Raw genomic sequence first — 144,179 nt, 5'->3', positions numbered from 1 at the left:
GGCCCCGAATCTCACTCCCAACACCAATTGTTACTGATCGCGGTTTAGATGGTATGATGGGCCGAGCGGATGGTCCAACCGCGACCGAACAGTTACTCCCCGATTAGAACCCAAACGTTGGCCGGATCGCACCGCAGCTATTCAATAGGGAAAAGACTAAAACGACGAATGCAAAGAGGAAAAGGAATAAAACGAGAATACGTACAGACGAGTAATGGGATTTATTATTTACACAAGCAAAAAGGAGCAATCAAGGTTTATTTACAAGCACATAAGACGCAGGTGACACAGTGAAATCTTTAGCTTACCTACACAAGCTTAATTAACCCAGGACAGAACAAACAGAACAAACTCACGTACACAAGAAGGGTGGAAAGGCAGGAGGTGGATGGCTGGAGGGAGAGGGAGGTCCAAGGGGGTCCTGCAGCTCAACCGGCGCGTTTAGCAGCCGCCGTTCCTTTACGGCCCTGCTCCAAACCGCCGTTCAGGCCCCCAAGCTGCTGTTGTGGCTGCTGTGGACGTCGCGTGCTTTGCCAGGCCTTGTCCGACTCGTCTGGTCCAAACCCTCAACTCGTTCTTGGTCCACTCACTCTTTACCACCGACTCCTCACCGCAACCAACTGACCACCACCACCGACTCCTCACCGCAACCAACGCAACCAACTGACCACCGACTCCACTGACTGACTCCTCCACTGACGACCAACTCACGACTCACTTGCGTGCGCGCCTTTTATAGCGCCTCCGGCGATTAAGCCGCCGGCCTTTTGGACACGCCCATCGGGGTGCTCACCTCGGCCCTGGTTGGTCGCGCGACCCTCTGGCTCCGCCCTTGATGACGACGGGCGGGCACGCCTTTCTTCTCCGATTCGAGCACATGTTCAATGGCGGTTATTGGAGGGGAGGTAATTGGGAATCGAGGCCCGGCAATGACGGAAGGGGATGTAAAAGGAAATGGAGATTTTGGGGATGGGAAGGAAAGGGGATCTATTCTCTTTCACTGGTGCAATGGAGTACTTCAATTAATGGGAGACACAGCCTTACTCTAAAACACAGAATAAGAGATAACTATCAAACAGGGGTATTCTATGATTTGGCTGATGTGTATGCTTGTGGACTAATTATGGGATGCCCTTTCACCTTTACACAGCTCCGGAGGTAGGGGGGCGCAGAATAAACAATAATAATAATAATACAGCACACAATCAAAAAAATACAGTCCTCATCTCCGCAACAATATCATCCACTATGAATTCTTCATTGTGCCAGAGGGTGCTTGAGGATTAATTATGTGAGGCCATCTGTCGGAAAGTTGAAGCTCAACCGAAGGTGGACCTTGCAACATGACAATGACCCTAAACATACCAGTAAATCCACCAAGGAATGGCTGAAAAGAAAGAAATGGAGGGTTCTGGAATGGCCAAGTCAAAGATCTAAATCTAAATCCAAGATCTAAATCCCATCGAGATGTTGTGGGGGGATTTGAAACGAGCTGTGCATGGAAGAACCCCTCAAACATCGCACAAGTGAAATAATTCTGCATGGAGGAGTGGGTAAACATTTCTCCCAGTCGATGTCAGAGACTGGTAGACAGTTATAAGAAACGCCTACTTGAGGTTGTTTCTGCCAAAGGGGGCAATACCACCTATTAGAGCCAAGGGTGTACTTACTTTTTCCACATGCGAAATTTGCATTTATGTTTATTTAAATTATACAATGGACTACAAAATGTAAATGTTTCATGATATTTGTTATATTATATCACCTTTATCTATCAATATTGTTTAAATGAAGATCAAATATCTGTATGTTGAAATATGTTGAAAAAGTCAAAACTTTACATGGGGTGAACTTACTTTTTCACGTGACTGTAGATGTAATTCCCCTAACATTTTAAACTCTAACCCCAATGTGTGCGACTATTTAAACGAAATATGTCCCTCCGAATGCGTTGACAAACTACCTTACAGATTCACACCCACAACCTTATACTGTTCGCGTATTGCCAGAATTTTGAAACTAAACACATATCCAGTGGGCAACATTTTTACATTTACACACGACACACGATATATTGACAAAAACTATGACCCAGAACCTGAACTCAAGGAATAAAGAATGGAGGACTTGTTGCTGGAGTCATCTTGTGGCTTCTTGCCTTGGTCATCTTCCTCACAAAACCCGCTGGACCTGACCGGTATACAGGCCATTTCAAGATCATAAGGCCATCTAACTTTCACCTTTCCACACATGGGTCATTTTATTTTGTGAACAGGGCCACTGACACGTGGTCCAAAGGTGTGGCATCAATGCCACCCAACAGGTGGTCCATCCAGCAAGAAGATGGGGGCAGCTCGGAGCTGCAACAGCAGGAAGGGGTGGCCACAGGGCCAGTGGTCCATAATGTGATTATGGATGGCAGCAAGACGCTGTGACAGCAAGGTGAGACCTCATGATGGTCCTGGGACGGGGAGGAAGACAAAGCGCAACGAGCACAAGGAAAGGGCATGGTGGCACATGCAAAACAAGGCAAACGGAACGGGTGAGAGGAACGCCGGCGGAGTGAACTCGAGCCTGGCCCTAACCTTACGTACCCCCACCGTCTACGACACTACCCCAGCCCTCCTTGTATTTACAATTCGTCTCTACGTCTTGTCTCCCATGTCCCCTCTTTATTTTCAAATTCGTCCCCAACTCCCCCCAGGTTCTCCCAGGAAGGAAAGGCGGAATGAACACAATGTTTTGCACCCACGCTGTGATGCATCTCTCCCATCAAACTTCGAGTCCCGTGCTTCAAAATGTATCCCCTTGTGGATGGTACGAAGGGGTCTTCACAAATCCTACCTACACTAACATCATTTACACATTTAACCTTCCCGGGGTTGTACCCTGCCAATCGGCCTTCTTGTGGTTGTAAGAACCCAAATTCCCATTGCCCACACAGTAGTGCCCCCCCCCCCCTCCCCTCCGAATTTGGGTGTCACCCCACGACTTTTCTATCTGTGCCCTTGCACAATTTCGGGGCTCGGTCGTGTGGCTTAGCCTTGCAGGTCTACCTGCCTACATCCCCTCGTCCACCGGAGCTGCCTCTCAGGCTTGCCTACTCCTCACCCTAACCTATTTGGGGAAGGCCCTCATTGGCACTTACCACCAGATGCCCACCTTTGCATTTGGCACCCGAGTCATCTCCCTGGATTCTCGGGCCCCACTCACACACTAATCTAACTGGCTCCCTGAGCCTACCGACCGCCTTACCTGGCCGACGAGCTCCCAGTGCCCGGGGTGCCTCGGTCAACCATCTCTACCAACCAAACCACACGCCCAGCCATTCTACTGCCTCCTGCATCTCACAACACACTACATTCCACAATCAGCACCACAGGTGTCAATATCCATTACAATTTACCTGCACCCTCTATCTAACTTTAAACTACCCCCCCCAGGCCTCCGGGAATGGGGTGCCCCCCCCCCCCCCATTCAATTCTTCGCACCATGCATTCCACAACAATTATTTTCACACCAACACAATTCAATTCACACACACACACAGCATCATCTATCTCACTGATTTCCCCTATAACTCGTGCTTCCCTCGTCATCCCTTCACACTGTGCACTCCCTTTGTTAACAACCACTGAACTCTCTACGTCCCCTCTATAGTTCATGGTCATGACTTAAATCTCGGTCCCTATGGTCTCTCTAGATCCCTAAACATTATCCTCATCCTCACCCTCCCTCAGCTAGTTTTGGTGCCCCGATGGAAGCAACCATTGCTGGCCCCTCCATGGGCCTAACAAGGCTATCCCCGTAAACTAATGCTCATGGGCCCCCTCTGTGGAAAATGGTCACACCACCACGTGGGGTACAATACTCCCCCAGACCACTACAGTCTACACTATGAGCCCCCATCTGTGGAGGTACTTGGTCGCGCCTCGACTTCTAAGGCCAGAGCGATCCACGAGGGTGCCTGCTCGCCTGTGTCGGGTCTTATCCGGTCGGCATGGACGATCCGAGGGAGAGCTCGTGGTCCCATTTAAATTTTTATTACCACGTCACAAATTTGCGCCAGGACGACACCCTGGAAGGTTTCATTCCCCTGCTCATTTTGGAAGTTTTTATGCCCCGCCTACTTTTGGAAGGTTTCATTCCCCGCCTACTTTTGGAAGGTTTTAAGCCCCGCCTCCTTTTGGATGGTTTTATGCCCTGCCTACTTTTGGAAGGTTTCATTCCCCGCCTACTTTTTGATGGTTTCGTTCGTTTTCGTTACTCCACAATGGGAAGTGAGCGAATCTTCACATTTAATAAAAAATAACTGACTGCTGCAGGCTCCATGTTGTCGTGTAATTAACTGGAGGGGGTTTGTTCGTGGTTGCAAAACCGTAACAGTTTGTTCCTCAAAAACGTCCTCCAATCAGAGCTGATGATCTGGTCATGTGAAGGAGACAGCAGATGCTCGTGCTGATGCGCCATTGTTGGACTATCGGTCTTGTTCAGCTGTGAAACCGTTTCAATATTCAGCTGTATCCTTCCATCCGTCAAAAATGAAGAACCTTTCGAACAACCATGTTTTATTATAAACTGTTCTCGAGGGGTTTTATGAAGGGTTATTCTGAAATAGTAACTTAATTATAAAGGGTAAATCTGAAGAGCGATTCCAAACCCCAAAGCAATGTTTCCCAACTTTTTTCGCGATGTGGTCCAAATGGCTTTTCACCTGAGATGACCTGACATGTCATGATCAGAGCTATTTTTTGAAACCAAAGAAATGTCAATAAGAACCACAACTTAATTCAATTTAGACTTTTAGAGTATTTAATGGAACAATAATTCTCATTTGAACAATTTCTTTGTGAAATGAATTATTAATGCGAGTGAAGTAAAGCAAATTTATTTGTGACGAAGGGTCTTGCGAGAAATTTTTAGAACAGAACATCAAGAAAATCAATTGAAAAAGCAAATGAACACTTCAGACTTCAAGGCTTTTCCATAAAAAACAAATATTTATTTTAAACTAGCAGAAGTTGCCGGCGTTGCAGGGCCGGGGGAGGGGGGAGGCGGGTGGGAAGGGGAGGGGAGGGGAGAGGGGGGAAGGGGAGGGAGAAGGGGGGGAGGGAGGGGAGGAAGGGAGGGGAGGGAGAAGGGGGGGAGGGAGGGGAGGGGCAGGCGGGAAGGGGAGGGGAGGGGAGAGGGGGGGGAGAGGGGAAAGGGAGGGGAGGGGCATGCGAGGAGGGGGGAGGCAAGAGAGGAAGGGGGTTCATATATATGCTGGTGGGTGAATGTGGCGTTCATCACGTTTCTGAGATAAGTGTGATGCCGATCAGGAAGAAGAAGAAGCCGTACTACCTACTTCGTCCACTTCCGGAATTGTTTGATTTATTTGTATTCAAATGTCTGGTGATTGTTTTGTATTTATTTATGCGAATGTGTACTTGTATATAACTATCATTAATTTTAAAAAGCTTCGGCACTATCGAGCAATTATTATTTTCTAAACTCCAAAAAAACGATCTATTTTTTTTTCAAATTTATTTTGCCTAAAACACTCGCAGGCACTCACTGATGAACCTCTGAAAGTTCAACGAAGATCCGTTCAGCCATCTCTGAGAAAAATGGCGACACACAGACAGACACACACACACACACACACACACACACACACACACACACAGACAGACACACACACAGACACACACACACACACAGACAGACACACACACACACACACACACACACACACACACACACACACACACACACACAGACACACACACACACACACACACACACACACACACACACACAGACAGACACACACACAGACACACACAGACAGACACACACACACACACAGACAGGCATCTCTCTTGTTTTGTAGATTAAGAAATGAAACTCCATCAACACATTGCAATAATAACCAGGAAAATATAAAATATTTGAAAACTCATCTCCAGGGTGCTTTGCTTGTGGCTGTAACACGAAACATTGCAGTATCTGCTCATTGAAAAAAAAAACCAGTTTAACCTAAAGCTACTTTAATGAGAGATGTTGTCCTGAATTTGCTGCACCAGGTTCCAAATCCGAGGTTCTGTTGTAGAAAGCGCACATCTAAGATCTGCCTCACATTCAAGGCGGTTCAGAGCCATCCACAACCCCCCCCCCCCCCCCCCCCCAGTCCATTGGTCATTTCATGAACCGAGAAATGTTCTATCCTAGGAGGTTTTTTGATGGATTTCTACTCCCATGGGTTCCTACAGCAAATTCAGCTTGGTTGCCCAAACTTCATCTTTGGGCAACCCTGGTAAATTCCATCAATCCGAGACGGCCTCTGGTGGCCATATTGGAAATTGAACTTTGGACCGGTTTGTCCTAGAATGATGTATAATACCTCTTTTAAGGGGTTTTGGGAGGTGTAGAATCCATTCCCGATGTTATTTTTTCGGTTCAAGGTGAAGATCAAGTCAAAATCAAAAGACAAGTTATGACACCCTGATGATAGAAACCGCTTCGAGAGCGCCGCCGATTCGCCCCGAAAGGACCACATGGCTTACACCCAGGACTTCCCATTGAAGATACCTGTCAGACCCCCATATGCTGCAGACACATATACATCCAACGTTCAACCTTTCATCAGCTACGCGATGCAGCCAATGAACGACTGTATAAATATGCATCCCACCAGGATGGGCGATTCCGTTCTGGAACTGCACGGGCTGGTACCAGCACACCTGTTTCGTCACTACAAACAACTGCATGTCAATGGAAAGATGAACGTATGTCATCCCCATGTCAAGCAGTGACCTTTGCATGTCCGTGAGTGTTGTGAGGATGGTGTCCGGGTGCGAGGGGGGGCGCATCAATCAATGGACCGAAGATACAGGTGCCCGCAGTTTCAGTGTGCCCTGGGTCCTGGCTAGCTGATTGTTGAATCCATTCCACTCCATAGCATCTTGCCCCTGGCTCAGGCTGTTGGGCAGCCACCAGACTGGCCTGTCGACCACTAGCCTCGGTGTAGCTGATCCCAGTGGTGTTGCCAGTGGGTATTGCAGGAGGCTTCACCTTCTTAGGGCCAGTATAGTGCAAAAGTGGTACGGGCCTGTTATTTCCCACAGACTTGCCCTGCTTTGACGTGAAGTGAGGGATTGTGAGAGTACTGATGCCAGTCTGAGCACTGCCGGCCTCCATGATCCCAGCTGGTTGCCTCTGAAACTCTGTTGCCATGGCGTGGGTCTCACGGCGACCATTTGGAGTTGACACCAGCAAGTTGAAGTTGTCATACCAGCCAAATACGATTCCGAATGTCCGACAGAGTTGATTGGAATGCCACATGCCTCGGTTGTGATCTTTCTTACCAAAGCATCCTCTTTCTCCTCATCCATGGTATCCACTTTGACAATCTTACAGATTTTACCTGCAAGCTCTCTGAATCCAACAATGGATGCACAACCCTCTATACGAAGAACCACAGCATCATCACCCAAATGCGAAAGCAGCCTGGTAAACATTTGCTTACACGTGAACTCACCACCATAACGCACACACTTATCATTTAGTTCAATGGATGTCCAAGTACAAAGCTTTCGATTAGCAAACATCTCATCAACAAGCAATTTCATAGCTTCAGTTTGGAGAGGAAGGCGACCTGCCATACTGCATCAAAAGTCAGAGGTTTGTCCAGAGAGACAGTTCTGATCTCGTGTCTGACACCGAGGGCCTCCATCCATTGTTGGGAGAGTGGAAGCAGAAGGTGAGAACTTGACTCTGTGGCCAAATGGACAAGGCTCGACCTTCTCGGCTGTTCCTGATGACAATGTACGTTGGAATCAAAATTCGATTCCACTGGAGTGAACACCTTCACGAGTCAACATCTTGTATTTTATTTTAAAAGTCCACTCTCCTGAATGAGGAAACACTTCTGCCAATAACACACAATACCTACAATAAACGTATTAAGAATACAGTATAATTTACATGTAATGACCACTCGATGGCCAAAACTGCGGCATCACTCTTCAAAATCGTGAAACGCGTGTCGTGGAATTTTGGAAGAATAAAGTGAACTGCACGAAATTAAAACTGACACAAGGAGAGGAATAACAGACAATAATCAAAATTAAGGTGCAAATGGTCACCCTGTAGGAAGGGGTGGAACCAGAGTGGTCGCAAAATGAATGTAACTCTGGTTAGATCCACACCAGTAGGGTGACCATCTCCACGAGAGCGACCCCCCCCCCCCCCCCAGTAGGGTGACCATCTCCACAAGAGCCACCATCCACAACCCCCCCCCCCCCCAAAACCCCACCCCCTCAATAGGATGACCATCTCCACTAGAGCGACCATCCAATCCCACCCGCCGCCCCACCCCCGGTAGGGTGACCATCTCCACTAGAGCGACCATCCCCCCCAGTAGTGTGACCATCTCCACTCGAGCGACCATCCACTTCCCCCCCAACCCTCTCCCCCCAATAGGATGACCATCTCCACTAGAGCGACCATCCCCCCCCCCACCCCAACCCCCAAGTAGGATGACCATCTCCACTAGAGCGACCATCCACTCCCCCCCTCCCCACCCCCCCCCCCCCCCCCCCGCTCCAGTAGGGTCACCATCTCCACTCGAGCGACCATTCCCCCCAGTAGGGTGACCATCTCCACAAGAGCAACCATCCCCCCCAGTAGGGTGACCATCACCACGAGAGCGACCATCCACTCCCCCCTCCCCACCCCCCCACCCCCACCCCAGTAGGGTGACCATCTCCACTAGAGCAAACATCCCCCCCAATAGGGTGACCATCTCCACTGGAGCGAGCATCCACTCCCCCGCCCCCCCAGTAGGGTGACCATCTCCAGGAGAGCAAACATCCCCCCAATAGGGTGACCATCTCCACTAGACCGACCATCCACTCCCCCTTCCCCACAGAAGGGTGACCATCTCCATTGGACAACCATCCCCCCCAGCAGGGTGACCATCTCCAGGAGAGCAAGCATCCCCCCAGTAGGGTGACCATCTCCACTAGAGCGACCATCCACTCCCCCCCACCCCCCCAGAGAAGGATGACCATCTCCACCAGAGCAACCATCCACTCCACCCCCCTCTCCCCCAGTAGGTTGACCATCTCCACGAGAGCGACCATGCCCCCTAGTAGTAGTAGTGTGACCATCTCCACTAGAGCGACCATCCACTACCCCCACCCCCACCCCCAGTAGGATGACCATCTCCACTAAAGCGACCATCCACTCCCCTCCCCCCACCCCCAGTAGGATGACCATCTCCAATAGAGCAACCATCCACCCCAGTCGGGTGACCATCTCCACTAGAGCGACCATCTCATCGACGATTGTCGATTAATTAATCTAAATATTAATTAATTAAGTAGATTAATAACAACTATCCGAAACCCGTGGAACATCCACGGAAGGGAGGATGTGGTGTGTGGATAGAGTGTACCATTATGGATGGCGTAGGGGATTTGCTTGTCCGAGTAAGAGTTAGGAAGAAAGATGAGAATGAAGAGTGCATATATGAACGATCGGCGATCGCCGACACCGGCACAAATGCATGCTCTGGATTGTCCACTCAGTGGACGGTTTGCTGTCGCCTTCGACTGCCCAATCAGATGAGAGTGAGACAGCTGGCTTAACGTCCTCTGATGCGACGTCACACCTGCGAGGTATCAGGAGGCGGGAACCGAATCCAAAACAGAAGCTGAAGTAAAGACCATCGGAGAACTCCTGCGGCAGCGTTTCTAACCGATGTGGTAAAGTACAGTACGTACAGTAAAGGACATTCTCATTGATCCGTTGATTAACTATAACTGACCTGCGCCGCCCTGCTGTAGCTTGACATGTTAGCAGGTACTCTGACCTTTTTCACAACTTCAAATGGCGTTTCATAAAATCCTGCTGTGACTCGACATGCGCCGCACCATAATCATTGGCTCATAAAACCCTACACTGCTACAGAGGATTATACTACCACCGGAAGCCGGCACTTGGTTGTCCACGGAGGGAGGGAAGAAACACACCATGTGGAATGAAAAACAAAATGCTTTAAAATATTCAAGAAAGAAACATTTTTTTTCATTTAATATTCCGTAAGTATTTATTGTACGACTAACGATTGTCAAAATAAGAACCTGCTTTGGGCAATCGCACACTATACCGTCGAGGCCGCTTTTACAGAATAAGAAGGAAATAATTAAATTAATGCTTTCCTATTTACATCGTTGAGTCAATACGTCAAAAAATCATTTTTTAAACCTGTAATCACTGGTTGTAGGGAATGCAGATTTGACGATCAGCTGATTTATGTGTGTGTGTGGGTGTGTATTTTAGACTTGGACAATATAAGAAGGAAAATTGCTTTGCAATACATGCCCATTTGCAAGTTTCAGATCAATATCAGTAAGCAGTAAGCACGGCCCATTATTTAATGACACCACTCGACTGTCCAATCAGCGGACGGCTCGCATCGCCTTCGCCCAGCAGACGCCAATACGATGGCGTCGAAAGATGGCGTCGTATCGGCCGTTAATCGGATGCTTTTGGGCCCCAAAGTCGACTAATTCAGATTTTTCGAGTCTGGCTGTACGTGATAAACAAAGAGCGCGGTTCGTAGACCGTAAATGCATTAGTGCCGTGGGCATCGGGTCACTGGGTGCAGCGTAAAAGGGATAACAAAGTCAAGTCCTTACGGTATTATTATATTGATTTTGTTGATACTGTTGTAGATTAATTAATCGAAATATTAATTAATTAAGTAGATTAATAACAATTTTGTTGATGCTGTTGTAGATTAATTCATCTAAATATTAATTAATTAAGTAGATTAATAACAATTTTGTTGATACTGTTGTAGATTAATTCATCTAAATATTAATTAATTAAGGAGATTAATAACAATTTTGTTGATACTGTTGCTTTCTTGTTGCTTTCTTGATTTTATCCTTTGATTTGCCTCATTATTTGATATTCGAGGGACATCGTTCCACCAGAAATGTGTTGGTTGCTGGAGCGGTGGCAAGTTTGATAACTATCTTCGTGTCCTCAGACCCAACACTCTTAGTCTGGGAGGTTCTTATTGATGTGGTAGAAAAAAGGTGTGCACAAGGTCGAAACATTCTCCGCCTGATTCCTGTGGGAGCGTCGTGCAAGGCCTATGCCACCGATCTAGCTCGACTGGCGGAACGGTGAGAGTGACAAAATAATCGTTCCATTGTCTTGTTGGATTTTTTTGTGGGGGGGGGGGGGGGGGGAGGTGTGGAACTTTATTTTCACCATGGTTGTTGCGACAGGTTCTTTGAGCCATGCTTTGGAGCCCCTCGACAGAGCACCTTTCAAGTGGTGTTCAAGGCCCGCTATAACCAGGTCCTCAAACGAGACGAGGTCATCCAAATCCTGGCTGGTACTCTTTAACATTTGAGGTTTTGGGGCAAAATGAATGAATGATATGAAGTCTGGGGCCTTCACCTGGCTAACATCAGTTCCATATTATTTGTTCCTGTCTATATCTGTCCAGAAAACCCTCTGTATTCACGAGTTCCACATATTCGCAAATTGGTAAATGTATACCGACTCTGTGTCAGATTTCTACAGCAATTTGAATCTCAAGCAGCTCTGTGTCAACATTTACTCAAAATATGAGAAATCTGCTGATGGGCGATGACCCTCACATTTCATCGATGTGATTGGTTGAGTACCCATAGACATTCTTTTATCACCCCCTTGTGGTCACTTGAATAGCGGGTACACAACATGGCGAACACTTGTTATTCTCACTAGCAAGTTGCCCGTGCCTGCACGGGATTCTAAATGGGGTCGGGATTGAGGTGGCAAAAATGCAAATGGTGTCTTCCTTCATTGAGCTGGCAAGCTGGGAGAAACAATTCGCATTCATTGCCACATCTGATGCAATTTAGATGCTCTAATGGTGGTGAGGTGCTCCATTTGTAATGCTTTGTTTAATATATGTCGATTTTTGATTTAGTCAGGTTCATTATGTTCAGATTTATAATTTCGTTCTTTTTTTGTGGAGATTAGCAAACCTATACATTTTTGGAAAGCTTATAGCACCAGGAATCCGAAAAACCATGTTTCCATTTGCGCAAATTTTTCTTTGGCGGCCATATTGGATTTTCAAAATGGCCACCATCGGAAACCTATTTTTCGCGATATCTCAACATCCGAACCACCTAGAGTGCTGATTCCAACACCTATACCCACATTTTTGGGGATGAGGAATCACATGAAGCCATCTAAAATAATCTACACCTACCCTGGGATACCAGGTGGCAGCCTACAGCGGATTTTCAAGATGGCCACTTTCAGGAAACATGTTTTTTTCTGAATATGTATACCACATTGAGTGATGTTTCGCCTCAGTACAGTCATAGTCATAAATGGGATCATTTCAACATGTTCAGTTCATGTACATGGAAAGTCATTATATCAGACCTAATAGTTCATTTAAAATAAACCTCATGAAGCTCACAATTACTTACCTGTTGTCGTTTTATATATTTGCAGGTCTTGAGAGAAGATGAGTGAAGTTACGACTCAGCCCACACAGTGGCAGCACTGCATAATTTGTCAAACCGCTTCAGCAAAATATGGAACGCTTGTCCAGCAGCCCAAACCGGACTTGTTTGAACACTTGCTACAAACCCTTAATGATAGAGCAGCCTACCATGATGGAAAATATGTTAAAATTCACAGTCGCTTAAAGGATGAAACAAGTGAAAGTCTGCAATTCAATAATGCAGTTTGGCATCGTATCTGTTATTCAAATGCAACCAACAAAGAGAAGGTACAACGTGCCAAAGACCGCCATCAATATCACATTTCAGCCGGCTCCTACACAGAGAAAAAACGTGGACAAAAGCGAAAAAGCACAGAACTGGACGAACCATCAACTTCCACCACCAGTCCGTTTACACGTTCTGCAACAGCTCCATTCATTAAGGAACATTGCTTTTTCTGCCAGGACGATAACGAGCAAAAATTGTACACATTGAGAACAGAAAACGGTGGGAAAGCATTACACGATGCTGTGGAGCTGTCTGGAAATCTCACCCTGCAAACTAGGTTAAACACATCCATCTCACCCACTGATGCACATGCAATCGATGTTCAATACCACAAGTCATGTTGGACAACAAATGTATTCCATGTGTTACGTACCAAGGATAACAAGGGAACAACAGAGAGAGGTCATCCGTTTCAAACATCATGTTTGATTGAGTTGATTAGCCTTGTCGACTGTCAAACTCAGAATAAACAATACTTATCCATGGCACATATTGAAACAACATACATCAACTTGCTTGGTGGCACAGATGCATTGGCGCACCACTTCCCTGCATATAGTAGACACTGGCTCAAGGAGAGAATTCTTCTAGAACTACCACACGTAACGTCTGTTAGGCAAAAGGACAGGAGAAAACCTTCTGTTCTTTACTCCCCAGATGCATGCGAATCCGATATGGTTCAGTCTGCCATGATAGAAAGTGAAGTAGACGATCTGAATATTATCTATAAAGCAGCAAAGGCATTGCGCAGAATTATCAAGAACTTCCACCAACAGGAAAACTCATCCGATGCTATACAGGTCACTAGCAGCACAGATGATGTTCCAGCAGCACTCCACGCAATGATCAGATGGGTTATGGTGGGGCCAACAGAAACACTAGAAACTGAAAAACGAACCACTCACGTTAACAGAGAAGTACTCACTGTTAGTCAGATGCTATTGGGTGGATTCAAATCTGACAAGCAAGTGAACTATAGGCCCAAAACTGATTCTGCGACCTTCCGATCAACCAAATCACAAGAAACTCCACAGTCTCTAGGATTAGCCTTGGCAGTTCACCATGACACAAGAAACAAGAAACTCCTGGAAAGTCTCTGCTCTCAAGGTTACTGTGTCTCGTACAGTCGTGTTATGCACCTCGAAACAGCCCTAGCAAATGCCATTGTGGAAAACACCCTGAAGTTCCAAGGACTTTATGTTCCTCCATTTTTGAAGAAGGGAACTTTTGTGTTTTTTGCAGCTGATAACACAGACTTTGCTGAAGACAGCGTGGATGGCAAAGGGACAACCCATGGAACAATCATTGCTGTTTATCAAAAACGTGACACTCAAGGAGAAACATTGGCGCCACAACTGAGCATAGCTGACACTACCAGTTTGTCAGTGACCCCGTACCAGGTTCCTATGCTTCATTGTGACAAGCCGGTGCCGAAAACCATAAAGAGAACAGACACATTCCACATCAGCAAGGATGGTATATCACCAGCGTATCACCTTACACATCTAGGATGGTTGGTTGCTTCTATGATCACCAGAATGCAGAAATCAAACAGCACATATATACCTGGTTGGGCAGGATACCACTCATTGCTGTCGGGTAGTCACAGTTTGACACAAGTCGGAGTCTTACCCCTTCTACCTGAAGTAGCACACGAGTGGTCGACTCTTCTGACCGTCATCTCTCAGACAACTCAGCTAAAGAACTTAGTTGTTGGTACAAGCCACCCTACAGTCATTTCCTGGGATATGGCCCTCTATGAAAAGGTGATAAGGCTGCTGGATGCAAGGCCAGACCTGAAAGGTACCGTTGTACCTCGGCTTGGCGAGCTGCATGTGGTCATGGCTGCTTTGAGAGCCCTGGGTACTTCCATTGAGAACTCAGGTATTGATGACGCGTGGATAGAGGCCGACCTCTACGGACCTTCAACAACAAGGCAGATCCTGAGATGTTCGCATTACAAACGCACTCTCCGTGCTCATATTTATTCATATATAGCACTTTATGAAATGGCGCTGGACCTGTTCTTCAAAGATTATCCACAGTTGAAAGCCGTTTGCTCAGATATGTCAGAAGAAATAGACGAGGCATGTTCAGAAAAGGACAAGTTCACCAAAGCCACAAGTGTGAAAGAAGCCAACACAAAACTGTTGAATGTCATCACTACAGCTGATGTTGTGAACATATTCAAGACTTGAGAAACAGAACAATCCAAAAAAGCCATGTTCAAGTCCTTGATGAATTACCTGCATCGAGTGGAGACAATTCTGTTCTTTGTGGAAGCTTCTCGGGACGCAGATCTCAAACTCCACCTCGAATCTGGTGAGGCACTCAGCAAGCTATTTTTCTCCATGGATCGTATCAAATACAAACGTCTTTGGCCGCGATACATAGCAGATATGTATGACCTGAGGAAGACGCATCCGGCCACATACAGGGAACTCGAGAATGGAAATATCTCAGTAACGAAATCTAGCATCCCCTTTGTATCAATCGGTGCAGACCACGCTTGTGAACAGGAAAACAGAGCAATGAAGGTTCATTCTGGACTTCCAGGCATCTCCAATAATGCCAATGCAAGGCAGAGATTCTTTATGGCCTCTCCAGAATTGTCACGGCTGACCAGAGAATTCAAAGATCAGTTCGACACCAAAACAGACAAAGTGACAGAACACCACGAACTTAGTCCGAGGGCAGTGAATCTGAACAATACAGCGGTTGAAAAGATCAAGGCTGCTATCATGAGTCATGGCAATCCATTTACCACAGAAGGAAATAGCATATACAACTTGATCACACATGCCTATGTCCCAGAGGAGCACACGTCACAAATCCTGAATATCGACAACATTGGTCAACACTTGTACGAAGAGTATGTTGACGAAAGAATCAACGGAACAGTCAGCTTATTTGCAGCCGTGAAAAAAGAAAACAACACGATGTACTTGTCTGGTGTGAAGAAGACCAAGATCATGCTCAGGGACAAGTCAGTCGACTTGAAGGAAACAAAAGACTTGTATGGAAGGCTGATGATATTGACAAAATCAAGCCGTGATGTTGACCAGAAAGACGCAATAGGCAACTACGAATTCACCCTTACACCTCGCGCCTTGTTCGCACCAAACGGTGACCTGCTTCCTTGCCTTGACAAGTCAAAGTTAATCCATCTCCTTGTGAAACATGGAGACTTAGCTCCGGGTGACTTAGCTCCGACCTCAAGTCCTCAAGCTCAAGTCCATAACTCTGCAGCTATGAAAATAGCAGTAGTCGACGCCATGGTTCTTGTACAGAAATTGTCGACAAAACCAGCTGCAACAGTAACCGTTGAAGATCTCAGTGTCAGCTTTAATACCAGATTGATGTCACTGACAAGACATTTTGACGAAGTTATCCTCGTGTTTGATACTTACAAGGCCGATTCGTTGAAGCAAAGCACAAGACAAAAAAGACGAGGGGGGCACAATCCAGTCCAGTACCAAGTGAAGGACAATACCAAGATCCAACGCATCACCATGAAGCGGTTCTTGTCACACGATCAGACAAAGTCAGATTTGGCAGAATATCTGGCTGAGAAAACGTTGGAGTACAACAGAGATGCCTCCAAGCTGATAATTATATGTGCAGCAGGAAAGGCCAAGAGTAACAAAGGCGTGCATTTTGAAGACAATAATCATGAGGAGGCAGACACTCTGATGATTCACCAAGCAGTGCTGGCAACTCGCCGCAATCCCAACGCAGAACAGCTTACCTTCTTCTCTCCTGATACGGATGTCCTGGTCTTGGTCATAGCTAACTATGATGTTCTGCTCAAAAACACTGCTGTCTCCCTTGTGTCGGGCCTTGTGCAAGTACAACCAATCTGGAACAATCTTGGCGTCGAAAAGGCCAAGGCATTGCCTTGTAGAAAATCCGCTGTAGGCTGCCACCTGGTATCCCAGGGTAGGTGTAGATTATTTTAGATGGCTTCATGTGATTCCTCATCCCCAAAAATGTGGGTATAGGTGTTGGAATCAGCACTCTAGGTGGTTCGGATGTTGAGATATCGCGAAAAATAGGTTTCCGATGGTGGCCATTTTGAAAATCCAATATGGCCGCCAAAGAAAAATTTGCGCAAATGGAAACATGGTTTTTCGGATTCCTGGTGCTATCAGCTTTCCAAAAATGTATAGTTTTGCTAATCTCCACAAAAAAAGAACGAAATTACATAACAAACCTGACTAATTCCTCAGGTCCGTAATAAAAATTTGTATTGGTGTCAAAGCCAGTGACCAATTGCAAATGAATAGTAGGATTCATCACCATCCATCCGCATTCCCTTTCTTTAATCCTTTCCCCAATCTATATATTATATATGTCAATGTATCCAAAATACATATTTTGACGTATGAGGCTCCGTGAGGCCCCAGTCCCACTGTAGCGATTTTTTTAGCGTTCCACAAAGATCTGGCATTCGTGGAGAAAATCGCTTTGGACGGTCTGATTCTTTTTAGTTCGTGCTTGTTCTGTTAAACTTTCCTTGCGCATCGTGCAGATCGTCTCGATTCGCGGAGGCGCGACGACAGTTTGGAAATGTTCACAACTGTCGTTGCGCCGCAACGATTTAATCACATTCTTTCTTTGTCGTTCTGTATTCCCGTGTAATCCTTCCTCTTCTTTGCAATTCTTTGTGACTTTCACCACTTCGTTGTTAATATCGCTGCTTTCCGTTGTGGTTCTGGTTCAATTTCTGCCGCGAGGAGAGAAGACACAGAATGGTGGTCGGACGACCTGACTCGATGCGCAATGAAGAGGAACGACGGTCGTTGGTAATCGCAGAAAGCAGAGAAGATTAAGAACGAACAGCGATGCGACAAAGCAACGAGGCACAAGGAGTTACAACGGCTGCATGAGATGGAGAAAGAATACAGAACGACCATGACGATGTAGAACGGTATATAACGATGCAAGTAGGCCCATCACGATTTTGGGTACGAGGGGTATATAAGAAGGGCCCGATTCTCCTCGAAGTCAGTGTCCAGACGAGCTCACATCACTGTGGTTCATCACTATGTGGTTCTTAAAGTCACTGTGCCTCCTGTGGGTTGTCATCCTCACCCCTCTTCAGAGACGACAACGAGCACACGACCTCCTGCAGGTTATTAGTTACATGAAATTATAAAAAATAATATATAATGTAATGAAATTGTATATAAGTTGAACCCAGGTGTTATGCTCTCTCCAACCACTGAGAGGCGTCTATAAGAACTCGGACGGCCATCGCTCCGAATCATTCCTGTGACATTTAATCGTAGACACGTAGACTCGAATGGTGCGTATCTGTCGATGATCTAGGCTTGCTTGCACTGATTGATAATTGCTCAACTTCTCCTTGATTATATAATCCTGATATATTGCTTGATCGTATTTTTACAGGATGTTGCCAGAGATCGAATTGTCATTAAACCTCCTATTAGGACAATGTTGTGGATTTGACTTTCATTACAGAAACATCATGCTAGCCCAGTACTTTTGTATCATTGACAGCTCAGTCTTTCATACAGTATCATTCACTCTACCGACATATTTGTTGCAGGTCCAGTTACAGAATGTTCAGAACAACCATGGTGTCGCCCACCTGGTCCAACGTGGAAGGAAATGTTCTCAAGGACTGGCAAAGCGCAACGGAAATGCGCAATATTTATAGCCTCCGAACAATTCGTACTGCATCGTTCTGACATGTTCCAGTTATTTCTAGTTTGTTCTAGTTATTTGCGCTTCCATTCTCCGTCTACCTGTTCCGTTGCGTTTCGTAACACGTCGTTGTTCGTCTTCGCCTACTACGTGTTACTTTGGCTCACACGTCGCACTGCCGCGTTCTAGTTATTTCTGCATCGAGTTTATTCTGCTACATTCGTTGCTAATCAAGTTGATTCGCAAATACTGTCCTGTTGATTCATTCCTCAACCAGATCTGGCAATCCCGGTGGCATGTTTTGAAATTATTCGTTCCCTAAATCGTTGTAACAATTTCGTACTGTTTCCTTGTGGTTTGCTTAAAAAATCGCCACAGTGGGACTGGGTCTTAAGACAGTATATCTCAGTGCCAGGACCTTTCGTCCTGGGAGAAGGTCCAAAGAGTGTGCAGTTTTCTCCAAATGGACTGGCCTCAACAAATCACAAAGGTGCTACAACCCTACGACAGGATTCAACATGAGCTCTCCACGTTTGATGAAGGTTGTCTCACCCGCAGCACCCGATGATCCCAAAATAACTGCAGCATTGCATGATGCATCTCGCTCACGAAGGACATCCCGGGAAACAGAAAGGTGGGTTTTGACACACGAATCGAACAGTTCGTGAAGAATTGCGAAGCATGCTTCCTCAGCAAGAAAGCCGGAGATCCACGTACTACTCCTCTTCAGGCTACTTTATGTCTGGAGAAACCGTGGCAACATCTGCAGTTGGACATCTTTGTTGGGGTTCGAGTTGCACCTCACAACCAGAAGTACTTAGTCGTAATCCATGATCTTCACAGCAAATGGCCTGAGAGCGCGGCCACAAGAGCTTGACAACAACTTTGTCCATTATCAGCATTCTGGACAAGATGTTTACGGGATGGGGACTTCCTGATTCCATTACGACAGATAAGGGACCTCAATTTACATCTGAGGAATTCGCCCAATACCTCAAGGCCAATGGCATCGAACATGGCCTAACTACACGGTGTAATCTGCAGAACAACGGTGAGGTGAAGTTCAACAGAATCGTCGATGAGAGCATCAAAGCAAGTCTGGCTGATAGACAGACATTCAATCAGGCTATCCATACTCTGTTGCGCTCGTATCACTCTACGGCTCAGTCATTGACCGGAAAGACGCCCACGGAGCTAATGATAGGGCGTAACTAGAAAGGACAGAAAAGTCTATCCCGAAGCGACAGAAAATGAAGGAATACACAGACAAGCGGTCGAGAGCGAACGCACCTCAATTTGCAGTGGACCAGTGGGTCAGAGTGAAACCCACCGACCGCGCACATAAACTAGTGATGTCACTATCACGTACCCAACAGATCACTGCAACTGGGTCTTCATAGATACCTACTCGGAAATGGCACCGAGTGGACTGCACGAAGTCTGGAAAGAACCAACCTCCAAAAGGCAGAAAAGGATGACAACTGCCTCTTATTTCTGCAATGTCTTCGCGATGAGGATCAATGTCAACATCACGACGATTCAGCTGTGCTACAATCTGACGAACGCAGATCTCATTCTGAAACGTCCTCAATACCTGAGAGATTACCAGTGCACATACACTTCATGATCCATTAATATGGTGCAAATTTCCCCCAAAATAACTCTAAAACTTCGACACTTTTCATAGAAAATGTTGGTCTCAGTTTTAGGTAACGTCGGATTATAAAATGTGTAAGGTGGAATGGGGGAAAATATTGTCCTGTCCGTGGCCGATGAAGACCGGCCTCAGACGAATAACCGAAACGATCTCTAACTCCAAGGCATATTTCGAACCTGGCGGAATTATTTCTGGCACGTGCGGGAAGGTTCGAAGTCTTACCTGATCGGACGCCCGATACGGGTTTAATGACTCGACCCACAAACACATAAACAAAACAAGACAAGTTAAGTAAAATTCGACCAATAATTAATGATTTAATGAAAATAAATGCAAAGGCAATAAAAATATTGAGGTAAAAAACTATCTCCAAAGTTGAGACATCTCCATTCAGACTCGCATACAAACAAGGGGAAAGAAAAGCAAAATAAAATAAATAATGGCCTTTTCTATAGTGCCGGCAATTAGCTTTGTGTCCCCAAATGGCTGGAAAGGCTTGCTGGTCATCGTCTCAAACCACTGCGCGGGAAACGCACAAGATCGCGTGGAATCGCGCCTGTAGGCAGCCACCGGCATGAGGCAAGCAGGCACAATCCTTCCGTGATAACTTGGCTCAGATGATCTATCTAGCACACACAGACAAGCACCCATCGTCCTCCTACGCAAAACAACCAAGCGACCGCCTCCAACAGCCGCCAGCACAAAGACAGCCAAAATGGCGAGAGGTGTCTTTTTTTCTCCAGTTCTCGAATATTGCACGTTGACGTCACACTATGTGCAATCATCGAGCGCTACTCAATCACGAAGCCCGGGGTGTGGCCTCCCTGTTACGAGTCGTCGGGGGTGCCGGGGGGGGGGGGGGGCGGTTGAAGGGTCAGAGTCTAGTCGTCCTTCAGGAGTGTTCGGCTGGACGGGGTTCCTTTGCCGATCGGCATGTCCGGTAATGCTGTCAGCTATTATGGTTGTTGTAATGGCGGCCCTTTTTGATGCAATAACAATGAAGGGGAAAATCACAGGGCAATTACACACTGGGGTTTATCCTTATAGACCGAGAGCCCAGGGGGGTCAGCCTAGCTGGAAAGTTAACCAATTTTCATGTATATAACAATGGTCCATGTGCATGTCCAATTGCCCCCAAATGCCCCCACCCCCAAAATTGAGCTCGATCATCTCTGCGAGTTAACCCGGTGAAACCTACAGGAAATAGTTCGGCATCGTCCAAGGTATCATGAATGACCACTGCCAGACATGTTCAGTGGTGGGGTGTGCCAGCCAGGCACCCCCGAATGCCCCCACCCCACCCCACCCCTCCATTGAGCTCCCCCCTCCATTGAGCCCAAAGCCCAATTTATCTCTTGATTCTGTGGCTTTGTAATTTACTCACAATTATCAATATCCGCATGTATTTGACCAAGCCTGAACCTAGACAACAAGGTGCCAGGCGTGTTACTTTAGATGTATTACTTTTTGTGACACTTTTACTCCTGGGGACGTGTCAGCATCTCCTGGGGACGGTTTGTCACCAACCGACTGTGGATGGTCTGTGAATGACAACATCCTGAAGCCAACCTGGTTTGAAGGGCCAGCCATACCAGGCAGTTTGTTTGCGAATGGCAGAAACAACGCAGAGGACATGGAGGTCGTTGATGACAGCGAGTCAGCGTTGGAAGTAGAAAATATTGATGGATTATTGAGAGATTCAGATGGCGAAGCATGGAATGAAGACTCGGCTTCAGAGAAGGAAGACGCGGGTTACTGATAGGAGACCACTCTAGAGAATTTGAAATTTGTTTGAATGAATGGCGGACATCTGCTTGTGCTCATTCATGTGGACAACAGTACCGTGTTATGCTGAAGCTCATCGTTGCGTTTTAGTACCAAAGCTCATCGTTGTGTTTTAGTACCAAAGCTCATCGTTGTGTTTTAGTACCAAAGCTCATCGTTGTGTTTTAGTACCAAAGCTCATCGTTGCGTTTTAGTACCAAAGCTCATCGTTGTGTTTTAGTACCAAAGCTCATCGTTGTGTTTTAGTACCAAAGCTCATCGTTGTGTTTTAGTACCAAAGGTCATCGTTGTGTTTTAGTACCAAAGCTCATCGTTGTGTTTTCTTACCAAAGCTCATCGTTGTGTTTTCTTACCAAAGCTCATCGTTGTGTTTTCTTACCAAAGCTCATCGTTGTGTTTTCTTACCAAAGCTCATCGTTGTGTTTTAGTACCAAAGCTCATCGTTGTGTTTTAGTACCAAAGCTCATCGTTGTGTTTTCGTACCAAAGCTCATCGTTGTGTTTTCGTACCAAAGCTCATCGTTGTTGCCAAAGATGAAATACATCAGGTTCTATCTTTTTTGTTGTTTTTTCTCGACAATCAATGAGTAGATGATTGTATTTTCTTTTCATGTTTAAAACATTGATAGCATCTCCAGTTGACATTTCCATAAACTGTTCCCCTGATTAATCCATACCTGTTTCAGCAGAACGCAATTTATCCAACCATAATATCGGAAACGCTTTCCTTAATTTTACGAACTTAAAGGAAATAATAGTTTCGGCAACTATTACATTTGACAGATAACGTCAGCCTCTTTATAATACCCACGACAAATGACGTGTTATACCTAACAAATCCCTGCTTTTCCCATTACTTGAAATAAAATATCTGATTTTCAAAAGTTATGTTGCTGTTATTCCATAGTATTTTATTCTCAATTTTATTCTCATCAGGTTAACTCACAAGCTGATCGAGCTCAATTTTGGGGTTGGTGGCATTCGGGGGCATCTGGCGGGCACACCCCACCAATGAAAATGTCTGGCAGTGGTCATTCATGATATCTGGGACTACGCCGAACATTTTCCAGTAGGTTTCATCACGTTAACTCACAAAGCTGATCTAGCTGAATTTTAGGGTCCCTTTCTAATGGGCCTTCTGACCACACCAACCAGAATTTGTCCGGCAAACGTCCATTTCCTTACATGGACATGCACATGGAACATTGCTATATACATGAAAATTGGTTAACTTTCCAGCTCGCCCCCCGCCCCCCCCCCCGGGCTCCCGGTCTATTGCCGTCATCTGTCCACTTCCGGATTCGCTGCAGGTTCGTAATTCTCATCAAAATCTAAACAGTATTTGTGGAATATCAATAAAAGCCACATCACTGTTCATATCGGTAAATATTATTCCATCGTGTTTGGAAAAGCTGGAAAATTGGAAAACTTGGAAAAATTTGAAAGCCAATAAAGCCTATTTTCACTCCCAGGGGTCCGAAGATTACCCACCCAAAATATCGTTGCAATCGGTTCAGCCGTTTTTGCGGTACCTTCTAACGACAGACAGATGGACATTTGGTGAATTATGGTAAGATTATTCTTATTGTTGCGGATCTCAACGCCGGCCTTTCCCCTTACCAAGGGGGGGTTAGTCCCCTTGTCTTTGACTAGCCGACGGGATCCGGGGCTATGACGTTCCTTCCGGACGGCGTTAAATAGGGTTGTAGGCCGAATTCCTATTACCTAAGTCCCAACGCTGCCGAGGCCGCAAGGAAATAAGCCCCGCCCGAATCACGGTTATAGGTGGAAACGCTGAGCGGTAGCGAACCGTGAGTCGAGCCGTTATCAAGGACTAGATCCCGATCCGAGCGGTTCCTATCATGCCACGCTTACCCAATGGAGGAAATCACTGATACGATCGAATCAGGAAAGACCGGAAGAACAGATGGTTTATTACACTATGTACAATGATCAGAAGAAGACACAGTGCAGCTTAATTACAGTCTTAACTTATCCCCTGGACAAACGGGCCCGCTCACACTCAGACACTCACACGGGGATTGCAAATGGTCAGGTTGATGGTCCAGGGATGATGGCGTCCGAACAGCTCGTTCTCCGGTCCCCAACGCACGCCGCGAAGAAGATGGAACAGACGGCAGGAGCTCTCCGCGTGTCGTTGGCGCACAGGAATTATATGCGAGGCGAACGGTAAGGCTGGCTGGGCGGTTAATTGCGGCCACGGTCGTGTCCGTAATAACTGGACCGGCGCTATATGCGCTCCCAATACGAATTTGTATGCGCTCCCAATACAAGTTCATATGCAAGGCGCAATTCCTTCCAGTTCTGTACAAAGCGCCTCTCCCACAGAAGTCCTCACAGCCCTCCGCTTCAACCAGTCCTCGCTTCAGTCCTCCTTCAGTCCTCGCTTCAGTCCTCCTCAGGGGCTTTGTGCGTAGGCTTTTATAGGCACGCCCTTACCACGCCATGTCACCCGAGCCCTGATTGGCTGGTGGCCCTTACCGCTGCTGTCTCCACCGCTTCACCCTCGACGCCACCACACCCCGACCCCACGCTCCTCCCTCTCTCAGGCCAGCTCGTGCCATTTGACTAGGGAGCATCCAAATGCGAAGTGCAATAGCCAAAATGGGGCGCGGGATGGATTCTGCCCAACGAGGTAGATTTGGAGGGTGGAGGCAAAATGAAAGGGGCCTATTTTATTTATTTTACACAACGCAGATGTTACTAGGGAAATGGCCTTATACTCACATAGACTATGACATAACTAATATCCTAAATGGGCCTACGTGTTGCTTGTGGACTAACTATGGGGGGCAAACCTTTAACCTTTAATGATGTTATATGTACAATTCTCAAAACTTCAACATTATTCTTTCACCCTATTTTGCACCTTCGCAACGGCTGAACATATAGAGCCCAAACTTGGCATGCATGATCGCATACCCATGACAAACGGAAAAGTCAGCGAGCATGACGTGATGCGTCACATGGTTTCAGAGTTATGACGTTTTTAAGCATAAACCTTTAAAACCTAGCTCCTCCCTCATTTGTGATCCAATCGAGGGGAAACCTCACAGATGTATTCAGCATGTCAGTCTACTAAAATTACCTTTTGGAATTTGCGATAGGTTACGTGGTTTGGCAGATATCGTTAATTAAACAAAAATATTAAAAACATTTATATCTCTTGAACAGCTTCATTGATCGACGTGAAACTTCATACCATAGTAGAAGTCATGAAGAGTAACAATTGTGCAATTTCAAGGTCAATGGATGTACGGTCTGGAAGCTAGAAGTTGTCATTGCATGAAGAAGAAGAAGAGTCTTCGAAAGTGGGCAATTAATTATTTATCACATGTGAAGACATGCAGGCATCGTTTGACACGATCTCACGGGGTAATTTGAACCTCAAATAAAATTCTAATTTAAGATTTGTCAATGGCTGAGGTATATTAACAAACGAATAAAACAGATTTGGCCAAATTCTGACTTTTTTTGAAAAGATCACATTTCACGCAGCAGAGTTTCAGGAAACAGCAGAGTTGACTGCATTATTTGAGTGAAAATGAAGTGAGCATCGATTTCATAAATATCGTGGTTAGAGATATCATGTTATAAGTGCTATGTTGCCAATATTCTTGTTAATATTTTGATAAGAAATAAGTTCACACTTTTGTTGTACATGTGGAATAAAAAGGGCTTCACCTTTAGAGCGTTGTATATTAGAGGAGCATCTGCAGCAATGTTCCTTGTTTATTATTATTTATTTATTTTTTAAATACAGACATTTAATGTAATTTATATTCTAAAAAAGTGTTTGTTATGGTTAGACGTTTCAGAAAATGTTACGTTGGATACGTATAAAGGTTTAAAAACCTGTTTTTCTTTAAATTCGATATGAACAATGACCTCAGTGAATCGCATTTCGCGTTATTATTAATTGATGAACTTACAAACACTTATGTGAATTTTAGATGTAACCAGCATGTGCAGGGGATGCTTCCCAGAAGAATGAGTGGTCACATTAGCTTGTACGACCTAAAATGAGTGTGCTGGATAGTGCAATGCTGGGCTATTTGGACCACTTTTACATGTTGTACACCTAAGGGAAAAAACAAATGTTTTTTGTGTCTGAAAATTTTATTTCAAATCCCACATGCTTAAAAATACACAAACTTGTAATGTAATATACACTTGCCTCAATTTTGACGTCATAATACGAAAAGTATGTGTATGTGGGGATGTGTGTGTGTGGGGATGTGTGAGTGTGTGTGTGGGTGTGGGTGGGGGTAGGGGGGATGTGTGTGTGTGTGTGTGTGTGTGTGTGTGTGTGTGTGTGTGTGTGTGTGTATCGGGGTTTTATCAAAGGGGGTTGTGTCAAAGCATGTCCAATGAAAGTGGGGTTGTATCAAAAGTGGGGTGGTATGAAAGCGGGAAGGCAGAGTAAACCGGTCATCACTGCCAGCAGTTGCAAAGTGGCAGTTCTAGTTTAATCATGTTTGAATATATATATTTTTGTGTTCAAAATCGAGGCTCGTGCAAGAGCTAAAATCTCCGGATCTTTTTAGCTTTTTGGGTCCTTGGGGTCTATCGAGTCTTTGCAGTCTTCTGGGTCCTTGGGGTCTTCTGTGTCCCTGGGGTCTTTATGTTCTCCTGCTCTTTTCGCACCTCTGGAGGGTGGCTGCTCACCATCATCTCAGGTCATCTCAGGTGAGTTACCTAGACAAACACCAGGGACAAAACACCACAATGAGTTCAGGTTAAAAACAGTAAAAATTACATAAAAACACAACCAAGATGAAAAGATACAGTGCCTTCAGAAAGTATTCACCCCTTGACTTTTTCACTTTTTATTGCATTGCAGCCTGAATTTAAAATGGATGAAAAAGGGACTTCCTGGACAGAATACACAACAGAATACACAAATACACAGAACAATCCTGGACAGTATTTCAAAAAAGTGGAATTGGGGTGAAATTAGTGGGGGTAGAAAAGATCAAGGTTTTGGATGGGGGAAGCTAAGAGATGGTGGTGAACAGCTGTTTTAAAGACTTGGAGGGTGGAGTGGGATTGAAGAGAGTGAGGGAGTTTGTTCCAGAGGCGGGAGAAAAGAGGAATGAAGGAGTGAAGGTGAGCAGAGAGTCTTGATTTTGGCAGTTTAACCATAAGAGGGTTGCAGGCAGATCTTGTGCGACCTGTAGGAATATTTGCGGGACAGAGCCCAGAGAGAGCTGGGGGGGCAAGGCCAGAGAGGAGTCGGTAGAAGACGGAAAGACCACCAACCTGCCTGCGGTGAGTGAGTGAGAGGCCCTTGGAGTTAGCTTCATCGCGGGAGATTCCAATGATTCTGAATGCTTTGGTTTCAACAGCGTGAAGGCGAGCTAGGTGTGAGGCAGGAGCACCAGCCCAGAGGGGAGAGCAGTATTCCATTGAGCTGCAGATAAAAAAGCCTTGTATGTGGTGAGGAGCTCAGGTGTGCCAAGGAAGGACTTCGCACGACGGAGGATGCCCAGTCGGCGACTGGCTTTGGAGGCCAGATTTGAAATGTGGTTTTCCCAGGAAAGATCATGGCAGATAGTGAGACCCAAAAGCTTGAGTGACAGAACTTCTTGGAGAGGATTATTCAGAAAACGCAGGTCGTCGAATTGAATTGCCGGTGAACACGAACTTGCCCCGTGCCCTGTTCCCTGCGCCCTGCGCAGTATTAATCACGCATTCGAGAGGACGACCTGCGTCGGGCCACAGACGCGCGATTTTCCTCCTGTCTGCCTTCGCCTGGTTATGTGCCGTGAACATCGGAGCGCCATGCCGGGCGAGCTTCCCCGGGGCGACTGACGCGGAGCGCGCTTGGTGCGCGAGCTTCTCTTCCTCCATCTCCCCGTGTGTGTAAGTGGGGCCAATTTGTCTGGGAATAAGTAAGACTGACTAAGCTCTGCTCTGTGTCCCTTTCCTTCTACAAATCCTTGTACATAGTGTAAATAAATTCTGTTCTTCCTTCTGATTTGACCGTCCTGTCTCTTCCATCATTGGCTTCGCATGGTACGAATAAAACCGCTCGAATCGGGTTCCAATAAAAGTAACAGCACGAGTCACGTGATACGCATTCCGCTCGGGCATACTCAATTAAGCGTGGCTCGTGCGAGGCTCGATCCCCACTTTCGTGGCAGCGTGGGTACCAAAGGTAAGTGCAAATTTGTCCCGAAACCCTTTTTCACGTTTGCCCAGAAGTGGCGACTCGGTCTGGCGGACCCGAAGACCCAGGGGGGGGGGGAAGGGGTTTTATCTCCCCTTTGTAACTGGAACGGGCTTCGGGGAATCGGCAACAATTTGGTGTCAGTGGAGTGGAATTTGAACCCTAAAATTTTTTTGGACAAATTGGCCACAGCAAATTGGTGTTTGGGATTGTGAGATAATTGGACCTAGAGTGCGCTTCACCTGCTCCAAATTACGAGTGAACGAAATTTAGTTTTAAAAGCCAAATTTAAATTCGTACCATGGCTGGCCAAGGCGGTCAAATGCCGGTGGGAATATTAAAAGAGGAATTAATGACCCAGGACCCACAGGGACAGTTGGTAGTGGAGGAAAGTGAAGAGGGTGCGGCAGTTGGTAAAGGAAATGGCGGCGCCTCGCACGTGGCGGCGGAGGCCGGGCCCGCTGCGCAAGTGGGGGTTATGGACATGCAATCATTCATGACGCAATTCTTAGCATCCATGAAAATGATGGGTGATCAAATGAAGGGGTTGGAAAACAGGATGGTTGGTAAAATTAAAAAAATGGGGGAGGACATTGGGCGCAGGTTGAACGGGAAGGTCGCGGTGGTACGCGACGAGGTGACACGGTGTGAGGAACGCATGGAGAGCGAGCTAGGGCAAAGGACAGCCAAATTGCCCGGGGCTATGGAAGTCGCGACACGAGGTGTAGAAAAGTCGACGGTCGTCACATTGGAAAATAAAATTTTGAGGGCGCCGGCAAAGGCTGAGTTGGATGAGAAAATTTTAAAGGCGCCGACGAGCGTCGATCTAGAAAAATAAATAGTTGAAATTGAAGAGACGAGAGAAACAGAAAATAAATTGCGGGAGAAAGAAATGGAATCCACACAAAGTCTGCATTTGCACTGTGATGCCGGGCTTGCTAACCCAATGGAAAGTTTTCAGGTTCTGGCGGAGACGGAGGTCCCCGAGGTGAGTTGCGAAAATGGCACGAATGTGTTTGGCACGAACGGGTTTTCGGCGCACTTGGGAGAAAGGCGAGACCCGGGCGTTCGCGATGGGCCCATTGTGCGGTGTACGAGGGCGACTGGTACGATTTGCGAAAGGCCCATTGCGCGGTGTACGAGGGCGACTGGTATGGAGTGTGAGAGGGAGTCCGTACCCGAATATGTGAGGGAAAAGTGTGCGCCAGAGTGTGCAGGAAAAGAGTGTGTTATGGAGTGTGTAATGGAAGAGTGTGTAATGGAAAAGTGTGCACCGCAGTGTGCAGGAAAAGAGTGTGTTACGGAGTGTGTAACGGAAGAGTGTGTTACGGAGTGTGTAACGGAAAAGTGTGCGCCGGAGTGTGCAGGAAAGTGTGTGTTACGGAATGTGTACGAGAAGAGTGCGTGGAGGAAAAGTGTGCACCAGAAGCAACACCGGACTGTGTGCGAGAAAAGTGTGCACCAGAGTGTGCAATAACAGAGTGCGAGAAAGAATGCACACCAGACTGTGTGCGGAAAGAGTGTGTAACGAAGTGTGTGGGGGGCGTGTGTGCACCTGGTTGCGCGGTAAAGGAGTGTGTGGAGGAAAAGTGCACACCTGAGTGTGTAAAAAAAGTGTGTGCAGTAACGGAGTGTATGGGAGGCGCGGGGACGCCTGGGTGTGCGAGTGCGGAGTGGGTCGCGAGTGGTGAGGATGCGGCTCAAGCATCGACACCGACCGGGGTAGCGCCTAGCGGGACGGGTAGCAGACGCGAGCCCCCGGTGAGTTGTGTGCAGCAGGGACCGGAGGGAATCCGTGCCGCGTCGGTCTCAAAAGGACCGGCGTGCACGATTCGTACCGGCCCCCGCACTGTATGGTTGGTGCCGTGCCGTGGCGGCAAAGGCAATCGGCGAGGTTCAAGGGGAGGTATAGTTTTCGGAACCGCGCACCCTGTCGGGTGCAGGTCTCCGACCGTGGCCAGTTGGGTCACCGTGTGTGGGACCGCGAGGCCCCGCGCAGGGATGGAGCCCTGCACCTCGGCCCATCCATACCCCTCCCCCCCCCTGGATCGAAAATGCCGGACGGACCCAACCTACAGTAGACCAACCACCTGCACGGATCGCTCGGCTTTTCGAAGCCGAGCTGGGACGATGTATTTCCGCACGAAGAGGCTCCAGTTTAGTGGACGAACAGCAATAGTGTTGGGGAATTGTACCCTGCATGAAGGAATGGTAGTTTTACCATTCCTCACCTGGGCTCATGAGCATTAGATTAGGGGGATGGCAGTGACATGCACATGGGGGACCAGCGATGGTTACCTCCATGGGGCACCGAAGCTAGCCGAGGGCAGGCTAGGATAATTGATAAGGAATTAGAAGGCAGACTGGGAGAGGACATGAGATTTAAGTAGTGACATATGTACTATGTAGAGGGGACGTAGAGAGATTAGATGGTTGTTAATGACGAGGGGAGTGCATCGTTTAATGGGATGACGGGGAAGCACGAGTATTAGGGGAAAAGCAGCTAGCTAGATGATGCTGTGTGTGTGAGGATTTGTGTATTGAGAAAAAGTGGAATTGTGTTGAGGTGTATGGAAAGAGGTGTGTGAGCACAAAAGGTGTGTGAATTTGGCGTGTGAGCACAAAAGGTGTGCGAGGAAAGTAGTGTGGGAGATAATTGGTGTGCGATGAGTAGTGTAGAATGCTTGGTGTGGAATAAATGGTGTGGAATGCATGGTGCGAAGGAGTGAATGGGGGGAGATGGACCCATTCACGGAAGCCCGGGGTGGGTAGTTTAAAGTCAGGGAGAGGGCACAGGTAAATTGTTTGGATATTGACACCTGTGGTGCGGGAAGTGGCAAGTAGTGCTTTGGTTGGGTGCATGAATCAGTGACATGGCTGGGCGTGTGGCTTAATTGGTGCGTATGGTTATTGGAGCACTCCGTCACTGGTAGTGTGTCGGCCAGGTGAGGCCGCAGGTAGGCTCTGGGAGCTAGTCAGAGTAGTCGTGAGTTGTTCAGTGGGGCCCAAGGATCCAAGAGAAGGACCCGGGTAGCCCAATGCCAAGGCGGGCATCAGAGGGGTAAAGAGCCAGGAGGGGCCTTCCCCAGTTTCGGTAGTCGCAGGAGCAGGTAAGCTCGGGTGGCGACTTCGGTGGCGGAGGTGCGCAGGTAGGTAGACCTGCTAGTGGAGTCACATGACCCAGCCCCGAAATTGTGCAAGGGCACAGTGTGAAAAATTGGGGAGTGAGACCCAAATTCGTAGGGCACCGCAGAGTGGTCAATGGGGAATTCGGTTTTTAGAACCACATAGTTTAAAGATGGCCGATTGGCAGGGTATGACCCCGGGTAGTGTAAAGGAGTTAATGTCATTAGAGTAGTTAGGATTTGAGGAATTCCCTTCGTGCCATCCACATCCATTCACCAAGGAGAACGAAGCTCCGGACCAGGACCAAGTGCAATGATTTGAGTGTAAGACGCATCACGACCTAATGGGACATTGTGTTTGTTCCATTCCTTCCTTCCTGGGAGGGATTGGGAGACGAATTTGGTTTAGAGGGGGATATGGGAGACAGGACGTAGAGACGAATTTGAAATTGTAAATACCAGGAAGGGCAAGGGTAGTGTAAGCTGACGATGTGGGGCACGGACGGTTAGGGACGAGCATGCTCTGCTCGCTCCTCCGCGCCCCTCATGCTGCATTACCTTGTATTGCTGTGTACCTCTGTGCCCATTCCGCTTTACTGGTGGTGCTGTGTCTTCCCCCCACCACAGTACAATTTTGGAGGTGGAACTGTGCAGCTGCACAAGGGTACACCTGTGCAGCACCCCTGCTGCACTTTGCTACACCTTTGCAGCTGAACTGCGCTGCACTTTGCTGCCGTATCCTTTTCGTATGTTATAACTTTGCTGCACATGTGCAGCACCCTGCTGCCACAAACACTTTGCTGCACATTATCACATTACACTTATGGACCACAGGTTTTGTGGCCTTACACTTTTGCTGTGTAGCATTTTGCTGCAAACTCACCTTGCATCTTCGGACCACTTGTTTTGAGTGGCATCAATGTCACGCAGTCGGACCACATAGGGTTGGCTCTGCTGGCAAATACAATAAACACTTGTTGTGCATTCTTTTTATTTTTGTGTGCTAGGGACTAGAAGACTGTAAGTTTATTAAGCCCCGAAGAGCAGGAATGGCCTGTATGCCGGTCCGGGGGCTTGCCGGTTCGATATGTGCACACCGAAGATAGAAGTTGCCAGACACCAGCAGCAAATGAAATGTGATGACTTTTGAATGTGTATTTGTGCTTTGCTGTGTTTTTCTCTTCCCCTCCAATCTTCTTTCCAAAAAGGACAGGTCCTGGGTCATAGAACTGTAAATAAGGTTAGGTTTTGTGCTTGTATATAAAAATGCTGCCCACCGGCTTTATGTTTAGTTTGAAAACAATTCCGCAATTCGGTTAATTGTGGGCGTGATTCTGTTAGTTAGCTACTCAATGCATTCGGTGGGACATATTTAGTGTTGTAAAACTGTCGCATACACGGGTTAGAGTATATGTTAGGGGGAACCACATCTATATGTCACATGTAATTAAAGGTTAGTCCCAGATCTTTCTCAAAACCGGTCGTTCCCGTTTTTGTTGGTTCGGCTCGGGCACGAGTCTGACGAGGGAGGGGGGCAGTGTTGCAGTTTTGAGTTTGTACAGTGAGTCTAATAAAGGTTAAAATTTTCCCCCCATAGTTAGTCACACAAACAACATGTAGCCTCGCGATAGTATAGTTATGTCTTAGTATTTGTGAGCTTAGTTCCTTTCCATTGTTAGTTCTGCGTTGAGGTAGAGTCAGGAGAATAGGCCCTACTGCCACCGATTATCCAACGTCCGTAGCCTCAATCCCTTGTGCGCTAACGTTGGTTCATTTTGGGCGAGTTAACATGAGGCAGGCTAGGAGGACCGGGGCGGAGCCGAGGATGGAGCGACGGAAGCGCTGACCGTAAGCACGAGCCGCCAATCAGAGCTCAGAGGTGGTGGCGGCGGCGTTGCGTCACAGGGCGTGGTGAGAAGGTTTGAGAAGGTTCCAGAAGGTTTGTGGGCATAGCTATAAAACCCGCTGCGCAAAGCCCTCGAACGGACTTGCACGAGGACTGCTGCCTAAGCGACTCGATGCAAAGGACTAGTGCGGGAAAGCTGATGAACAAAGGACTGAAGCAAAGGACTTGCGCACACTGACCAACCAGCCTGGAAGGGTCGAGGAAGGAGAAGTTGTGAGCGTCCGAGAACTGTACATATACGCGGGCAAAGCCGACGCGCATGAACTGAAAAGACGCGCTTTTATGAGTGGCGCTCAGTTTAGTTTTGGGCCGATCGCTGTACAGTGCAATTGAGATGCGCGAGTGAGGAAAATGGCTGAGTAATCGCCAGCCGCGCTGAAAGTCCCGCCCTTTGCCGTTCCACCTCGTTATCTGCCTTGTTCGGGAGACGCGCCACGAGTTCCTACCATCGCCTGCTACCATCTTCGCGGGACGTGCGGGGACCGTGGAGAGCCGGACGGGGACCGTGTCTGGACGACCACGTCGACGCGTTGGCTGACCACTGACCACCTTTCAAGGCAAAATAAAATAGAGGATTAAAAGCAATGGGGCAATCATGTTGTGCGAGAGGTATGCACACTTGCTCTAAGCCGTTTGTCCTGGATTCGAATCGTGACACAGATATAAACTGTCACCTGGTGTTTCACAGACGTGGTGATTTATCAATGTGCGTGCCGTCCCTCAGATGGACGTTAAACTTGGCATCACATCTGCCAGATTTTAACCCATCCCTCTCTTCTCTCCTCACTCTTCCCTACGCTCCCCCTCCTCTCCCTCCCCTCTCCCCTTCTCTCTCGAACACAACCTCTCCCCTTCTCTCTTTACTGCCCCCTCTCCCCTTCTCTCTCCACCCCCACCTCTCTCCTTCTTTCTCCACCCCCACTTCTCCCCTTCTCTCTCTACCCCCACCTCTCCCCTTCTCTCTCTACCCCCACCTCTCCCCTTCTTTCTCTACCCCCACCTCTCCCCTTCTCTCTCTACCCCCACCTCTCCCCTTCTCTCTCTACCCCCACCTCTCCCCTTCTCTCTCTACCCCCACCTCTCCCCTTCTCTCTCTACCCCCACCTCTCCCCTTCTCTCTCTACCCCCACCTCTCCCCTTCTTTCTCTACCCCAACCTCTCCCCTTCTCTCTCTACCCCCACCTCTCCCCTTCTCTCTCTACCCCCACCTCTCCCCTTCTCTCTCTACCCCCACCTCTCCCCACCTCTCCCCACACTGTCTACCCCCACCTCTCCCCTTCTCTCTCTACCCCCACCTCTCCCCTACTCTCTCTACCCCCACCTCTCCCCTTCTTTCTCTACCACCACCTCTCCCCTTCTCTGTCGACCCCCACCTCTCCCCTTCTCTCTCTACCCCCACCTCTCCCCTTCTGTCTCCTCCCCCACCTCTCCCCTCCTCTCTCTACCCCCACCTCTCCCCTTCTCTCTCTACCCCCACCTCTCCCCTTCTCTCTCTACCCCCACCTCTCCCCTTCTCTCTCTACCCCCACCCTCTCCCCTTCTCTCTCTACCCCCACCTCTCCCCTTCTGTCTCCTCCCCCACCTTTCCCCTCCTCTCTCTACCCCCACCTCTCCCCTTCTCTCTACCCCCACCTCTCCCCTTCTCTCTCTACCCCCACCTCTCCCCTTCTCTCTCTACCCCCACCCTCTCCCCTTCTCTCTCTACCCCCACCTCTCCCCTTCTCTCTCTACCCCCACCTCTCCCCTTCTCTCTCTACCCCCACCTCTCCCCTTCTTTCTCTACCCCAACCTCTCCCCTTCTGTCTCTACCCCCACCTCTCCCCTTCTCTCTCTACCCCCACCTCTCCCCTTCTCTCTCGACCCCCACCTCTCCCCTTCTCTCTCTACCCCCACCTCTCCCCTTCTCTCTCTACCCCCACCTCTCCCCTTCTCTCTCCAACCCCACCTCTCCCCTTCTTTCTCTACCCCCACCTCTCCCTTTCTTTCTCTACCCCCACCTCTCCCCTTCTCTCTCTACCCCCACCTCTCCCCTTCTTTGAATTAATGGCGAGGGATCTGTGTGGATAGGTATTGGGGATGGAAGAACACTTAGGTACGTACATATCAGGCTCCTGGTGCGTCGGAAGAAAGATTCATTGAGAGTTCCGAAAGGAATGTGTAAAGGGAAGGGGATTGATTGGGGATGATTTTAATTTGCCAGAAATAGATTGGGTTCAGGAACAGGGAAAGGGCAGATGAGCAATTTGTCGATCTAGTCCAGGATTGCTTTTTCATTCAGTATGTTTCATTAACCCTGGTGTTGGGCTAGCGGCTAGGGTGCCGGCTTAGGATCCTAGGATCCTGGGTTCGAATCCCGGTCGATCGCTGAATTAACGCCAGGGGGGTTGACTCAGCCTGTCATCCTTCCGAGGTCGGCTAATTGAGTACCAGTTCACTGGTAATTCCCTGTTTGTCGTTAAAGGCGGCAAAAAGGGTTGGCGTCAGGAAGGGCATCCGGCCGTAAAACATCGCTTCAAAAAAGGGGACCAAAAAACAACAACAACCACGGTTCCCGAAAAAGGCCAACCCCCGCTTTGCGGGGAAAAATGGCCTCTAAAGGTGGTTATATATATATATATATGTGGATAATCCCACGAGGAGTGGAGTGTTAGACCTCTCACGAGTGTGGTGGAGAAATCGAATGTGGTGGAGAAGGTTGACGTAGAACAGCATTAATGGACAGGTGACCATAACATCGCGTGTGCAAGGTAATTCGGTTTGAGATTGCAGAATGAGGATAGAAGATGTGCGCCGCCCCCCCCCCCCCTCGTTGTTGGTAATTACACAAAGATATACATTTTGTTATTTCCTCCCTTCTCCACTTCCCACTCTATTCCTTCCTTGCTGCGCTGCCCAAAGAAAATAAATATATCATCGCAGTGTTACACAGAACATATCACGGTCTATGGTGGTGCCATTGGTTACCTTTATATCCCGGTGCACAATGTTCTTCTTGTGCATGTACGTAAAAGCAGAAGCCATCTGGGAGGTGGAGGTAGAATATTAAAACATGGAGACAGATTTTACAATTTCGAGTTCAATGCTTTTTGTCATATTTCAAAACACGTCAACATCACACTGAGGCTGAAAGATGTGTCAGCTCACCTGCTTCATGACCCACCACGCTTTAGGTAAAGAGAATACCTTCTGTAAAACAAGATGGTGATAGAGGGAACCTGCACGCATCGAACACAAACATACAAGGGCAATGAGATCATTGATTTTTAACAAAATACGAGTGGAGGAACAAGGGGAGGAACGATAAACAAAACAATGAATCTGACTGACTTGATAATCACAAGAAACTCATTTTGCAATAAATGTTCGTTTTCCATTAATCGTCCAACATTTTCGAAAATCCAAACTCATCCTTCCCCTCCTAAACTCCCCCCTCACCCATCCCTTTCAAATCTCCCCCCTTGCCCCTCCCCTCCTGAACTACGCCCTCTCTCCTCCCCTCCTAAACTCCCCCCTCACCCTCCCCTCCTAAATTCCCCACTAAACCCTCCATTTCAAAACTCCCCCTTCCCACCTCCCCTTCAAATCTCTGCACCCTCCTTTTTTCTCCAATTCTCCCCTCTCACCCCTCCTCCTCAAAGCATCCTCCCCGCTTCCTCTCTCTTCCAACTCTTACCTCCATCTCCTCCAACCTTCTTCCTCGCTCTGCCCCCCCTCAAACAACACCTCACTGTGCCTCATAAAATCACCATCAAACATTTTGTCCTCATCATCCTTCCGTTTCTCCGAGCTCTTCTGAAATCTCTGACACACTATCAACAGCTCTCCATACCTCCTCCTACTCTTCCTCATCTTACCCTACCCCTCCCCTCCCCTGCTCTGTATCCAATGCTCCCCCTTCCTCTTCCTTAACGGTATGGACCTCAAAGATCCGGGGCCTTTGCTCAAACCTGATTGACCTCTCCATACAGGTTGCTTCTGACAAACCAGACTTGATCTGCTTAACAAAAACTTTCCTCCTTCAAGATGTCTCTGATTCCTCAATGTCAAACAGGAAATTAGAGCTGTCTTCCTAAACAAAGGTGGGCGGTCCGCTTCGAAAGTCCGCTTATCCGCTTATCCGCTGCAGCGGACTAACGTTTTCGAAGCGGATAAGCGAATCGGAACAACCCCCGGAAACCGAAGCGGATAAGCGTAAGCGGACTACCGAAAAATTAAAGCGCATCGCGATTCGCCAAATCAGCTGTTAGCCTGAGCCGTTACTCTAGAATTGTGAATATTTATTTAAGTGAATAATAAGTGAAAACTGAATATTTTATTGGACGCTAGAGCGGCAATAACGTCAAGATGGAGAGATTTCTGACTCTCCAGCCCAGCGGCAGTGCCAGGGACAGGCACACGAGCGACGCAAACCAGCAGTCCCAGCACAGCGACATCCACAACCCGGCGGTCAATTATATTTGATTTGTCAATTATAAAATTATATTTAAATTAACTGTAGAGTAGAGCAGAGTCGAGTGGAAAACTTTATTTCAATAAATTTTGAATAAATTTTATTTAAATAAAAATGTATATTTTTGATCTTAAAAGCTTTGTTTGTCTTTGTAGTAGTTAGAAATGGCTATTTAGGCTTAAAACGCATTAAATTCCCTTTAGAAACGTCAAAAAGCGCTTTAAAAACGTCGAAGAGCTTTTAAAAAATCGAATCGAAGCGGATAAGCGGTAAGCGGACTAAGATTTTCGGCCGCTGAAGCGGATAAGCGAATCGGACTACACGGGCTGGCGGAGCGGATAAGCGGTAAGCGGACTTAAAATTTTCCGAATCGCGCCCACCTTTATTCCTAAATAAATCACGTGCCTTCGATACGGTCTGGTAACCCGCTCTGCTCACAAAACTCTCCTCCGAAGGTATCTATGGAAATCTCCACACATGGCTTGTGGACTTCCTCTCTGGTCGTCGTCAACCTGTGGCCCTGAATGGGTTTCTCTCATCTCCTCTTCCTGTTCAGGCTGGAGTTCCACAAGGCAGTGTTCTGGGCCCTGTGCTTTTTCTGGTCTTCATCAGTGATCTTTCCGACTGTGGAAAATTCTTTCTATCTCTTTGCTGATGACTCCACTCTCTGCCGCTCCATACCTAATCCCTCTGATCAGCAGTCTGCAGCCTCCTCACTCTCTGAAGACCTGGACAAAATCACAGATTTTGTCAAACAAGTGGAACATGTCTTTCAATCCTGACAACTCTCACTGTGTTTCTCTCAAAATGACCGTCTGGACAACCCTCCGTTGACCGTCTGGACAATCTCCCACTCTCACTATGTTTCTCCAATATGACCGTCTGGACAACCCTCCCATCTACCTTCTCAACAATCATGTCCAAGAAGTTCTGTCACTCAAGCTCTTGGGTCTCACAATCTGCCATGATCTTTCCTGGGAAAACAACATTACCAAGCTGGCCTCCAAAGCCAGTTGCCAACTGGGCATCCTCCATCGTGCGAACTCTTTCCATGGCACACCTGAGCTCCTCACCACATGCAAGGCTTTCATCCACAGCTCAATGGAATACTGCTCTCCCTTCTGGGCTGGTGCTCCTGCCTCACACCGACCTCGGCTTCACGCTGTTGAAACCAAAGCTTTCAGAATCATTGGAATCTCCCGCGATGAAGCTGATTCTGAGGGCCTTTCACTCACTCATTGCAACCAGGTTGGTGGTCTTTCTGTCTTCCACTGACTCCTCTCTGGCCTTGACCCGCCCTCCCCCCAGCCCTGTCTGTGCTCTGTGCCTCAAATATTCCTACAGGTCACACAAGATCTGTCAGCAACCGTCTTATGGTTAAACTGCCAAAATAAAGACTCTCTATTCAACTTCGCTCTTTCAGTCCGCTTTTCTCCCGCCTCTGGAACAAACTCCCTCACTCTCTTCAATCCCACTCCTCCCTCCAGGTCTTTGAAACAGCTGTTCACCACCATCTCTTATCTTCCCTCGTCCAAAACCTTGATGTTTTCTACCCCCATTAATTCGCCCCAGATCCACTTTTCTGAAATACCGACTTCTTTCCTGGAAGTCCTTGTTGTGTCCATGTGTTTTTTTTTTACCTCTCCCTCCCCCACCCCCCTTCCCACGCCTTCTCCCCCCAAGCCCTCTCCCTCCCACAGATCTCCCAATGTCCCTGCTCTCAAAAGTTGTACTTGTGTGCTTCCCCCTCTTTCCTCATCTTGTCTCCCGCTCCCTTTATGTGTCTGTTTATTTTTTTGTCATTAATGTTAGCTCTTACATGAGCCTCAATCTTTTATACAAAAAATATATATACAGACTTGGCATTTAATATGGAATTTTTTTTTTCTCTTGAATTGGGTTTACTTTCTGAACTCAGTATATCAATCTGGTGAGTTTCTTTTACCCTTCGGTGATGACTTTGTTGAAAGAACCATGTCACTGATTGTCTTTCGCAGCAAGAAGTCAATATCAGGATTATGTCACAGGTGGCGTGACAAAATGTACGGACAGGTACATTTGACGATTGGCTTCACAATTGGGTATATAAGGGTTGTTGCGTTCTGTATTAGTGGAAAACAACTGCTGCACGTCTACAAAAGTTATTGCTGCTTCCTCTGGAGATGGTCCGTCAACTTGACAATGCTGTTTGTCATGGAGTGGTGGCTTTACGAAATTCTGGCATGAAACAGCGTGCTATTGCTCGGCAGTATGGCATTACTCAAGGTCAGGTGTCAAAGATCCTGAAACAAAATGCTCAGAGGGGTGACCCTACTCCAATACCGAGGCCAGGACGTCCACGCAGAACCACAAGGAGAGATGATCGCCAGCTGCACCAGCTAGTCTGCAATGGCCGTACCAAGTCAGCTAATCGGCTTAGGGCTGAGTGGCAGCAACTGACAAATGTGCCTGTATTCAGAAGGCTAGTCAACCAACGACTGGTTCAAGCAGGCTATCGTGCCAGCGTCCCCTGAGAAAGCCACGCCTGAACAGACAACACAGCCAGCGCCGATTGCAGTGGGCCAGAGAGCACCGTCAATGGCAGCCAGGACACTGGATCCACGTGACCTTCAGTGACGAGTCTAGATTTCTGGTCTATCGTCAAGATGGCCGCGTCCGAGTGCGCAGACAAGTGCATGAAGCCCACAACGAAGATTGTATAGTGCCAAGAGTCCAAGCTGGAGGTGGTGGGGTGACCGTTTGGGCTGCTTTTCATACAGGGGGCAAAACTGACCTGGTTGTTCTGAATGGAAACCTGAACCAGTTCAAGTACAGGGTCATTCTGGAAGAAACATTGCTTACATTTGCTCGTGCAGCCTTTCGAGGAAACTTTGTCTTCCAAGATGACAATGCACGGCCTCATCGTGCTCACATGATCCAACACTTTATTGCTGACTGTGGTGTAGAGCATATGGAGTGGCATGCCATGTCCCCGGATATGAATCCGATAGAGAACTTGTGGGCAGAATTAACGCGTCAAATCGACAACTTGGACCAGCAGCCGACCTCTGTGCGTGAATTGCAGCAGGCTATTGTCACTGCATGGCAAGCGATTCCTGTCCAAACCTTGGCAAATCTCGTGAACAGCATGACTCGACGTGTACATGCTCTCCTGAATGCTCGTGGGGGTTACACTAAGTACTGAACTGTAATTTTACTGTCCGTAATCCCAGTCATAATTTAGCTTTTGTTTTTGTTGAAAAAAATTTGGCTAATGTGCAAAATAAAGAGAGACTTCTGGAAAACGTACAGAAGTTTAACACAGTACTGTCCGTGAATTGAGTTCGATATCAGTTCACATCACTTTCAAGAATCAATTTATTTGCTTTGAAATGTCAAATGTGGTTTTTGTTTCTTTTAAAGGTCACATTAACAAAATCTAGAATAATTTCAACATAATTCCAATGAACTTTTGGTTCTAAGTCATCTTGAAAAGTAAGTTCACCCCCACAAAAAAAAATTCCATATTACAGACTTGCCATTCACCCCCACAAAGGCTAACCCCCGCTCTAGCAGGGAAAATGGTCTTAAAATGCATGTTGTTGTTGTTGTTGTTGTTGTATGATGGTGCCGTTGGTTACCTTTATATCCCTGTGCACAATGTTCTTCTTGTGCATGTACGTAAAAGCAGAAGCCATCTGGAAGGTGGAGGTAGAATATTAAAACATGGAGACAGATTTTACAATTTCGAGTTCAATGCTTTTTGTGATATTTCAAAACACGTCAACATCACACTGAGGCTGAAAGATGTGTCAGCTCACCTGCTTCATGACCCACCACGCTTTTGGTGAAGAGAATGTCTTCTGTCGAACAAAATGTTGATCGAGCGAACCTGCACGCATCGAACACAAACATACAAGGGCAATGAGATCATTAATTTTTAACAAAATACGAGTGGAGGAACAAGGGGAGGAACGATAAACAAAACAATGAAAAATCACTCAAAGAGAGACACTTGGCAAAACAGAACAAAGTGGAATGGCACTCAGTAGAGCATCCTTTTAACCTCAAAAATAGTTGTTAGTTGAATTCAGTTAACTGATGTGTCTATCCCATTAAAATTTGAAATGAATCGTGTGAAAATTGAGGATTTTAGAAATTTGAAATTGTTGTTGACTTTTGGCCTATGTTGCTCTTTTGGCCTATGGCGATCTCAAAAATAGTTGGTGCTTGAATTCAGTTTGCAGATATGTAAATCCCATTCAAATTTCAAGTGAATCAGATGAAAATTGAGGATTTTAGAAATTTTTTAAAAAGTGGTTGACCTTTGGCCTACGTTGACCTTTTGGCCTACGCTGATCTCAAAAATAGTTGGTGGTTGAATTCAGTAAGCTGATATGTAAATCCTATTCAAATTTCAAGTCAATCGGATGAAAATTGAGGATTTTAGAAATTTGAAAAAAGTGGTTGACCTTTGGCCAATGCTGACCTTTTGGCCTAAGCTAATCTCAAAAATAGTTGGTGGTTCAATTCAGTTAGCCGATATGTAAATCCTCTTAAAATTTCAAGTCAATCGGATGAAAATTGAGGATTTTAGAAATTAAAAAAAGTGGTTGACCTTTGGCCTACATTGACCTTTTGGCCCACGCTGATCTCAAACGTAGTTGGTGGTTGAATTCAGTAAGCCAATATGTAAATCCTTTTCAAATTTCAAGTCAATCGGATGAAAATTGAGGATTTTAAAATTTTGAAATGGTTGTTGACCTTTGGCCTATGTTGACCTTTTGGCCTATGCTGATCTCAACAATAGTTGGTGGTTGAATTCAATTCGCCGACATGTAAATCCTTTTCAAATTTCAAGTCAATCGGATGAAAATTGAGGATTTTAGAAATTTGAAAAAAAGGGGTTGACCTTTGGCTAAGGTTCACCTTTTGACCTTTTGACCTCAAAAATATGTAAGATTTTGTCGGACCACGAACTCTACCATTTGGTGATGTTTCGTGAAGATCGGTTTCAAATTGTATCCTGTCAGCAAGTATAAGTGAGCGGACAGACAAACAAACAAATGAAAAATCACTCATGGAGTGACACTTGACAAAACAGAACAAAGTCGCATCGCACTCCGTGGGGCATCCTTTTAACCTCAAAAATTAGTGGTTGAATTCAGTGACCTGATATACAAACCGTCTTCAAAGTTTAAGTTAATCGGATGAAAATTGACAATTTTAGAAATTCGGCCTATGTTGACCTTTTGGCGTCTGTTCACCTCAAAAATTGTTGGTGGTTGCTTTCAGTAAGGTGATATGAAAATCCTATTTAAAATTCAAGTCAATCAGATGAAAATTGAGGATTTTAGAAATTTGAAATGATTGTTGACCTTTGGCCTATGCTGATCTCAAAAATAGTTGCTTTCAGTAAGGTGATATGAAAATCCTTTTCAAATTTCAAGCCAATCGGATGAAAATTGACGATTTTAGAAATTTGAAATTGTTGTTGACCTTTGGCCGATGCTGATCTTAAAAATAGTTGGTGGTTGCTTTCAGTAAGGTGATCTGAAAATCCTTTTCAAATTTCAAGCCAATCGGATGAAAAATGACGATTTTAGAAATTTGAAATTGTTGTTGACTTTTGACCAATGGTGATCCCAAAAATAGTTGGTGGTTGAATTTAGTTTGCTGATATGTAAATCCCATTCAAATTTCAAGTGAATCGGATGAAAATTGAAGATTTTAGAAATTTGAAATTGTTGTTGACCTTTGGCCTATGCTGATCTCAAAAATAGTTGGTGGTTGCTTTTTTTTTTTTTTTTGCTTTTTTTGTATACTGAATCGAGGCTCGTGATCAGTAAGGTGATATGAAAATCCTTTTCAAATTTCAAGCCAATCGGATGAAAATTGACGATTTTAGAAATTTGAAATTGTTATTGACCTTTGACCTATGGTGATCCCAAAAATAGTTGGTGGTTGAATTTAGTTTGCTGATATGTAAATCCCATTCAAATTTCAAGTGAATCGGATGAAAATTGAGGATTTTAGAAATTTGAAATTGTTGTTGACCTTTGGCCTATGTTGACCTTTTGGCCTGTGCTGATCTCAAAAAATAGTTGTTGGTTGAATTCAATTCGCCGACATGTATGTCCTATTCAAATTTTAAGTCAATCGGATGAAAATTGAGGATTTTAGAAATTTGAAAAAAGTGGTTGACCTTTGGCCTATGTTGACCTTTTGGCCTATGTTGATCTCAAGAATAGTTGGTGGTTGAATTCAGGTCGCCGATAAGTAAATCCTATTCAAATGTCAAGTCAATCGGATGAAAATTGAGGATTTTAGAAATTTGAAATGGTTGTTGACCTTTGGCCTATGTTGACCTTTTGGCCAATGCTGATTTCAAAAATAGTTGGTGGTTGAATTCAGTATGCCGATATGTATATCCTATTCAAATTTCAAGTCAATCGGATGAAAATTGAGGATTTTAGAAATTTGAAAAAAGTGTTTGGCCTTTGGCCTATGTTGACCTTTTGACCCCAAAAATATATACGATTTTGTCGGACCACGAACTCTACCATTTAGTAAAGTTTCGTGAAAATCGGTTTAAAATTGTGACCTGTAGGCAAGTATAAGTGAGCGGACAGACAAACAAACAAGAAGACGTCATGCGGAGCACGATACTTGCAAAATACACCCCCCCCCCCCCCTTACTCCCCAAGAAAAAAAAATTCCATTGATACAGCAAATTGTCCATTTCATCAAGACTAAAATTCACAATCTTGATCAAAGCTCGGGTCAATAGGAAGAAAATTGACGATTTTTCAGATGAAAATGATGATTTTGGAAGGTTGACTTTGAGTTGACCTTTGACCTTTTGACTTCAAAAATAGTTGGTTTCCCTATTTAGTGACTCAATGTGCAAATGCTGTTCAATTATCAAGTCAAATGGATGAAAATTGATGTTTTTTTCAGATAAAAAGTGATGATTTTGGAAGTTTGACCTTGAGTTGACCTTTGACCTTTAGACCTAAAAAATAGTATGTTTCCCAATTTAGTGACTCGATATGCAAAGGCTGTTCAATTTTCAAGTCTATCGGTTGAGAATTGATGGCTTTTTAGATGGAAATTGATGATTATTAAAATTTGACCTTAAGTTGACCTTTGACCTTTTGACCTCAAATAGTTCATTTCCCAATTTAGTGACTTGATATACAAATGCTATTCAATTTTCAAGTCAATCGGATTTAAAATGGCGATTTTAGATATTTGACCTCCAGATGACCTTTGACCTCAAAATCAATAGGCTTCTCAATTGGGACGACTTATACAACTTCGTGAAGTTTCGTGACGATCAGTTTGGAATTGTGACCTGCAGGCCGGTGACAAACAGACAAACAGACAGACAGACAAACAGACAGTACCACAAACGGAACCGACCAATCTTCGATTCATATATATTTGCAAATAACAAACACACACACACAAACACACAAACACAAAACTGAGCAATATACTTGCAAAAAAAAAAAAAAAAATTGCCAAGTGACAAACACACACACACACAAACAAACACACACACACACACACACACAAACACACACACACACACACACACACACAAACAAACACACACACAAACACACACAAACACACACACAAACAAACACACACAAACACACACACAAACCAGAGTGATCAACATACTTGCAAAATTATTTTTTTTGCGAAGTAATGAAGATAAATTTTGCTTGCAAAATCGAAGGTCATGGAAAAGAAAACTGACAGACGGTCACAGTTGGACATAAGAAGGAACGAATGAAGAGGAAGAGGAGTGAGGGAGAACAAGAGAGGAAGAGAAAGGGGAGGAACTGGAAGTGAGTCGAGTAAAAAGAGGGTTCACGGAGATAGGAAAAGGAAAGGTGGAGGATGACTCGAGATGGAGGTGCATCCCTGCTTGAGGTGATGGAGGGGAGAATGTGTTTGAATCGTTTTCCGGAAACACAACTCCATAAAGATTGTAAAATAGCTAATTGTTATACATTTGGTGGCCATCTTGGAAATGGTGGCCAATTTGATGCGGTTCTCATTGGTTGCTCTCCTGGGTACCAGTCATTTGTAGTACTACATATTATAAAGAACATTTCCACCAAATTTCATGTTTCTATCATGATTTTACCAATTAAGGTAACCACTGTACTACCATGGCTGATGGTGAGGCCTATAAAGTCGAAGAGACCAAACCCCTTCTCATGTGGTTTCCCAAACCAAACTTGTCCAAACCACTTCCCAAGCCACTTCTACAAACCACTTCTCTGAACCAATTCCCAAACCACTTCTCCAAACCACTTCCCAAACCACCCCCTTCCTGCCACGGCTGCCCTCCCTCTGCTCATGAACTGATCTGCTCGCTGTCGGGCCCAACACCGCGCACCTTCCTGCGCCCCTCCGCCCGCTGCTTGGTCTGCATGTGCACCTTGGTCTTTGTTCTCTGCTCAATGTTCATGCGACCTCTCTGTATTTTTCTGCACAAACGCCATGGATATTCTCTTGGGATTTGTAAGAACTGAAAGATGTGCCAGATATCAGAGTAACAGACCTCAACTTCAAATGCAATTTATTTACTTTGCTCCTCTGATCAACACTCATGGTTGAGCTCAACACACCTGGTTATCGGGACATCAGATTGAGAACACGAGAAGATGAAACAAAACATGTTCACATGATCGTTTCTGCTCTTTTTGTTCCCATAACAAATATTCATGGTCGAGCATGAACCTAAAAAGTCCCAACAATCAAGACATTATAATTCAAGTTTGCCAATTACCAAGTTATTTGTCTGCTCAAGTAAAAGTGATGAACACAAACAGCGGATCTTCAGCAAAACGACTTCAGAAACCTCACCTGCAGCGACATAATCCATGGCGATGACCACTTCCTTCGAGATCTGATCTTGATGAACGCCGATGAGCTTCACTGTCGGGAAACAACATGGTGGAGCACAAGTTAAGATGGCATAAAGAAACTCGTCCAAAGTTAAACACCTTTAAACATTCATGATGAACACATGACTTTAATGTGACCCTTCCGATGACAACTGATCAACAGTGTGACAAGTTCGTGTTTCACAGGTGATTCTGTGTGCTGTCCCTCGGATGGACGTTAAACCGGCATCCCATCTGCGGACATGAGTCCGTGTGCGTTAAGGACCCCACGGTGTCCTTCATGAAGAGTGGGTGAGTTATCACTGGCACTGCTGTTGGCGTAATGCTTATGGTGGCGGCTTGGGATCCTAAGGTCTTTTTTTGATTCTTTTTAGTGAAGATCCGGATCCAGATACGAGAAATTTTAATTTCTAAAGTTTTTTTTGTATTTATTATTTTTTGGGAAATTACATCATTATTTATAATCATCGGGATACCGTTTTTGTTGTAATTGTCTGAACAGAGAGGTAAATAGCTGTTGACGTAGACTTGCTACGTACAATCACAGTGAACAATGACAACTGAAGGAAGACAATGCTGCACAGTAATTTAATAGTATTGCCTGGACATGCAATTGCAGAAAGCGTGAAGATCAAAGAACCGCTTGTTGGCAGCATATTCAACTTTTGAGATATGACAAATCACAATACAACATCTTCTAAACCCAATTTTGCCCAATATTTAGACATATCAATAGCGTGAAAATGTGTGTCATAGTCATTCATGGTGCCACAATATGGACACTACTTGTATGGACCACATCCCATGCCAGAGAGGCTTAATTTTGGTGTAAATAAAGACGTTCAAATGTGTAATTTCACTCTTTTGTAGTCTGGTGATTGTATATTTGTTCCCCCGCTCTATTCTTAGCAGAATTGAAACAAGTCCAAATACGATGAGAGCCACAGATTCAATTGCATTCTGGACATATCTCCGAAAAAAGGTGTTTTGGGCGGCCATCTTTGATACGCCATTTTGGGCCCTTAATGACCAAATATTTGTTGGGAACAGCGATTTTTGAATTCATCATACCCGAATTGTCTTGAAAAGATGATAAGATGACTTGTAACAAAAAATGCCTTGGTGTGTTATAATTCCTTATATCTCCACCTGTCTATAAGTTTGAGTGAAATCCACACTTACCAATGTGTGGATGATGAAGTCTCCGCATCATCCCAGCTTCTTCCAAGAGCGACAAAAGAAGACAAGAAAATAACCTGTATAAAAGGTAAACTTACCCCATAGCTGCACCCACAAAGTTGTAACTCACACAGTGGGACTCACATCATTATGGGCAAATCGACAAAGATCCAGCACAGACAAAAGTTCTATCAAGACAGTTCCGAGGTACATTGAACTGTTGGTTCAGCAGTTAAAACACAGTTATCTCCACATTCACACGAACTTACGTCGTCGTTCTCCTCCACATTTTTTGCTTTCTTGAAAACAACCTGAAAGAGAAAACAAAAGGTCCACATGATATTGATAACACCTTCGACATATCTACAATGTGGAAAAACGATTACAACATATTAAAGCGCGGTGCTACGCGCGCTTACTTGCTACCAAGGAGGAAGCGGAGAACGCGGTTAAACAAAAGAGTCTTTATTCACAAAAGGTCACTGTAGCACTGGCGCGCTCCGGGCTGCGCGCCCGGTGTATATCCTGAGGCCACGCCTACCCCTCGGGCGTGGCCGCCACCCACTCGGTGCGCGGAATGATGTCACCACGCCAGTGGGCTTTAGTGTTCGCCACACGCGCCCCCCCAGAATTCCCGCGCACCTGGAGGGCCAGTTTGCGGGGCAAACGGATGACCCGGCCGAAGCGCCCTCTGGCGACCGGCGGCGTCCGGGGTGCAGGGATTTTTTATTTTTTTATTTTTTTTGTATACTGAATCGAGGCTCGTGAAAGAGCTAACATTTATTTCACAAACAAATCAACCAGACAAACAAAATATACAAAAAGAGGGAGCGGAAGACAACATGGGGAGAGAAGGGGAAGCATACAACCACAACATTTGAGAGCAGGGAGAAGTGTGGGAGGGAGAGGGCTTGGGGGCAGGAGGCATGGGAAGGGGAGGGGGGGGGGGGGAGAGGTATAAAACACAAGGGGACCGAAATTCGTGGGGGTAGAAAAGATCAAGGTTTTGGATGGGGGAGGATAAGAGATGGTGGTGAACAGCTGTTTTAAAGACCTGGAGGGTGGAGTGGGATTGAAGAGAGTGAGGGAGTTTGTTCCAGAGGCGGGAGAAAAGAGGAATGAAGGAGTGAAGGTGAGCAGAAATTCTTGATTTTGGCAGTTTAACCATAAGAGGGTTGCAGGCAGATCTTGTGCGACCTGTAGGAATATTTGGGGGGGACAGAGCACAGAGAGAGCTGGGGGAGCAAGGCCGGAGAGGAGTCGGTAGAAGACGGAAAGACCACCAACCTGCCTGCGGTGAGTGAGTGAAAGGCCCTTGGAGTTAACTTCATCGCGGGAGATTCCAATGATTCTGAACGCTTTGGTTTCAACAGCGCGAAGACGGGCTAGGTGTGAGGCAGGAGCACCAGACCAGAGGGGAGAGCAGTATTCCATAGAGCTGCGGATGAAAGCCTTGTATGTGGTGAGGAGCTCAGGTGTGCCAAGGAAGGACTTCGCATGACGGAGGATGCCCAGTCGGCGACTGGCTTTGGAGGCCAGATTTGAAATGTGGTTTTCCCAGGAAGGATCATGGCAAATAGTGTGACCCAAAAGCTTGAGTGACAGAACTTCTTGGAGAATGCCAGCTGGGATGCCCCCGGCTGTACCCGGGATGGGTGCCGGACCGGGGGGCGGCGTGCCGGTGGTGCTGGGTGGTGCCGGGGGTCCGCCCGCTGGGGGACGGCGACGTGGGGGCCGAGCCACCGGCGGTGGGTGGTCCACGTCGAGGTGGGCCGGCTTGAGTCGATCCACCGAGACGCGGTCGGGAGTACCGCCGATGTCCAAGGTGAAGTATTTCACCCTGGTCTCCAGCACGCGGAAAGGCCCGTCGTACGGGGGCCGCAGTGGTGTCCGGTGGGCGTCGTGCCGGACGAAGACATACTCCGCGGTGCGAAGCTCCGGGGCGACGTGCGTGGGTGGGTGCCCGTGGTGCGCCGTCGGCACCGGGGCGAACCTCCGGGCGGTCTCCTGCAGCGCGGAGCGCTCCTGCGCCGCGGACCAAGGTGCCGTGGGGTCTGGGAGGAACTCGCCCGGCACCCGCAGCGGTTGTCCAAAGACCAACTCCGCCGCGGATGCGCGCAGGTCCTCCTTGGGCGCCGTCCGGAGGCCCAGCAGGACCCAGGGGAGCCTGTCGACCCAGCCGCCGCTGCGGAGGGTGGCCCGGAGCGTGGCCTTCAACGAGCGGTTGAACCGCTCGCACAGGCCGTTGGCCTGGGGGTGGTAGGCCGTGGTTCGGTGCAGCTGGACCCCGAGCTCCCGCGCGACCGCGGCCCAGAGCTCCGAGGTGAACTGGGGGCCGCGGTCGGACGAGATGTCAGAGGGGGCGCCGAACCGGGTGACCCAGGTGGCGATGAACGCCTGCGCGACGTCTGCCACCGTCGTCGCCGCCAAAGGCATGGCCTCCGGCCACCGGGTGGTGCGGTCCACCATGGTAAGGACATGGGTGAAACCCCGCGAGGGGGGCAGAGGTCCCACCAGGTCCACGTGCACGTGGTCGAACCTACGTGCCGGCACAGTAAACGGGGCCAATGGGGCCTGGGTATGCCGGTGCACCTTCGCACGCTGGCACGCAAGGCACGTCCTGGTCCAGCCGTGGACGGCCTTCCGGAGGCCATGCCAGACAAACTTGTCGGCGACCAACCTCTGGGAGGCCTTCGTGCCCGGGTGGGACAGTCCATGGATGGCGTCAAAAACCTGGCGCTGCCAGCCTGCGGGCACGATGGGGCGAGGCCGCCCGAGGGAGATGTCGCAAATGAGGGCCGTGCCCGTGCCGTCGAAGGGCACCTTGGTGACGTGGAGGCCCGTGACGGCGGTCCGCAGGGCCTGGACCCCGGGGTCGGCGGCCTGGTCCGCCGCCATCCGGGCATAGTCGATGCCAAGGTGGACTGCGTGGGCGACGACCCGGGAAAGGCAATCGGCCACCGAGTTGTCCTTTCCCGCGACGTGACGGATGTCCGTCGTGTACTCGGCATGGCCGCGAGGTGACGCTGTTGCCGGGCCGACCACGGCTCGGCGACCTTGCCCATCGCGAAAACCAGCGGCTTGTGGTCGACGAAGGCCGTGAACGCACGGCCCTCGAGCAGATGGCGGAAGTGCCTGACCGCCAGGTGAAGCCCAAGCAACTCGCGGTCGAAGGTACTGTAACGGCGTTCGGGCGGGCGAAGCTGCCGGCTGAAGAACGCCAGCGGTTGCCAGGCACCACGCACCCATTGCTCGTACACCGCGCCCACCGCGTAGTCCGAGGCGTCGGAGGTGAGGGCGATCGGTGCATCGGGCGCCGGGTGCGCGAGCATGGTGGCGTTGGCCAAGGCGAGCTTCGCCCCCGAGAACGCCGCGTCCATCTGCTCGGTCCAGGTAACGTCACCTTTGCCCGGCTTCCCTCGAAGGGCCTCGTGTAAGGGGCGCAGGAGCTGGGCGATGCGGGGCAGGAAGCGATGGTAAAAGTTTGCCATGCCCAGGAACTCCTGGAGCCCCTTGATCGTGCGGGGGCACGGAAACCCCTTCACAGCCTCCACCCTGGCCGGTAGGGGGACGGCCCCGTGCCTGGTGACGCGGTGCCCCAAAAAGTCGATGCCGGTGACGCCGAACCGGCACTTGGCGGGGTTCACGATGAGGCCATGCTGGCCCAGGCGTTCGAAGAGCATGCGGAGGTGATGAAGGTGCTATTCGCGGGACACGCTGGCGACGAGGATGTCGTCCAGGTAGACGTACAAATAATCCAAGCCGCGCAAGACGCTGTCCATTAGGCGCTGTAACGCCTGAGCCGCATTTTTCAAACCGAAGGGCATCCGAAGAAATTAGAAAAGCCCGAATGGCGTGATGACAGCCGTCTTCGGGATGTCCTCCGGCCTGACAGGGACCTGATGGTAGCCGCGTACGAGGTCCACCTTTGAAAAGAAGGACATCCCGGCAACCGGGCGGAGAAGTCCTGGATGTGGGGGACGGGGTAGAGGTCGGGGGTGGTGGCGTCGTTGAGGCGCCGGTAGTCCCCGCACGGTCGCCATCCCCCGCCGGGCTTGGGCACGATGTGGAGCGGGGACGCCCACGCGCTCTCGGAGCGCCGCACGATGCCGAGCCGCTCCAGCGTAGCGAACTCCGCTTTAGCTATGGCGAGCTTCGTCGGCTTGAGGCGGCGTGCCCGGGCATAGACCGGTGGCCCGGCGGTGGGGATGTGGTGTTCCACCCCGTGTTTGACGGCCCCCGCCGAAAAAGTGGGCCGCGTGAGGGCCAGGAAACCCGCGAGGAGGCGGGCGAATTCGTCCGCTGCCGGAAGCGTACAGATGAACCTGGCCGGAACTGAACCGCTCAGCAAGCCGCTCGATGAGCCGCTCTGTGAGCTGCTCAACGAGGCGGGCAGCGCGCACGCGAGCGAGCTGAACGTCTCAGCCTGGACAAGCCTTCTGCGCTTTACATCCACCAGTAATCCATTAGCACATAAGAAGTCTGCGCCGAGCAGTGCCATGGGCACGTCGGCCGTAACGAACGACCAATGGAAAACCTGCCCTCCGAACCGCAGAGAGAGACAGCGTTTTCCGTCCGTGCGTATAGACGTACCATTGGCCGCAAGCAGCGTGGGACCTCGGTCCGCGGTTTGCTTGTCGGACGTACCGGCAGGAACGACACTCACCTGTGCTCCCATGTCGCACAGGTAACGGCGCCCGGACAAGGTGTCCGTTATGTACAGGAGGCTGTTTGATCGGCTGGCGCTCAGTGCCACTACCGAGGGCCGGCCCGGGCGTTTCCCGACCTGCCGTATGAGCACGGCGGGCGACATTGCCGAGCCTCGTGGCCGAACCTAGCGTGGAAAAAACACCAGGTTTGCGGCGAAGCCGGAGGCCGCGGTTTCCGCGGTGGTGGTGGGCGGGGCAAGGCGCCCCTCGGAGCAGGGGTGGGCACCCGCAGGAGGTTCGGGCTCGGGCGCCGCTACGGCCGCACCGAAACTCGCCTGCGTGTCCAAAGCCGCGTAGAACTTGTCGGCCTCGGCAGCGAACGCACGGGGTTCCGTCGTCGCGGAACCGGCCAACGCGAGGCGGACTCGTGCCGGCAGCTGGCGTCAAAATAACGCCCGGAATAGAGCGTTCGGGGTTTCGTCGCCCATGAGCGACAGCATATGGTCCATTCGGACCGATGGTCGCATGTCACCGAGCTCGGGGAGGTCCAAGAGGCGATCGGCCCGTGCGTCCACTGTGAGGCCGAACGTGGCGACGAGGAGGCGCTTGATCGCCTCGTACTTGTCGTGGGCCGGTGGGTTCCTCAGGACCGACACGACGCGGGCGGCCGCACCGGCCCCTAGGGAGGCGACCACGTGGCAGTAGCGTGTCTCGTCCGCCGTGATGCGTCGAAGCCTGAACTGGGCTTCAGCCTGCAGGAACCAGATCTCCGCCTGAGCTTCCCAGAACTCGGGGAGCTTCATTGCTACCGCGTTGGTTGCCATGTCGGGTGGTCAGCTATTGCTGACCAGAACGTCGGAGGTCACCAATTAAAGCGCGGTGCTACGCGCGCTTACTTGCTACCAAGGAGGAAGCGGAAAACGCGGTTAAACGAAAGAGTCTTTATTCACAAGAGGTCACTGTAGCACTGGCGCGCTCCGGGCTGCGCGCCCGGTGTATATCCTGAGGCCACGCCTACCCCTCGGGCGTGGCCGCCGCCCACTTGGTGCGCGGAATGATGTCACCACGCCAGTGGGCTTTCGTGTCCGCCACAATATGATATTTGTGTAGCAGCCAAGGAGTTTATGTTATTATCCTTAATCAAATGTGTAATTCAAAATACCTCTCTAAAATACCAAAACACCTCAACGCACTGGAAAAGGTGGGCACAGGAACACCACTGTACTACACTGTACTGTAAAGAGTGAGACTTGTAATACCCTCTCCCACCTTGAGGTGGCGCTACATGACACACATTTACATTGAGGATTTGCATCATCTCCACGAGAAGATGGAGGTGATGTGGGATGGGCAGCAGAGAAGATAATTGAATATCAGGTTGGAGGGGAAAGAGATCAGACCAGGAAATAGGATTGAGTATCTGGGGGGAACAGTGAGCGGGGATGGTACGTCAGAGATCTTGAAGATCTCGCGAGATCTTGGAGACGACGTTATGGATTTTCGAAGCTGTACACGATCTCCACGTTTTCAAAGTTAAGTCTTTGTTCACAATTGTATTTTGTCAAAACTGTATGTATCTTTCGGTGTGTGAACCTATAGTGTGCCCCTTGGAAGTTTCTCGGTGTTTATCTTTCATAAATTAATCGTTTCTGTTTGCCGCGCGGCGTGTGAGGCCTTGCAGCCTCAGGCTTCCCCCGTCGAAGTTTGTTCCTTCCTTCGCTGTTTTTGCTAGGTTTTTTGATGTTCCCTTCTCCCCCAAACTTCACCAAACATCTACTCTTTGTCTAACGTTGTAACCCCCACTCCCCCCCCCCCCCCCAAAAAAAAAATAAAAAATCTTTTATTTCCCTTTCTCCTCGTGTGCTTTTGTCCCATCGTACGCCTCTGTCCATGTGCGCTGTCCCGCCATGCCCCCATTATCCCCTTGCCTTTCACCTTTTGCCCTGTTCAAGTGACTCGTGGTTGTCCATCAAGGCCCTCTCCCCATTGGTATTTTTGTGAATATAAGATTGTTCTTCACGGTTCTGTTTAACATGTTTAAACTTTCCCCTTCAGTGTTTTATTCAGTGGTTTATTACAACACGCTGTTTTTCTTCCTATTTAAAAGGCTCCTTTCAATTTCCTCTTCAACTCATTCCATTTCAAAAAAATATTCAATCTCTTATAATTCTTTCTCACTGCATGCTCTAAATTCTCCTTCATTCCACCCCTCCTCCATCGTTCTTAAACGGATCGCTAACTTGAAAATCACAACAAATCCAATTTGTTACAAATGTTCATCTTTCATTAATCATCCACTTTCTAAACTCCCCCCTTGCCCCTCCACTCCAAATCTCCCCCCTTGCCCCTCCCTTCCAAATCTCCCCCCTTGCCCCTCCCCTCCTAAACTCCACCCTTGCCCTTCCACTCCTAAACTCCCCCCTTTCCCCTACCATTCAAAACTCCCCCCCAACCCCTCCCCTTCCAATCTCCCCCCCAAACCATCCCTCCCACCTCCTTCTCAAAGCTGCCTCCTCCCCACTTCGTCTCCCTTCTATCTCATACCTCCACCTCCCCCAACCGTCAGCTTTCCTCTGCCCCCCCCCCCCCCCTCAAAGAACCCCTCACTGTGCCTCATCCCATCACCATCAAACCTTTCGTCCTCCTCATCCTTCCCTTTCTTGTAACACTTCTGTAATCTCTGACACACTATCAACTGCTCTTCCTACCTCCCCCTCTCATCCTTCATCTGACCATACCCCTCCCCTCCCCTGTCCTGCACCCGATGCTCCCCCTCTCTCCTCATTAACGGTATGGACCTCAAACATCCGGGGCCTTCACTCAAACTTGATTGATCTCTCCATTCAGGTTACTTCTGACAATCCAGACTTGATCTGCTTAACAGAAACTTTCCTCCTTCAAGATGTCTCTGATTCCTTAATATCTCTTCCTGGTTACTCCCTCCTCCGGTATGATAGACCTGAGCCTCGTCCTGGTGGTGGGGTGGCTATCTTTATCAAAAACTCTCTTCCTCACTCTCCTTGCACTGCCCTCTCTCCACCTCACCCCCAGGAGTACCTCTGGCTACGGCTTCCTCTCTGCTCCCACCTTTTGTTCATGTGTGTTCTGTACCGTCCTCCAAACAGTGATGACTCCATTTACATTTCGCTGTTGGACAACATGGACCAACTTCCATCAACTCATCCAAACTCTCTCTTCCTCAGATGTGGCGACTTCAACTGTCATCATGCCAGCTGGCTGGGTGTGGGTTCATCTCTCACCAGCCATGGCACCTCAGCAAAGGACGTCTGCGACTCATTGGGACTGACACAATCTGTCAATTTCCCAACCCGGATCTCAGTCAATGGAGTATCTTCTCTTCTGGACTTGGTTATGACTAACTTCCCTGCAAATGTCTGCTGCTCTTCTTCTGCTCCAATCGGTTCTTCTGGTCATGTGCTTGTTAAAGTGGACATCTCTCTGGCCATTCTCAGAGAGCCTCCTCAGCGCCGACGAGTCTGGCATTTCACTCAGGATGACTGGCACGGTCTGCAAGCAGCCATCAATCATCTGGATTGGTCTCCCATCTCTACTGCCTCTGACATCAATTCTTCCTGTGAATTCTTCCAAAGCAAACTGCTCTCTCATGCACAGATTTATCCCATCTCGTCTTCAGTTGTCTTATCCTTCCTCGCGTCCATGGTACACTGAATCTTATGGTGAGGCAGTTGCCCTGAAACAACTTGCCTTTGCCTCTTGGAAGGCAAATCCAACTGAAGGCAATCTCAGTTCCTTCCACTAAGCTCAGAACAAGTGTGTGTCTACCCTCAGGAGTGCCAGGAAGCACTATCTCTCCACACTCAAGATTGAACTCTCAAACCTGTCTCCTTCCTCCAAATCCTGGTGGCGTCTGGTCAAATCCGTTTCTGGTGTTTGTTCACCCTCCATCCCCTCCCTTACCTCAAATGGCTACGCAGTTGACACCGCACGTGACAAAGCCGAATGCCTCAACTCTGTGTTTGCCTCAAAATCTTGTGTCCCAAACCCATCTCTCTCTGTTCCCACCTTTCCCAGTCGAACTCAACTGCTCCTGGACTCTGTGTCCTTCTCTCCTGACAAGGTGGAGAAGTTTTTGTCAAACCTCGACTCTGATTCTGCCACTGGACCAGACGGCATCAGCCCACGGGTCCTAAAATCCTGCTCTGCCGCTCTATCTCACCCTCGCTCTGTTCTTTTCACCCTCTCTTTGGCTCAAGGTCATCTGCCAGCATCTTGGAAATCAGCAAACATTACCGCTTTTTAAAAAAAGGTGCAAAAACAGATCCTTGCAACCACAGACCAATCAGCCTGCTTCCAATTATCAGCAAAGTCATGGAATCCATCATTGCTTCGGATATCAAATCCTTCCTCTTCTCCAATGGCCTGATCTCTGATCATCAATTTGGATTCAGACCAGGTCATTCTACTCTGGACATGTTGCTTCTGCTGGCTCAACAATGGATGGAGGTCCTCAATGCCAAACAGGAAATCAGAGCTGTCTCACTTGACATGTCACGTGCCTTCGATACGGTCTGGCACCCAGCTGTGCTCACCAAATTCTCCTCCTATGGTATCCATGCAAATCTCCACTCATGGCTTGCGGACTCCCTCTCTGGTCGTAGGCAACGTGTGGCACTGAATGAATTTCTCTCATCTCCCCTTCCTGTTCTGGCTGGAGTTCCCCAAGGTAGTGTTCTGGGCACTGTGCTATTTCTGGTCTTCATCAATGATCTCTCCGACTCTCTGGAAAATCCTCTCTATCTCTTTGCTGATGACTCCACTATCTGCCGCTCCATTCCTCATCCCTCAGATCGGCAGTCTGCAGCCTACTCACTCTCTGCAGACCTGGACAAAATCACAGACTGGTCAAACAAGTGGAACATGTCTTTCAATCCTGACAAATCTCACACTCTTACAATGTCTCTCCGAAAGGACCGACTGGAAAACCCTCCCATCTACTTTCTCAACAATCCTCTCCAAGAAGTTCTGTCGCTCAAGCTTTTTGGTCTCACAATCTGCCATGATCTTTCTTGGGAATACCACATTTCCAAGCTGGCCTCCAAAGCCAGTCGCCGACTGGGCATCCTCCATCGTGCGAAGTCCTTCCTTGGCACACGTGAGCTCCTCACCACATACAAGGCTTTCATCCGCAGCTCAATGGAATACTGTTCCCCCCTCTTAGCTGATGCTCCTGCCTCACACCTAGCTCGGCTTCACGCTGTTGAACCCAAACCTTTCAGAATCATTGGAATCTCCTGCGATGAAGTTAACTCCGAGGGCCTTTCACTCACTCACCGCAGGCAGGTTGGTGGTCTTTCTGTCTTCTACCGACTCCTCTCTGGCCTTGCTCCCCCAGCTCTCTCTGTGCTCTGTCCCCCCCAATATTCCTTCAGATCGCACATGATCTGCCTGCAACCCTCTTATGGTTAAACTGCCAAAATCTAGGCTCTCTGCTCACCTTCACTCTTTCATTTCCCTTTTCTCCCGCCTCTGGAACAAACTCACCCACTCCCTTCAATCCCACTCCTCCCTGCAGGTCTTTAAAAGAGCTGTTCACCACCATCTCTTGTCTTCCCCCATCCAAAACCTTGATATTTTCTACCCAGGCTAATTCACCCCAGATACACTTTTTTTTTTTTTTGAAATTCCAACTTCTTTCCTGGAAGTCCTTGCAGCGTTCATATGTTTTATACCTCTCCCACCTCACCCCAAGCCCTCCCCCTCCCACATTTCTCCCATTGTCCCTGCTCTCAAATGTTGTGTTTGTGTCCTTCCCACTCTCTCCCCATCTTGTCTACCGCTCCCCTTATTTTTTGTGTTTTATGTTTCGGTTTGACTTTTTTTGTGATTAATGTTAGCTCTTTCACGAGCCTCGATCTTGTATACAAAAAATATCGAAGATTTTTCAAGTACAGCACTGCATATTGGCTGGTCGCGTACGTTATTCTTTCTGTCTGTCTGCCTGTCTATCAATCATCTACAGGTCACAATTTTAAACCGATCTTCACAAAACTTCACTAAAATGCTCCAGTTCGTCCCAAACAATAAGCCTATTGTTTTTGAGGTCAAAATAAGCCAAAGTTCAACAACTTAGGTCCAATTTTGAAAAATCTTCAATTTTCATCTGATTGATTTTGAATTTCAAGAGGATTTGTCACTGAATTTGATTTCATAATAGGTCACTGAACTCAACCGCCAATTCATTATGAGGTCAGCATCGGCAAAAAGGTCAACATACGCCGAATTTCTAAAATCATCAATTTTCATCTAATGTGCTTATTTGGTCATTGAATTCAACAACCAATTATTTCTGAGGTGTCAACACAGACTAAAAGGTCAACATAGGCCAAAGATCAACTCACGTGGAATTTCTAAGATCCTCAATTTGCATCTGATTGACTTGAAATTTGAAGAGGACTTGAATATCAAGTCAATTAATTCAACAACCAAAATATTTTTGAGGATAAATTTGTTTCATGTATTTCGCAAGTATTGTGCTGTCCATGACATCATTATTGTTTGTTTGATGGATGAGTTGGTTTGGTGACAAGAACAAGCCAATTATATTTTGGTTCAGGTCCGAACCGGCCTATCAATGGGCCTGGTGAATGTAGGCGCTCTATCGAGTGCGGTTCTGATTTGTTCATTGTAATTACATCTTTGATGGAATCTTCCACAGGAATGAAGTGGAGCTGCAAGTCAAAGGAAAAAGCATCTTACATCGAAACAGAAATGAAGGAGACAAATTCAGACTCAGGAGAATCTCCCCATTCCCTTCTTCCGTGTACCCTCCGTCGTGTCCCTCCACCGTGTCCTATATCGCTCTCCCGCGAACTGTTCCAGCTCCCAGAAAGTGAAAGGAAGACAGAAAGTATACCACAAGTTTGTACCTCTACTGCAGACTTGATGTTCTTTGCTTCGTAGACATTTCCAAGTCCGCCTTGTCCAATTTTGGAGATGACCTCCCAGTCCCCATTCTGATAAAGGCACAAACAAAAGTTCACAACAATGCTTCTATTATAATAATAAAAGGCAGTGTGTGTGTGTGTGTGTGTGTGTGTGTGTGTGTGTGTGGATATTTGTGTGGGGGGTGGGGGGGATATGTGTGTGTGTGTGGGGGGGGGGCATAGGGGGGATGTGTGTGTGTGTGGATATGTGTGTGTGTGGGGGGGTGGTGGGGGGTTTATGGGTGTGTGTGTGTGTGGGTGGGTGGGTGGGTGGGGGTCGGGGGGATGTGTGTGTGTATGTGTGGGGGGGGGGGAGGGATGTGTATGTGTGTGTGTGTGTGTTGGGGGTGGAGGGGATGTGCGTGTTTGTGGATATGTGTGTGTGTGTGGGGGGGGGGGGGGGGGGTTGTGAGTGTGTGTGTGTGGGTGTAGGTTGGGGGGATGTGTGTGTGTGTGTGTGTGTGTGTGTGTGTGTGTGTGTATATCGGGGATCTTTTTCGGCTTTTGGGTCCTTGGGGTCTGTCGAGTCTTTGCAGTCTTCTGGGTCCTTGGGGTCTTCTGTGTTCCTGGGGTCTTTTAGGTTCTCCTGCTCTTTTCGCACCTCTGGAGGCTGGCTGCTCACCATCATCTCAGGTCATCACCCATCAAAAACAACGATATTTTCCTTGGTGAGTTACCTAGACAAACACCAGGGACAAAACACCACAATAAGTTAAGATTAAAAACAGTAAAAATTACATAAAAACACAACCAAGATGAAAAGATACAGTGCCTTCAGAAAGTATTCAACCCTTGACTTTTTCACTTTTTGTTGCATTACAGCCTGAATTTAAAATGGATGGAAAAGGGGGACAGGTTCCCGACTGTTCGTGATTCACAGGGGAAAATCAAAAATCTCGAATATGCCCACAAAAGCCGGGAATGTCGAAGCAAACCGCGAATGGAATTGAAAACTTGTTTCGTGAAAAAAACGCAAATGTCGATTGGGATGGTGGGGGATGGTTTATGCGCACATACAACTGTTTCATGCGTGACAAGTGGAAGATGCTTTTCGAACTGTTATGTGCATGTGGAAGAGTTCACCGGAATCTCAAGACAACTGTGTCCCATTTAACTCGCGTCTAAACGTCGGAATTTGCGAGATTGTTGACCAAGCTTATTCGACCTTGCTCAGTCTCTCCGCCTACAAAGCGTAAACAAAGGATATGTTTTTGATTCCATGTGTATTATAAAGGTCTCTCTGTTCTCTGAAAATGTATAAAAGTGAATGCAAATTAAAATTCAGGGTCGTCATTGGTGTTCGGCTGCATGGAGCTGAAACCAATGCGAACCATGGTGCCATGTATATCGTCTTGTATCTGAATAAATGTATTGTACATCTTTGTCCGACTCAAGAAGGGGCTCATTCCGACCCGGGGGGAAATGGGGTAAAAAGGTCGAGCCTCGACATGCACATCTGATGGGAAATGGTTTAAGAGTGCCTGGACCTGGTTTTACGCGTGGCACGTGGAAGTTGCTTTCAGAAGTGATGTGCGCGCAGCTGGTGGGAAATGTTTTTTCATCAGGGAAAATGTCAACGTTTTTACGAACACTAATGCACATGATTGTAGTTTTTATTAAATTCTTACAAATACAATTCCAAAAGTTTAGCTTCCTCTTTTGCTGCGAGTGTCGTGTTACTTTATCGAAAACGAGCCGTTTGTGCTGCGATCTTGCTCGATTCCCAAAGCCCGTCATGACCCCGGCAATAGTTGCAGTTTTAAATGTACAAGCTTGAAGGATGATACGGTATTCTGTATTATCTTACGAATATAAATGTTGACTTTAAATTTCATCATTTCAAATTTACTGGTGTCAGGGAACTTTTTCTGAACCCTGAAGGTTTGTTCTGTAAATAACTTGAGACGGAACTCAGATTCAACGAGCTTGGTACGTCAACTCGAGCCAAGGTTTATTCCGAATTAAGAGGGAAACTCGTTCCACAAAATAATAACTTGAGATTTAACACGTTGCTTGAAACCTTCTCCCTTCTGGTCTTGCTTCTTCTGATGTCCAGTTCCTTCTCCTCCTGCGTCTTCAGATGAATTCTTTCTCTCTCTCGGAGCATGGTCGTTAAATAGATCTTTTCCCCTTTGATGTAGTCAAATCTTGTTCAAAGATCAACAGAGAGCTCAGCATTTCGTCTTTCTGACCCCAAGACACATCTGCTCAGCATTCTCATTCACTCACGACATTTACAAAAGATAACTATCATGGAAAGAAGGGAATAGGGTCATTGTTTTGGGCCAAAACAGGTCAACATTCTTTGACAAATTAATCTCAGTCAGTTGACTCTTGTGACTTACCCAGGGTAAGTCAACACTCTTCCTTGTCCAAAACAGGTCAACATTCTTTTCACTACAAGACAAAGGTTATATCTCCCAGGTGCCTTGTCATCGCTTTGGGGGCCATCCCCAAGGCTTTGCTCACGCTGCAGTTTTGAAAGCACATGAGGGATATTTAAATACCAATTTAGCAGTGGGCAATAACTTGCCTCTTTATATTTTTGTTTCCACGGCCTTTGACAGACTGCATGGTTCAAAGCACTTCTTTACACAATATCACATTGAGATACAATATTAACAACTGTCAATATATATGAATATTTTATTCCTCCACACTGGTATCACAGCCTTGTGTTGGAATTTCACTTTATTTTAGATTCAAAACAAAAGTTCATTTTCACTTTCATTTTATGAACCAGTCTCGCTGATCGGCGCAAGACTTACACCCCATATATTACACATTAATCTTGTGCGGACTAAAGGAATCAGGAAACTTCAAACTAAACAATAGATGGGTAATTAAATAATCACTCACGGTTCCCGATCAAAAATAAATGACAAAAGAATTATGTAACAAACCAAGCAACCCTACTCCCCACGTCATATCGCATCTATAACCTTCTTCCCCCCTCCCACCCCTCCCCATGTGAAGAATTTGCAATCATCTCTGTGAACCAGGCTTTTCCTGAAACATAAAATACTAATAATATTAACTTGGGATCCCTACACGTAGGTGAAAAGGGATAATCAACTTAGTACAAAGTCAGTTCGTGTGTGGGCGGGAAAATTTTTCTGCATCCCCCAAAAACCGCGAATATGCGGGACACAGGGCCGCAAATGTAGAAGCAGGTCGCATTTTATCAACCGTGAATGTCGGGGTCCAACGGTATCTAATTTACATTCATATTGAGTATCCCGAGTTAATACCCTCGTATAAGCACTTTTGGCAGCGATTACAGCTTTGAGTCTTCTTGGGTATGTCTGTAACAGCTTTTCACATCTGGATTTGGGGACTTGCTCCCATTCTTCCTTGCAGATTTGCTCAAGGTCTTTCAAGTTGGATGAGAGCATTGATGAAGGACAATCTTCAAGTCTTTCCACAGATTCTCAATGGGATTCAAGTCTCGGCTTTGGCTGGGCCACTCAAGGACTTTCACGTTCTTGTTCTATGCCTCCTCACAATTCTATCTCAGAGTTCTACAGACAGTTCCTCGAACTTCATGGTGGAGTTCCTGCTCTGACATGCACTGCCAACTCTGGGACCTTGTATAGAAGGTGTGTTTCTTTCGAAATCATGTATAATCAATGAAATTGGCCACAACTGGACTCCAATCAAATTATAGATAGATCTCAAGGAAGATCAAGGGCAATTGGATGCACATGAGCTCAATTTGCAGCATCATTGCAAAGGGGTTGAATACTTATTTACTCAAGACATTTCAGCTTTTCATTTTTAATTAATATGTAAAATTTCGGAAAAGAAATTCCACTTTGACATTATGTGCTATTATGTGTAGATCAATGAGAAAAAATCTCAACTTCAGGCTATAATGCAACTAAATGTGAAAAAAGTCAAGGGGTGTGAATACTTTGTGAAGGCGCTGCAGAGGGCACAACGGATCTGGTTTGAAAACATAGCTTTGATAAACTGGAAAGAGGATCAAAGTCTAACGCACTCAGACTCAGAACTAGAAGTTTATGTTTATTTTGTCCATTACTTTCCCTGCTGCCCTATTGTCAGTTCAAGCTCTCTATCATTTGCTCTTACATGCTCTTCCATTATACATCATTTGCTCTTCCATTTTGTGGAGAAACAATACGAACAGAAGATATTAAAAGAGTGCAAAAGGGCGGCTGCTTACCTTACAAGTTTGTAAAGATGGATTTTTTGTTTGAACCACTCGTGCTTTGAAATATTCTGCAAAACAATGTGTTGGAATCAAATATAAACACGATCAGGAAACACCTTCACAAGTGAACAACAGTATTGTGCTCAACAGTAACAGGAGGTCAGCAACCCCAGCATGTGTGAACATACTTGTTCATGCAAATCAAATAGTCTAAAACAGTATCAAATCCTCACGTTCATCGTGAGTCTTTTTTGGGGATTCACCCAAAGCATCCCGGTGAGAAGCGAAGTCAATAGTTTGTCTGGACATTGTTGCAGCTTGAACACCCAGTTATAGTTGTAATCCAACTGTGAAGTAGCAAAACAAATGTATTCGTGACAGAATCCAAAAGCATCATCGCACTCAAATACTGTACTCGCATTTACATAATAAGCATCAGCATCTTCCAAACAATCAATCTTTGATGCAATGACCAAGACTTCACTCTGAACGAATAAAATACATTTTGATTCATGAAATAAAATATGCGATGAAATACAGAAGTTTTCTTTGTTGACCGAAAAACAAACCCTCTTCACTCAACAATGAATATGAAGTCGATTGGTTTATTAAATATATTTGTGAAAACTCAAATATTTGGCAGTCAAAATGAAACGTAACGAACAGTAATTACAAAAGAGAGTTCACGTGAATGATGAAACAATCACTTGTTTCATTCCACAGTGGAGAAGGAAATAGATCACGTGTCCAAACCAGAATATACAGCAGAACCTCCACTCATCAAACTAGCAGATCTGTTACGCCCTGCCAGGACCAACAACAACACCTGACAAAGGGCGGATGAGCACTTGTAGCACTCAAAAAACATTTTCCATAAATGAGTAATTATGTCTCCTCCATTGGATTTGTAGATGGTGGCTTGCAAACCGAGCCTCAAGGCCAGTGTGCAGAAGCGTTTTTCTCGCCCCTGTTGGACTTGGTCTGAAACGGGGGCTTAGGGATTGCGTCTCTTCTGTCAATCCGCAACCATATGTCGGAGATGTATGGACCAATTTTGTTCATACTTGGCAGAAAGACAATACCTGATGGTATACATATGGACATCATTTTGTTTCGAGATGCAATCAGAGATGGCCGACTGGCAGCCATTTTAGTTGTAAAAAATCCGGATGTTGAACAGGTCCTCAACCTTCTCTCGGAGATGCATTTACCGATGTTGTTCAAACTTGGCACACAGATAATGAATGATGACTTACAGATGCACGACATTTTTTTCGACATCAGATCAGTGTAAGGCAAAAGCAGGTTCTTGCTCACCTTAAATTTAACATTGAAGTCAATGGGAAAAAAGGGAAAAACTATTTGACTCACACCCCTTCTCTCAACAAATTGAGCCCCTTTTCTCCCCCTTTCCTCCCTCCCCCATCTTAACAATAACTTTATTGTACTCATATAGAGAACCAACGAATGTCTGTTTTATTTTGGGGAATAGCTTAATTTTCTTACGGCACCCATGACCATATAGAATATTGGCAAACAATATGTTGGAACTTGGTTCTTGGTACAAGTATCTTTGTTGAGCAGAGATCAAATGATAAACCTCTCTTAATGATCTCGTCTGAGTCCCTCCTGAGCCACATATCAAATTTTTTCTGAGCACCGCCTGCTTTTTCCTAAGCCCCTCCCACTTTTCCTGAAGCCCCGCCCACTTCTTCAAAGCCCCGCACACTTCTTCAAAGCCCCACCCACTTTTATAAACCCCACCCACTATTACATCATTTCCAGTTAAGGCTTGCCCAGGCTTGCCCGGAAAGTTCCAAAGGAAACCACACTCACCATTCTTATATTGAAGTACAGGCTAAATTTAAACATTTTTTCTTTTATTGAGAATGGACAACTGTGCTGAGCTTGAGTGGGATGATTTTGGAGTTCCTTTGAATCCTACAACATGTGTGGAACTAAACCTTCAAATTGATGAACTGGATTCAAACCTCTTATCAATGGAGGTTAGAGTTTCTTTGAATATTTACAATTTGATTTATGCACATGATAATCTTGTATTAAATTAATACATTGTTATTTTCTCTCACAGGAAATTGTATCTGAGATACAAAATGAAAATACTGCTTTTACCACAACTTGCGGTAAAAGCAATGGGCAACGACCCAACCTTAATTTTTTCAGTAGTTTACAATTAAGATAAAAACCCCGTATTTAAACGTGAGTAACAATAATGAACGTAAACTGTATTTGTGATTTCACGTGCACTGTAACCACACTAACAAACGCTAATTTTGGAAGTCAGACCAAGTTACCCATTATTTACATTAACCCCTTGCCCCCCAAAAATAGGGAAGTCAAACTGCGTCTATGAGAAGAACATATTATGAGTTCTGCCGATGTGGTTCTAAATGTGGAGCCAACTTGGAGGCTCACTAAATTTGGGAAAAACATATTATGAGTTCTGCCTCAATGGTTTCAATACCTACCTTGGAGACCAACTAAATTTGAGAAAAACATATGATGAGTTCTGCCTGGATGGTTTCAATACCTACCTTGGAGACTCACTAAATTTGAGAAAAACATATGATGAGTTCTGCCAAGATAGTTCTAAATGTGGAGCCTACCTTGGAGACTCACTAAATTTGGGAAAAACAGGAAAATTGTTTTTCCTTGGAGACTTTGAAAACTGGTTTTATTTTGGAGACTCTGCCTGTGGGGTCTATCTTGGAGACTCTTACTATCTTAGAAACTCTGCTTATGGATTACATAAAGAATAATCTTTGGATTCGAAACCAATGAACATTGTTCTTTGTTGGATGATGTCTTATTTAAGGTAAGTTCAGTTGATTGGAAATAAATTAAATTATATATTGTTATGAATTAGGGGTCGAGGAATATCTAGAGCCAGGTAGATCTGCATAGGCAGGTACTCGACTGTCGTGATAGGGAATCTACCTGTAATAAGTTATATGTTTAGCCGTATATCGGAATAAGTTGTATCTGTGTCCCCGCCACGAGGGGGCGGGGCATGCTAATTAGTTCAGGGATTATGGGTAAAATTCCCTCGTGTGTCATTCCCTCTGTGAGCAACCCAGTGTCCCTTATGGCAATACATCCTATAGACACTTGGATAGATCTATTAGTACACACATTAGTTAATTCCCCTCCACCACAATAGGACCTACAGGAAGAAGAGGCAGGAAGCCAGATCGGGGTACCACCAATGGGGCCGCAGCCAGCCACATCACCAGCTGGCATAGCAACAAACATCGTGCAACAGGCTGGAGCCATGCCCAGGGAACGTGTGATTGGCTGGGGTAAGAGCTGGCCACTGATTGGTGAAAGGAGGGTGGAAGGAAACGGCACACTGATTGGCCTCCGACCATGGACACCTCAGCCAACCAGTGCGGAAGGCGCGAACTCTCGGACAATCAGTGTGAAGGCGCAAACATTCGGACAATCAGTGCGGAAGGCGCAAAACCACTACTTCGAAGCAGGTCATTGATTTGAGGGGAAGGGCCAGTGACGTTAGAAGGCGAGAAAAGACCACAAAGAAGCGAGGGACTGATTGGTAACGCGAGAGAATCGACGTCAGACCGCAAGTGACAAGACGACTCACTCGCAGGCTTTCCTGTTCTTCTTCCCTGCGTTCTTCCCTGGTGGTGGTCGTCGTCTTCCCTGAGTTCTTCGTGGTGCTCTTGGTGCTTGAGCTTGGTGCTTGGTCCTCTTGGTCTTGGTGCTCTTCGTGGTGCTCTTGGTGCTTGGTGCATGGAGCAAGGCGTGGTGCTACGAGTAAACAGGACCTCGCATGCGACCGGTGGCGGACAAGGGAGGCGTGCCGCTGAGCGGGTGGCTCGGGGCCTAGCAGGGCGTGAACGAGGCGGACGGAGGCCTGCTTCACGCGAACACCGGAGCCTGGACGATTCCTGACAACGCTACACTGCCAGACAGATAAGCTCGCACAGACAAATGTGCAAAACACGACAATTCTTTTATTTTATTCATTCCCCTGTGCTGTTGTCGAAGTGCGGTGTGCGGGATCCCAATTTAGAATTAGTTCTTCCGCCGCGTTGTTTGTATCGGGTTCCATAATAAATCTTTCCTTCTTGTACATTTTACCCCCGTGTCCATTTTGAGTTCATTCCCTACAGGACCGAGGGCTGCCGTCGGGGCGTCAGGTCAGAGCTCGCCGCTTCTTCCTCTTTCTTCTTCCTCCCGTGCTCGCATAGTCAAATCCGTCATTGATCGTCGCCTCCGTTAAAGGCCGTTTGGCCATCCGCGAGCCCACAGTATTAACCGAGGGATTCGCGCGACAATATGTTATTTAATTCAATATTAAATAAGTAATATATTTATTTTACATATATTTCAGCAATATCAAGAGAGATCTCGGAAGAAAATGGTGGATAATTCTTCCTCCCCATTTCTACTTCTTCAAACTTGAAAGCCTTGAAAGACAGAATTGTAAGAAGAGGGAAAAAAACTTCTTTAAAAAAAATAATAATAAAAATATATATATATATATGTATATATATATATATATATATATATATATATATATATATATATATATATATATATATATATATATATATACATATACAGTTGGGGTTGGGGATGGGTTGGGTTAGGGTTGGGGTTTGGATTTTGAATGTGAGGGTTAGGGATGGGTTGGGGTTGGGTTAGGGTTGGGGTTGGGATTTTGAATGTGAGGGTTAGGGATGGGTTGGGGTTGGGTTAGGGTTGGGGTTGGGATTTTGAATGTGAGGGTTTGGGATAGGTTGGGGTTGGGTACGGGTTGGGGTTGGGATTTTGAATGTGAGGGTTGGGGTTGGGTTAGGGTTGGGTTTGGGATTTTGAATATGAGGGTTAGGGATGGGTTGAGGTTGGGGTTGGTTTATGGTTGGGGTTGGGGTTGGGATTTTGAATGTGAGGTTTGGGGATGGGTTGGGTTGGGGTCGGGTTGGGGTTAGGCTAGGGTTTGGTTCGGGTTGGGGTTGATTATGCTCCCTGTTATATAATTACTCATTCACACACACCAACAAACAAAAATTAAGCCTTGACTGACGATTCAGTTAAGACTTCTGTGTTTGGGGTTTACAGATCTAATAACGTCCCCCATTACACACATTATATGTAGTATTGTTCATTTATTATTTTTAATACCTCAGCCGATGCCCCCTACTATACACCCCGGACTTGGTCCTCGAGTGTTCATAGCGGTGTATAGTAGAGGATTGTGAAGCGCCAATGTATTGCTTTCAAGGGTATTATCTGCTCACTTGTGTCTTTTGTAATTCCTGTGAATAAAATGATCCGAAGATTTCTTCTCCATTTAAATCATATAATTTGTAGGTCCAAGGAACTGTATCGATTGCATCAACGATTTTAAAAAGTTCATGATTCCATCTCTTTATAGAACCTTTCTCAAAATGGCTTTTCCATCTGTATATTCTTACAATATCACCAGCTTTGAATTCCTCAAATGAATCTCCTTTTCGTATTCTAATTTTGTAAATGTTTCCGATGGTTTTGATTTTGTTGATGAATGAACTGTATTATTGTAATTATCTACAATGTCCTGAATTAAAGATACCCATTGTTGAGAACCAAGTTGTATGAATTTTTTATATAGTCTCTCTTTCAAAGTACGATTAAAGCGCTCAATAACAACTGCCTTTCCTTCATTAAAGGTGCTGTATAATGTAATACCATTATCTTTAAGAAATTTCATAAATGCTTGGTTATAGAACTCTGCTTCCTCATCAGTCCATAACTTCTTTGGTTTCCTTTGGCTTTCACTAAATATTTTACTGAAAGCAAACATAAGAGTATTATCCCTTTTGTTTTTCAAAGGAACAACCCACGCATATATTCTCCTCAAATCAATAACAAAAACACCAATATCAACATCATAAACACCAATATCAGTGTGTAAGTATTCTTCAAATAAATGTTTGATTTCATCAGAAAAAGAAATGTTCATTTCTCTTATTAATCTTGTAAAGTAATTCATTTTTGGTGTAATTTTGAAATAGTTATTTTCCTTTTTATATATTTTTATTATCATTAATTAAAAGATAATCACAGAATATATATTGTTTATCATAGCTCTTAGTCCCTGGTGTTGGGCTAGCAGCTAGGGTGCCAGCTTAGGATCCTAGGATCCTGGGTTCGAATCTCAGTCGATCGCTGAATTAACGCCAGGGGGGTTGACTCAGCCTGTCATCCTTCCGAGGTCGGCAAATTGAGTACCAGTTTACTGATAATTCCCTGCTTGTCGTAAAAGGCGACAAAAAGGGTTGGCGGCAGGAAGGGCATCCGGCCGTAAAACATTGCTTCAAAAAGGGGACCGAAAAACAACAACAACCACAGTCCCCGAAAAAGGTCAACCCCCGCTTGCGGGGAAAAATGGCCTCTAAAGGTGTTTTTTTTTTTTTTTTTTTAAATAGTTCTTTGGGGGAGCTGGGGACCGTGTTGTGCTGGCTGGCCCAGGATTGAGCGCTGACATGTTTGGCTGCCTGCTGCATAGCTCGGTGTGCTCGCGTGATTGACCGGCGCCATTGTTCGAGCACTTCGACGCGCGGTCCTCTCGTCGACGGACCCCACCAAAGTGCTCTTCGAGACCAGAGCTGAGTGTCGGCCAAAAGGGGGGATTTTATTTCATTTTATTTTATCATTCCCCTGTCTGTTTTCGTGTCTGAGTGGAGACGTCTCACATTAAGAAATATTCAATTTACCTCACTGTTCATTTCTATTCTTTCCTTTATTTCATTAAATTCATCAGTGTTGCATTTTCAATTGTTTGTCATGTTCTGTGTTCATGGTTTTGGATAAACCCCCGTCACATCCGTAGGTTCAGGTAGGGACCTCGTTATCTCTCCCCCGCGTGTGCCAAAGAGATAGCACCGCCATATTTTTGGGTGTACGCCTCGGAGTTAAGGCTCGTTTGGTCATCCGTCGCTTTGAGATCTTCACTGCAGGATCGACACGACAATATTCACATTCTGTTACCTCCTGCCAAGTTCTTTCAAGCTATCCACAGCACTTCCTCCATTCTTTCAACCGATAAGTTCCCGAACACTTTCAACAACAAAAAAATGTTTTCAAAACAACAATTAGAGCAGTTATGTTCAAAGGGCAACTTTGCATGTTATAATGATGGTCACATGTCTCTGTGATAATGACCTTCACACCATTATGAACAATACTCACTTGAAAAAGACGACGTACATCAACTTTGCATCCAACAAATAATTTTGTGGACAGAATGCCGAGTGCCCACACGTCGGCTGGGGGACCTTCATATTTCACCCTGTTGAAGATCTCTGGTGCCATATATGCAGGTGTGCCACAGTAGGTATTAAGTTTTTCATATGGCTTGCAAATTCTAGCGAAGCCAAAGTCAATGACCTTCACGAACCACCGATCATTGCAAACCACGTTGTCAAGCTGGAGATTAAACAGAAATCAATATATATTTTAAAAAGGTGAAACCTTTGATGATAAAACATGTTAAAATAAAAATTCAAAGTTTAATGAGAAGGGCATGCAGGAAAATAAAATTCCATGAAGAGAGGAAAAAAAACATCCACTTTTAATATCAGGAGTTTATCTATAATAATAATAATAAATAAAAAAATAAAAAGCAGTGTGGTGTGGTGTGGTGTGTGTGTGTGTGTGTGTGTGTGTGTGTGTCTCCTCCATAACTCCAAAACCATGAAACCTAATGGACCCATTCTCTGCATGCACATTTCTTGAACTCCAAGGGTGTGCACGAATGAAAACTGGGTGTTTGTGTGTGTTGAAACACCCTTTTTGAAGACAATAACCGGCCTTGTTTTATTTAAACAAAAACAGGCTTTATCCTTGGTTAGTCCCCTATCCCTCACAGGGGTCTTGTGCTTTTTCAGCCTGCTCAAAAACGCCTTTCCTTGGAACAGGCCGCAACAGTTTCTGCACAATTATGCGCTCAAAATTTATGTTTTCACTCTCCTCACTCACATCATCGAATGTCTGGTCTTCATACCTACAAATCGTTGTTTACATCACTATTGTAGCTGCTATCGTTTTCAAATTAGGGGCTTCAAATGATTTGATGCATTATATGATGTGATTTTCCACAATGGCCTCTCACGGACGAATTAAAGTACATTATAAAAGTTCTGGTATTTAAAAAGGAGAGTGGGAAATCGATATAGTATTACATATTAAATAAAGGCTCATTTGTTCACCACTGTTTTGTCTGGCTGTGTGGTGTATATAGACACTCGCGAAATAACGCCATAAAAGCAAGCACGATGTTTGGAAACTCTGGCAATACAGTCGCAAGTGGTGTAATTGTCTTTTTACTCCCGCTAGGGAGTAATGCATTCGATCGTGTCCGTCCATGTGTGTGTGCATATGTGTGTTCGTATGTTCGTGTGTTTGTGAACAAGATATCTGGAAAAGTTCTGAACGGATTTGGATGAAAGTTGGTGGGATGATTGCCCTTGGGATAAGGAAGAATTGATTAATTTTTGGTGAAGCTCAGGATATTATTGCGGATCCAGGAATTTTTTGAAGGATTTTTTACTTTTGGAAGATAGGGCTCAACAGCGGCCACCCACGGTGGGAGTATGCGCTCGCTCTACTGAGTGGCGTTCTAGTTATCACAGTGGATGTCATTTTTTAAATTAAAATTACAAATGCCTTTTTTATTACAGATGGAACACCCCCTGCTCCCTCCTCCTGAGTATATTTCATTTATTTCCTTCCTTTAAAAAGTACATCAATTGACAAACAAAGGCCTGCTTTCCCACCTGCATGCATTGGGCGCTGTGGGAGGTGCCGCGTCTGCTAAAAATGTGCTATTTTATTGGCCCTTTTTGTGCAATTTGCTTTCATTATGTCAATAGTTATATTAATATAACTTATAACTATCGTTATATGAATATAACTTATAACTTATCTATCTATAATTCCAGTAATCTCTGTCTGTACGTTTGTTTGTCTGTGACCGCTGTTTCTCGACAACCACGGGTCCGATATACTTTTAACTTGCCAGGTATATTGCTGGGGACCCGAGGATGTGCCTTTTCAAGGTTTCATATTAATCGGACAATTACTTACCGAGCTATGTCCAAAAAACGATTCAACCAATCAGAGAGCAGCGAACGATCGCGTGTGCCGAACGTGGCGGGCACACTCTGCCTCGGATGGCACATTTGAGAGCGTATTCATTTATTTCACGTTTGCAAACTATGTTGGCGTTAAACTATGTTTTACAACTAATAAAAACGAATTTGCGTTTCATTCGCTTTCCTGCGCGTTTGTGCACGCGATGGCGATTTCTTTACCAAACTCCGGAAGCCGTTCGCTTTGGACCAAACCATTGCATGTAAATAGAGGGGGGGGATTGTCACCACTCGCAAGCCGTTCGCTTTGGACCAAACCATTTCATGTAAATAGAGGGGGCGGGGGGGGATATAATTTTAGATATAGATATAGTACGGGCATGCCCTAGTAACTATAACTACTTATCACTTATAACTATAACTAAATTAATATAACTATCGGGACTTCCGCTACCGGTTTTGCCGGCAGTCGTGTGTTTTACCAAGTTCTCCACGCTACCAAAGTTAAGAATGTTTGCCATTTGTATTTTTTTTTTTTTTTTTTTGGATAGTGAATCGAGGCTCGTGAAAAAGCTAACATTAATTTCGTAAACAAATCAACCAGACAAACAAAATATATAAAAAGAGGGAGCGGAAGACAAGATGGGGAGAGAAGGGGAAGCACACAAACACAACATTTTAGAGCAGGGAGATATGTGGGAGGGAGAGGGCTTGGGGGGAGGAGGCGTGGGAAGGGGGGAGGGGGTGGGAGAAGTATAAATCACAAGGACACCAAGGACTTCCAGGACAGAAGTTGGGATTTCAAAAAAGTGGATTTGGGGTGAAATTAGTGGGGGTAGAAAATATCAAGGTTTTGGATGGGGGATTTTTTTGGGGGGGGGATGTTCTGGATGGGGATCAAGGATTTTTGTCAAAACTGTATTTTTATTTTATGGTGTGAGTGCCGACTGTGTGTTTCTTGTTAGATATCGGTGTAAATCGTGCATACCTGTGTATAATCATCGGATGGTTCCTGCCGCATTTTTCAGGCCTGGTTTTCCAGGCCTTGAGACTTTCTTGTCTCCTCTCGGCGGTCGGTTGTGGTCCATTTACTTTCATTCTCTCACTGTTTTTTCCAGTCTTTTTTTCACCCCGTACATCTTACCCTTTGCCCGAACATCTTACCCTTTGTTTAAAGGCTTAATTAAATTTTAAAAATTCTAATTTCCTTCTTCAGTGTTCGTTCGTTTTTCGACCACGTGTTTCGCCCCACCCGTATTTTTTCTCTCCTTCCTTCATAACTCAATCCTCTCTAGCCGACACCTTTCCAATTCCAGTTTTCACCATACTTCTTCAACTTTATCCTTCTTCCTCTGATCCACTTTCACCTAACCTTCAAAAAAACATATTAACGAAGAATTTAAAAAGTAGACCTCTCCTCCCGTACTAACACACTTGCTTATACACCTGCCTGTTCCTTCGCTCTCTGCTCTCCTGGCTGTCAATCTTCTATTCTTCTGTTCCTGCTTCTGAACCTGTGCTGGATTTCCTTAATCCCCCTTAGGAATCCTTCATGCCCTCATTTAGGGAATTTCCCAAGAAAGTTTTCACTGTTTAGTTTTAAAATGTTTGAACTTTCCCCTGAAGTGGTATATTCTGTTGTATTTTATAACACACTTTTCTTCTTCTTCTTTAGAAGGTTGTTTTCGATTTGCTCCCCAATCTCTTCATTTCAAATCAAAATTCAATCTATTACAGTTCTTCCTTCCCACAGGAAGGGCATCAGGAAGGCGTCAGGAAGGGCATCCGGCCATAAAAACATTGCCTCAAACAGGGAACCATGATTGTCATGGGGCCTGCAAGGCTAACCCCCGCTCTAGCGGGGAAAATGGCCTTAAAAACGATCATTCATTCATTCCTTCATTCTTCCTACATTCCCAAAACTCACCTGCATTCCACCCCTCATCCAACGTTTTCAAACGGATATCTGACTTGATAATCACAAGAAACTCATTTTGCAATAAATTTTCGTTTTCCATTAATCGTCCAACATTTTCGAAAATCCAAACTCATCCTTCCCCTCCTAAACTCCCCCCTCACCCATCCCTTTCAAATGCCCCCCCTTGCCCCTCCCCTCCTAAACTACGCCCTCTCTCCTCCCCTCCTAAACTCCCCCCTCACCCTCCCCTCCTAAATTCCCCACTAAACCCTCCATTTCAAAACTCCCCCTTCCCACCTCCCCTTCAAATCTCCGCACCCTCCTTTTTTCTCCAATTCTCCCCTCTCACCCCTCCTCCTCAAAGCATCCTCCCCGCTTTTTTTTTTTTTTTTTTTTTTTGTATACAACATCGAGGCTCGTGAAAGAGCTAACATTAATCACACAAAAAGACAAACCGACACACAAAACACAAAAAACAAGGGGAGCGGCAGACAAGATGGGGAGAGAGGGGGAAGGACACAAAAGAGAGGGGGAAGAGGGGGAAGGACACAAACACAACATTTGAGAGCAGGGACATCGGGAGGACTTGGGGGGAGGTGGGAGAGGATTAAAACATATGAACACTGCAAGGACTCTGGGGTGAATTACCGGGGGTAGAAAAGATCAAGGTTTTCGATGGGGGAAGATAAGAGATGGTGGTGAACAGCTGTTTTAAAGACCTGGAGGGAGGAGTGGGATTGAAGGGAGTGGGGGAGTTTGTTCCAGAGGCGGGAGAAAAGGGGAATGAAAGAGTGAAGGTGAGCAGAGAGCCTAGACTTTGGCAGTTTAACCATAAGAGGGTTGCAGGCAGATCTTGTGCGACCTGAAGGAATATTGAGGGGACAGAGCACAGAGAGAGCTGGGGGAGCAAGGCCGGAGAGGAGTCGGTAGAAGACAGAAAGACCACCAACCTGCCTGCGGTGAGTGAGTGAAAGGCCCTCGGCGTTGACTACATCGCAGGAGATTCCAATGATTCTGAAAGCTTTGGCCTCAACAGCGTGAAGCCGAGCAAGGTGTGAGGCAGGAGCACCAGCCCAGAGGGGGGAACAGTATTCCATTGAGCTGCGGATGAAAGCCATGTATGTGGTGAGGAGCTCAGGTGTGCCAAGGAAGGACTTCGCACGACGGAGGATGCCCAGTCGGCGACTGGCTTTGGAGGCCAGCTTGGAAATGTGGTTTTCCCAAGAAAGATCATGGCAGATAGTGAGACCCAAAAGCTGAGCGACAGAACTTCTTGGAGAGGATTGTTGAGAAAGTAGATGGGAGGGTTGTCCAGTCGGTCCTTTCGGAGAGACATTGTAAGAGTGTGAGATTTGTCAGGATTGAAAGACATGTTCCACTTGTTTGACCAGTCTGTGATTTTGTCCAGGTCTGCAGAGAGTGAGGAGGCTGCAGACTGCCGATCTGAGGGATGAGTAATGGAGCGACAGAGAGTATAGTCGTCAGCAAAGAGATAGAGAGGATTTTCAAGAGAGTCAGAGAGATCATTGATGAAGACCAGAAAAAGCACAGGGCCCAGAACACTACCTTGGGGAACTCCAGCCTGAACAGGAAGAGGAGCTAAGAGAAACCCATTCAGGGCCACACGTTGACTACGACCAGAGAGGAAGTCCGCCAGCCATGCGTGGAGATTTCCATGGATACCAAAGGAGGAGAGTTTGGAGAGCAGAGCAGGGTGCCAGACCGTATCGAAGGCACGTGAAATGTCAAGGGAGACAGCTCTAATTTCCTGTTTGGCGTTGAGGACCTCCATCCATTGTTGAGAAAGCAGAAGCAGCATGTCCAGAGTAGAGTGACCAGGTCTGAAACCAAATTGATGATCAGAGATCAAGCCATTGGAGAAGAGGAAAGATTTAATATCTGAAGCAATGATGGATTCCATGACTTTGCTGATAATTGGGAGAAGGCTGATTGGTCTGTAGTTGCTGGGATCTGTTTTTGCACCTTTTTTGTGCAAAGCGGTGATGTTGGCTGATTTCCAAGCAGATGGCAGATGACCTTGAGCAAAAGAGAGGGTGAAGAGAACAGAAAGAGGGAGTGAAAGAGCAGAGGAACATGATTTTAAGACCCGTGGGCTGATGCCGTCAGGACCAGTTGCAGAATCAGAGTCGAGGGTTGACAGAAACTTTTCCACCTTGTCAGGAGGAAAGGACACAGAGTCCAGGAGCAGCTGGGTACGACTGGGTACGGTGGGTACAGAGAGGGATGGGTTTGGGACACAAGATTTAGAGGCAAAGACAGAGTTGAGGCATTCAGCTTTTTCACGTGCGGAGTCAGCCGTTAAGCCGTTTGAGGTGAGGGAGGGGATGGAGGGGGAACAAACACCAGAAACAGATTTGACCAGACGCCACCAGGATTTGGAAGAGGGAGACAGATAAGAGAGTTCGGTCTTGAGAATGGTGAGATATTGTTTCCTGGCTCTCCTGAGGGTGGACACACACTTGTTTCGGGCTTTGTGAAAGGAAATGAGATTTCCTTCCGTTGGATTTGCTTTCCAGGAGACGAAAGCAAGTTGTTTCAGGGCAACAGCCTCACCACAAGATTCCGTGTACCATGGACGGGAGGAAGGGTATGACAACTGAAGACGAGATGGTATAAATCTGTGCATGAGAGAGAGCAATTTACTTTGAAAGAATTCCCAGGATGAGTTGATGTCAGAGGCGGTAGAGATGGGAGACCAGTCCAGATGATTGATGGCTGCTTGAAGACCGTGCCAGTTGGCCTGAGTGAAATGCCAGACTCGTCGACGCTGAGGAGGCTCTCTGAGAATGGTCAGAGAGATGTCCACTTTGACAAGCACATGATCAGATGAGCCGATTGGAGCAGAAGAAGAGCAGCAGACATTTTCAGGGAAGTTTGTCATAACCAAATCCAGAAGCGAAGATGCTCCGTTGACTGAGATCCGGGTCGGGAAATTGACAGATTGTGTCAGTCCCAGTGAGTTGCAGAAGTCCTTTGCTGAAGAGCCATGGCTGGTGAGAGAGGTACCCACACCCAGCCAACTGGCATGGTGACAATTGAAATCACCACATATGAGGAAGAGAGAGTTGGGGTGGGTAGATAGAAGTTGGTCCATATTATCAGACAGTGAGATGTAGATGGAGTCATCGCTGATTGGTGGACGGTACAACACACATATGAACAAAAGGTGGGAGCGAAGGGGAAGCCGTTGCCAAAGGTATTCCTGGGGGTGAGGTGGAGAGAGGGCAGTGGAGGGCGAGTGAGGAAGAGAGTTTTTTATAAAGATAGCAACCCCACCTCCAGGACGAGGCTCTGGTCTATCGTACTGGAGGAGGGAGTAACCTGGGAGAGATACCAAGGCATCAGAGACATCGTGAAGGAGGAAAGTTTCTGTTAAGCAGATCACATCTGGTTTGTCAGAAGCAACCTGTATGGAGAGGTCAGTCAAGTTTGAGCGAAGGCCCCGGATGTTTGAGGTCCATACCGTTAATGAAGAGGAAGGGGGAGCATCGGGTCCAGAACAGGGGGGGGAGGGGTAGGGTAAGATGTGGAAGAGGAGGAAGAGGTAGGGAGAGCTGTTGAAGGTGTGTCAGAGATTTCAGAATAGCTTGGAGAAAGGGAAGAATGGGGCGGACAAAAGGTTTGATGGAGATTGGGTGAGGCACAGTGAGGTGTTATTTGAGGAGGGGGAAGAGCAAGGCAGAAGGTTTGGGGAGATGAAGGTGAAAGTTGGAAGGAGGAAGAAGCAGGGAGGATGCTTTGAGGAGGAGGGGTGAGAGGGGAGTCTAGGAGGGGAGGAGCGAGGGAGAGTCTCGGAGGGGAGGGATGTGGGGGGAGTTTAGGAGGGAGGGGAGGGAAGGGGCAAGGGGGGAGATTTGAAAGGGATGGGTGATGGGGAGGATTTGGAGGGGAGGGGTGAGATTGGATTTTGAAAAGTGTACGATTCATGGGAAACGAACATTTTTTGCAAAATGAGTTTGAGACCTTCGAGTCAAAAATACGTTTGAGGACACTGGAGGAGGGATGGAGTTCTGGATAGTTTAGGGAATGTAGAAAGGAGGAACTGTAAGAGATGGTATTATATATATTTTTTGGAATGAATAGATTTGGTGAGCAAGACGAAAGCATCCTTTTGTAGGAAAAGAAGAAAAGGGTGTTATAATATATGAGAGAAAATAGTTGTTCAGGGGAGAGTTTATACATTTCTAACCGCGTGATCGCGAACGAAGAACGAACGAACAAAAAGAACAACAAATAAACGAATAAGACCTGGGAAGGAAATATTTTTTTGGGGGGGTTTTTTTTTTTTTTTTTTGGGAGTACAGATATTAAACAAGGAGGTACGGGGTGAACGACTGGTACGAAACAGAGAACGAAAATAATTTCAGCGCATTCGACGAATCGCTGAGAGAAAAACAAACCACAAGGTCGGAGACGGTACGGTAGTCTAAGCCTACGAGTACTAGGCCGCAGAATACTCGATACCATTAACCGACGATTGTGTATACATGTACGAAAAATTAGCACCGAAAATTTTCCAAAACATACGCTATAGGTACATACACGAAAGATAGATACAGTCTCGACAAAAACACAATTGAGAAATATCACTTAACTTCGAAAGCGTGAGCGCATGGAGCAGCTTCGAAAAGACGTGACCTCGCCGTGATCTCGCGCTTCCAACTCTTACCTCCATCTCCTCCAACCTTCTTCCTCGCTCTGCCCCCCCTCAAACAACACCTCACTGTGCCTCATACAATCACCATCAAACATTTTGTCCTCATCATCCTTCCGTTTCTCTGAGCTCTTCTGAAATCTCTGACACACTATCAACAGCTTTCCGTACCTCCTCCTACTCTTCCTCATCTTACCCTACCCCTCCCCTCCCCTGCTCTGTATCCAATACTCCCCCTTCCTCCTCCTTAACGGTATGGACCTCAAAGATCCGGGGCCTTTGCTCAAACCTGATTGACCTCTCCATACAGGTTGCTTCTGACAAACCAGACTTGATCTGCTCAACAAAAACTTTCTTCCTTCAAGATGTCTCTGATTCCTCAATGTCAAACAGGAAATTAGAGCTGTCTTCCTAAATAAATCACGTGCCTTCGATACGGTCTGGTAACCCGCTCTGCTCACAAAACTCTCCTCCGAAGGTATCTATGGAAATCTCCACACATGGCTTGTGGACTTCCTCTCTGGTCATCGTCAACCTGTGGCCCTGAATGGGTTTCTCTCATCTCCTCTTCCTGTTCAGGCTAGAGTTCCACAAGGCAGTGTTCTGGGCCCTGTGCTTTTTCTGGTCTTCATCAGTGATCTTTCCGACTCTGTGGAAAATTCTTTCTATCTCTTTGCTGATGACTCCACTCTCTGCCGCTCCATACCTAATCCCTCTGATCGGCAGTCTGCAGCCTCCTCACTCTCTGAAGACCTGGACAAAATCACAGATTGGTTAAACAAGTGGAACATGTCTTTCAATCCTGACAACTCTCACTGTGTTTCTCTCAAAATGACCGTCTGGACAACCCTCCGTTGACCGTCTGGACAATCTCCCACTCTCACTATGTTTCTCCAATATGACCGTCTGGACAACCCTCCCATCTACTTTCTCAACAATCATGTCCAAGAAGTTCTGTCACTCAAGCTCTTGGGTCTCACAATCTGCCATGATCTTTCCTGGGAAAACAACATTACCAAGCTGGCCTCCAAAGCCAGTTGCCAACTGGGCATCCTCCATCGTGCGAACTCTTTCCATGGCACACCTGAGCTCCTCACCACATGCAAGGCTTTCATCCACAGCTCAATGGAATACTGCTCTCCCTTCTGGGCTGGTGCTCCTGCCTCACACCGAGCTCGGCTTCACGCTGTTGAAACCAAAGCTTTCAGAATCATTGGAATCTCCCGCGATGAAGCTGATTCTGAGGGCCTTTCACTCACTCATTGCAACCAGGTTGGTGGTCTTTCTGTCTTCCACTGACTCCTCTCTGGCCTTGACCCACCCCCCAGCCCTGTCTGTGCTCTGTGCCTCAAATATTCCTACAGGTCACACAAGATCTGTCAGCAACCGTCTTATGGTTAAACTGCCAAAATAAAGACTCTCTATTCACCTTCGCTCTTTCAGTCCGCTTTTCTCCCGCCTCTGGAACAAACTCCCTCACTCTCTTCAATCCCACTCCTCCCTCCAGGTCTTTAAAACAGCTGTTCACCACCATCTCTTATCTTCCCCCGTCCAAAACCTTGATGTTTTCTACCCCCATTAATTCGCCCCAGATCCACTTTTCTGAAATACCGACTTCTTTCCTGGAAGTCCTTGTTGTGTCCGTGTGTTTTTTTTTTTACCTCTCCCTCCCCCACCCCCCTTCCCACGCCTTCTCCCCCCAAGCCCTCTCCCTCCCACAGATCTCCCAATGTCCCTGCTCTCAAAAGTTGTACTTGAGTGCTTCCCCCTCTCTCCTCATCTTGTCTCCCGCTCCCTTTATTATGTCTTATGTGTCAGTTTATTTGTTTGTCATTAATGTTAGCTCTTACATGAGCCTCAATCTTTTATACAAAAAATATATATACAGACTTGGCATTTAATATGGAATTTTTTTTTTTTCTTGAATTGGGTTTACTTTCTGAACTCAGTATATCAATCTGGTGAGTTTCTTTTACCCTTCGGTGATGACTTTGTTGAAAGAACATGTCACTGATTGTCTTTCGCAGCAAGAAGTCAATATCAGGATTATGTCACAGGTGGCGTGACAAAATGTACGGACAGGTACATTTGACGATTGGCTTCACAATTGGGTATATAAGGGTTGTTGCGTTCTGTATTAGTGGAAAACAACTGCTGCACGTCTACAAAAGTTATTGCTGCTTCCTCTGGAGATGGTCCGTCAACTTGACAATGCTGTTTGTCATGGAGTGGTGGCTTTACGAAATTCTGGCATGAAACAGCGTGCTATTGCTCGGCAGTATGGCATTACTCAAGGTCAGGTGTCAAAGATCCTGAAACAAAATGCTCAGAGGGGTGTCCCTACTCCAATACCGAGGCCAGGACGTCCACGCAGAACCACAAGGAGAGATGATCGCCAGCTGCACCGGCTAGTCTGCAATGGCCGTACCAAGTCAGCTAATCGGCTTAGGGCTGAGTGGCAGCAACTGACAAATGTGCCTGTATTCAGAAGGCTAGTCAACCAACGACTGGTTCAAACAGGCTATCGTGCCAGCGTCCCCTGAGAAAGCCACGCCTGAACAGACAACACAGCCAGCGCCGATTGCAGTGGGCCAGAGAGCACCGTCAATGGCAGCCAGGACACTGGATCCACGTGACCTTCAGTGACGAGTCTAGATTTCTGGTCTATCGTCAGGATGGCCGCGTCCGAGTGCGCAGACAAGTGCATGAAGCCCACAACGAAGATTGTATAGTGCCAAGAGTCCAAGCTGGAGGTGGTGGGGTGACCGTTTGGGCTGCTTTTCATGCAGGGCGCAAAACTGACCTGGTTGTTCTGAATGGAAACCTGAACCAGTTCAAGTACAGGGTCATTCTGGAAGAAACATTGCTGACATTTGCTCGTGCAGCCTTTCGAGGAAACTTTGTCTTCCAAGATGACAATGCACGGCCTCATCGTGCTCACATGATCCAACACTTTATTGCTGACCGTGGTGTAGAGCATATGGAGTGGCATGCCATGTCCCCAGATATGAATCCGATAGAGAACTTGTGGGCAGAATTAACGCGTCAAATCGACAACTTGGACCAGCAGCCGACCTCTGTGCGTGAATTGCAGCAGGCTATTGTCACTGCATGGCAAGCGATTCCTGTCCAAACCTTGGCAAATCTCGTGAACAGCATGACTCGACGTGTACATGCTCTCCTGAATGCTCGTGGGGGTTACACTAAGTACTGAACTGTAATTTTACTGTCCGTAATCCCAGTCATAATTTAGCTTTTGTTTTTGTTGAAAAAAATTTGGCTAATGTGCAAAATAAAGAGAGACTTCTGGAAAACGTACAGAAGTTTAACACAGTACTGTCCGTGAATTGAGTTCGATATCAGTTCACATCACTTTCAAGAATCAATTTATTTGCTTTGAAATGTCAAATGTGGTTTTTGTTTCTTTTAAAGGTCACATTAACAAAATCTAGAATAATTTCAACATAATTCCAATGAACTTTTGGTTCTAAGTCATCTTGAAAAGTAAGTTCACCCCCACAAAAAAAAATTACATATTACAGACTTGCCATTCACCCCCACAAAGGCTAACCCCTGCTCTAGCAGGGAAAATGGTCTTAAAATGCATGTTGTTGTTGTTGTTGTTGTTGTTGTATGGTGGTGCCGTTGGTTACCTTTATATCCCTGTGCACAATGTTCTTCTTGTGCATGTATGTAAAAGCAGAAGCCATCTGGAAGGTGGAGGTAGAATATTAAAACATGGAGACAGATTTTACAATTTCGAGTTCAATGCTTTTTGTGATATTTCAAAACACGTCAACATCACACTGAGGCTGAAAGATGTGTCAGCTCACCTGCTTCATGACCCACCACGCTTTTGGTGAAGAGAATTGCTTCTGTCGAACAAAATGTTGATCGAGCGAACCTGCACGCATCGAACACAAACATACAAGGGCAATGAGATCATTGATTTTTAACAAAATACGAGTGGAGGAACAAGGGGAGGAACGATAAACAAAACAATGAAAAATCACTCAGAGAGCGACACTTGGCAAAACAGAACAAAGTGGAATGGCACTCAGTAGAGCATCCTTTTAACCTCAAAAATAGTTGGTGGTTGAATTCTGTTGGCTGATATGAAAATGCTATTCAAATTTCAAGTCAATCGGATGAAAATTGAGGCTTTTAGAAATTTGAAAAAAGCGATTGACCTTGGGCCTATGTTGACCTTTTGGCCGATGCTGATCTCAAAAATAGTTGGTGGTTGAATTCAGTTAACTGATGTGTATATCCCATTAACATTTCAAGCGAATCGGATGAAAATTGAGGATTTTAGAAATTTGAAAAAGTGGTTGACCTTTGGCCTATGTTGACCTTTTGACCTTTTGACCTCAAAAATATACAGGATTTTGTCGGAACACGAACTCTACCGTTTAGTAAAGTTTCGTGAAGATCGGTTTAAAATTGTGACCTGCAGGCAAGTATAAGTGAGCGGACAGACAAACACACACACAAACACACAAACACACACACAAACCGGAGTGATGAACATACTTGCAAATTTTTATTTTTTTGCCAAGTAATGAAGATAAATTAGACTTGCAAAACCGAAGGTCATAGAAAAGAAAACTGACAGATGGTCCCAGTTGGACATAAGAAGGAGCGAATGAAGAAGAAGAGGAGTGAGGGAGAACAAGAGAGGAAGAGAAAGGGGAGGAACTGGAGGTGAGTCGAGTGAAAAGAGGGTTCATGCAGATAGGAAAAGGAGAGGTGGAGGCTGACTCGAGATGGAGGTGCATCCCTGCTTGAGGTGTTGGAGGGGAGAATGTGTTTGAATCGTTTTCCGGAAACATAACTCCATAAAGATTGCAAAATAGCGACTTGTTATACATTTGGTGGCCATCTTGGAAATGGTGGCCAATTTGATGCGGTTCTCATTGGTTACTCTCCTGGGTACCAGTCATTTGTAGTTCTACATATAATAATGAACATTTCCACCAAATTTCATGTCTCTATCATGATTTTACCAATCAAGGTGAATTTGGCTAGGTAACCACTGTACTACCATGGCTGATGGTGAGGCCTATAAAGTCAAAAGACCAAACCACTTCTCATGTGGTTTCCCAAACCAAACTTGTCCAAACCACTTCCCAAGCCACCCCCTTCCTGCCACGGCTGCCCTCCCTCTGCTCATGACTTGATCTGCTCGCTGTCGGGCCCAACACCGCGCACCTTCCTGCGCCCCTCCGCCCGCTGCTTGGTCTGCATGTGCACCTTGGTGTTTGTTCTCTGCTCAATGTTCATGCGACTTCTCTGTATTTTTCTGCACAAACGCCATGGATATTCTCTTGGGATTTGTAAGAACTGAAAGAAGTGCCAGATATCAGAGTAAGAGGTCTCAACTTCAAATGCAATTTATTTACTTTTCTCCTCTGATCAACACTCATGGTTGAGCTCAACACACCTGGTTATCGGGACATCAGATTGAGAACACGAGAAGATGAAACAAAACATGTTCACATGATCTTTTCTGCTCTTTTTGTTCCCATAACAAATATTCATGGTCGAGCATGAACCTAAAAAGTCCCAACAATCAAGACATTATAATTCAAGTTTGCCAATTACCAAGTTATTTGTCTGCTCAAGTAAAAGTGATGAACACAAACAGCGGATCTTCAGCAAAACGACTTCAGAAACCTCACCTGCAGGTACATATTCCATGGCGATGACCACTTCCTTCAAGATCTGATCTTGATGGACGCCAATCAGCTTCACTGTCAGGAAACAACATGGTGGAGCAAAAGTTAAGATGGCATTGTAGCGGTTACCTTATTCGCATGTCGCGGTTAACTTATTCACATGCCACGGTTAACTTATTCGCATGTCGCGGTTAACTTATTCGCATGTCGCGGTGAGGAGCTGTACTCCTACGCGAGTCGAAAGGATTGACGCGACAAAAGACGGGAATTCGTCCGAGCTCCTTTATTGGTAAAACGAAAACTCGGGTACTATGAAAAGCCCGTTTATCGGGTAGCAATATATATAAGCACAATCAAACACGTCATGCCGGAAGCCACGCCTCCCAAGCCGGGCGCGGCATGCTGATCGGAGCGTTTTCCCGGGAAAGGCGAGTCTGGGCATGCCCGGGCGGCCTGGGCGAGCCCGGGGAAAGGCGAGGCTGGGCATGCCCGGGCGGCCTGGGCGAGCCCGGTACAGTGATCGCTCCCTGGTTGTGTCATCGGCAGGTGTAAGGCGATTGTGTATGCTCAGCGGCAACCGCTACACGCGCCCCCCCAGAATCGACTTGCACCGGCAGGGTCAATTGAAGGGGGGTCATGATGACCCGGCCGAAGCGACGCCTGGAGGGTCGTGGGGGGGGGGGGTCCGGTGTGGTGGTGGGTGGTCGAGCGGGGGGAACGGTAGACGGGGGGCGGCCTCGCCGCGGAGGAAGGGCCAACCGTGGTGGTTGGTCGACGTCCAAGTGCGCCGGCTTGAGGCAGTCCACCGAAATCCGGTCCGACCTGCCGCCGACATCGACGACGAAGGACTTGTCGTCCCGTCGCAGGACCCAGAAGGGCCCGTCGTACGGCGGCCGGAGTGGCCCCCGGTGTGCGTCATGACGCACAAAAACGTACTCCGCTGTGCGAAGCGCTGGGGGGACATAGGACTGGGGGCCACCGTGGCGGGACGTTGGCACGGGGGCAAACCGTCGGGCGGCCTCCTGGAGGTCCGAGCGCTGGCGAGCCGCGGACCAGGGACTGGTAGCGTCGGGCACGAACTCGCCCGGGACGCGTAGCAGCTGGCCATAGACGAGCTCGGCGGTGGACGCCTGGAGGTCCTCCTTGGGGACCGTGCGGCGGCCCAAAAGGACCCACGGCAGCCGGTCGGCCCAACCGCCGTCCTGAAGGCCGGCCATGAGCGCGGCCTTCATGGAGCGGTGAAAACGCTCACACAACCCGTTGGCTTCGGGGTGGTAGGCCGTGGTATGGTGGAGCTTGACCCCCAGGTTGCGGGCGACCGCGCCCCAAAGCTCGGAGGTGAAATGCGGACCGCGGTCCAAAGAGATGTCTGCCGGTGTGCCGAAATGGGCGACCCAGGTGGCGATGAAAGCCTGCGCCACGTCGGCGGTTGTGGTGGAAGCGAGGGGAACGGCCTCCGGCCACCTGGTGGGCCTGTCCACCATGGTGAGCAGGTGTGTGAAACCTCATGATGGGGGAAGGGGGCCCACCAGGTCCACGTTGACGTGGTCGAAACACCGTTCGGGCACGGTGAAAGGTGCCAGCGGGGCCTGGGTGTGGCGGTGGACCTTGGCCCGCTGGCAGGCCGTGCAGGCGTTGGCCCAGTCGCGGATGTCCCGTCGAAGTCCGTGCCAGACGAAACGCGCCGACACCAGCTTCTGGGAAGCTTTTCGGCCCGGGTGAGAAAGGCCGTGGAGGGAGGTGAAAATGCGGCGCTGCCAGGTAACGGGCACGACGGGGCGAGGCTGGCCTTGGGAGACGTCGCAGAGCAGGACAGTGTCCGCGAAGGGGACGTCGGCCAGGCGGAGGCCCGTGTCCACCGCCCGGAGGGCTTGCACCGTGGTGTCGGCGGTCTGGTCGGCCGCCATAAGCGCGAAGTCCACGCCCAGGTGGACCGCGTTCGCGCTGGCCCGAGAAAGACAGTCAGCCACGGCGTTGTCTTTTCCGGCGACGTGCCGGATGTCCGTGGTAAACTCCGACACGGCGGAGAGGTGGCGCTGCTGGCGGGCCGACGACGGCTCCGTGACTTTGGCCATCGCGTAAACCAACGGCTTGTGGTCGACGAAAGCCGTGAACGGGCGGCCCTCCAGGAGGTGGCGGAATTGGCGAACGACCAGGTATAGACCGAGGAGTTCGCGGTCAAATGTCCTATATTTTAGCTCGTTAGGCCGGAGTTGCCGGCTAAAAAAAGCGAGTGGCTGCCAAACCCCGTTCACCCATTGTTCATGTACGGCGCCCACCGCGTTGTCGGAGGCATCCGTAGTGAGGGCGATGGGAGCGTCGAGCACCGGGTGAGCAAGCAGCGTTGCGTCGGCGAGGGCCAGCTTAGCGCCTGTGAATGCCGCGTCCATGTCTGCGGACCAGACGACGTCATGCTTGGCCGGCTTGCCCCGGAGGCCTTCGTAAAGGGGCCGCATGAGCTGAGCAGCGCGGGACACGAAACGGTGATAAAAATTCACCATGCCGAGGAACTCCTGCAGGGCCTTGATGGAGCGGGGATGCAGGAACTTGGTGATGGCCTCGACCTTGGTTGGCAGCGGCACGGCCCCGTTCTTGGTGATGTGGTGGCCCAAAAAGTCAACGGCCGTCGCGCCGAAGTGGCATTTGGCCGGGTTGACGATTAAGCCGTGCTCGCTGAGGCGTCCGAACAGTGTTCGGAGGTGGAGGAGGTGCTCGACCCGGGACGTGCTGGTGAAGAGGATGTCGTCCAGGCAGACGAAGAGGAACGGCAGGTTGCGCAGCACGCCGTCCATCAAGCGCTGGAACGCCTGGGCCGCGTTCTTGAGGCCAAACGGCATCCTCAGGAATTCGAACAGGCCGAAAGGTGTGATGACGGCCGTTTTTGGGACGTCGGCCGGCCTGACAGGTACCTGGTGGTATCCCCGTATCAAGTCAATTTTCGAGAAAATGACCCGCCCCGCCAAACGGGCGGAAAAGTCCTGGATATGCGGGACAGGATACCTGTCGGGGGTGGTAACGTCGTTGAGGCGGCGGTAGTCGCCACATGGGCGCCAGCCGCCCCCCGGCTTTGGCACGATGTGCAGAGGTGAGGCCCACGCGCTATCGGAGCGCCGCACGATGCCGAGGTGTTCAAACGCGTCGAACTCGGCCTTTGCCACGGCGAGCTTGGCCGGGTCGAGGCGGCGGGCTCTGGCGTAGACCGGCGGGCCCGTAGTTGGTATGTGGTGCTCGATACCATGTCTCACTGCGATGGCCGAAAACGTCGGCCGCGTGAGGGCCGGGAACTCTGTGAGCAGGCGAGCGAACTCGTTCGCCGCAGGGAGGGCGCATGATAGTTCGGTCGGCGCGGAGCTGCTCATTGTGCATGCCAGGGAGCTGAACGTCTCGGCGTTGATGAGGCGACGCCGTTTTACGTCGACTAGCAGCCCGTGCGCGCAGAGGAAATCGGCGCCTAGCAAAGCCATGAGCACGCTTGCCGTCACAAAGGTCCAATTAAAGCGCTGGCTGCCGAAGCAGAGGGTGACGTTGCGCGGGCCGAAGGTGCGGATGGCCGATCCGTTGGCAGCGACCAGGGAGGGGCCGCAAACGGCGGTCTGCCTGTCCTGCTCGGAGGCGGGTATGACGCTCAGTTGGGCGCCGGTGTCACAAAGAAAACGCCACCCGGACGCTTTGTCCTTGATGAAAAGCAAGTTGCCCGAGTGGCCGGCGCTCATGGCTGGTAATGAACGCCGGCCCAGCCGTTTCCCGACTCCCCGAAAGTGCACGGGGGTCGGCATGTCCGAGCCTTTTGTCCGAACCTAGCTTGGTAATAACACCATGCCTGGTCAGGTGGAGGTCCCGGCCGTCGTGTTGGAATCGGTCGGCGCGGCGTGGCGGCCGCCAGTCGCACTGGCAGTTCGGCCTCCAACCGCACCGGGCGCTCGGGTGCCATGGGCGTCGCCTGGGACGGCGGCGGGCTCCAGGTAGCTGCCCCAATGTGCTGGCCTGCCGAGGCCGGGAAGATCTTGTCGGCTTCCCTGGCGAGGGCGCGGGGATCCGTGATCTGCATGCCTGCCAGGGCGAAGCGTACCTGGCTAGGTAGCTGGCGGAGGAACAGCTCCCGGAAAAGAAAATCCGAGGAGTGCTCACCTAGCAGCGAGAACATGTAGTCCATCCGCTCGGACGGGCGCGTGTCGCCGAGCTCAGGCAGGTCGAGCAGGCGTCATGCGCGTTCTGCCGGTGAGAGGGCGAATGCGTCGAGGAGGAGCGTCTTGATCGCGCCATATTCGTCAGCGGCTGGCGGGTGCTGGAGGAGGCTCAGGCCGCGGGCCACGGTGGCGGAGCTGAGTGCCGCTACCACATGGTGGAAGCGGGTGTCGTCTGCGGTAATGCCTCGCAGGGCAAACTGGGAGTCTGCCTGGGCGAACCAAACCGCCGCGTGAGCCTCCCAGAAGGTAGGCAGTTTAAGGGTAACTGCCGTGTCCATGTCGGGGGTCACCAGTGAGGAGCTGTGCTCCTACGCGAGTCGAAAGGATTGACGCGACAAAAGACGGGAATTCGTCCGAGCTCCTTTATTGGTAAAACGAAAACTCGGGTACTCTGAAAAGCCCGTTTATCGGGTAGCAATATATATAAGCACAATCAAACACGTCATGCCGGAAGCCACGCCTCCCAAGCCGGGCGCGGCATGCCGATCGGAGCGTTTGCCCGGGAAAGGCGAGTCTGGGCATGCCCGGGCGGCCTGGGCGAGCCCGGTACAGTGATCGCTCCCTGGTTGCGTCATCGGCAGGTGTAAGGCGATTGTGTATGCTCAGCGGCAACCGCTACAGCGGTTACCTTATTTGCATGTAGCGGTTACCTTATTCGCATGTCGCGGTTACCTTATTTGCATGTAGCGGTTACCTTATTCGCCTGTGGCGGTTACCTTCTTTGCATGTAGCGGTTACCTTATTTGGTCATAATCCACGTGCACGGGCCTGTGGGGCTTTTGGTTGTGTGGACGTGACGCACGCGCGGTTGTCGGAGGCACGCCCTCCGAAGAGGGTTTTGGCTTTATAAAAGCTGTACCACTTCCGTTCGCGAGTTGTGTGCTGGAGATTTCTGACTTCTGTACGAATAAACGAGCTTCGAACCCTACGAAATGGCCTCGTCTTCTCGCCTTCCGCAACTCCTAAAGCATAAAGAAACTCGTCCAAAGTTAAACACCTTTAAACATTCATGATGAACACGTGAATTTAGTGTGACCCTTCCGATGACAACTGATCAACACTAACAGTGTAACAAGTTCGTGTTTCACAGGTGATTCTGTGTGCTGTCCCTCGGATGGACCTTAAACCGGCATCTCACCTGCGGACATGAGTCCGTGTGCGTTGAGGATCCCACGGTGTCCTTCATGAAGAGTGGGCGAGTTATCACTGGCACTGCTGTTGGCGTAATGGTTATGGCGGCGGCCTTGGGATCCTAAAGTCTTTTTAAAATTCTTTTTCGTGGAGATCCGGATCCAGATACGAGAAATTTTAATTTCTGAAGCGATTATTCATCATTGATAGAAAGGGCCAAAAACTATGTCCCGGATATTGCTGTGGATTTGGAAAATGTATCGATGAGGGAGCGCATTTGTTAGGAGAAAACTACTACCCCCATTAAAATTACTACCATCCCATAAAAAAAACTCAAAATAATGACGAGACTAATATAAATATTAAAACGCAGAACGGAGCCTGAATGATAACAGAGTGGAGATGCAACCGCAGACCACCGGATGTCAACACACAGTCCCTCTTACATCACATCAGGTTGCCGCGAACGGCGTATCGGAACGCACCAAGCCTGCATCTCTTATTTTATATCTGCGATTATTATACAATTCAGAATAATGATGAGATTAATATTAAAACTCAGAAACCAGTCCGAATAATAATAATGAGTGGAGATGCAGCCTCGGACCATCTGCTGTGAACCACCACAGTCCACAGTTCATACAACACATCCGGTTACCCCGAATATTGTTTGAATGCGCCAGGGCGGCCTCTCATGTTGTGTTTGAATGCGCCAGGGCGGCATCTCATGTTGTGTTTGAATGCGCCAGGGCGGCATCTCATGTTGTGTTTGAATGCGCCAGGGCGGCATCTCATGTTGTGTTTGAATGCGCCAGGGCGGCATCTCATGTTGTGTTTGAATGCGCCAGGCCGGCATCTCATGTTGTGTTTGCATGTGCCAGGGCGGCATCTCATGTTGTGTTTGCATGTGCCAGGGCGGCATCTCATGTTGTGTTTGAATGCGCCAGGGCGGCATCTCATGTTGTGTTTGAATGCGCCAGGGCGGCATCTCATGTTGTGTTTGAATGCGCCAGGCCGGCATCTCATGTTGTGTTTGAATGCGCCAGGGCGGCATCTCATGTTGTGTTTGCATGTGCCAGGGCGGCATCTCATGTTGTGTTTGCATGTGCCAGGGCGGCATCTCATGTTGTGTTTGAATGCGCCAGGCCGGCATCTCATGTTGTGTTTGCATGTGCCAGGGCGGCATCTCATGTTGTGTTTGCATGTGCCAGGGCGGCATCTCATGTTGTGTTTGAATGCGCCAGGCCGGCATCTCATGTTGTGTTTGAATGCGCCAGGCCGGCATCTCATGTTGTGTTTGAATGCGTCAGGGCGGCATCTCATGTTGTGTTTGAATGCGCCAGACCGGCATCTCATGTTGTGTTTGAATGCGCCAGACCGGCATCTCATGTTGTGTTTGAATGCGCCAGACCGGCATCTCATGTTGTGTTTGAATGCGTCAGGGCGGCATCTCATGTTGTGTTTGAATGCGCCAGACCGGCATCTCATGTTGTGTTTGCATGTGCCAGGGCGGCATCTCATGTTGTGTTTGCATGTGCCAGGGCGGCATCTCATGTTGTGTTTGAATGCGCCAGGGCGGCATCTCATGTTGTGTTTGAATGCGCCAGGGCGGCATCTCATGTTGTGTTTGAATGCGCCAGGCCGGCATCTCATGTTGTGTTTGAATGCGCCAGGGCGGCATCTCATGTTGTGTTTGCATGTGCCAGGGCGGCATCTCATGTTGTGTTTGCATGTGCCAGGGCGGCATCTCATGTTGTGTTTGAATGCGCCAGGCCGGCATCTCATGTTGTGTTTGCATGTGCCAGGGCGGCATCTCATGTTGTGTTTGCATGTGCCAGGGCGGCATCTCATGTTGTGTTTGAATGCGCCAGGCCGGCATCTCATGTTGTGTTTGAATGCGCCAGGCCGGCATCTCATGTTGTGTTTGAATGCGTCAGGGCGGCATCTCATGTTGTGTTTGAATGCGCCAGACCGGCATCTCATGTTGTGTTTGAATGCGCCAGACCGGCATCTCATGTTGTGTTTGAATGCGCCAGACCGGCATCTCATGTTGTGTTTGAATGCGTCAGGGCGGCATCTCATGTTGTGTTTGAATGCGCCAGACCGGCATCTCATGTTGTGTTTGAATGTGCCAGGCCGGCATCTCATGTTGTGTTTGAATGCGCCAGGCCGGCATCTCATGTTGTGTTTGAATGCGCCAGGCCGGCATCTCATGTTGTGTTTGAATGCGCCAGGGCGGCATCTCATGTTGTGTTTGAATGCGCCAGGGCGGCATCTCATGTTGTGTTTGAATGCGCCAGGCCGGCATCTCATGTTGTGTTTGAATGCGTCAGGGCGGCATCTCATGTTCTGCATCTTTGATTATTATTCCAGTAAAAGAATTTGGAATTGGAATGGCGACTCTGCCCTGATACATCTACCTCATCACCCTGCACCATCACACCGGAATACTGTTTGGTGCAACACATCCATGTGCATTATAGGAATCCCAAGATAGTTATTTCTTAGTCCAGGTAAAGGTATACCTTTGCCCATTGTCTAAGGGGTTCAGGAATGGGAACATGCGTTGAAGTTAGTTTGTCGATGTATTCCCAGTGTGCTGTCTCCCCAATTCAAACTGTCTGTTTCTTTCAATTCCCATTCGGTTCGTTCCAACAATTCCCACTCCGTCCGTTCCAGCAATCTTTATTCAATCCACATTTGGTCGATGCTTAAATCCACGGACACATTTGGACAAAACTTGGTGGATGAGTTGGGTTGGTGACAAGAACAAGCTCATTCGATTTTGGAGGTCTGGATCCAGATCCGGCCTGGCCTATCAATGGAATAGAAAATGTAAAAGGTTTGACCTGGCGGAGGTCTGTACTCACTCGAGTGACGTCACAGTGCAAACTGCAATAACAGACAGGTGGAAAATTCCGAAAAAGCCTCAAGAAAAAAATTTTACGTGCATTTTTTGTTACAAGCTGGTAAAAAGGTGTTTTTGGATGTTTTGAAAGTGCTGAATCTGAATATGCTTGTTACCAGAAAATCTTTTCGACCTAAGTTACCAAAAATCGGTAATTAAAAGATGATATGTAAATCAGCAAAATGTGATATCTGATTAACACCTGCACATTGGCGATCACCCCAAAGCTGGATCCCGGCAGCCCTAAACCTCAATATGTAGCGGTTACCGGAAGCATTACACAATCCCCTTGCACCGGCCGATGACGTAACCGGCGGGCGGTCACTTGTCCGGGCTCGTCCGGACTTGCCCGGACTTACCTTGCCCGGGCGGACACTTGGTTTGCATCCCACGCCCCGTTGAGAGGCGTGGCTTACCGATTTGCATACCACGCCCCGCCTGAGAGGCGTGGCTTTTGTGTGGTGAACTTTGGTTGTAAAATATAAATTGCCGCCCGTTCTATCGGGCTTTTCAGTGCTTTTGAGTTGAGCTAGAAATAAATAGCTCAGTGAAACTTCGTTCCTGGTGTCGTCCATTTTGTCCGGCTTTGTCGTGAGAGCTTAGCTCCACAAATACACTTTTTAAAAATATTGTTGAGAGCTGTACGAGGATAATAAATAATACAACTACCGTATCATTGCATGGGTGGTACTGTAGCGGTTACCGCTGGATGCACACAATCGCCTTGCACCGGCCAGAACACGGCCAGACGCGCCTCTCCCGGGCATGCCCGGACTCACTGTTCCCGGGCACGCCCGAACCTCCCGGACACGCCCGGTCTCGTCTTTCCCGGGCATGCCCGCTCTCGCCTTTCCAGGGCTCGCCCAGAGCGTCCGGGCATGCCCGCTATCGCCTTTCCAGGGCTCGCCCAGAGCGTCCGGGCATGCCCGCTATCGCCTTTCCAGGGCTCGCCCAGAGCGTCCGGGCATGCCCGCTATCGCCTTTCCAGGGCTCGCCCAGAGCGTCCGGGCATGCCCGCTATCGCCTTTCCAGTGCTCGTCCAGAGCGCCCGGGCACGCCCAGCCTCGACTTGCCAGGCCGCAGCCAAACACGCCCGGGCAGGTCCAGACTCGCCTTTCCAAGGCTCGCCCTTGACACCCGGGCATGCCCGGTATAGCTTTTGCCGGGCAAACTTCCCAACATAAATGTGTATATATATTGCTGCCCGATAAACGGGCTTGTCAGAATACCTGAGCTGTTTTGTTTCAATAAAGCAACTCGGACGAATTCCGTCTTTGGTCGCGTCAATTCTTTCGACTCGCGTTGGAGCGCAGTTCCTTCATTGCTGACCTACCGACATGGACACGGCAGTGACGCTTAAACTGCCTACCTTCTGGGAGGCTCACGCGGCTGTTTGGTTCGCCCAGGCGGACTCCCAGTTCGCCCTGCGAGGCATCACCGCGGACGACACCCGCTTCCACCATGTTGTGGCGGCGCTCGGTTCCGCCACCGCGGCCCGCGCCTTGAGCCTCCTCGAGCACCCGCCGGCTGCTGACAAATACGACGCGCTGAAGACACTCCTCCTCGACGCTTTCGCCCTCTCACCGGCAGCACGCGCACGGCGCCTGCTCGCTCTGCCCGAGCTCGGCGACACGCGCCCGTCCGAGCGCATGGACTATATGCTCTCGTTGCTCGGTGAGCACTCTCCGGATTTTCTGTTCCGCGAGCTGTTCCTTCGCCAGCTGCCTCACCCGGTACGCCTCGCCCTGGCTGGCACGTTGATCACGGATTCCCGCGCCCTCGCCAGGGAAGCCGATAAGATCTCCTCGGCGGGCCAGCACATCGGCGCGGTTACCTGGAGCCCGCCGCCGTCCGAGGCGACGCCCACGACGCCCGAGCGCCCTGCGCGGTTGGAGGCCGAACTGCCGGTGCAACTGGCGGCCGCCACGCCGCACCGCCCGCTTCCGACACGACGGCCGGGGCCTCCACCTGACCGGGCGTGGTGTTATTACCACGATCCAGGTTCAGACACAAGGCTCGGACGTGCCGGCCCCCGTGCACTTTCGGCAGGTCGGAAAACGGCCGGGCCGGCGTTCATTCCCAGCCATGAGCGCCGGCCACTCGGGCAACTTGCTGTTTATTCGGGACAAAGCGTCTGGGCGGCGTTTCCTGTGTGACACCGGCGCCCAACTGAGCGTCATACCTGCCTCCGAGCAGGACAGGCGGGACGCCGTTTGCGGCCCCTCTTTGGTCGCTGCTAATGGCTCGGCCATACGCACTTTCGGCCCACGCGTCGTCACCCTCTGCTTCGGCAGCCAGCGTTTTCAATGGACTTTTGTTACCGCCAGCGTCCCCGTGGCTTTGCTGGGCGCCGACTTCCTCTGCGCGCACAGGCTGCTGGTCGACGTCAAACGACGTCGCCTTGTCCACGCCGAGACCTTCAGCTCCCTGGCGTGCACAATGAGCAGCTCCGCGCCGACCGAACTGGCGTGCGCCCTCCCGGCAGCGAACGAGTTCGCTCGCCTGCTCGCGGAATTCCCAGCCCTCACGCGGCCGACGTTTTCGGCTGTCGCGGTGCGGCACGGGATCGAGCACCACATACCCACTACGGGCCCGCCGGTCTACGCCAGGGCCCGCCGCCTCGACCCGGCCAAGCTCGCCGTGGCGAAGGCCGAGTTCGACGCGTTGGAGCACCTCGGCATCGTGTGGCGCTCCGATAGCGCGTGGGCCTCGCCACTGCACATCGTGCCAAAGCCGGGGGGTGGATGGCGCCCGTGTGGCGACTACCGCCGTCTCAACGACGCTACCACCCCCGACAGGTACCCGATCCCGCATATTCAGGACTTTTCTGCCCGTTTGGCGGGATGGATCATCTTTTCGAAAATTGACCTGATACGGGGCTACCACCAGGTACCTGTCCGGGCGGCCGACGTCCCGAAGACGGCCGTCATCACGCCGTTCGGCCTGTTCGAATTTTTGCGGATGCCATTTGGCCTCAAGAACGCGGCCCAGGCGTTCCAGCGCTTGATGGACGGCGTGCTGCGCGACTTGCCGTTTCTTTTCGTCTATCTGGACGATATCCTCGTCGCCAGCACGTCCCGCACCGAGCACCTCCTCCACCTCCAAACACTGTTCGGTCGCCTCAGCGAGCACGGCTTAATTGTCAACCCGGTCAAATGCCACTTCGGCGCGACGACCGTTGACTTTTTGGGCCACCGCATCACCAAGACCGGGGCCGTGCCGCTGCCGACCAAGGTCGAGGCCATCACCACGTTCCCGCGTCCCCGTTCCATCAAGGCCTCCAAGAGTTCCTCGGCATGGTGAATTTTTATCACCGATTCGTGCCCCGTGCTGCTCAGCTCATGCGGCCCCTTTATGAGGCCCTTCGGGGCAAGCCGGCCAAGCATGACATTGTTTGGTCCGCGGCCATGGACGCGGCCTTCGCCAGCGCCAAACGGGCCCTTGCCGACGCAACACTGCTGGCTCACCCGGTGCTCAACGCGCCCATCGCCCTCACTACGGACGCCTCCAACTACGCGGTGGGCGCCGTCCATGAGCAATGGGTGGACGGGGTTTGGCAGCCACTCGCTTTTTTCAGCCGGCAACTCCGGCCGAACGAGTTAAACTACAGCACGTTCGACCGCGAGCTGCTCGGGCTATTCCTGGCCGTTCGCCATTTCCGACACCTCCTGGAGGGCCGCCCGTTCACGGCTTTCGTCGACCACAAGCCGTTGGTCTATGCAATGGCTAAGGTCACGGAGCCGTGGTCGGCCCGCCAGCAGCGCCACCTCTCCGCCGTGTCGGAGTTCACCACGGACATCCGGCACGTCGCCGGCAAAGACAACGCCGTGGCCGACTGTCTTTCTCGGGCCAGCGCGAACGCGGTCCACCTCGGCGTGGACTTCGCGCTCATGGCGGCCGACCAGATCACCGATGCCTCGGTGCAGGCACTCCGTGCGGCGGACACGGGCCTCCGCCTGGCCGACATCCCCTTCGCGGGCACCGTCCTGCTCTGCGACGTCTCCCAGGGCCAGCTTCGCCCCATCGTGCCCGTTTCCTGGCAGCGCCGCATCTTCGCCTCCATCCACGGCCTTTCTCACCCGGGCCGGAAAGCTTCTCAGAAGCTGGTGTCGGCGCGTTTCGTCTGGCACGGCCTTCGACGAAACATCTGCGACTGGGCCAACGCCTGCACGGCCTGCCAGCGGGTCAAGGTCCACCGCCACACCCAGGCCCCGCTGGCACCTTTCGCCGTGCCTGAACGGCGTTTCGACCACGTCCACGTGGACCTGGTGGGTCCCCTGCCCCCCTCGCGGGGGTTCACCCACCTGCTCACCATGGTGGACAGGACCACCAGGTGGCCGGAGGCCGTGCCCCTCACGTCCACCACCACCGCCGACGTGGCGCAGGCGTTCATCGCCACCTGGGTCGCGCGCTTCGGCGCACCAGCGGACATCTCGTCTGACCGCGGCCCACAGTTCACGTCTGAGCTTTGGGGCGCGGTCGCCCATTCGTTGGGGGTCACGCTGCACCGCACCACGGCCTACCACCCCCAAGCCAATGGGTTGTGTGAGCGGTTTCACCGCTCCATGAAGGCCGCACTCATGGCCGGCCTTCAGGACGACGGTTGGGCCGACCGGCTGCCGTGGGTCCTTTTGGGCCTTCGCACGGCCCCCAAGGAAGACCTCCAGGCGTCCGCCGCCGAGCTCGTCTACGGCCAGCCACTCCGCGTCCCGGGCGAATTCGTGCCCGACGCTACCAGTCCCTGGTCCGCCGCTCGCCAGCGCTCGGACCTCCAGGAGGCCGCCCGACGATTTGCCCCCGTGCCGACGTCCCGCCACGGTGGCCCCCAGTCCTACGTCCCCCCGGCGCTTCGCACAGCGGAGTACGTCTTCCTGCGTCATGACACGCACCGGGGGCTACTCCGGCCGCCGTACGACGGGCCCTTCCGGGTCCTGCGACGGGGCGAAAAGTCTTTCATCGTCGACTTCGGCGGCCGGCCGGACCGGATTTCTGTGGACCGCCTCAAACCGGCGCACATGGACGTCGACCGACCACCACGGTTGGCCCTTCCTCCGCGGCGAGGCCGCCCCCCGTCCACAGTTCCCCCCGCTCGACCACCCACCACCACGTCGGACCCCTCCCCACGACCCTCCAGGGGTCGCTTCGGCCGGGTCATCCGGACCCCCCTTAAGTTGACCCTGCCGGTGCAGGTCGATTCTGGAGGGGCGTGTGTAGCGGTTACCGCTGGATGCACACAATCGCCTTGCACCGGCCAGAACACGGCCAGACGCGCCTCTCCCGGGCATGCCCGGACTCACTGTACCCGGGCACGCCCGAACCTCCCGGGCACGCCCGGTCTCGTCTTTCCCGGGCATGCCCGCTCTCGCCTTTCCAGGGCTCGCCCAGAGCGTCTGGGCATGCCCGCTATCGCCTTTCCAGGGCTCGCCCAGAGCGTCCGGGCATGCCCGCTATCGCCTTTCCAGGGCTCGCCCAGAGCGTCCGGGCATGCCCGCTATCGCCTTTCCAGTGCTCGTCCAGAGCGCCCGGGCACGCCCAGCCTCGACTTGCCAGGCCGCAGCCAAACACGCCCGGGCAGGTCCACACTCGCCTTTCCAAGGCTCGCCCTTGACACCCGGGCATGCCCGGTATAGCTTTTGCCGGGCAAACTTCCCGACATAAATGTGTATATATATTGCTGCCCGATAAACGGGCTTGTCAGAATACCTGAGCTGTTTTGTTTCAATAAAGCAACTCGGACGAATTCCGTCTTTGGTCGCGTCAATTCTTTCGACTCGCGTTGGAGCGCAGTTCCTTCAGTACAATGTTATTGATTAAAGCTGATTAAATGACGTCATGGCGTGGTACACGATAAAGCTTGTGGGAATCAATATGTGATCAAGGCATATGGATGAACGTAAGCTGAAATGTTCTAGCCGAAGACGATAAGAAGGTTGCCGAAGACGACAAGAAGAGTCCATTTCGTTGGGTACAAAAGGTTGTTTATTGTACAGAAATCTCCAGCAACTGCTAGCGAACGGAAGTCGTAACGGCTTATATAAAACAAGCACCCTCTTCGGAGGGCGTGGCACCAACAGCCGCGCGTGCGTCACGACGACACAACAAAAAGCCCGTGTGCGTGGGTTAGTCCAAACCCATCGTAATGGTAACCGTCACATGCTGATAAGTTAACCGCGACAAGTGAATAAGGTAACCGCGACATGTGAATAAGGCAACCACTACATGCGCCCCCCCAGAAGGCACGCCACGGGCGTGTACGTAGTTCGCAGGTGGAACAGAGCCGGGCCGCGGGTGGAACCGAGCCGAGCCGTGGGTGGAACGGAGCCGGGCCACGGGTGGAACAGAGCCGGGCCGCGGGTGGAACAGAGCCGGGCCGCGGGTGCTGAGCAGCGGTAGCAGTTGTAGTTGCAGCAGTAGGAATTGCGGGAGTGGCGAGCAGCGGTAGTAGCTGTAGGTGCAGGAGCATCAGCCTCGGGATCCGCCGTAGGAGCAGTAGTAGGAGTGGCGAGCAGCAGTACTCGGCCTGTGTGCGCGAAGGCGACGGGCAGCAGTACTCGGCCTGTGTGCGCGAAGGCGACGGGCAGCAGTACTCGGCCTGTGTGCGCGGAGGCGACGAGCAGCGGTGCTCGGCCTCTGTGCGCGAAGGCTACGAAGTAGCCGTGCCGCCAACGCCCCGTAACGGCGTTCCTTCGGAGGGTCCCAGAGCTGGTTCGCCCCTCTAGTCATAGAGGAGGAACCGAGCGCGATGCGCGAACCACATGGCCGCTCGTCGTTGCTAAAACTCCGGCAGTTCCAGTTTAGGTCTTGTGGAAGAAATTGCGGTCGCAATCCTGCCGTGTTCATGTGGCCCCCGGATATGTTCGGGGGCAACGGGGTCACCAGTTTAGCGGTTGCCGAAGACGATAAGAAGAGGCCATTTCGTTGGGTACAAAGCTTGTTTATTGTACAGAAATCTCCAGCAACTGCTAGCGAACGGAAGTCGTAACGGCTTATATAAAACCAAGCACCCTCTTCGGAGGGCGTGGCTCCAACAGCCGCGCGTGCGTCACGACGACACAACCAAAAGCCCATGTGTGTGGGTTAGTCCAAACCCATCGTAATGGTAACCGTCACATGCGGATAAGTTAACCGTGACAAGTGAATAAGGTAACAGCGACATGTGAATAAGGTAACCACTACAATGTGATCAAGGCATATGGATGAACGTAAGCTGAAATGTTCTACACACACTTGTTTAGCTGTGCCGTGATCTGTCATATATATTAAACGAATGTTGATATCCACATCTACTTGAATGACGGTGACGTCAGCACTTTATATCATAACTCCTTGAGAAACGGTTTCACTGTTATTTTTAGTCCCGCGAGGGAGTAATGCATTCGATCGTGTCCGTGTGTGTGTGTTTTTGTGTTTGTGAACAAGATTTCTGGAAAGGTTCTGAACGGATTTGGATGAAAGTTGGTGGGATGATTGCCCTTGGGATAAGAAAGAATCGAATAGTTTTTGGTGAAGCTCAGGATATTATTCCGGATCCAGGAATTTTTTGAAGGATTGTTTACCATCGGAAGGTAGGGCTCATTTTGTTTTAACATTAACTTCTATATATTCTATATTTAACATTGTGATATGAAAATAGTTTTCATATTTGTTGTAAATGTAGTTTAAACTCGTGGTTATGCGTTAGAGCGGTGTATTTTGTTAGCAGCGTCGTCTTCAAGGTTCTTTTTTTTTTTTCCTAATAAAGACATTCTGTCATTTTAAAACCACCAAAGTGTATATTCAGTTTTCCCGTTTCATAAAATGTATCGTTTGATACGTATAATGCTTAAAATGTTTTTTTGTTTTTTTTTACCTCAAAAGAGATATCAACATTTGTCATTTACCTCGGCGAATGTCAATCGCGGTGTCAGTATTTGATGAACTTATAAAGACTTAGGTGAGTTATAAGTGTGACAAGCATGTGCACGGGATTCTTCCCAGAAGAATGAGTGGTCGCATTAGCTTGTACGACTTAAAATGAGCGAGTTTTGTTTTCACGTTTGGGCCAGTTTTACATGTTGTATCCCTAAGGAATGAAACGAACGTTTTTCCTGGCTTACAATTTTATTTGAAGTCACACATGCCTCAAAATACACTCACCTATATAGAATTGAACGCTGAATCCGAAAATGTTCGTGAAATTGCCTTGTTTTTTTTTTAACATTATCTTCTATATATTCTAAATATATATCTGTGCAGTGTCTGTCTTGTGTTGTCTTGTGTTGTCTTGTGTTGTCACTGAACGACTCCCTCAAACTTTTGTGAAATCGTACTATTCCAACTTGACCCACGGCGGGAGTATGCGCTGTACCGAGTGGCGTTCTAGTTACATATGGTTTCTTTAAATCTTAGTTATACATATATCTATGTTTTGCAGGTTTATTTTGTCCTTTTAACGACAATGTAAGAAGATGGAACCTGTATTACGACTGAAACGCACAGCTATGGTGGCTTTTAGTCTATGCATCATATGTCAAGCTTCAGGCAAAGAAGAACCTCGTCCAGCAACTGAGTATGGCTTGGGAAGACTTCGCGACGCAGCCACCAGTAGAAGAAAATATCGAGCTGTCAAGAATACAGAAACAATTGACCGTCTCGAAAACGTTCAGGATTCTGTGGATTTGACTGAAGTTGTTTGGCATAGAAACTGCTCTGCCCAATTCACAGACAGTTGCAAAATCAAAAGGTGACAGACAGCTATGGAAAAGCTGTCCCAAATGACATCAGCATCAACCGAGACTGTAGCTTCAAAAACACAGGAGTCCACCACTTCCCGTAGGAGTATGGAGGCGGTTGTTGACTGGAATTTGTGCGTTTTTTGTCAGAAGATACATCGAAAACAGAAGACCAGATTGGTTGCAACATTCAATTTGAGCAACCATATTCTGGAAAATGCACACTACGACCAAAAACTGAGAATCAGATTTGCTGGAGTAGCTGATCTCATTGCCGCTGATGGAAGATATCACCTACCATGCCTAGTGGAATTCAACCGACCAGTTGCCAAGACTCGGACGGAAACTAAACATGTGGACATTGCTTTGAGTTGGCTCTTCAAGGAGCTGAGATATGCAGCTGAAAAGGGCCATGTCCTTGAAATGTCAGAGGTTTGGAACCGATACTGTGTCCTAGCAGAAGAATCTGGGACCTAGATTCCAGCCTCATACATAAGTCATAGGGCATCATTTAGGGAAAAACTTCTGTCCGGCATCGGGGACGTTGTTGAACTCATCCCATCGCTTCACCATGGACCTCGTGATAACCGAACCCTGGTTATACCTCTAAAGTCCACACACATACCTCTAGCCGAACTTGCCGATTCAGGAGACCCAGGCGACCTTCTAACTATGCCAATATACAAAGCTGAAGATGATGTCTTGTCACTCATTCATGTGGCACTGAAGATACGTGGGGATATTACCAGCCAAGCAGGCCATGCGGGATTCTGTGTGAATGAGGATAATGCGATGGAGTGTATTCCTGACAGCCTTTATATGTTTCTGGGGTTATTATTTGGAGGACAGAAACTTCGAGACAAGACTAATGATGATGACCCTGTCCCGGATGACGAGAGTGGAGTACAAACAAAGGTCCTGAGTATTTCACCAGACATTGTCTTCAATGTCAGTGGTGGTCAAAAGATGACTCCCAAACACATAGGATTGGGATGTGCTCTCCACCAACAAACACGGTCAAAACAATTGGTCAACCTCTTTTCTAAAGCTGGACATATTATAAACTATGATCAGACACTTCAGATAGACACAGCACTGGCGGAATACACTCTGAGTACCATGAACCAGGCCAACGGTGCGGTCATCCCACCTAACCTTCAGCCGGGAAGGTTTGTTCACTTCACTGCTGACAACATTGATATCTGTGATGAGACGCTCGATGGCAAAAAATACCTTTCATGCCACCTAGGTGGCTGCGTGGCAGAGGGGACCAGGCTCTGTTAACGTTCTCGAGAATCGGAAGCCAAGTAAACGACGTTTTTTTTGTATTTATTATTTTTTGGGAAATTACATCATTATTTATAATCATCGGGATACCGTTTTTGTTGTAATTGTCTGAACAGAGAGGTAAATAGCTGTTGACGTAGACTTGCTACGTACAATCACAGTGAACAATGACAACTGAAGGAAGACAATGCTGCACAGTAATTTAATAGTATTGCCTGGACATGCAATTGCAGAAAGCGTGAAGATCAAAGAACCGCTTGTTGGCAGCATATTCAACTTTTGAGATATGACAAATCACAATACAACATCTTCTAAACCCAATTTTGCCCAATATTTAGACGTATATCAACAGAGTGAAAATGTGTGTCATTATAGTCATTCATGGTGCCACAATATGGACACTACTTGTATGGACCACATCCCATGCCAGAGAGGCTTAATTTTGGTGTAAATAAAGACGTTCAAATGTGTAATTTCACTCTTTTGTAGTCTGGTGATTGTATATTTGTTCCCCCGCTCTATTTTTAGCAGAATTGAAACAAGTCCAAATACGATGAGAGCCACAGATTCAATTGCATTCAGGACTTATCTCCGAAAAAAGGTGTTTTGGGCGGCCATCTTTGATACGCCATTTTTGGGCCCTTAATGACCAAATATTTGTTGGGAACAGCGATTTTTGAATTCATCATACCCGAATTGTCTTGAAAAGATGATAAGATGACTTGTAACAAAAAATGCCTTGGGGTGTTATAATTCCTTATATCTCCACCTGTCTAGAAGTTTGAGTGAAATCCACACTTACCAATGTGTGGATGATGAAGTCTCCGCATCATCTCAGCTTCTTCCAAGAGCTACAAAAGAAGACAAGAAAATAACCTATATAAAAGGTAAACTTACCCCATAGCTGCACCCACAAAGTTGTAACTCACAGTGGGGCTCACATCATCATGGGCCAATCGACAAAGATCCAGTACAGACAAAAGTTCCATCAAGACAGTTCCGAGGTACATTGAACTGTTGGTTCAGCAGTTAAAACACAGTTATCTCCACATTCACACAAACTTACGTCGGCGTTCTCCTCCACATATATCGCTTTCTTCAAAGCAACCTGAAAGAGAAAACAAAAGGTCCACATGATAACACCTAAGACATATCTACAATGTGGAAAAACGATTACAATATATGATATTTGTGTAGCAGCCAAGGAGTTCATGTTACTATCCTTAATCAAATGTGTGATTCAAAATACCTCTCTAAAATACCAAAACACCTCAATGCACTGGAAAAGGTGGACACAGGAACACTGCTGTAGTATACTGCACTGCAAAGAGTGTGACTTGTAATACCCTCTCCCACCTGGAGGTGGCGCTACATGACACACATTTACATTGAGGATTTGCATCATCTCCACGAGAAGATGGAGGTGATGTGGGATGGGCAGCAGAGAAGATAATTGAATATCAGGTTGGAGGGGAAAGAGATCAGACCAGGAAATAGGTTTGAGTATCTGGGGGGAACAGTGAGCGGGGATGGTAAGTCAGAGGCAGAGGTGCGGAAGAGGATTCAGGTGGGTACGAATGCGTGGAGGAGGGTGGAGCGTGGAATGGCAGACAGGAAGATTTCAAGAAGAGTGAAAGGGAAGGTTCTGATGTCGCGTGGAACGCCGGCCTACCTTCACTGTCTTTACATCTTTCTTGTTTGTTACTTGTGAAAATCGAAGATTTTTCAAGTGCAGCACTGTGTATTGGCTGGTCGCGTACGTTATTCTTTCTGTCTGTCTGCCTGTCTATCAATCATCTACAGGTCACAATTTTAAACCGATCTTCACAAAACTTCACTTAAAGGCTCCAGTTCGTCCCAAACAATAAGCCTTTTGTTTTTGAGGTCAAAATAAACCAAAGATCAACAACTTAGGTCCAATTTTGAAAAATCTTCAATTTTCATCTGATTGATTTTGAATTTCAAGAGGATTTGTCACTGAATTTGATTTCATAATAGGTCACTGAACTCAACCACCAATTCTTTATGAGGTCAACATCGGCCAAAAGGTCAACATACGCCGAATTTCTAAAATCATCAATTTTCATCTTATGTGCTTATTTGGTCATTGAATTCAACAACCAATTATTTCTGAGGTGTCAACACAGACTAAAAGGTCAACATAGGTGAAAGATCAACTCACGTGGAATTTCGAAGATCCTCAATTTGCATCTGATTGACTTGAAATTTGAAGAGGACTTGAATATCAAGTCAATAAATTCAACAACCAAAATATTTTTGAGGAGAAATTTGTTTCATGTATTTCGCAAGTATTGTGCTGTCCATGACATCATTATTGTTTCTTTGGTGGATGAGTTGGTTTGGTGACAAGAACAAGCCAATTATATTTTGGTTCAGGTCCGATCCGGCCTATCAATGGGCCTGGTGAAGGTAGGCGCTCTATCAAGTGCCGTTCTGGTTTGTTCATTGTAATTACATCTATGATGGAATCTTCCACAGGAATGATGTGGAGCTGCAAGTCGAAGGAAAAAGCATCTTTCGTCGAGACAGAAATAAAGGAGACCAATTCAGATGCAGGAGAATCTCCCCATTCCATTCTTCCGTGTGCCCTCCGTCGTGTCCCTCCACCGTGTTCTATATCGCTCTCCCACGAGCTGTTCCAGCTCCCAGAAAGTGAAAGGAAGACAGAAAGTATACCACAAGTTTGTACCTCGACTGCAGACTTGATGTTCTTCGCTTTATAAACTTTTCCAAGTCCACCTTGTCCAATTTTGGAGATGACCATCCAGTCCCCAATCTGATAAAGGCACAAACAAAAGTTCACAACAATGCTTCTATTATAATAATAAAAGGCAGCGTGTGTGTGTGTGAGTGTGTGTGTGTGTGTGTGTGTGCATGTGTGTGTGTGCGCGTGTGTATGTGTCCTTCATAACTCCAAAACCATGAAACATAGCGGCCCCAAACTTTGTATACGTACATGTCGACCTCCAACAGAGTGCAGGGGAGGGGAGGGGAAGGGAGAGAGTGAAGGTAGGATGGGTGGAGTGTCAGAGAGTCAATCCCACCACAAAGAAAATGGTTACTCCCGCCGTTTACCCGTCCTTCTGTTAATTTCTACACCAGACCAAAGTATAATACCTCAAGGATTTAACATGGGAAATGATGACGATCATTGCCCTTTTCCTTCACTGCTTTGAACGGCCTCACGGGTTTATTTTCAATCTGATTTGAATTTTTTTTCCTTTTTGGTGGTCGCGGGAGCGATTCCATACTCAACTAAAACAAATTTGATGAAAATCTGTTTAAATTTGACAAATATACAACCTTTAATGACCTAACGTAAGACATTCAGAAGCCGCATTATTCTCTCTTTTTGTCATTGTTATCGTGATGGCTCCAAATGTTCTTCAGGACATCACAGACTCATTTTAACTCCGATTTGATTTCTGTTTTCATAGTCGCTGAGGTTGATAAAGACCCCGGGAAAGCGAATTTGGTGAGAATTGGTTCAGTTTTGATTACAGTATAGTGACATCTTCGCCCTCCCCTCCTCCTTTCTCCCTCCCCTCTCTCTCTCCCCCACCCCTCTCCCTCCCCCACCTTTCCCCACCCTCCCCCTCCTTCCTTCCTACACCTCCGTCTCTCTCCCCCACCTCTCCCCACCCTCCCCTCCTTCTCTCCGACACCTCCCTGTCTCTCCCCCACCTCTCCCTCCCGTCCCCCTTCCATCTTTCCTACATCTCTCTTTCTCTCTCCCACCTTTCCCCACCCTCCCCCTCCCTCTCTCCCTCCCACTCCACTCCACTCCTCGCACCAATCCTCCTTCCTGGAGTGTACATTTTAGCGACATGTGATGAGGCTTCACTTTCCCCCACCCTCCTCCTTTCTCACTCTCCCCTCTCTCTTGCCCCCACCCTTTTCCCCTTCCCATCCATCTCCTCCTCCTCTCCACTCCCCACTATCCGTTCCCCCTCCTCCCTTTGGCTTCATATTCCTGACACAAAGCGACTCCGCGTTACCCAGCAAAGCCACCTTTGCGAATATGGGATAGGAGAAAAATAATGCAGCTGTGATTAAATTATAATTTTCACATCAACTCAAAAATCATCATACTGTTGTTCAAAAATAACTTCAGTGCAATCGGGCCCCGACATTCGCACGGGATATGTTCCTGGAAAATGCTGCAAATGTTGGAACCACAAATGTGGGGGCATTGTTTCAATGGGAAAAGGGGGAATAGGTTCCCGGCAGTTCCTGATTCGTGGAAAATCCATGAATGTCTCGGCAAATCCCGCAGATGTCGAGGAAAATCCCGTGAATGTCGAGGAAAATTTTGTAAATGTCAAGGAAAATCTGCGCATGTCTGGTAAATGTTTCAATGGAGAAAATGGGGGCAGCAATTTGCACTGATGCATGTGGTGGAATGTTTTATTTCTGTACAGTAACTCATGGGGGATTATGTGTTGAGCAGCTGGTGGGATATTCCCATGAAGCAATGTTTACAGTGTGAATGGTGGAACATCCTGCAAAGCTATGTTTACAGTGTGAATGGTGGGATATTCCGCAAAGCTTGCTTCTAAGTACTGTAATGAAGTACTCTAAGTACTCTGAAAAAAAGTACTCCAATGAAAAAACGTTTCCTCAAACCTCAACATTTATTTAAATTTTTGTCTCATCATAAAAATCGAATTGAATGAAGAGCAGACATTGCAATATGAAGGAATGAATGAATATGAATGAATAGCAGACATTGTATGCAATTAAATAAGTGACATAATGATCAAAACAAATCATTGTCTGACATATTGAACATGATTTGACGTGGTGGATGTGACCTTCAATCAGAATTATGGTTTTGCGGTTACATGTTGAACTGTTACAATGTTGAACGTATGAAACACATATGTTGAACGCTATGGTCAACATCAGCTGTGGTTTGAGGAATATCGGGTGATGCCACCTCAATACATGTGAAAAGAAATGATCGCTTTTTATTGGAGGTGGGGCATTTGTGGGGGGAGGCGGCCCAGGTGTGCCCCACCCGACTGGATTCGCCCCTGCATAGCTTATATAATATGACAAATTAGTGTTTGCATTTGTGATTGGAGAATGTTTGGCATCGATTTAAGTGGACTCATGCTTTTGCACAACATTGTAGGAGATCCAATATCTTGCTTACCAGGTCATGATCCTGAATTTTCACAGTCTTTGTTTTCTGCTTGGAGGAATGGTCCAAATCACCTTCAAAAATGAAGCAAAAATCAACACAATACGTGTGTGTGTGTGTGTGGTGTGTGTGTGTGTGTGTGTGTGTGTGTGTGTGTGTGTGTGTGTGTGTGTGTTATGGAAATTAGACGTCATTTTCATGATTTATTCTTCTTCTTCTTCTTCTTCTTCTTGGCCAGCCAGCTGTTCATATACCATGTCCCTGAGTAAAAGGTCCTGTGCTCAGAACATGCAATATTGGCTCGAGTCTTTCAGGAACCAGTTTGCTAGGCCTGACATGATTGAAGGTGGTAAAGACAGGAATTTGTAATTTGTTTCGGGTGTCGGTGATAATTTGCCAACTCTTCATGAAAGACACCGCGGGATGTCTAATGTCTCCAAAATAATGCCATCAGACGGGAAATCCAGCAAAAGGTTCATTTTATGGACTGCACACCTGTGACCAAACGCCCGACCTGCGAAGCACCAATTTGATTTCATGAAACATGGATGGAACATGGATTCTTCAAGCAACCATCAAACATCTGGACTGGTCTCCCATCTCTACTGTCTCTGACATCAACTCATTCTGGGAATTCTTCAAAAGAAATTTGCTCTCTCTCATGCACAGATTTATCCCATCTCGTCTTCAGTTGTTATACCCTTCCTCCCGTCCATGGTACACTGAAACTTGTGGTGAGGCAGTTGTTCAGAAACAACTTGCCTTCTCCTCATGGAAGGCAAATCCAACGGAAGGCAATCTCCGTTCCTTCCACAAAGCCCGGAACAAGTGTGTGTCTACCTTCAGGAGAGCGAGGAAACAATATCTCTCTACTCTCAAGACTGAACTCTCAAACCTGTCTCCCTCCTCCAAATCCTGGTGGTGTCTGGTAAAACCCATCTCTCTCTGTACCTACTTACCCAGTCGAACCCAGCTGCTCCTGGACCCTGTGTCCCTCTCTCCTGACAAGGTGAAGAAGTTTCTGTCAAACCTCGACTCTGGTTCTACAACTGGACCAGGCGGCATCAGCCCACGGGTCCTAAAACCCTGCTCTGCTTTCTACATATAGAGCTCTGGAAGCTCTTTCTCACCCTGCCTCTGTTCTCTTCACCTTCTCTTTTGATCAAGGACATCTGCCAAAACCACATTTCTAAGCTGGCCTCCAAAGCCAGTCGGCAACTGGGTATCCTCCGTTCCGCAGTCTTTTCTTGGCACACCTGAGGTCCTCACCACATACAAAGCTTTCATCCGCAGCTCAATGGAATACTGCTCTCCCCTCTGGGCCGGTGCTCCTGCCTCACACCTAGCCCGGCTTCACGCTGTTAAAACCAAAGCTTTCAGAATCATTGGAATCTCCCATGATGAAGCTGATTCTGAGGGCCTTTCTCTCTCTCACCGCAGGCAGGTTGGTGGTCTTTCTGTCTTCCACCGACTCCATCCACCTTCGGTGGTGGAGGTAACAGCAACCATTTCCATGTCTCTTCTCCTGAAGGTGCTTAAACATCCAAATGCATGCAAAATACTTGCAACTGAGATAACTAATAATTTATTGTAAGAAAATATATATTTTCAAAACTCACCAGCTCGCTGCTGTTTCTTATAACGGTCCTTATTTTTGTCACCTCCGAACATGTGCCTAAGTTGAAAGAGATTAAAAAGTCAATTTCTTGTACATTCCCTGAGGTAGATATATCCAAAATCAAGTTTTCAAAAGTGCGGAGGGGGGTGAATGAAATTATTTACTTCACACGCTTCCAAAGGGTGCGTTTCTTCTTCTTTGGTGGCGTCTGTGGTGGTGAGCAGTTCAAATCCGCGTCTTTGATTGAAGATGGAAACATCTTTGATTTCCTGAAAAAACAGTGTTCTTTCATCCACAGCTAAATACAGGTGTGCTGAACCGGAAACCATGAATACATTCTCCATTTCAACAAATCTTTTCTTTTCCCAACTGACGCTGCAATGTCCCCGACACAACACGCCACAGAATATAAAACATTATCAGGAAAAGGTGTGAAATGAACAAAAGTAATTTGGGCGAGACGAGTGGACGAGTGAATACGCTTTCGATGTCGAGGATGTACCTGTACCTCCTCCCCCTTCACAGCCACAACTCAGTCCTCCCCTCCTCACGCTCATAAAAGCAAAAGGGCATTCCACACCTCGATTATAACACATTTCTTCATAACCTCCACGAAACAGCAGAATATTAAACGCTTTTCCCTTCCTCTATCATGCTATCATGGATTTCACATAAATCATGTTCAAAAAACAGCTCTTACATGTCATGGGCCACCACAGTCACCTGTCCAACTGATAATTATCCCGCGAGATATGCGGAAACCCCGTGGAGTTGGGTTTCATGGTCCTTGTTTGAGTTTTTTAAAGACAAAATAGTCGGAAATATTAGTATTGACCTATTATTATTAGTATTAATATTATTAGTATTAGTATTAGTAAGGTCCACGGTAAAAGCCCTGCATGAGGGAATGCCAGTTATTTGGGCGGTGTATAGACGACAGAGCCCTGCCTGGTTCACTGAGGCTGATACGGACCGTTATCTTCATATGGCTTGGGATACATATCAGCCCCAATCTTGGATATTTGATGATCCTTTTAATGGTCAATTTGCTCATTTTGCCCAAAAGGGAAAACTTACAGAGATCATGGCGATTGTGAATATGACACCTCTGATGATGCCTTTCACTTAGCATAACACAAACATGGTGGCCATGTGATATTGTCGCGTGAACCTTTCGGTTATCACCAGGGCTCGCGGATGAACCAGAACGGATTTACTTGAGGCGACGACCAAACACGGATTTTACTTATGTAGCGCGTGAAGAGGAATGGAAGTGGAAAGCTGCGGCAAAAGCGCTTACCTGGAGTGTGCCGACCGCAGCTTCGATCCTGCAGGGGATTAATGAACCGAACAACCACGAGATTTAATGTACAAAAATAGAGCTTTATTCACAGACCCGATAACAATGAAACGCGATGGTAATCAAATAAAAGTCCAAATTTGGGATCCCACACACCGCACTTCAAATACGCCACACAGGAATGGATTACGAAAGGGAATGTCTCGTCGTGTAATGTTCTGTGGTGCGTCCTTATCTGTCTGTGGTCTGTCGTCCCCACTTGGCTCCAAGCTCAAAAGCACACCACGAGGTCCCTCGCTCCAAACACCAAAGCACCGCGAAGGCCCGGGCCAACGCCCACTCCAGGCTCGTCGTCGACTGCCCACGAGGTCCGTGCACCACTCTGGGCTCCAGAAGCACAGATCGCACACGAAGCCCTAAAGCACCAAAAGCACCGCTCCAAGCACCACGCAGATGGCGAGCCAACGACCACCAGGACCTCTCAAGACCAAGAAGGACCGCAAGAGCTTCAAACACCCCGAGACAGCCAGAAAGCACAAGGGTTCGAGCTGGATGTGCAAGAGGGCCAGAGGGACGTGCTGCGCAAGAGAGAACTCAATCTGCAAGAGCGCAAATGTCGTTCGGCGCACCCTGATATAACCTTGCGGCGGTGACGTCAGCCTTGGCACGCCACCCAATCAGTGCCCTCCACCGAATCACAGGCCTGTGGCGTGGTGACAGCACGTGTCACTCTATGGTGCTAGGCCTGCCAAAGGTGTAGCTGGCTGCGGCCCATGCGGTGGTGCCCCAAACTGGCCTCTTGCCTGTTTCTTCCGAAGTCATTGTCAGGGAAGGGAATTATTTAATGTTGCACTACAGGGCCTATCTAAGTGTCTATATTTGTATGCATTGCCATAAGGGACAAAGGTTTGATTACCAGGTGCGACACACAGGGGTTTATTCTTAATCCCTACACTATCTAACACTCGAACATCCTGGTATGTTCACAAGCAGACATCTTAACCCGACAAACCGGACTAAAACACAGAACTTTTTACAGGTAGATTCCCTATCATGACAGTTGAAGCATGTTACCTATTCAGATCTACCTGACTCTAGATATTGCTCTACCCCACCCGACATAATATTTTTCAGGTTGAAATTGTGGGTGGAGTCAGGCTCGACATTAATTATGATTAAAAATATAATTAACAAGCAATGGGTGTTACGTAATGTTACTCACAGACGGACGGACAAGCAAGTGTATTATTAGCTCACCTGGACTTTAGTCTGGTGAGCTTATGTGATAGAGCAGCGTCTGCAGGTAAGTCAGCCAGTCAGTCAGTGAGTGAGTGAGTGAGTCTGTAAACACTTCAGTCATTATGACTTGAACCAAACACACGATTTCGATGAAACTTGGTCATGAGATTCATATCTGATGCCTAACAAAGGTGAATTGACCACATCAAAATCTGCGCTCATTGTGGGGGTCCACGGGGGATTTTTGACCCACCCAAAGAAGGGATTTGCTCTCTTCTCTGAAACTACACACGATTTCAATGAAACTTGATCACAACCTTCAACCATGTACGAAAGTTTGTTCACGACATTAAAAACATCAATGTCTGAGAGGGTCTGTGGGGGGTTTGAGTGATTGTAGTTCGTGATCCAGGTGAGCTTCAGGACCCACGGTCCTACTTTTATGATTATTATACAAGCTGGGACAGGTAGAAAAGATATGTAACAATAAATGATCAAAAAACAATTATCTTCTTCCTGATGTGTATATATATATATGATAAACTCGGTCTTCATACAAAACACCCGCATGACCCTTTATATCTGGATCAAGATTCCCACCCCAGGTAAACAACTCGATGGAGGCACGTCAAAGAAATCCCACAGCCGTGAAACCTCCAATCTATAATACTAGGACATGCCCGTACTATATATATATCTAAAATTATATCCCCCCCCCTCTATTTACATGAAATGGTTTGGTCCAAAGCGAACGGCTTGCGAGTCCGGTGACAATCCCCCCCCTCTATTTACATGAAATGGTTTGGTCCAAAGCGAACGGCTTGCGAGTACGGTGACAATCCCCCCCCCCCCTCTATTTACATGAAATGGTTTGGTCCAAAGCGAACGGCTTGCGAGTACGGTGACAATCCCCCCCCTCTATTTACATGAAATGGTTTTGTCCAAAGCGAACGGCTTGCGGAGTTTGGTAAAGAAATCGCCATAGCTCGGTAACTACTTGTCCGATTAATATGAAACCTTGAAAAGGCACATCCTCGGGTCCCCAGCAATATACCTGGCAAGTTTCAAGTATATCGGACCCGTGGTTGTCGAGAAACAGCGGTCACAGACAAACATACAAACATACAAACATACAAACATACAAACATACACACAGAGATTACTGGAATTATAGATAGATAGAAAATAATTATGGATCAAAATGTGATCGAAACACGACAAGATTCACATTAATTTCCTCAAAGGAATACCATTTCTATTGCGAGCACAATAAATGTCATGACGTCCTGAAAGGTGATTCTCTTACTCACATGGGATGTGAAACGTCCGCACAACGCTCCTTGTTTTTGTCTCCTCCGAACATCTGCCTGAGGTGAAAAAGATTGAAAAGTCAATTTATTGTACATTCCCTGAGGTAGACAAACCCAAAATCAAGTTTTCAAAAGTGCGGAGGGGGCGCGGGGGTTGGGGGGGGGGGGGGGAGGGGGGATGGGGGTGAATGAAATTATTTACTTCAGACGGTTCCACAGCGTAGGTTTCTTCTTCTTCTTTGGTGGCCTCTGTGGTCTTGATTCCCTGAAAAAGAACAGTTTTCTTTCATCCACAGCGTAATACAGGTGTGCTAAACCGGAAAACATGAATACATTCTCCATTTCAACAAATCTTTTTTCATTTCGACACCACAATGCCACTGACACATAAAACCAGGTAAAATAAAACTACAACGGCACTCGGTAGAGCGCATACCTCCACAGGTGAACAGTTTATGGTTTGTATCCCACTGACAGGTCGGATCCGGATTCGGACCTTCACCAAAATATAATCAATTCGTCCTTGACAGCAACAACCTGTCCACCATGTTTCGTCTGACTTGTTCTAACTCCCTCACTCTCTTCAATCCCACTCCTCCCTCCAGGTCTTTAAAACACCTGTTCACCCCCATCTCTTATCTTCCCCCATCCAAAACATTGATCTTTTCTACCCCCGTTAATTCACCCCAGATCCACTTTTTTGAAATACCGACTTCTTCCCTGAAGTTCGAGCAGTGTCCATGTGTTTTACACCTGTCCCACCTGAGTTATGGTTAAACTCGACATTAAAAGATTAAATTCACTTGATGTTGAGAAACAAAACCGTGTAAGGCGCGTTACCTTCGATGCATTCTCTTTCGTAATCGGAAAATAGCAGGTGCTTCAGGAAAACCGTCCGATACCTGCCAACGTTCAAAGAACTAGTAACGTAACCAGCTGTTTGTTGCATTAAAGCCGATTATTGTGACGTCACAGATCACGTGGGATTATTAATAGGTTACCAGATTTTTGTTAAACCAAACCTGACTATTGTGACGTCGCATCTCCGTTGTTGCCACGTGGTGCATTGTCGTCAAGGAAGCGTCCATCGTACAGTACATCAACAATAACGTTGTTAACGTAAAAACCACAACATAATTTACTGTATTCGCAACATAATTGTCTCTTCCCTTTCACATCATAATTATCATAAAATGGGCGCACCTGTGCTGAAAATTTTCTGTCAATCAGACCAACGGTTGCAGAGAAAAGCAAGGCACTCGGTATAGGGCATACCTCCACCAGGTGAACAGGTTACGTTTTGTATCCTATCCACTGATAGGCCGGATCTGGATTCGGACCTGAACCAAAATCGATTGTTCTTGTCACCTGACCAACACGTCCACCGAGTTTATTCATAACTTCTTTTGACATCATGTTACATATCGGTTTTCACCCGATCTCTCAATGGTGAAGAATCCACCTTCGGTGTCGGAAGTAAACAAACAAACAGACAGACAAATGAAAAATCACTCACGGAGCGACACTTGGGAAAAGAGGACAAAGTAGAATGGCGCTCGGGCAAGAATCCTTTTGACTTCACAAATATTTAGTGGTTGAATTATGTGATCTGATATGCAAATCTTCTTCAAATTAAGTCAATCGGATGAAAATTGAGGATTTTAGAAATTTGGCGGATGTTGACCTTTTGGCCTATGTTAATCTTTTGGCCTATGCTGACCTCAAAAATAGTTGGTGGTTGGTTTCAGTTGGCGGATATGAAAATCCTATTCAGATTTCAAGTCATTCGGATGAAAATTGAGGATTTTAGAGATTTGAAAATAGTTGTTGACCTTTTGCCTATGTTCACGGTTTGACCGATGTTGATCAAAAATATAGTTTGTGGTTGAATTCTGTTAGCTGATCTGTAAATCCCATTCAATTTTCAAGTCAATCGGATGAAAATTGAGGATTTTAGAAATTTGAAAAAAGTTGTTGACCTTTGGCCTATGTTGACCTTTTGACCTATGTTGACCTCAAAATAGTTGGTGGTTGAATCCTGTTTGCTGATATGTAAATCCCATTCAATTTTCAATTTCACTCGGATGAAAATTGTGGATTTAAAAAAATTGAAAAAGTGGTTGACCTTTTGCCTATGTTGACCTTTTCACCTCAAAAATATATAGTATTTTGTGGGACCACGAACTCTACCATTAGGTGAAGTTTCGTGAAGATCGGTTTGAAATTGTGACCTGTAGACAAGTATAAGTGAGCGAACAGACAAACAAACACACAAACCGGAGTGATCAACATCGTTGACAAAATGTTATTGTTTTTTCCAAGTAACAAATTGACTCAAATGCAATGCCTCCCTTGAGGGTAACAAATGCTTCTGGCGAGGGTAACAAATGCTTCTGGCGAGGGTAACAAGGACTCCTGTTCAGACAGAAACCTTCAGCTATTTGTCCACAAGAAGCTCCGAAAATATTCCGAAAATCAAAAGCCTCCGTGAAGAACATTATTCCTCAAACGAACAGCGATTGTACGCCGACAGGGACGCAGAATGGGCCTCGTCATACAGATGGTCTCATGGCTCGGTATGAACGTCACAAAGCAGATTGGGCCTCGTCACGCAGATGGTCTCATGGTTCGGTATGAACGTCACAACGCAGATTGGGCCTCGTCACGCAGATGGTCTCATGCATGGTTCGGCATGAACGTCACAACGCAGATTGGGCCTTTTCACGCAGATGGTTTCGTGGTTTTTAATGAACGTCACAGCACAGAATGGGCCTCGTTACACAGGTGGCCTCATGCTCAATGAACGTCACAATGCAGAATGGTTCTTGTCACGCAGATGGTCTCATGGTTTAGTATGAACGTCACAATGCAGAAAGTGCCTTGTTGCGCAGATGCCCTCGTGGTTCACAATGAACGTCACAGCACAGAATGGGCCTCGTTACACAGGTGGACTCGTCATGCTCAATGAAAGTCACAACGCAAAATGGTCCTTGTCACGCAGAAGGTCTCATGGTTTGGTATGAACGTCACAACGCAGAAAGTGCCTTGTTACGCAGATGGCCTCGTGGTTCACAATGAACGTCACAACACAGAATGGGCCTTTTATACATACCTGCACCAAGTTTGACTAAGATCCCTTTCTTCAGTTATCTCGGTAACGAAAACCTATCACGGATGGACGGACAGCCTGAAAACATAATGCCTCCGGCGACTTCGTCAAAGGAGGCATAAAAAGGAGCGAATGTCCGCCCACATAGCTCCACTTAGGCGATCCGCCATACGCGCTCCGTCCAGAGGCTGAAGGGATTTAATTATTTAACCCAACGTCACATGACCTCACAGTGCACCCATGGAAGAAGTCACCAAGCTTGGGCCAGATTACCTTTCATATGTCCCCTCTTCGAAGTCTGATCAAGGGCAGATAATTTCGACTTCGTTAACATGGTTTTCACGTCCTAATTAGCAAGGGCCGTCCTAATTAACTGTCTCAGCAGTTCCTACTCTGAATGAAACTTGTTTTGAACATCGATTGATAGTTCTGATGATCAGAAATCGAATGAACTGTGTTTCATCACCATATGAGGTCAAGGTCACATTGAAATGTCAAGGTCACATGGAAAGGTCAAGGTCACTGGCATTTTGACCAAAAATGATGATAATGTGGCGGACACGATGGCTTGCTGGCACGATGACATCATTCCGCGCACCAGGAAGGTGTCGGCCACGCCCAAGGGGTAGGCGTGGCCTCGGGATATACACGGGGCTCACAGCCCCGAGCACGGCAGTGCTATAGTTTGATCCGTGGAATAAAGACACTTGTGGTTACATCGTTGTTGCTTCCTTTATTGGCAAGACAAGTCGTGCGCATAGCACCGCACTACATTGGTGACCTCGACTAGTTCCGCCGACGCTGAACTACAGAACGCGCCATGACGAGCAGCAACGCGGTAGTGGTGAAACTCCCTGAGTTTTGGGAAGCTCAGGCGGAGATATGGTTCATGCAAGCCGAAGCCCAGTTTCAGCTTCGTGGCATAACGGCGGATGAGACGCGCTATTTCCACGTCATCGCCGCCCTCGGGCCCGGCACAGCCGCACGAGTCGTGTCTGTCCTGCGGAACCCACTGGCTGACCACAGGTACGAGGCGCTCAAGCATCGCCTCATCACCACATTCGGCCTCACAGAGGACGAACGGGCCGACCTTCTCCTGGACCTTCCCGACCTCGGCGACACGCGACCATCGGTCCGAATGGACCACATGCTGTCGCTACTGGGGGACAAAGCATGGGATTTTTTATTCCGGGCGCTCTTTTTACGCCAGCTACCGGCCCAGGTACGCCTCGCGTTGGCCGGTTCCAAGATAAAGGAGCCCCGCACGCTGGCCGTCGAAGCCGACAAGTTTTTCGCAGCGTGTGACACGCGGGCGAGCTTCGTTGCGGCCGTCGCGGATCCCGGGGCTGACGCTGATGCTGATGCACCACACCTCGTGGATCTCGAGGCTGATGCACACCGCGTGGCCGCCGCCACGCCCCGCCCACCACCACCGCGAAAACCGCGGCCTCCGCCTTCACCGCAAACCTGGAGCCATTTCCACGCCAGGTTTGGCCACAAGGCGAGGAATTGTTGCCCGCCGTGCTCCTTCGGCAAGTAGGGAAACTACAAAGCCGGCGCTCGGTAGCGGCCCTGAGCGTCGGCCATTCCGGCAGCCTCCTGTTTGTCACGGACACCTTGTCCGGGCATCGCTTCCTCTGCGACATGGGCGCACAGGTGAGCGTTATCCCCGCTTCCACATCCGACAAGCGGGCCGGGGCCCCGCGCTGCTTGCAGCCAAAGGTACGCCCATACGCACCTTTGGGAAGCGCTGCCTCTCTCTGCGGTTCGGAGGGCAACGCTTTCAATGGACTTTCGTAACCGCCAGCATGCCCATGGCATTGCTCGGTGCGGATTTCCTGTGTGCAAATGGGCCGTTGATGGATGTAAAGAACAGGCGCCTCATCCAGGCGGAAACGTTCAGCTCGCTGGCTTGCATGCTGAGCAGCTCGTTGAGCGGCTCACTGAGCGGCTCACCGAGCGGCTTGCCAAGCGGCTTGCTGAGCGGTCCGATCCCGGCGAGGTTGGTTTGTACGCTCCCGGCAGTGGACGAGTTCACCCGCCTCCTCGCCAGCTTCCTGGCTCTCACGCAGCCCACCTTCTCGGCGGTGGCTGTCAAGCACGGGGTGGAACATCACATACCCACCGTCGGGCCACCGGTCTACGCCCGGGCCCACCACCTCGAACCGACGAAGCTCGCGGTGGCGAGAGCGGAGTTCGCTACGCTGGAGCGGCTGGGCATCGTGCGGCGCTCCAAGAGTGCCTGGGCGTCGCCGCTACACATCGTGCCGAAGCCTGGCGGGGGATGGCGGCCGTCCGGGGACTACCGCCGCCTCAATGATGCCACCACCCCCGACCGTTACCCGGTCCCTCACATCCAGGACTTTTCTGCCTGGTTGGCGAAAATGTCCTGCTTTTTGAAGGTGGACCTCATATGCGGCTACCACCAGGTCCCCGTCCGGCCGGAGGACATCCCGAAGACAGCCGTTATTACGCCATTCGGCCTTTTCGAGTTCCTTCGGATGCCCTTCAGTTTGAAGAATGCGGCTCAGGCGTTCCAACGTCTGATGGACAGCGTCTTGCGCGACCTGGATTTCGTCTATGTCTACATGGACGACATCCTCGTCGCAAGCGCGTCCAGTGAAGAGCACCTCCGCCATCTCCGCACGCTCTTCGAACGCCTGGTCCAGCATGGCCTGATCGTGAACCCCGCCAAGTGCCGGTTCGGCGTCGCCGAGATCGACTTTTTGGGGCACCGCGTCACCAGGCATGGGGCCATCCCCTTACCAGCAAAGGTGGAGGCGGTCAAGGGGTTTCTGCGCCCCCGCATGATCAGGGGGCTCCAGGAGTTCCTGGGCATGGTGAACTTTTACCACCGTTTCCTGCCCCGCATCACCCAGCTCCTGTGCCCCCTGCACGAGGCCCTCCGGGAGAAGCCGGGCAAAGGTGACGTCGTTTGGACTGAGCAGATGGACGCGGCATTTGCGGGAGCGAAGCTCGCCCTGGTTAACGCCACTATGCTCGCGCACCCGGCGCCCGATGCACCGATCGCCCTCACCACCGACGACTACGCGGTGGGCGCGGTGCACGAGCAATGGGTGCGTGGAGCTTGGCAACCGCTGGCGCTTTTCAGCCGACAGCCTCGCCCGCACGAACGCCGGTACAGTACCTTCGACCGCGAGTTGCTCGGGCTTCACCTGGCGGTCAGGCACTTCCGCCATCTGCTCGAGGGCCGTTCGTTCACGGCCTTCGTCGACCACAAGCCCCTGGTCTTCGCGATGGCCAAGGTCGCCGAGCCGTGGTCGGCCCGGCAGCAGCGTCACCTCTCGGCCGTGTCCGAGTACACGACGGACATCCGGCACGTTGCGGGGAAGGACAACCCGGTGGCGGATTGCCTTTCCCGGTCCGTCGCCCACGCGGTCCACCTCGGCATCGACCATGCCCGGATGGCGGCGGACCAGACCACCGACCCCGACGTCCAGGACTTGCAGACCGCCGTCAAGGGCCTCCGCGTCACCGAGGTGCCGTTCGACGGCACAGGCACGGCCCTCTTGTGCGACGTCTCCCTCGGGCGGCCTCGCCCCATCGTGCCCGCAGGCTGGCACCGCCGGGTTTTTGACGCCATCCACGGCCTGTCCCACCCGGGCACGAAGGCCTCCCAGAGGCTGGTCGCCAACAAGTTCGTCTGGCATGGCCCGCGATTGGACCCGCGAAATTCGCGAATTCGCGCCCGCGAAGGTCGTCCGCGATTGGACCAGGACGTGCCTCGCGTGCCAGCGCGCGAAGGTGCACCGCCACACCCAGGCCCCGTTGGCCCCGTTTACGATGCCCGAACGTCGGTTCAACCACGTTCACGTGGACTTGGTGGGACCTCTGTCCCCCTCGCGGGGTTTCACCCACGTCCTCACCATGGTGGACCGCACCACCCGGTGGCCGGAGGCCGTGCCTTTGGCGGCGACGACGGCGGCGGACGCCGCAGGCGTTCATCGCCACCTGGGTTGCCCGGTTCGGCGCCCCCTCGGACATCTCGTCCGACCGCGGCCCCCAGTTCACTTCAGAGCTCTGGGGGGCGGTCGGAGGGGGCTCGGTGTCCAGCTGCACCGTACCACGGCCTATCATCCCCAGGCCAACGGCCTGTGCGAGCGTTTCCACCGCTCCTTAAAGGCCGCGCTCCGGGCCACCCTCCTCGATGGCGGCTGGGTCGACAGGCTCCCCTGGGTCCTGCTGGGCCTCCGGACGGCGCCCAAGGACGACCTGCGTGCATCCGTGGCGGAGCTGGTCTTCGGACAACCGCTGCGGGTGCCGGGCGAGTTCATCCCCGACTCCACGGCACCATGGTCCGCGGCGTAGCAGCGCTCTGTGCTGCAGGAGACCGCCCAGAGGTTCGCCCCGGTGCCGACGGCGCACCACGGGCACCCGCCAACGCACGTCGCCCCGGAGCTTCGCACGGCGGAGTACGTGTTCGTCCGACACGACGCCCACCGGACACCGCTGCGGCCCCCGTACGACGGGCGCTTCCGCGTGCTGGAGACCGGGGCGAAGCACTTCACCCTGGACATCGGCGGTACTCCTGACCGCGTGTCCATGGACCGCCTCAAACCGGCCCACCTCGACGTGGACCACCCCCCGCCAGTGGCTCAGCCCCCGCGTCGGGGCCGCCCCCCGGCGGGCGGAACCCCGGCACCACCGAACCCGCCGGCACGCCGCCCCCCGGTCCCGCACCCATCCCAGGGGCAGCCGGTGGCATCCCGGCATCCCAGACTCCGCCAGCCGCCAGAGGGCGCTTCGGCCGGGTCATCCGTTTGCCCCGCAAACTGACCCTTCAGGTGCGCGGGAATTCTGGAGGGGGGGGGGGGGCGCGTGTGGCGGACACGATGGCTCGCTGGCGCGAAGACATCATTCCGCGCACCAGGAGGGTGTCGGCCACACCCGAGGGGTAGGCGTGGCCTAGGGATATACACGGGGCTCACAGCCCCGAGCACGGCAGTGCTATAGTTTGATCCGTGGAATAAAGACACTTGTGGTTACATCGTTGTTGCTTCCTTTATTGGCAAGACAAGTCGTGCGCATAGCACCGTACTACAATAAACCATATACAGACTTGGCATTTAATATGGAATATTTTTTTTTCTTGACTTGGGTTTACTTTCTTAACTCAGTATATCAATCTGGTGAGTTTTTTTTACACTTTGGTGATTTATTTGTTAAAAGAACCATGTCACTGATTGTCTGTCGCAGCAAGAAGTCAACAACAGGATTATATCACAGGTGGCGTGGCAAAATGTACGGACAGGTGCATTTGATGATTGGCTTCACAGTCGGGTATACAAGGGTTGTTGCGTTCTGTATTAGTGGAAAACAACTGCTGCACGTCTCCAAAAGTTATTGCCGCTTCCTCTGGAGATGGTCCGTCAACTCGACAATGTTGTTTGTCATGGAGTGGTGGCTTTACGAAATTACGGCATGAAACAGCGTGCTATTGCTCGGCAGTATGGCATCACTCAAGGTCAGGTGTCAAAGATCCTGAAACGAAATGCTCAGAGGGGTGTCCCTACTCCAATACCGAGGCCAGGACGTCCCCGCAGAACCACGAGGAGGGATGATCGCCAGCTGCACCGGTTAGTCCTCAATGGCCGTACCAAGTCAGCTAATCGGCTTAGGGCTGAGTGGCAGCAACTGACAAATGTGCCTGCATCCAGAAGGCTAGTCAACCAACGACTGGTTCAAGCAGGCTATCGTGCCAGGCGTCCCCTGAGAAAGCCACGCCTGACCAGACAACACCGCCAGCGCCGATTGCAGTGGGCCAGAGAGCACCGCCAATGGCAGCCAGGACACTGGAATCACGTGATCTTCAGTGACAAGTCTAGATTTCTGGTCTATCGTCAAGATGGCCGCGTCCGAGTGCGCAGACAAGTGCATGAAGCCTACAACAAAGATTGTATAGTGCCAAGAGTCCAAGCTGGAGGTGGTGGGGTGACCGTTTGGGCTGCTTTTCATGCATGGGGAAAAACTGACCTGGTTGTTCTGAATGGAAACCTGAACCATTTCAAGAACAAGGCCATTCTGGAAGAAACATTGCTTCCATTTGCTCGTGCAGCTTTTCGAGGAAACTTTGTCTTCCAAGATGACAATGCACGGCCTCATCGTGCTCGCATGATCCAACACTTTCTTGCTGACCGTGGTGTAGAGCATATGGAGTGGCCTGCCATGTCCCCGGATATGAATCCGATAGAGAACTTGTGGGCAGAATTAACGCGTCAAATCGACCACTTGGACCAGCAGCCGACCACTGTGCGTGAATTGCAGCAGGCTATTGTCACTGCATGGCAAGCGATTCCTGTCCAAACCTTGGCAAATCTCGTGAACAGCATGCCTCAACGTGTCCGTGCTCTCCTGAATGCTCGTGGGGGTTACACGGAGTACTGAACTGTAATTTTACTGTCCATAATCCCAGTCGTAATTTAACTTTTGTTTTTGTTAAAAAATGTTTTGCCTGATGTGCAAAAAAAAGAGATACTTATGGAAAACGTATAGAAGTTTAACACAGTACTGTCTATGAATTGAGTTCGATATCAGTTTACATCACTTTCAAGGATCAATTTATTTGTTTCGAAATGTCAAATGTGGTTTTTGTTTCTTTTAAAGGTCACATTAACAAAATCTAGAATAATTTCCACATAATTCCAATGTACTTTTGGTTCTAAGACATCTTGAAAAGTAAGTTCACCCCCACAAAAAAAAAATTCCATATTAAATGCCAAGTCTGTATATCAGCCGGTGCACCAAGTTGGATATACTTGATATGGAGATCGATTTTCCTGGGGTAGATCAGATGAAAAATGATTCATGACTTTGGTGGTCGAGGTCAGAAGAAAAGGCTTCATGACCTTGAAGCAGTGCGAATTAGTGGTAGGGATTAAGGATAATCTTCCCCAGTGCGTGCTTTCCCTCTGTAATATTTCCCTTTACGTTTTTGCTGATAAGGCCGGCCATGAAAGCCACCGTTAAACCATAACAACCGTCTACCTGCAAGCAAACAGGTTCCCGGACACTACGCCCTGCCCCTAATTAACCAAATCGGCAAAAGCTCCGCCCATGGGAGGCGGAGAATAAGGGAGGCGGTTAAGAACCGCAGCAGGCCACGTCCTGAGGGATGTGATTGAACCAAGAAGTGGGTGGGGTGAACTGGGGGTAAATTACCCGATTGGCTCACCTGAGTAAAGAAAAAGAATGTGCTTGGTTGGTGACTCTGAGACTCTAAGATCGGACAAGACGCTGGCCATTTTGGTTATGTTGGTGCGCTTTTGAGGAGAGCTGGTGCAACAATTGCAAAGGAGGTTTTGGTGACTGCTGGGCTCGTGGTGGGAGCTGGGGCCGCGTTGTGCTTGCCAGGCTAAGGAATCGAAAGGAGGCCGTCTTGACTCCATGCATCACGCCTGGTAGGCTATGAGCCAGACCCCCCAAATTGACCGGTCGGTACCATACAGATGGAGTAAGGCTCATTGTGATTTTTAGCAAGATATATGTCCCTAGATATGAAAAAAAAGTGATAGCAGTGTATAACTCTCGGCCATCTCTGTGTTATCACCCGAAATATTATTATACGCCTGCTTCGCTTCGCCAAAAAATGTGATATTTGCTAAAATTGGAATAAATATGTTTTTAAGGACCACAGAGTGCCGAGATCGAGATCGAGATCGTATTTGTTCGAGAGATCATGATAAACCTAGAGTGTGGAGCAAGTTTGCATGCATTGTGAAATATAATGTAGCTGATGTTACAAACCTACTTTAGGATACTAGCTAATACCAAAAATTACACTGAGATACCAAAAGTAGTAGACGAATAAACCTAAAATGTTCAAAAGCTATGTTTCGTTCCAAAATATCAAAATTAGGGGGTATGGTTGAACATATTTTGAACTTTGCCAAAATATGTGCCCCAAACAACCACCATATTACAAAGTAATGATATATTCCAATGCAGTGGTTCCCTGCGAAGATTTTGAGGGGTCAAATGTTACTCTGGGAGTTTTCATTTTTGTAATATTGACAAAAATGTACAATGTGAATTCTGAACTCGAAGCGATTTCGACCACTTTTTCACTAAATTTAACATATTTTTTGTCATTATATCAATATTTTGATAAATAACCCCCACAAATGTTCTATATTTCTATTACTATATTAGTTGGCATCCAGTATGCAAATTATTGGCACTCTGTGGTCCTTAAAAACATATTTATTCCAATTTTAGCAAATATCACATTCTTTGGCGAAGCGAAGCGGGCGTAAATAATATTTCGGGTGATAACACAGAGATGGCCGAGGGTTATACACTGCTATCACTTTTTTTTCATATCTAGGGACATATATCTTGCTAAAAATCACAATGAGCCTTACTCCATCTGTATGGTACCGACCAACCCCCTTGGCTCATAGCCTACTTGACTAAAACACATACTAATGAAATAACTGAAGAAGTTTCTATGGTGTCCTACGTGTTGCAAAATGGACTAGCTAGGGTGCGCACTTTGACCTTTACCAAATGGGGATATTTACAGGGAATTATTTACAAGACTTATTATTTTACAAAGTGAAGGTTCTAAAAACTGTAACACAGCACCCTCCCTTTCTCCAGGCCCGTCCCGGGCCGTTTCACAAGGGATATCCTTTACCACTATATGTGACACTTAGGTGTGGTTACCCTCTACTTTTAACCTCACCCTGAGTGCGACATTTTAAAACAATTAAGTATGTCCCGCCTGCTGCATTGCATTCTACCTAACAGATTCAAGCCCACAGAATAACCGAATTGCGGAATTAATTTTCAAACTAAACATTTACGGTGGGGAGCATTATTTACAAAGACTAGTACTATTTTGAGTATTTACAAAACTACACCCAGGACCTGTCTTTTTGCGAAACAAAAGCAGAACTTTTGAAAAGAGGAAGAGTCATGCCATGCACTGCACTGATACCAATACACCATACCCACATGCACAATCAAATAATAAGGTGCACCAAAGAGCACAAAAGCACCACCATGCACGAAAAGCACCATCCGGTGCACAGTCATACATTTCAATAAGTAAATGAACTGGCGTCTTCTCAGGTGGGCCGATGGCTGCTGGGCCGATGTTTCTGGGGGTTTTCCTTGCTTGTTGCCTATTTCGTCAATAAAACAAAAAGGGCACAAAACGCGTCCACTTTTCTTTTAATTACGGCCAGCAGGGGCCAACTAAGGGTGGTCCACCTGCATGGCTTAGGTGCCACCTCAACCGTGGTCCGCAAGCAGATGCCGCTGGCCACAATGGCCTGTCCCCTGCAGAGATGCCAGGCCCCAAAACGTGGGGTCCATACGTGGTGCTCGGCCACAAAAACGTGTGGTCCATAAAGTGGTGCTCGGCCACAAAAACGTGTAGTCCATAAAGTGGTGTACCGGTCCAGGCAGGCAAGCAGCGAGGGTGCGGGCGCACAACTGCAGACACCTGTGCACTCCCCCCGGGCCCAAAATAAACAAATCCGTGAGTGGGGGAAGGAGAACAGGCAAAGCAGCGGGGCAAGATCGCAAGAGTACACATCAACACAAGGCAATGCAAGGTGAGGTGCGCAGGAGAGCGAGCCGAGAAAGCTTGTCCCTACCGTACGTCCCCCCCTGTCACCTAATATACCCTTGCCCCTACCCCGTATTTACACAATTTACAAATCCGTCGCTACGTCCTGTCTTCCCCATATCTCCCCTCTATGCCAAATTCGTCATCAATCCCTCTAAACCAAATTTGTCACCAAGCCCAATTCCTCATCAATCCCTCCTAAGGAGGAAGATATGGAATACAAACAATGTCACCCCACGTCGTGATGCGTCTTACAACCAACCAAACATTTGCTCAAACTGGTGTGGAGTCTTCTCACCTCAGGTGAGTGGATGTAGATGGTGCGAAGAGATTTCCAATCCTAAACTACCTTGTAAATGACTTTAACACTTTTACTCTACCGAGTTTTACTCTACCTTTTACTCTACCGGATCCTCGGACCCCATTGAACACTAACTGGCTCCCAGAGCCTACCTGCAGCCTCACCTGGCCGACAGACTAACAGTGGCGGAGTGCCCATTTAACCATTCTCACTAACAGGCCACACGCCCAGCCAATTTACTTTACTCATGCACCAATCAAAGCAGTACTCTGCTACTCTCACACCACAGATGCCAATTTCCAACCACAATTTACCTACTCCCTCTACCTAACTTTAAAATACCCTCCCCGGGTGCTCGTGAAGGGGGTCCATCCTTCCCCCATACACTCTTTCGCACTGTAGTGGAAGTGGTGGGGGAGACTCAAGACTCCAATGACCGGACACAGGTTTTACAAAAGGTCATGACTTTATTATTAACTGGTTATTCACTTCATTCCATTACCAAATAATATCGTTTAACTCAATGGACCAGGTTAACTCTATCCGCATAGTCCTTCTTGTTCGGCTGCAGCGCCGAACTCGTGGTACGCGTTCATTCCGTCGTGCAGGGCTTCTGAGGATGAGTGCTCTCTCTCAGCGCTGTTCACAGGGTTCCGTTCCGTTCCGTAGGTCAGAGCTTCTGGTGACAAGTCTCCTGACTCATAGTTTGCTCTGGTTTTTATGGGCCTTGTCGCGCTAATCCCTTCTCCGCTAATGCCCCGAGGTCATGCATGCACCGAGTCCTGGCACCAGCTCGCTCCCCTCCTGCTGCGAGTTCCCTTTACCAAACGATAGGGGGGTGCTCCAGCCTGGGGCTGTGACCAGGTGGACAAGAGATTACCATGTTCGTGCACATTCTTGGCATTCATTTACGAAATCATCTATCTGCTTCGTTACCAGTCTTAATCAATGAGTTACCAGTGCCAATCAATAAGTTACACTGAGTTACACTTCCACAATTCCCTCATCTTTTTGTTTTTGTTTATATTAACCATTAATCTAAACATCAATATAAGTAAACAATCAATCACTACAAGTAAACATCATTACAAGTATAAGTAAATAATCAATCACTGCAAGTAAACATCATTACAAGTATAAGTAAATAATCAATCACTGCAAGTAAACATCATTACAAGTATAAGTAAATAATCAATCATTGGTAATCAAATTCCCTTAGGCATACACCGTCATCCTGCAAGAATCACAAAACATTTCGTTGGTCATTGACTCCTTCCATATTGTTCAATCTATTGCATTTGCATCACAAATATATTTTCAAAACAACACTTCACCATCACCAAGATACAACACTTTCACTTCATTTTCAAGTTTTGTAAAGCATCTGCACCATCTGGCAAAAAACGTTTGCCTCCACACAAATGTTGACTTTGTTTGAAAGGAAGGGCTGATCACTTGTGTTTGAATCCAGGTATGAAACATTTTCTCCTAATGTCTTCATAGCTCCTGCACTACTTCGTGTAGGATTTCGCTGTTGTGGTAACATTGCGGAGTCATAGACTGACCCTGCTCTCCTTGTAGCATTCTTGCCACTTTTTGCTGTAAACCATAGTAATTCCTGAACAAGGCCTTCACCCAGTTGTAGTCGACTTGCTTCCTCCCTCATTGTGAGTGGGCAGCAAGTATTGGTGTGACGTTGATTGGCCAGCAAGATGTGGAACAGGGATGCCGGATGCATCCACAATGATGTTGGGACCATGGTGTTCAGGTCATCCATGGTCCATACCAGGAGTGGCCCGCAGAATCGCGCACAGCTGTTGTGAAAAGGCACAGCCATTGGTTTGCAGCTCCATGCTGGCTCCCCGGAAGTTGGTGAAGTAATAACATATGTCCCCGCATTTCACAGAGGTTGCAGGTAAAATGTCGTTGTCCTGCAACTTCTGATGTGATGAATGTTCGAAGCCTTCGAACAAGAGTAAGTGATCGCCTTTCTTTCATATGTTGCAGTGTGATCCAGGCAAATGGTCACATAAATTTCCTTGGTGAAGGTAAGCATCCATCTCCAAGTTACACGGGAGAATGTCTTCATCATTCTTTCAGAAAGAGGGTGTATGCCACGTTTAACTTCATTTTTTTAGCCACAAATTTTCTTTCTCGAACTTCTTCCCAATTCCGTTAGCACCCCCTTCAAATGTGATCTCGTCTTATCCTTATGCTCAGTCACATCTGAATCTGCTTTCCACACACACTGAATCAGATAGGGTACATCTTACCATGAAATCAGCATAATCATGTATATCTTCCGACAGTTTCACATTCAACAATTTGTTGTTTTTCCTTAACACAAAAAGTTATATTCATTTATATGCGTCACACAAATAATATTCAATCAGGTATGTATTTCACTACTAAACTAAGAATAGCATCCACAATTGCTTTCAGGTTAATATAGTTCAAAAATTAACTCATGCAGGTATTTTAGCACTACTCTAAGAAAATAAATTGTATATGATTACAATCACAAACGGGAATACCTAATTCCCAACAACAATTTTCCCAAACCAACAAATTAAGCATAATGTATTATTACCATAATTCCTCTCCACTTTTTTCTTTTCCCTCTTTTTTTTTTCCTACCAGTGTGTCACTCGTGGTGATATGAGTTCACTGATATTGTAATTGACACAACTCATAACATTGTCGTTATGCCATTATCTTAATTCTACTGTATTCATTTGCAACATCACTTGATTTAATCTTTTAATCACAGTAATTATGTCGCCATAAAAGTCTTCCTTTTCTGGTTCCACATTTCTTTCCTCATTTGTCACTTCATGCGTTATCATCGTGTTGTTGGTTACCTTATTCAAACACACCGTCACTAAGGCTTTCAAGCAAGCCACCACTAAAACAATTGCCAATATAACTACTAAACCAACAAACAAGTCTGCTACTCCTTGTATATATTCATACCTATGACATAATTATATGTTGATGACATTCAACATTATATACCAAACTAACAAGCTTCCTAAAAGGTAAATAAAGAAAATCCCTTAATATGTAACATAAATCAGATTATTTGTCTTACCCTGATCCCCCTATCTCCCGGGGTTGAACTCAATCCCCTGATCATGAGTGTAGTTGTGATACATTTTTCACTCATGTTGTATTAATATCAGCAGGTAATTGTATGTCATGTAGGCAAATAAATGTCACTATCCCAAGTAGGAATATCACATTTTTTTTTTTTTTTTTTTTTTTTTTTTTTGTATACAAGATCGAGGCTCGTGAAAGAGCGAACATTAATCACACAGAAAGACAAACAGACACATAAAACAAATAACATCGGGAGCGGTAGACAAGATGGGGAGAGAGGGGGAAGGACACAAACACAACATTTGAGAGCAGGGACCGAGAGACATGGAGACATCGAGAGATCTGTGGGAGGGAGAGGGCTTTGGGGGGGAGGCATGTGAAGGGGGGGAGGCATGTGAAGGGGGGGAGGCATGTGAAGGGGGGGAGGCATGTGAAGGGGGGGGGGGGTTGGAGAGGTATAAACATATGGACACTGCCAGGATTTCCAGGAAATAAGTTGGAATTTCAAACAAGGTGGATCTGGGGTGAATTAGTGGGGGTAGAAAAGATCAAGGTTATGGATGGGGGAAGATAAGAGATGGTGGTGAACAGCTGTTTTAAAGACCTGGAGGGAGGAGAGGGATTGAAGGGAGTGTGGGAGTTTGTTCCACAGGCGGGAGAAAAGAGGAATGAAAGAGTGAAGGTGAGCAGAGAGCCGAGATTTCGGCAGTTTAACCATCAGAGGGTTGCTGGCAGATCTTGTGCGACCTGTAGGAATATTTGGGGGACAGAGCACAGAGAGAGCTGGGGGAGCAAGGCCGGAGAGGAGTCGGTAGAAGACAGAAAGACCACCTACCTGCCTGCGGTGAGTGAGTGAAAGGCCCTCAGAGATAGCTTCATCGCGGGAGATTCCAATGATTTTGAAAGCTTTGGATTCAACAGCGTGAAGCCGAGCCAGGTGTGAGGCAGGAGCACCAGCCCATAGGGGAGAACAGTATTCCATTGAGCTGCGGATGAAAGCCTTGTAAGTGGTGAGGAGCTCAGGTGTGCCGAGGAAGGACTTCGCACGACGGAGGATGCCCAGTCGGCGACTGGCTTTGGAGGCCAGCTTGGAAATGTGGTTTTCCCAAGAAAGATCATGGCAGATAGTGAGACCCAAAAGCTTGAGTGACAGAACTTCTTGGAGAGGATTGTTGAGAAAGTAGATGGGAGGGTTGTCCAGTCGATCTTTTCGGAGAGACATAGTAAGAGAGTGAGATTTGGCAGGATTGAAAGACATGTTCCACTTGTTTGACCAGTCTGTGATTTTGTCCAGGTCTTCAGAGAGTGAGGAGGCTGCAGACTGCCGATCTGAGGGAAGAGGAATGGAGCGGCAGAGAGTGGAGTCATCAGCAAAGAGATAGAGAGGATTTTCCAGAGAGTCAGAGAGATCATTGATAAAGACCAGAAAAAGCACAGGGCCCAGCACACTTCCTTGGGGAACTCCAGCCTGAACAGGAAGGGGAGATGAGAGAAATCCATTCAGGGCCACACGTTGACTACGACCAGAGAGGAAGTCCGCAAGCCATGCATGGAGATTTCCATGGATACCATAGGAGGAGAGTTTGGTGAGCAGAGCTGGGTGCCAGACCGTATCAAAGGCCCTTGATATGTCAAGGGAGACAGCTCTGATTTCCTGTTTGGCATTGAGGACCTCCATCCATTGTTGAGACAGCAGAAGCAGCATGTCCAGAGTAGAGTGACCTGGTCTGAAACCAAATTGATGATCAGAGATCAAGCCATTGGAGAAGAGGAAAGATTTCATATCCGAAGCAATGATGGATTCCATGACTTTGCTGATAATTGGGAGCAGGCTGATTGGTCTGTAGTTGCAAGGATCTGTTTTTGCACCTTTTTTGTGTAAAGCGGTAATGTTAGCTGATTTCCAGGATGCTGGCAGATGACCTTGAGCAAAAGATAGGGTGAAAAGAACAGAGAGAGGGTGAGATAGAGCAGCAGAGCAGGATTTTAAGACCCGTGGGCTGATGCCGTCTGGTCCAGTTGCAGAATCAGAGTCGAGGTTTGACAAAAACTCCTCCACCTTGTCAGGAGAGAAGGACACAGAGTCCAGGAGCAGTTGGGTTCGACTGGGAAAGGTGGGAACAGAGAGAGATGGGTTTGGGACTAAGGATTTCGAGGCGAACACAGAGTTGAGGCATTCGGCTTTGTCACGTGCGATGTCAACTGTGTGGCCATTTGAGGTAAGGGAGGGGATGGAGGGGGAACAAACACCAGAAACGGATTTGACCAGACGCCACCAGGATTTGGAGGAAGGAGACAGGTTTGAGAGTTCATTCTTGAGTGAGGAGAGATAGTGCTTCCTGGCACTCCTGAGGGTAGACACACACTTGTTCCGAGCTTGGTGGAAGGAACTGAGATTTCCTTCAGTTGGATTAGCCTTCCAAGAGGCAAAGGCAAGTTGTTTCAGGGCAACTGCCTCACCACAAGATTCAGTGTACCATGGACGGGAGGAAGGGTAAGACAATTGAAGGCGAGATGGGATAAATCTGTGCATGAGAGAGATCAGTTTGCTTTGGAAGAATTCCCAGGAAGAATTGATGTCAGAGGCAGTGGAGATGGGAGACCAATCCAGACGATTGATGGCTGCTTGAAGACCGTCCCAGTCGGCCTGAGTGAAATGCCAGACTCGTCGACGCTGAGGAGGCTCTCTGAGAATGGCCAGAGAGATGTCCACTTTGAAGGTAATTCACATGTTGAAAATGTCATGTTTATCAATGCAAGGGGTGTTAAAATGTAATTCAAATGACTGTAAATCACGACTATCATTTATCTGCCACTGAATGTTCTGCTGGGCTGCTAGGTGCAGCCTCATTTTCTGTGGGATCGTCCACCTTAGCCCCATGTGCTTGTTTGCAATGAGGGGCATGAATCCAACTTTCTATTTTGGGTCCATATTTTTTCCTATTCTTATCAATCTCCTATGGTTTATCATTTCGTTCCAAGATACCGCAACCAAAGGTTTTAACCAAAGCTCTACCAAACTATTTCCAATTTGAACAAAAAATGCCAGTGAAACAATGATTCGAAGAATTAACTTCAAGGGGTCAATAAATTTATTCTATAGCCAGATCTAATTTTCCCATCCAATAGTTTGCCTTGCCACATGTCATATTATAACACTTTAATAAACCTTCGAAAATGTTTCCCATCTCAACAAATTTCCTTTTTACAAATAGCCATGTGTAACTTACGTATTTAACTACAATTTCCTCTCAATTTGTTTGGCCTAACTGGCCGCAAAAGTGGCTGCCAGCATGCAGTACCGTTTTTTATCTACCAAGGAAGTGTTCGTCCACACAAGACCTCTACCAAAATGTTGTTTGTAAAAACAAATCTGGGATTTCTGATTACATGGATGCACACTCTCAGGACATTTTCAGGCTGCTGTTAACAATCCACTACGATAAATTAATTCCTTTACCCACAATCAAATAATTAGTACAAATTGAGGATATTATCCCTATCACATTCTTTTATAGATTCATTATGTTGGATCTAATTTTTTTTTTCAATAATTTTCCACTGCTGTAAGGAAGAACAATAGCTCTCATAAGTCTTAGTAATATCGTACTTAATTTGCCCAGCATCGAATAATTTATTTACTATCCTTTCTCATCTGTTAACCAGTGACTTTGTTTGAACTCCAGAACTGAAAACCCACAATAGTTCAAACCAGCAAAATTTTCTTTACTATTTTCCCATATCATCTATGCCTAAAACACATTCATACATACAGCACAATTTATATGCTGATAAAATTCAAGTTTATATATATATAAAAATCCATGAGCAGAGTACTCTGGGAAGTCAGTGTAAGACCTCTCCAAAATTTGGCTAATTTTGTACTCCCACATTTTTATGAAGCTCATATCCATAAATAGCTTTGATTCTCATATAAATTCGATCACAATGGAATCCCAAGATTACTCCCAATTTTTACTATAAATGAATAGCTGCTCATAACTCAGCAAATCAAATCTTTATTCTCCATCTCCCTTGACAAAAGTGATAATTTTCATAATCAAATTATATTTCTATTTTTTTATTTTTTTATTTTACGAATTCTCTCGATATGCGATCCCATCCCCATGGAACTATCTATTTTCCAGACAAGGCACACTGTCGGTGTCAACAATCTTGTAAGATTGATACACAAAAACACTAACATTGACACACAAAATACCCACGCACACGTGCATTATGCGTATTTGTTTGCGTTGGAACCCTTATTTACAGATCCGGATGGGTGTCAACTTTATTTCAATTTCTCAAAATTTGTCCTTCAATTTTATAGGCGCTAATACACAAATGGACCAAAAAGTTTATTCTTAGAAAACCCCTATGACGTCACATTGACATTACCCTTTCAGTTCCCACAATAATTTATCCAAATTTGACTACCCACCCATTTGTATGTCAGTCGACCACTGACCTATCAATCGTGTGGAACAATAGTCCGAAATTCCCACCTGATCATGATGTGACTCTTGTCACTTGGTTTGCCAAAAAAATTGCAAGCAATTGTTCCAAACTTTGTAAATTTTAAATTTTGTGCCCAACATAAAAGATCCAATTTCGGCATTTGATCAATTAATTATCAATTTGCTTACAAGCAAAAGAAAAAATGAATAATTCTTGCTCCGAAAACTTTTCAGACCCAAGAATCATCGACAGTTATTCATGTTTGTCCAGTAATCTAATTTGTTGAGGCCAATCGTCATTTGGGATTTGTCGCAATGAAGGCCTAATCATTGTCTGAGGTATCGGTCAGCACTGGTACCCTTGATCTTGGTTTACCCTATGAACTTGTCTTCCTTTTGGTATACGGACATCCTCTTTTCCAATGTCCCATCCGTCCACACTTGAAACACCGGTTTCTGTCGTTGCCTGGTCTGTGCACCTGTGCACTTGTATTGCTGGCCTGCATCTCTACATCCCTGAGTTGCCACTGCAATCTCTCGTTATCTCCTGAAACACGAAAAAATTCTCTGTACCGTCCTTTTTGGGGAGACAACTGGAAATCAGATGGGACAACTGTCACTTTCATTCCTAATTTCGAGGGCAGTTGTGCATTTGTCTCCTCCACTGTATCCTGTATCCTTTTTATTTTAAGTTCTAGATCCGTTATCCGTTCTTGCTGTTCCCGTTGTCTGGATTCACCATCCCAAAGATGGAATGCAAGCCAGTCTACCGTTAGATTCTGTCTCTTCCTGGCTTTCAATCTTTGTTCCAATCTTTCCAATCGACTTCGCTCAAATGTACCATCTCTTGGAAACTCCTCATCATGTCCCTTTTTTTTTTTTTTTTTTTTTTGTATACAAGATCGAGGCTCGTGAAAGAGCTAACATTAATCACACAAAAAGACAAACCGACACACAAAACACAAAAAACAAGGGGAGCGGTAGACAAGATGGGGAGAGAGGGGGAAGGACACAAAAGAGAGGGGGAAGGACACAAACACAACATTTGAGAGCAGGGACATCGGGAGGACTTGGGGGGAGGTGGGAGAGGATTAAAACATATGAACACTGCAAGGACTCTGGGGTGAATTACCGGGGGTAGAAAAGATCAAGGTTTTCGATGGGGGAAGATAAGAGATGGTGGTGAACAGCTGTTTTAAAGACCTGGTGGGAGGAGTGGGATTGAAGGGAGTGGGGGAGTTTGTTCTAGAGGCGGGAGAAAAGGGGAATGAAAGAGTGAAGGTGAGCAGAGAGCCTAGACTTTGGCAGTTTAACCAGAAGAGGGTTGCAGGCAGATCTTGTGCGACCTGAAGGAATATTGGGGGGACAGAGCACAGAGAGAGCTGGGGGAGCAAGGCCGGAGAGGAGTCGGTAGAAGACAGAAAGACCACCAACCTGCCTGCGGTGAGTGAGTGAAAGGCCCTCGGCGTTGACTACATCGCAGGAGATTCCAATGATTCTGAAAGCTTTGGCCTCAACAGCGTGAAGCCGAGCAAGGTGTGAGGCAGGAGCACCAGCCCAGAGGGGGGAACAGTATTCCATTGAGCTGCGGATGAAAGCCTTGTATGTAGTGAGGAGCTCAGGTGTGCCAAGGAAGGACTTCGCACGACGGAGGATGCCCAGTCGGCGACTGGCTTTGGAGGCCAGCTTGGAAATGTGGTTTTCCCAAGAAAGATCATGGCAGATAGTGAGACCCAAAAGCTTGAGCGACAGAACTTCTTGGAGAGGATTGTTGAGAAAGTAGATGGGAGGGTTGTCCAGTCGGTCCTTTCGGAGAGACATTGTAAGAGTGTGAGATTTGTCAGGATTGAAAGACATGTTCCACTTGTTTGACCAGTCTGTGATTTTGTCCAGGTCTGCAGAGAGTGAGGAGGCTGCAGACTGCCGATCTGAGGGATGAGGAATGGAGCGACAGAGAGTAGAGTCGTCAGCAAAGAGATAGAGAGGATTTTCAAGAGAGTCAGAGAGATCATTGATGAAGACCAGAAAAAGCACAGGGCCCAGAACACTACCTTGGGGAACTCCAGCCTGAACAGGAAGAGGAGATGAGAGAAACCCATTCAGGGCCACACGTTGACTACGACCAGAGAGGAAGTCCGCCAGCCATGCGTGGAGATTTCCATGGATACCAAAGGAGGAGAGTTTGGAGAGCAGAGCAGGGTGTGGTTTTGTCCACAAATACCAATTTTCGACCTGCCTTATAGCTTCGGCACCATAACGGTCGTACATATGATGTGTACAAGTACCTTTTTGTGGAATCTCTGGTTGTCCTTGTGTATTCTTGCAGGCTCCATTTCCCATTCTGCCTTTTATCAAAGTAGCGTTAGATGTGTTGTAGTTTGTTCCTCTAAAGCTTCACTCGTACCTCCAGGAAGGATCTCTCCACCTGTTCAAACGGTGATTTCCAGAGAATCTCCCTCACCTGTGGCTTTTGCACAATCCAATCTCACAGATCAGTATTTGCAGATGAGCCAGAGGGTCAGTATGAAATGGGTGAATCCTCAGGTGTCCGCTCTGTTGAAGGGGAAATCATACAATGGTAACCGCACATATATATCTATATATAAACTCACCACCTTGCTCAATTTTCCAAGGTTGTCTTCACATTGATAATATCTCACAAAGATATTAAAGCTTCTTTCTTGAGACCGCATTTTCATCAATCAAACGATCAATATATTCAATTTAATTTATTCAATTCAATTTATCCAGTTAAATTTATTCAATTAAATTCAATCAATTAGATTCAATCAATCAACAATTCAATCAATTATTCAATTTCAATTAATTCATCAATATTCATCAATAAATCAAATTAATCATTTTGGATGACTCCTTGCATAAGCCCTTTCCCCAATGATGTCAGGACAGGTCCATCGATTGACTGAGATCGAATCTCATCGGTCGTCACCTCTGGTTCATACCTCATGTCAATTGATGAATCACCGTCCTGTCCTTGGGTCATATCTGACATATTTCCCCATTTTGTCTGGTCTCCACAAATTTTCTTTGCAACCACTAAAGGCAACTCATCCTTCATTCGTGACACAGCCAAAATGGATGGCAGATATTAAAGTTCATTGGAAAAAATATCTCATCATTTTTTTCTTTTAATAGTACCCAAATCTCTTGGCAATATAAATTTCGTAAAACTCCTGAAATAAGACTGTAAAATTCCTTCAATCATGCTAAATTTTGAAACTCCATCGCTTGTAACACCCAATTTATCCCATAGGGCTTGAAAGTTCTTTCCCAAGTTCATGCAATCATTCTGCATTTGAACCCTATGATATCATTCATAATAATCATCATGATTTTATAGTCATGGTCCTATCATAATCATCTATTTAAAACGAACATTTCCTTTATCACCACAGCTATGTGGTATAATCAACAATAGAATAAAACTGTACATAGCAACAGGCTACCTCATGGCCACTTAGTATACCTATTGACAATAAGTCATAACAATATCGAATAATCATTGAACAATTCAAAAAATCGCTTCCACTGCTCCAGCCGCAGCATTCGTCATTTTGTCTGCTCATCCGCGTGATCAAAACGAAATAAAGGGAGCTCAACCATTACACAGCGCTTTTAATGGCGCATGCCATAGGAACTCAACGCAATTTCGACTCGGCCAGAAAAACGAGCAAATTTTGCAGGATGTTAACTGGAATTAGCCGTGAAAATATATACAAAATACACAAAAATACACACCCACAAAAATAAACAACAAAACCCAAACAAACCCAAGGTCGACCCTCTTACACAGTAAATTACATCATTTCAGCATCGTATTGATTGCTGAAATATTCCAAGGTTTATACACACCTTAAAAGAGGTATGCGTGGTGTTGCCCCCTCCCACGTTTATTCCAGGGTTTATACACACCTTAAAAGAGGTATGCGTGGTGTTGCCCCCTCCCACTTTTAATTCCTCATTAAATTCCTCATTAAATTACTCATTAAATTACTCATTAAATTACTCATTAAATTACTCATTAAATTACTCATTAAATTACTTATTAAATTACTCATTAAATTACTCATTAAATTACTCATTAAATTACTCATTAAATTACTCATTAAATTACTCATTAAATTACTCATTAAATTACTCATTAAGTTACTCATTAAATTACTCATTAACTTAACTTACATAGTTTCAGCATTGTATTGATTGCTGAAATATTCCAGGGTTTATACACACCTTAAAAGAGGTATGCGTGGTGTTGCCCCCTCCCACGTTTATTCCAGGGTTTATACACACCTTAAAAGAGGTATGCGTGGTGTTGCCCCCTCCCACTTTTAATTACTCATTACATCGTTTCAATTAAAAACATCACTTCTACTGCTCCAGCCGCAGCATTCGTCACTTTGTCTGCTCATCCGCATGACCAAAACGAAATAAAGGGAGCTCAACCATTACACAGCGCTTTTAATGGCGCATGCCATAGGAACTCAACGCAATTTCGACTCGGCCAGCAAACGAGCAAATTTTGCAGGATGTTAACTGGAATTAGTCGTGAAAATATATCCAAAATACACAAAAATACACACCCACACAAATAAACAACATTTATTCCGTTCAACAGAACAAACATTTCCTATATCATGACATGCATGTCTTCCAAATTATATGACCAAGAGAAAAGTAAAACTAATTAAAACTGCGGGCAGTGATGATCCGGGGACCATACCGCTCCATCCTGATTGGACGGGTGCGTGCTAGAGTCGTTAATAACGACAGTCCAGATCTGATTGTTCAAAATTTCAACTCAATCGATCGAAAAATGAACGCAGGGATGCATTTTAAAGGTGCAGTGGCACTAACTGAGTTGCCACGAATATGGCCACGAGATTGCCAATATGGCCATCACAAAATATTTTCCTTAATCAATTGGCTCATAGCATAACCAATCTGCAAGTATCTCATCCGAAGATGTATCTCTGAGGAATTGTAATTAAATAAGTCATTTATAAATCAACGAGTTAATTTATTAAATGATTAATCAATAAATCAAAATTTTCCTTGACAGCCACATCACTTGGTCAGTGTCATGTCCAAATATCAGCTTCCTTACTCAAAAGGTGCCTGAGTTAATGTAATGTAATTACTGTAATAAGATTACTGCAATTACTGTAATGATTACTGTAATTACTGTAATTACCGGAACTGTAATTACTGTAATTACCTCAGGTAATTACTGTAATGTAATTACTGTAATGTAATAAGAAATGTTATTAATTAAATAAGTACTTCATTATTCGCTAATAATTAAATAACTCGTGAATTCTTATCCGATTTACTTAACATTTGAGTGTCCCCAAAACGTTGGAGCAAAACGTTAGCAAAACCCAACATTTGAATGTTCCCAAAACGTTGGAGCAAAACGTTGCAACAACGAAAGTGAAACGTTGTGGCGACGTTGTGGAAACGTTAGCAAAACCCAACATTTGAATGTTCCCAAAACGTTGGAGCAAAACGTTGCAACAACGAAAGTGAAACGTTGTGGCGACGTTGTGGAAACGTCAGCAAAACCCAACATTTAAATGTTCCCAAAACGTTGGAGCAAAACGTTGCAACAACGAAAGTGAAACGTTGTAGTGACGTTGTGGAAACGTTAGCAAAACCCAACATTTGAATGTTCCCAAAACGTTGGAGCAAAACGTTGCAACAACGAAAGTGAAACGTTGTAGCGACGTTGTGGAAACGTTAGCAAAACCCAACATTTAAATGTTCCCAAAACGTTGGAGCAAAACGTTGCAACAACGAAAGTGAAACGTTGTGGCGACGTTGTGGAAACGTTAGCAAAACCCAACATTTAAATGTTCCCAAAACGTTGTAGCAAAACGTTGCAACAACGAAAGTGAAACGTTGTGGCGACGTTGTGGAAACGTTAGCAAAACCCAACATTTGAATGTTCCCAAAACGTTGGAGCAAAACGTTGCAACAACGAAAGTGAAACGTTGTAGCGACGTTGTGGAAACGTCAGCAAACCACAACATTTGAATGTTCCCAAAACGTTCCAACAACAAATGATCACAAGTAATTATCACTTTGCAATGACCTCTAAACATTCCTAAACCAATAAGCTAGTCTGGCGATGCCAAATACCTCACACGTCTGTCATCTTAGAAGTCGCTGTTTGCTTTAGACAAATACTTATCAAAGCCTTCAGACAAACTATTAGCAATATTATTCCTAGGATTAAAATTATTAGGATTATTATCAAATATTTATCAAAATATTAGGATTATCATCAAACCAATGAATGACTCAATTTTTTAATGACTACATCCAAACCTAGATATTTTGAGTTCCGTAACTTTAATACTTCAAATTTTCCATTCCTTCCCTTCCTGATCCTTAGATGTAGGGATGGGTTCTTTTTAGGATCATGTTGCATCGAGCATTATTTTCCAAAACAGTGTGAACATTAAACTACACCATTACCTCTGACATCCCACAATTAACATTAGCTTTCCCATGATGTCGCGATATGACCTTATAATCCCATAAAACTCTTCGTTGCTTTAACATCCAATATGAAAATTCTCATTTAATAGCAATTCTATATTAAAATAAATAGTATGTCATTTCTCTTGAAACAATCCAGCCATAAATATTATTTGGAAGTCTTCTGCTGTCAGAACACAATTTCTCTGCCGTCAAAGGTTAAAGTTTGGCCTCGGTGACTCCTCAGCTAATTGTCACTTTTTTTCTTGACAAAAACAAATATCTTTTATATTTATCCCATTAAAATCCCATTACAATCCCATATCTTGTCACCCTTTGCATTGTTGAAAGCAATTAATTCCATAACTCAATTTTACCTTACATCCTTACATTACATTACACCCTTACATCCTTTTTTTAAAATCCCATTAAACTTGTTCAAAGAACGTTCATTTCGCAAAATCGAACCAACCACAACCTTCGCCATTAATATCTATTGTAAGCGTGCCGAATCAATAAGTATCACTTTTCCTATGAGCCTCGACCAGAGGGTGGTTGTTACTCACAAACACTCGTCGCTAGCTGTTCCATTGTCTGTTGATTTTCATTCTGCTGCCTATTTCCATTGAGCCATCAGAGTGGAATTTGGAATTTTTATTTCTCTGAGCTCATGAAAGTGGTGACAATGGGTGGTCTGCCATTGCTTTTCCACAAAAGCATTTAATTATTGTCTTTCATTCAACCGTGAAGCATGTCTCAAAGGCTTAGTGATGGACCTGGACAAAATTTGATGCAATTGTCATCCAATCGCCATCTTTCATAATAATTCTGGACCGGTATGAGATGGGGTTGTCTGTCATGAATTTATTTGTTGATCGAACGAGTTTTAGATATGGTGGGAAAACTGAAAAAAAATATTTATTTAAAACGGGTGTACACGATTGTACACGTGTACGGACCTTACCGAACCTTACCGAACCGGCAAACAAATCGCCTCATGGTGCACTTCATGAGCCGATTTGCCTGCAGACCAGAGCAAGGCTTTTAATACCCAGCGTATAATGTCCTCGCAAGCTCACGAATAAATAGAATCATTTAAAACGTTCCATCCTTGGATTACCTATGGACAATCACAAGTCCCACACACCAAATCCTCCATGTATATACACATAACTATTCCCAAGTTCGTAAATCATACTGGACAAAAACAAGACACACTCACCTTTAAAGGTCTTGTATGTGTCCAATTGATCTCAGCGGTGCCTCCAAATTGTAGTGGAAGTGGTGGGGGAGACTCAAGACTCCAATGACCGGACACAGGTTTTACAAAAAGTCATGACTTTATTATTAACTGGTTATTCACTTCATTCCATTACCAAATAATATCGTTTAACTCAATGGACCAGGTTAACTCTATCCGCATAGTCCTTCTTGTTCAGCTGCAGCGCCGAACTCGTGGTACGCGTTCATTCCGTCGTGCAGGGCTTCTGAGGATGAGTGCTCTCTCTCAGCGCTGTTCACAGGGTTCCGTTCCATTCCGTAGGTCAGAGCTTCTGGTGACAAGTCTCCTGACTCATAGTTTGCTCTGGTTTTTATGGGCCTTGTCGCGCTAATCCCTTCTCCGCTAATGCCCCGAGGTCATGCATGCACCGAGTCCTGGCACCAGCTCGCTCCCCTCCTGCTGCGAGTTCCCTTTACCAAACGATAGGGGGGTGCTCCAGCCTGGGGCTGTGACCAGGTGGACAAGAGATTACCATGTTCGTGCACATTCTTGGCATTCATTTACGAAATCATCTATCTGCTTCGTTACCAGTCTTAATCAATGAGTTACCAGTGCCAATCAATAAGTTACACTGAGTTACACTTCCACAGCACCATACACTCCACTCCACGTAATTCACACTCCCACTCCACACCATTCATTCCAGACCATTCATTCCAGACCACCATTCTCCATACACCTGCATTTCACTTGCACACCTTGCAAGCCATTCACTCAATGCACAATCACACCTTTTCACAATACTCTGCTCAATACCCTTTCACTTCTCCAAACCATTGCCTCAGGCACTCAGATTCTCCCATGCTCACACACACATCATTCATGAGCCTTGCCTCTCAATACCTCATTTCAGCCAAAACTTAAAGCTCATACACACAGCATCATCTGACTACCTGGTTTTCCCTCTAACTTAGTGCTCCCCGTCTTCCCTTATACTATTGCACATCCCTCGTCGTTAACATCCATCTAACCTATTCTACGTCCCCTCTACCGGTATCAATGTCACTACTTAAATCTAAAGTGACCTACGGTCATTTTCTAGATTCCTATTCATTAACCTAACCCTCCCGGGCTGGTTTGTTCAGCCATACCCCATAAAACTACTGCTCATGTGCCCCAAAGATGTGAGGGATGGTAGAGCCACCATCCCCCTACATCGGGCATCTCCCCCTTATCTCCCCCAGTCCTCTGGCACTATGAGCCCCCTTCATACGAGGTACTGGGTCCTGCCTCGGCATCTAAAGCCGAGGCCATCCACGAGGGCGCCTGCTCGCTGGTGTAAGGTCTTATTCGGTCGGCATGGACGATCCGAGGGAGGGCTCGTGGGCCCATTTTGATCTTAAAGACCACGTCACAGACTTGCAGCGGTGCAAGATCTGCCCTACCCTCGTTGTCCATGCAACCTACCCAGCCCGATGACCCCCGGGCCTTGCCAGGGAAAGGTGAGTTTTGGGCACCTACCCTTCCGCCTCCGGGGATTGAAGACCCAAATCTTCATCCCCGGAGCGTACTGACTCCCCTGGCTCCAGTGGTCGTACCTGCGCTTCATCTTGGCCCCCGCCAATTGGAGCTGGCGGCGGGCGAAGGCATGGACCCTCTCCATGACTTCTTCTAGGTGACGTGCATAGCCCTCCCTCGGCGGGATATCAGTAGTCTCTGGCACGGGACCGCATAGCAAGTCGGCGGAAGCCCGCAACTCCCGCCCATACATAAGCAACGCTGGACTGCATGCAGTGGCCTCGTGCTGGCTAGTTCCGTAGGCCATTAACAGATACGGGAGATGTTCGTCCCAGTCATCCTGACGGGTGGTGGGGAACAAGGCCAGTTGTTGGACCAATGTTCGATTGAACCTTTCCACCATCCCATCAGATTGTGGCCGCATGGGCGTTGTCCGTGTCTTTCTAATTGACAGGAGTCTGCACACATCTTTTAGCAATTGACATTCAAAATTTCGACACTGATCGGTGTGCAGCTCCTGGGGAATCCCATGCCGACATACAAATCCTTCCACAAAGGCCTGTGCTACCACCCCTGCTTCTTGGTTAGGGAGGGCGTAGGCTTCCGGCCACTTGGTAAAATAGTCCATTACAACGAGGATGTACTTCTTACCTTGGCGGGTGTGG

At 47.6% G+C, this 144,179-nt stretch overlaps 3 protein-coding genes across 4 annotated transcripts; all 3 read right to left on the bottom strand.

The window, feature by feature from the left end:
* Positions 1–26,038: 26,038 nt before the first annotated feature.
* On the bottom strand, positions 26,039–59,373 carry LOC137428773 (uncharacterized). Of its 2 annotated transcripts, none has more exons than XM_078777155.1 (9): positions 59,231–59,373; positions 47,943–47,984; positions 47,677–47,715; positions 46,454–46,525; positions 41,386–41,456; positions 41,206–41,262; positions 36,280–36,350; positions 36,100–36,156; positions 26,039–26,630 (listed from the first exon to the last, which is right to left on the bottom strand). In XM_078777155.1, exons 2-9 carry the CDS (start codon positions 47,960–47,962, stop codon positions 26,613–26,615), a joined length of 405 nt encoding a protein of 134 aa, XP_078633281.1. In that variant the 5' UTR covers positions 47,963–47,984; positions 59,231–59,373; the 3' UTR covers positions 26,039–26,612. The 2 variants fall into 2 exon arrangements, with proteins under 2 accessions (XP_078633281.1, XP_078633282.1); XM_078777156.1 differs by having other exon boundaries at positions 47,677–47,712.
* Positions 59,374–59,698: 325 nt separating this feature from the next.
* On the bottom strand, positions 59,699–103,920 carry LOC137428774 (5'-AMP-activated protein kinase catalytic subunit alpha-1-like). Its single transcript, XM_078777154.1, has 8 exons — positions 103,878–103,920; positions 84,855–84,926; positions 83,007–83,077; positions 82,827–82,883; positions 70,680–70,916; positions 63,695–63,808; positions 63,474–63,529; positions 59,699–59,964 (listed from the first exon to the last, which is right to left on the bottom strand). Exons 1-8 carry the CDS (start codon positions 103,906–103,908, stop codon positions 59,961–59,963), a joined length of 642 nt encoding a protein of 213 aa, XP_078633280.1. The 5' UTR covers positions 103,909–103,920; the 3' UTR covers positions 59,699–59,960.
* Positions 103,921–104,063: 143 nt separating this feature from the next.
* Positions 104,064–114,655, bottom strand: LOC137428727 (uncharacterized). The gene is made up of 8 exons (XM_068118625.2): positions 114,550–114,655; positions 113,912–113,974; positions 113,710–113,766; positions 110,025–110,129; positions 109,862–109,917; positions 108,255–108,316; positions 105,786–105,872; positions 104,064–104,183 (listed from the first exon to the last, which is right to left on the bottom strand). Exons 1-8 carry the CDS (start codon positions 114,558–114,560, stop codon positions 104,064–104,066), a joined length of 561 nt encoding a protein of 186 aa, XP_067974726.2. The 5' UTR covers positions 114,561–114,655.
* Positions 114,656–144,179: the final 29,524 nt, after the last annotated feature.

This window comes from Myxine glutinosa, chromosome 5 (genome assembly GCF_964187855.1).
Source record: "Myxine glutinosa chromosome 5, kmMyxGlut1.1, whole genome shotgun sequence".
Taxonomy (NCBI): Eukaryota; Metazoa; Chordata; class Myxini; order Myxiniformes; family Myxinidae; genus Myxine; species Myxine glutinosa.
Note: the sequence above shows the minus strand (reverse complement) of the source record. Positions and strands in the feature narration are given on the sequence as shown.

What these genes read in the sequence shown, in the direction of transcription:
- LOC137428774 (XM_078777154.1), bottom strand. Translation starts at nt 103,908, where the DNA reads ATGATGCGGAGACTTCATCATCCACACATTG. An exon ending in TTGTGCACAGGGATATAAAG is followed by an intron (nt 70,917 to 82,826) that starts GTAACCAACGGC and finishes TTTAATCTCCAG; the next exon opens with CTTGACAACGTGGTTTGCAA. An exon ending in AAAAAAGACTCACGATGAAC is followed by an intron (nt 63,530 to 63,694) that starts GTGAGGATTTGA and finishes ATTGTTTTGCAG; the next exon opens with AATATTTCAAAGCACGAGTG.
- LOC137428727 (XM_068118625.2), bottom strand. An exon ending in ACCCTTTGGAAGCGTGTGAA is followed by an intron (nt 109,918 to 110,024) that starts GTAAATAATTTC and finishes CTTTCAACTTAG; the next exon opens with GCACATGTTCGGAGGTGACA. An exon ending in AAATTCAGGATCATGACCTG is followed by an intron (nt 105,873 to 108,254) that starts GTAAGCAAGATA and finishes TGCCTTTATCAG; the next exon opens with ATTGGGGACTGGATGGTCAT.
- LOC137428773 (XM_078777155.1), bottom strand. Translation starts at nt 47,962, where the DNA reads ATGTGGAGGAGAACGACGAC. An exon ending in ATGTGGAGGAGAACGACGAC is followed by an intron (nt 47,716 to 47,942) that starts GTAAGTTCGTGT and finishes CGCTCTTGGAAG; the next exon opens with AAGCTGGGATGATGCGGAGA. An exon ending in TTGTGCACAGGGATATAAAG is followed by an intron (nt 36,351 to 41,205) that starts GTAACCAACGGC and finishes CGATGCGTGCAG; the next exon opens with GTTCCCTCTATCACCATCTT.